The 136493-nt window shown below is 46.7% G+C and overlaps 16 protein-coding genes and 2 long non-coding RNA genes across 27 annotated transcripts; 9 read left to right on the forward strand and 9 right to left on the reverse strand.

The window, feature by feature from the left end:
- Positions 1 to 15101: 15101 nt before the first annotated feature.
- Positions 15102 to 16582, forward strand: LOC101785414 (acetylglutamate kinase). Its single transcript, XM_004953286.2, has one exon. It carries the CDS (start codon positions 15412 to 15414, stop codon positions 16414 to 16416), a length of 1005 nt encoding a protein of 334 aa, XP_004953343.1. The 5' UTR covers positions 15102 to 15411; the 3' UTR covers positions 16417 to 16582.
- On the reverse strand, positions 16545 to 19386 carry LOC101785824. Its single transcript, XM_004953287.3, has 5 exons — positions 18872 to 19386; positions 17817 to 18030; positions 17534 to 17627; positions 17101 to 17335; positions 16545 to 16859 (listed from the first exon to the last, which is right to left on the reverse strand). Exons 1-5 carry the CDS (start codon positions 19234 to 19236, stop codon positions 16829 to 16831), a joined length of 939 nt encoding a protein of 312 aa, XP_004953344.1. The 5' UTR covers positions 19237 to 19386; the 3' UTR covers positions 16545 to 16828.
- A 5560-nt stretch (positions 19387 to 24946) lies between these two features.
- LOC105914293 (protein MAIN-LIKE 1-like) lies at positions 24947 to 25880 on the reverse strand. The gene is made up of 4 exons (XM_012845442.1): positions 25551 to 25880; positions 25229 to 25465; positions 25059 to 25118; positions 24947 to 24976 (listed from the first exon to the last, which is right to left on the reverse strand). The coding sequence occupies exons 1-4, from the start codon at positions 25878 to 25880 to the stop codon at positions 24947 to 24949; spliced, it is 657 nt and encodes a 218-aa protein (XP_012700896.1).
- A 5425-nt stretch (positions 25881 to 31305) lies between these two features.
- On the forward strand, positions 31306 to 34608 carry LOC101786231 (cationic amino acid transporter 9, chloroplastic). 2 transcript variants are annotated; one of them, XM_004953288.4, is made up of 8 exons: positions 31306 to 31620; positions 31963 to 32372; positions 32617 to 32793; positions 32903 to 33127; positions 33234 to 33410; positions 33503 to 33739; positions 33984 to 34073; positions 34222 to 34608. In XM_004953288.4, the coding sequence occupies exons 1-8, from the start codon at positions 31323 to 31325 to the stop codon at positions 34384 to 34386; spliced, it is 1779 nt and encodes a 592-aa protein (XP_004953345.1). In that variant the 5' UTR covers positions 31306 to 31322; the 3' UTR covers positions 34387 to 34608. The 2 variants fall into 2 exon arrangements, with proteins under 2 accessions (XP_004953345.1, XP_004953346.1); XM_004953289.4 differs by lacking the exon at positions 33234 to 33410 and having other exon boundaries at positions 34222 to 34538.
- A 3978-nt stretch (positions 34609 to 38586) lies between these two features.
- LOC101786885 (VAN3-binding protein) lies at positions 38587 to 40327 on the reverse strand. Its single transcript, XM_022823708.1, has 3 exons — positions 39869 to 40327; positions 39207 to 39756; positions 38587 to 39117 (listed from the first exon to the last, which is right to left on the reverse strand). The coding sequence occupies exons 1-3, from the start codon at positions 40202 to 40204 to the stop codon at positions 38759 to 38761; spliced, it is 1245 nt and encodes a 414-aa protein (XP_022679443.1). The 5' UTR covers positions 40205 to 40327; the 3' UTR covers positions 38587 to 38758.
- Positions 40328 to 40968: 641 nt separating this feature from the next.
- LOC101752737 (probable aquaporin TIP5-1) lies at positions 40969 to 42329 on the reverse strand. The gene is made up of 3 exons (XM_004953291.2): positions 42070 to 42329; positions 41709 to 41962; positions 40969 to 41498 (listed from the first exon to the last, which is right to left on the reverse strand). Exons 1-3 carry the CDS (start codon positions 42194 to 42196, stop codon positions 41100 to 41102), a joined length of 780 nt encoding a protein of 259 aa, XP_004953348.1. The 5' UTR covers positions 42197 to 42329; the 3' UTR covers positions 40969 to 41099.
- Positions 42330 to 42444: 115 nt separating this feature from the next.
- On the reverse strand, positions 42445 to 43609 carry LOC101753148 (aquaporin TIP2-1). The gene is made up of 2 exons (XM_004953292.3): positions 43390 to 43609; positions 42445 to 43296 (listed from the first exon to the last, which is right to left on the reverse strand). Exons 1-2 carry the CDS (start codon positions 43514 to 43516, stop codon positions 42674 to 42676), a joined length of 750 nt encoding a protein of 249 aa, XP_004953349.1. The 5' UTR covers positions 43517 to 43609; the 3' UTR covers positions 42445 to 42673.
- Positions 43610 to 67594: 23985 nt separating this feature from the next.
- Positions 67595 to 70854, forward strand: LOC111256706. The gene is made up of 2 exons (XR_002676940.1): positions 67595 to 67646; positions 68737 to 70854. It is a non-coding gene; the product is annotated as an uncharacterized LOC111256706 (long non-coding RNA).
- A 612-nt stretch (positions 70855 to 71466) lies between these two features.
- Positions 71467 to 72311, reverse strand: LOC101753554. Its single transcript, XM_004953293.3, has 2 exons — positions 72097 to 72311; positions 71467 to 71986 (listed from the first exon to the last, which is right to left on the reverse strand). Exons 1-2 carry the CDS (start codon positions 72189 to 72191, stop codon positions 71683 to 71685), a joined length of 399 nt encoding a protein of 132 aa, XP_004953350.1. The 5' UTR covers positions 72192 to 72311; the 3' UTR covers positions 71467 to 71682.
- A 3933-nt stretch (positions 72312 to 76244) lies between these two features.
- Positions 76245 to 78596, forward strand: LOC101753977 (protein NUCLEAR FUSION DEFECTIVE 6, chloroplastic/mitochondrial-like). 7 transcript variants are annotated; one of them, XM_022824425.1, is made up of 4 exons: positions 76245 to 76555; positions 76663 to 76784; positions 78040 to 78081; positions 78283 to 78596. In XM_022824425.1, exons 1-3 carry the CDS (start codon positions 76419 to 76421, stop codon positions 78057 to 78059), a joined length of 279 nt encoding a protein of 92 aa, XP_022680160.1. In that variant the 5' UTR covers positions 76245 to 76418; the 3' UTR covers positions 78060 to 78081; positions 78283 to 78596. The 7 variants fall into 7 exon arrangements, with proteins under 7 accessions (XP_022680160.1, XP_022680157.1, XP_022680154.1 ...); XM_022824422.1 differs by lacking the exon at positions 78283 to 78596 and having other exon boundaries at positions 78040 to 78263; XM_022824419.1 differs by lacking the exon at positions 78040 to 78081 and having other exon boundaries at positions 76246 to 76555.
- Positions 78597 to 79542: 946 nt separating this feature from the next.
- LOC101756125 lies at positions 79543 to 82754 on the reverse strand. Its single transcript, XM_004953301.2, has 6 exons — positions 81940 to 82754; positions 81192 to 81291; positions 80887 to 81102; positions 80600 to 80810; positions 80169 to 80250; positions 79543 to 80081 (listed from the first exon to the last, which is right to left on the reverse strand). The coding sequence occupies exons 1-6, from the start codon at positions 82432 to 82434 to the stop codon at positions 79890 to 79892; spliced, it is 1296 nt and encodes a 431-aa protein (XP_004953358.1). The 5' UTR covers positions 82435 to 82754; the 3' UTR covers positions 79543 to 79889.
- Positions 82755 to 82877: 123 nt separating this feature from the next.
- Positions 82878 to 86938, reverse strand: LOC101755450 (F-box protein At5g51370). 2 transcript variants are annotated; one of them, XM_022829082.1, is made up of 3 exons: positions 85382 to 86938; positions 83388 to 83649; positions 82878 to 83302 (listed from the first exon to the last, which is right to left on the reverse strand). In XM_022829082.1, the coding sequence occupies exons 1-3, from the start codon at positions 86557 to 86559 to the stop codon at positions 83234 to 83236; spliced, it is 1509 nt and encodes a 502-aa protein (XP_022684817.1). In that variant the 5' UTR covers positions 86560 to 86938; the 3' UTR covers positions 82878 to 83233. The 2 variants fall into 2 exon arrangements, with proteins under 2 accessions (XP_022684817.1, XP_004953356.1); XM_004953299.4 differs by having other exon boundaries at positions 82878 to 83299; positions 85382 to 86937.
- A 2671-nt stretch (positions 86939 to 89609) lies between these two features.
- On the forward strand, positions 89610 to 92761 carry LOC101781656 (putative expansin-B14). Of its 2 annotated transcripts, none has more exons than XM_022823685.1 (4): positions 89610 to 89823; positions 89977 to 90089; positions 90207 to 90400; positions 92261 to 92761. In XM_022823685.1, the coding sequence occupies exons 2-4, from the start codon at positions 90027 to 90029 to the stop codon at positions 92586 to 92588; spliced, it is 585 nt and encodes a 194-aa protein (XP_022679420.1). In that variant the 5' UTR covers positions 89610 to 89823; positions 89977 to 90026; the 3' UTR covers positions 92589 to 92761. The 2 variants fall into 2 exon arrangements, with proteins under 2 accessions (XP_022679420.1, XP_012700899.1); XM_012845445.2 differs by having other exon boundaries at positions 89610 to 89785.
- A 2106-nt stretch (positions 92762 to 94867) lies between these two features.
- LOC101756530 (expansin-B15) lies at positions 94868 to 96459 on the forward strand. The gene is made up of 4 exons (XM_004953302.3): positions 94868 to 95080; positions 95197 to 95309; positions 95400 to 95593; positions 95878 to 96459. The coding sequence occupies exons 1-4, from the start codon at positions 94924 to 94926 to the stop codon at positions 96209 to 96211; spliced, it is 798 nt and encodes a 265-aa protein (XP_004953359.1). The 5' UTR covers positions 94868 to 94923; the 3' UTR covers positions 96212 to 96459.
- Positions 96460 to 103458: 6999 nt separating this feature from the next.
- LOC111256116 lies at positions 103459 to 104232 on the forward strand. The gene is made up of 3 exons (XR_002676164.1): positions 103459 to 103620; positions 103711 to 103764; positions 103901 to 104232. It is a non-coding gene; the product is annotated as an uncharacterized LOC111256116 (long non-coding RNA).
- A 4804-nt stretch (positions 104233 to 109036) lies between these two features.
- On the forward strand, positions 109037 to 111223 carry LOC101757340 (cytochrome P450 709B2). The gene is made up of 2 exons (XM_004953304.4): positions 109037 to 110313; positions 110403 to 111223. Exons 1-2 carry the CDS (start codon positions 109174 to 109176, stop codon positions 110832 to 110834), a joined length of 1572 nt encoding a protein of 523 aa, XP_004953361.1. The 5' UTR covers positions 109037 to 109173; the 3' UTR covers positions 110835 to 111223.
- Positions 111224 to 117603: 6380 nt separating this feature from the next.
- Positions 117604 to 119232, forward strand: LOC101756942 (expansin-B11). Its single transcript, XM_004953303.2, has 4 exons — positions 117604 to 117862; positions 117971 to 118083; positions 118259 to 118452; positions 118527 to 119232. Exons 1-4 carry the CDS (start codon positions 117604 to 117606, stop codon positions 118855 to 118857), a joined length of 897 nt encoding a protein of 298 aa, XP_004953360.1. The 3' UTR covers positions 118858 to 119232.
- Positions 119233 to 134997: 15765 nt separating this feature from the next.
- Positions 134998 to 136485, reverse strand: LOC101757742 (expansin-B11). The gene is made up of 4 exons (XM_004953305.4): positions 136143 to 136485; positions 135930 to 136042; positions 135582 to 135775; positions 134998 to 135477 (listed from the first exon to the last, which is right to left on the reverse strand). The coding sequence occupies exons 1-4, from the start codon at positions 136381 to 136383 to the stop codon at positions 135147 to 135149; spliced, it is 879 nt and encodes a 292-aa protein (XP_004953362.1). The 5' UTR covers positions 136384 to 136485; the 3' UTR covers positions 134998 to 135146.
- Positions 136486 to 136493: the final 8 nt, after the last annotated feature.

Here is a 136493-nt window from a genome sequence, read left to right on the forward strand (position 1 = left end):
CCACACCCTTTCCACCAGACCATGCAGAGCCTACTTGTAAATCTAATGGACATGACATGACTGGCTCGGAGCAAACACTTTGTTTGGGGGGAGATAACAAGCTAAGCTAGAAGCTACTCATCTGCGTGCACGTTCTTGAACTGGCGTTTACAGGGGCCGCCGGGGGTGACGTACCGTAGGAAAAGCACGCCCTACCCACCAGCATTAAAGCTCGGTTTTGATGGGAGACACTGCTATGCACACGTAGAGACAAGGTGAATAAAGTATCGTGCATAATGACGTGGATCAAAGGCGTTCAAAGAGATCAGATTCCCCATGATTGTGCGGGCGATCGATCGCATGGCAGCTGGGGCTCGAGGAACAGCCGGCGCCCGGTGCCAAAGAACAAAAGGAGGCTGAAGCTTCCTCGGGCGATAAAAGGCAGGGAGCGAGGGACGGACGACGCCGATGGCTCGACGAGCGTTTAGTCGAGTGGATTGAAGCGATACCGATCACGTACTGGCTGGAATGCTGGATCACTTGGACGCTGCCTTCATCGTGCTCCTCTAGTCACTGGCGCCATGCATGCACTTACAGTTACAGGTGGGTGGTAATAAGAGCTGGGCAGGAAAATCTAGCCAGGATGATATGGTGTCCATGTCGATCTTATTACATACACTATCCTCGGTCATGATGGAGCGAGACAAAATCTGTAGGCGTAAAGGGAAGGTGCTATGCTAAAGCTACATCGATAGTACGCTACGCACACTGCTGATGGATTCGTTTCATTGATTAGGAGCAGTGGTAAGGTATGTGTAGCTGTCGCCCTTGTGCTGATAATAACCAGCGAAAAAAAGCACGAAAGGAAATATATACGCACAAAAAGAGTACGCAGGCCCCCTACTACAGTCCAAAGAAATGGTCCTTGGTTCTAGACTAAAGCGGACCGTGTAGTGCTGTAGTAGATGGAGCCTGCACGATGCTGAGAGAAGCACGAAAATGAAGACGATGAAAGAGGCCGGAACAAAGCAATGGCGATTCAGCTACGTCGAACTAGCTAGGATCCACCTTGAGAAAGAGAAAAAAAGGGGGAAAAAATCCTCGCGTGCTCAATTACATCGCCGTCGCCGGCGATGTATGGACACTGCAACTCGTGCCCCCTACAGAGTAAAGATTTGTGCTGCTGACTAAAAGAACTCTGTGCTGATGGGTTGAGCACCCGCCAACAATTTTGAGCCAGCACAAATAGCGGTCTGTGCTGCCGGGCGATGTTAGGAACCTACCAGCACAGAGGCTTTCTATGCTGGCGGGTGGCATAACCACCTACCAGCACGTTCTTTTAGTCAGCAGCGTGGTTATGCCACCCGTCAGAAATATTTATTTTCCTATTTCCCATAATTTATTTATAATTTATATTTATCGCCAGTTTTTAGCCGCCAAATTTAAATATGTATCTCCAACCACGTAATAACGAACTTAAATAATAAATAATTCACATTATTAAAAACTGCATCGTACATAATAGATAATTCACGTTATTCAACAAACTTGAATAATAAATAATTCACATAATTCAACAATTAGAGTAGAGCTATTCTTCCATCTACGAAGACGTGTGCATTCGTCCACTGCCAACACGTCATTTGGATCAAAGAATTTTCCGTCCTCATGACAAATCTCCTGTTGGATGAACCTCACCATATCCATACAAATGTTGATGATGCCTCTGTCTTCGAGCGCCGCATCCCGAGTGTCGATCCTAGACATATGCAAGTATACAGTAAATGAAAATAAGGATGTATTACCATTAGGAAGTTAGCACATGGTAGCGTATAAGAGACTTGCGTCTTCGGGGTTCGTCCGTTACCTCCCATTATTTCTGAGGAACTCGCACACATAATATCTGCATATTTCAGAGTTGGGAGGTTACTTGTGGCACTGCAATCAAATAGAAAAATGATGAGTTGTTATAAATGACAAGTCTACATTATATAAAAAGAAACCCATCTATATGTTATTATTTTCATCGCTTTCTTCCTGTTTTCAGGGCATTCCCCGCCTTTCAGTACGTAAAGCATGTGCACACTTTGAGGATATAAATACAAGAGGATATAAAGACAAGAGTTAGTAATACAACTTAGGTGCATAGAATCTCAACATGCATTTAAGTACTGCCAAGAGATGTCGTACTTTTGTACAATGCTTAGGAATTCCTTGTAACTATCTTTGGTAAATCAGGCTGAGTCGAGAATAGTTGCAGATCCAAGCTTAGAGTAAATACAGATGCAAATCCAGTGGTCTCTGCATTATATTAGAATAATTTATATTATAGATGGTATTAATTAGCACCAAGTATATAAATAGTAATTTAAACTAGCTAGCTTACTGAAAATTGTAAGCCCCCATGATGCACTGCTTCTGAGCCTTTTTCCTTATAACTCTTGCAATATACACGGACACTTTGTGCATTTCTTCTTTGTGGGCTTTTCCCTTTATAGCATTTTTCTCCGCTTGTGTCTGTGCTGCTTCCATTTCTGCTTTGACCCTTTCATTCATTTTGAACTTGTGCTTTGGATCGCTAATTCATGCTGGGTCAAGGTACGCTACCAAGTACCTGCTGTTCGTCAATTCTTCCTCTTTCCATTGCATCCTGCAGAATAGGTAGTCACTCAGGTACTAGACATATAAAATATATACGTATGTACGTAAAACTCGTGTATGCGGTACATGTGAACTTACAAGCACCATGTTTGAATGAGTTGGGTGTCAAGGTGTTGATGACGGTAAAGTCTGAACAAATCCTCCAAATCGATCACAATCTTCGTAATCCCAAGCGCCAAGGAAAACCTTTTTTGGGATACGCGCAGTGATTGCTCAAATGCCTTGCTTCATTACGGCTATGATCCATCCATGCAGCTTATTGAGTTCCCATGGGCCCTCCAGCAGATTCTACCGATACAAGAATAGTTTGCCATGCTCATATTTATCTGGGACTTCATCTGGCGCAAAGAAATTGAGACCTTCATCTATTTCCTTTCACCGAGAGGGGTCGCAAGCAACAGATTTCTCACCGGAAGATGAAGCCTTGATCTTCAGTACATTTAAGAACTTGTCGACTTGTGTTGATGGATCCTTATTCTCATATGTCCTGACCATACGAGGTACCGCTGGCAGCTGGGGAGGTGGAGATGGTGTCCTCTGGGGAGGTGGAGATGGTGGCCTCGGCGATTTTGGATCATCACCTTGGAGAAACGAAGTCCATTCCTCCTCAGTGAGACCTTCTAGAATAGGTAATAGCGGCACTAGCTACTCGCCCTCATTGGTAGCTCCTTGCACATGTGACTGAGTCGGCTGCTCGCCCTCAGTGGTAGCTACCTGCACATGTGACTGCGTCGGCTGCGCCGTGTCAACATTTGACTATAGCATGGGTTCATCTTGGGTCGGCCATGAGGTTTCTGGCAATGCATCAACATTTAGAATGATATCTCGGCGATGCCACAGTATGTACTGGTTCATCGCATCATCGAGAACCTCAATCCCCTCATCAATAGTGAAGAGTATCTTCACCCCGTAAGTGGGTTTTGGTGATTTAATAACAAAAGCTTAGGTAACTAACAAAGTTTCAAGTGTATGAGCAGGTTTAAATAGATTATTAGTCATGGAGCACTTGTGACGGACCCCTCGAAAGGAAATGAGATATTAAGCGGCATCCTATCTAGTTTAATTTTATTCTCGGTTTGAATTTGAGTATAGGATAGTCGCACTATTAAGAGGAATGCGTAATCTCTGGTCTTGATGATGAAAAAGGTGTTCAAGATGACCTAACAAAATCTATAAGAGACACCATTTGCACTTGCACATCATTTGGGGATAATTAGAAGTGCTAACCAGAGAAATTCGGAATTTTTCGGAAGTTTTTCCAGAATATTCTGGAAGTGGAGAGTTTCCGGAGAGTCTCCGGAGGTCCGAATTTTTTCGGAAAATTCCGGAGATCTGGATCTTTTAGGAAGTTTTTCCCGAAATCTCCGGATAAAGTTCCGAAAAATTCTGGAACCTTTGTTATAACGACTAGTTCAGGTGTAAAGGGGTATAAATACCCCCTCACCCTCTTACCTGCGCCCTCTTCTTGCCTCTCTACTGTTCTAAGCTGCAGAAACACTCTAGAGCTCCTGTCTTTACTCCCTTTGACTTTCTTGTGAGATTTATTGGGGATTTGAGGAGAGATTGGTGAGTGGGCAAGGGATTGTGCTAGTGAGTTGCAACTCCATTTCTTGAGCACCTTCGTTCTTCGTCAAGCCGGCGATTCGTGTTTGTTACTCTTGGAGCTTCAAGCTCCTAGCCGGCTAGGCGTCTCCCGGACGAGCATCCAAGCTTGTGGCTGCCCCAGGAAGTTTGTATTACCCCTACGATCGAGTAAGTAAGTCTAGCTTGATCTTTGTGGTCGCCAGAGGGAGGAATGTGGCTTGGTGATATAAGCCCACCCTTTGTGGGTCCTCAACGGAGACGTAGGCTTCGCTGTGTGAAGCCGAACTCCGGTAACAAATCCTTGTGTCACTCTCGCATAGTGTTCTTGATTTCATTCATATTCTTGCATAGAACACCTTTTTAGGGTTTGTTCTCGATCTACTTTTCTAGCTTAATTGGAGCTGTTCCATCTTGCTGAATAGTCTTAGAACAACTTGTTGAACAACTTATATTCATCGATCTAATTTCTAATAGGTTATTCTTAGAGCTGTAGCTGTTTTCGGAGGAATTCAGAATAATCCGGAGATTTCTCCGGAAATTTTTGGAACAATCTCCAGAAATCTCCGGAATTGTGTGATCAACTTGTTTTTAAGTGCAAATTTTTCAGATTCGACTATTCACCCCCCTCTAGTCGACACTTTAGATCCTTTCAAGTAGGGATGTCAAGTCGCACGACTCATCCAATACAGTAACAACTTGCACCAGGAGTATTCTGGCGGTTGTTTTGGAATGCTTTGCCCCAAGGCAGTGTTGATGACATCACTCGAACACGCCCAAAGTGCTCCACGGTTCCGATTGCAGCAGTTAGCTGACCTCCCTCCCTTTCCGGCTTGAAAACACCATTCTTTTGCAACTCGGCGAGCTGTTCCAACCTCTCGTAAATTTTTGTTGTTGTTGAGTGTTTGAATGTAAGCCCTCAAGTGTGAATACCGAAATTCGAGCTAGCATCCAATTCCTGCTGCACTCATCCAACCCTTCAAACAAATCCGCTAAACCATCTATCCTCCGTTCTTCTTCCTCTCTCCTCCATTTAGCGATCTTGGCCATGTACTCTCCCGCACCCAAGCGACGGGGGTTCTCGACGGCTTTCATAGCCTTCCTGGTATTTTCTTCGGTTAGGGCTTTTGCTTCCGGCGTGTTCTTCTGTTGTACGAACTCCTTCCACATTTGTGGAGGAATCCTACTGAAGTCATCCCAAGCATTCTTATCTTTCTTTACATATTCTGTATTAAGAATTGACCTCCAATTCCTGAAACATCTCCCATGGAGGTCCTCAGCAAATTTTCTTGCGGAATCCTCTTGACCTTCAAGAAAAGTGAACTTTTCTTTCAATGTGGCCCACAAAACATCCTTCGTAGTGGTAGGCACATTCTTCCCATTACTAGCCGTGGTCCAGGTCTGCAATTTGTCCCTGACAATAGCATCACATATGTTCCGAAACCTAGCAGCTATCCCCTCAGGTAATATGGGCTTACCTTTGGAGCCAAGCATTTCTATGATGAGAGTACCTTTCTCAGGGATCTGGTTTCGGGCTCTTTTCCCACATTGCTTTTTCGGAGCACTACTGGAAGGAGTTGTAGCTGAAGGTTGTGGTGCAGAGGCAGCTACATCGCCTTCCTACATAGTTAATGTTCTATGATGTCGTGGCAATGAATGATCTGAGGATTGGTCATCGTTCTATAGAAAAAATAATAGTTAGAGTTTATCATTTTCATGTGAACAACAAACGCATCACCAGCTAGTATATGAATGTGCATGCAGGTACCTGATGATCCGCGGTTGGATCGTATTCAGGGTCCAAGTCATCTAGACGGCTGCAAGTCCTAGGTGGGCTTGGTTCGTACTCAGGTGGAGTAGAATACGATCCAAATGAGCTGTCGGAATCAGAATCCTCCTTGACAGATTCAGTCGCTCTTAATATGCAAAATTGTAGTACTTGCAATTAAAAATTATTCATGAATTTATGAATATCAACACAAATTTGTACACCTAATTGGTTCAAAATATCATTTGGTTCAAAATATTTCAATTGGTTCAAAATATTTCAATTGGTCACTCAAAATATTTCAATTGGTTCAACATATTGCACTTAAAATATTTCTTATGCATTTCTTATGCAGGCCTTGTTTCATTTCTACTCTACTTAACATTTTTATTTTCTATTTTCATTTTTTGCACCATTGTGAAGTAAGACATAAAAATAATTATCTTATATACACCGGTACATTTTTTATATAAGTTGTTTGGTAGAATTTTCAATAGTTTTCTACATGGTTATCAAAATTAATTCGAAATTGAACTATGTGTGCATCTAATAAGATACAAAAAATGCACAAAAATTATATTTAGGATCTTATGTTCCATTCTAGCTCATTTACTGGAGATAGATGAAAAGTTCAATTGTCTTGTTGGGACAGTTCAAACTTATATCTTCAAATTACCAAATAATAATTACAATAATATCTAAATTTGGTCATAAAATTCTACAAATTGAAGTGGCAACATATATATTGTTCCCAAAATGATACATCTCTCACATAGTTTCTTATACTTCAAGTCAAACTTTGAGATTTGAATACCCCATAACAAGTTTGAACTCGTACACTACTCAAATTTGGACACAACCTTATGTTGATTATAACATTGGAAAATATCAAGTTACATTAGCAATTATTACGCAAAAACATGTTTCTATCCTTTGTTTAGTTGGACCGAGGCTCACCGTGGCTCAGTGCCGGCAAGCTACGCGGCGGGCTCGGCGCGGAGGGCTGGCGACGACACGACGAGCTCGAGGAGGGCTGGTGGCGGCGCAGAGGCGTTAGGGAGGGCCAGCGTGCCGGCGGTCGGGGAGGAGGCGCAGCTTGGGGAGGAGCGGCGGCGTGGCATGACATCATGGCGGAAAGGAGGAAGGTGCAGCGAGGGAGTGGCGGCCGTGGGTGGTCCAGCAAGTGTCGAGGCACTGTCGGGGAGGCACCGGCATCGATGCGTGGGGAGGGCGCGACAGAGGAGTGAGGCGACAAGGAGGGCGCGGCGGAGGAGGGGAGGCGGCGAGAAGGGCACTGAGTCCTCCACGTATAAATACCGCTCCGGGGATCATATTTATCGAGCTCCTGGTGGTACTTTCTTCTTGCAACTGACGCCGGCAGGCTGCCATATCCCACCGCGCCCCCAATCCCTCGCGTTGCCATCAACATCCCCGAGCGCCGCCGCTCCCCGTTCGTCGCTGCTCCCTGTCCGTCGCCCCTACATTGTACTGTTGTCATTCCCACGCGCCGGGCCGCCGCTCCCCGTCCGCCGTCGAGGCTCCGACACCGTTCTCTCCTCCTCGCTGATTGAAAGCACTTTCAATTTGTTTCCATTTTGTTCAATAATATTAGAAATGGTTATTTACTCCATTTTGTTCAATAGATCAAAAATGTTTCATTCTGTTCAATAGATCACAAATGTTTCATTTTGTTTCCATTTTGTTCAATAGATCACAAATGATTATTTCATTGAAATTATATCCACATATATATGGTTTATTTGATTATTTGTATCCTTGATGAAATTATGCACATTTATATGATTTTATATGATTTTTACTCCATGCAATTACTCCACATTTATACTATTTGTCTCCTATATGAAATTACTCCACATTTATATGATTTTTACTCCATGTAATAGCAAAACGATAATAAACATGTTACAATTAGTTATAACAATGTTCATGAGATCTAAACCGACAATTGCAAATTTCTTCCATTATTTTAAATAATCTTTTATTCTGAGCATTTTTGTAAATTTTATGTGGATAGTTTGGGCTAAGTACGGCAAGTGGTGGCAGCCGTGGAGGTGGCCGCCGTGGTGGTAGCCGCCATTGTGGTGGCGGCCGTGGAGGTTGCTATGGACATTTTGGGCACGATGACACTCCACCTAGTGTTGCAGAACTGCAATTCCATGGGCCCATTAACATTCCATTCGGCAATCAAACTAGAAGAACAATTTCCACCATAGTAATATTCTTTCATTCTTTTAATTGATTTTGTTACTACATATAAATAAATTCTAAATTTACTTCAATGCAGCTTATCAATAATATTAGATGGCTCAGAGATGTTGTCCAAGATTTAGGTGGTACTTTTCCGGTGGTCCAAACAGAGGACGTAGGACCAAATATGCAAAGAAAGCGTCCCTCTTTTCAAGTACCCGATCGACATGCAGTTCTCACCTCGTTGTCACCAGGACAGACCATCCCGATGGTCTCAATTGCCGCATGGGGTAGCGCAGCGGCATTTATGGTGACTGTTGACATGACCATCATGGAGGCCTGCCTAGAGCAGCTTAACCATCATGGATACTTTGTGCTAGACTTTTCATGGTTTCAAATGAGATGCCTTGAGGAGGGAGACAACAAGGTGATTATGACTACTGAGAGGCTTTCTCGACTTCATGACATGGTATGGAACATTCTTTTATCATTCTTTTAACTTTAGTAGTGTTACATCTTTTAACTTTCATCATGTTCTTATCATCTTTTATAGGACATAATTCATGGTAGTACCATTGCCGAAGCGAGCCTTCACGCGATTCTTGATCAAGTTCTGAATACGCTTCATTTGACTTACATGGGTGGACACCCGGTGTTCAACCTAGAGTTGGGATTCCAGGTGAAACTCTCTTTCTATAGGCCACATCAGTTAACGTCTCCAATGTTCTCCATTTATAGTTATGTATATGGTCGTCCATGTGAAGCGAAGGAGAGTGCACTCATCCGTGCTCTCACTTATTTTGATGAAGTTCTGGTAGTAAGTTACAAGTTAATAAATAAAGTCTAATATGCATTAACAAAGTCTTACAAGATAACAAGAATATTAATTAGTCAAACAACATAAGAGAAAATAAATTAATTTATCCTTTAACAATTCTTCCTTCACAGTGAGTATGTAACCATGGCTTCATGGATTTATCAATGCTTGCTTCAACATGCTTGATTATTCGTTCATGGTCTTTGAAAAGGTCTCATTCCTCATACTGATTGTAATCCTCAATGTCCACTACACCTTCAACTTCAAGGATCCTTTGTTTTCTAGAGACGGCAATGTGCTTCTTTGCATTAATAGGGTTGGTTATGTAGAATACATGTGCGACACGCTCAGCAAGTACCCATGGGTCATCTTTGTAACCTACTGTTGACACCGCACCAAGTTTTGTGTCAGCACCTACATTGGCTAGGTCTACAAGTGTCAACCCATAATTGTCATCTGTAATGCCACTTGGGTGTTTGACCTATTGGCATCGAAAGACGGGGATCCGGATATTCTCTCCATAGTCAAGTTCCCATATTTCCTCTATGAAACCGTAGTAAGTTATGTTCTTTCCGGATGTATCAATCGCCTCTATGCGAACACCACTGCTTTGGTAAGCCACAACTTTGTTGTCCTTTGCGGTGGTATAATGTGTATCCATTAATTTCATATGCTTTCTATGAGGTGACATTGCTTGATGGCCCAGATGTCAACTTGGTTAATGTTACATCTTCTATGGAACTTCCTTGAAATAGATGCTCATGGTCCTTCAACCATGATGGGAATCAATGTTTTTGCTCTTTGATGATCCAATCCTCCGAGCGACCATTACTTTATCCACGGACCTCATTTAGGTGTTGCTCGATGAAGGGCTCCACTATAGCAAGCTGTTGTAGAACGCTTGAATGCACTTTTTCCAATTGCTGATTGTCCTTGTCTATGAATCTTTTCATTCCAATGGTACCTCTCCCGGACAATCTGCCCTTGTGCCAAGATTCCAGTAAACCAATAGCTCTCTTATCTTTTATGTAATCTATGCAACAATCAACACTCTCTTCTATATGGTAGTTCTTGATCATGTTGCCCTCTGGAAAGGCCTGGTTTCTCATGTATCCATTGAGAGTCAACATGAACTGTTCGTATGTCAAAATCCGATAGAAGTATATAGGCCCTAGTTCAGTTATTTGCTGAACCATGTGGACTATGAGATGTTCCATGATATCAAAAAAGGATGGAGGGAAGCACATCTTGAGCTAGACGTGAGTTTCCAACACAAACAGTTGAAGCCTAGCCAACTCGACATAATCAATCACTTTCTACGAAATCACGTTGAAGAAGTAACACATCCATGTATAACCATCTTCACGAATACTGGTTTTATAGTCCGGATCGCAATAGCGAGAAAAACTGTGATCATCACATAGTAATCATGAGAGTTATAACCGGCAAGCGTCATGTCCTTCAATGAGACTAGTGACCGGATGTTTACTGAGGATCTGGTCAGCACTTTCAACCCACGCAAGCACTTGCACATGACCAATCTCTCTGCTAGTGTTAAGTTGTAGCTAGTGAAGGGAAGGTAATGCTTACCATTACGTAGTTCTTGCTGTGGAGCTCTGGCCTGATTTGAAGGTCAACAAGATCCTCCACAAACTTCGCTACCTCTGACATGAAAATAGGCGAATGTCTTCGTATGCTATACATCCATGCTTTTTGATCCATCTTTAACAACCTATGACAAGATTTATATGTTATATTAACTAATTTAATGAGCTATTCCATAAACTAAATTGAACTATGAATGTATTAAAAACAGTTCTATATTACGCTAAATGAAACTCAATTAAACAATTCTATATAATAATTCATAAGAAAAATGAAAAAAAATCAAACTCAATTATATATTAATTCAATCAAATTCATTAATTGAAACTATGGATGTAATAATTAATAAGTAGGAAAAATATAATAAAAACCAATTCTATATTACCCTAAATGAGAATAATCAACTTGGTTAATTAAAATTATGGATGTAATAATTAATAAGAAGGAAAAATACAATCAAACTTAATTCTATATTACATTAAACTGACAAACATAGTATTGTAATGGTTATAATGACTATAGAATTTTATTGACAAAAATAATCCATTTCTAGTTTTTTTCTCTCTTCCCTCTTCCCTCTCTCTTAGTTCTAGATGTAGATCCAGATGACAAGCTAATGAAGCTAGACATGATGGATAGAAGTTCAGGTTGGAATGGCACAAACTCACCTTATATAGCAATCTCCTCTAAGGAAATTAAGAGCAAAACCTTCCCCTTAGATTTGGTGTTTTTGGAGGTTTTCCTGAGCTCCTCTCGAGCAAGCTCCAAATGAAAGGTTGCCTAGGGAAGAAGATGAACAGGAGCATTTATGGTGAGCTCTATACTGGCAGGCGATATAAGCCAACCGCTAGTACACATCACCCCATGTGTGCTGGCGGGCGTCTAGGCTGGCGGACGACATAAGCCCACCGCCAGGGATGATCTATGCTGGTGGGTGCTTGCGTCGCCGCTAGCACACTTGCTACTGTGCTGGTAGGTGCTCCCCCACCAGATAAGGAAACTTCGTACTGTTGGGTGTCAATTACATCCGCCACCACGCTAATTTATTTATGCCAGTCCAAATAATTTCTGGCATAGTGCATGTCGCGGTTGTGCCAGTTGGTCTCGTGATTTTACACGGCGAGTGCGTGTCAGTGTCACAGTGCGCCACCCCGGCCAGGCGCCCACCACCTGAGCAACCTGCGGCGTCGCGTGTCAGGGCGTGAGGCGTCACCCACCGGCCCAACCGAAGCGGCAAACGCACAGCTGCCTCCGACTCGCTTCCCTTTGGCTGAGATCGCACGATAATGAAGCAGCTCCAAACCCCGATCGGGGAACCAAAGAGCCAGAGGGTTATCGAGGGAATCCTACGCGCGTGCGAAGGGGGCAGTGGAACGGGAATCCGATCCTCTCGTGATGGCGTTCTACAGGCAGGTACGAGGCCGGCAGGCCCCAGCTCCGGCAAAGCTAGCCATCCACGAGTGCGCGCGCAGTGCAGCACGGTCGCTCGTTCCCGGCTTTTAACACGAGAGGATCCACAGTACGATTATGCAGGGGTCAACTTGGGATGGTTGTATTCTTGAGTTAAAGTCTAGTCCATATCACATCGAATTTTTGAGACTAATTAGCAGAACTAAACATGAATTAATTATAAAACTAATTACACAGATGGAGGCTAATTTGCGAGATGAATTTATTAAACCTATTAATTCATGATTAACACATGTTTACTGTAGCATCATATTGTCAAATCATGAACTAATTAATCTTAATGGATTCGTATGACTAATTAATCTTAATAGATTCATATGGCGTGCAATTAATTTTATAATTAATCTATGTTTAATACTTCTAATTAATATCTAAATATTCGATGTGAAGTACTGAACTTTACTCCGTGGAACGAGTGGCCTAAGACGAGGAAAACGATGGCGCCTGGCAACGCATTCGTCGGGACGGCAGCAGTGCGAGCAGGAGCTCTGCCACATGGTGGGCGGGCGGGCGGCTGGCTAGCTCTCGCGGTCACGGCCGGAGAGTCCAGTGCTTCCCGTTCGTCCAATTCTCAGCCGGCGTGGCGCCCACGTGGTTTCTCCATCGACAGGGCGCTCTCGAGGTCTCCACCCATCCATCCCCGTCCCCTATTCCATGAAAAGAAAGAAAAGCGAGGGGCGAAACGAGCGTCACGACATTCACAGTGCAACTACCGCAGCACGAAGCCCCGTGAGGCCGTGACCGTGGGTGCTCGCTCCATCCACATGTGCGAGCGAGGCAATAGCTAGGTAGACAAAGGCATCGCACGATAGGGACAGAAACGCGCGGCGCCTTCTGATTTCAGACGGCCGACGCGCGGCTGGAACGCTTGCATGCATGCCGCCGCGGCCCGGCCTGGCAGCCGTGGCGCCGCCGATGCAGCCGATCGGGACGGGCGCGTGGCTAGCGCCGGCGCGCAGTGCTGCCCCCCTGCCGGGCTTGGCGTATCGATCGGATTCTCGGCAGACCCACGCGATCTGTAGGAGCAGGCAGCACAGCAGCGCGCGCGCCGGGGCACATCGATCGGTCGGCTGGCCGGCCGGCCGGGCCAGCGATGCGGCCGGTGACTGCTGGGCTCGCGCGGCTCCTGTTCCGGGACGGGTTCGATGGATGAATGGGAAAGGGAGAGTGGGGGACGGGGCGGCCTTTAATGCCTGTACGTGGAGCACGGCGGGACGACGCCTGGGCAGCTGGACCTGGACGGCCGCCGTGCTGGTCCGGACACCGGAGCAGGGGGGCGATGCTGCAGTGTTCGCCGCAATCAATACTGCACTGTACCTGGAGGAGGAGGACCACGTCACGAGTCACGACTACCGGCCAGTCAACCACGCTGTGCGACAAGGGGGATTCTGAGGGTTTATTCCCTTGGAAAAAGTGGTTTCTTGGATGATTCTGGAGGTGCTCTCTGCTCAGCCTACGCAGCTTAGCTAACTGAGGTTATTACCGCAAAACGTGAGAACACGAGCAGGTGAGCTCTACTGCGATGCGCGATGCATGCACATGGAGGGCTACACGCAAAACAGGATCTGAATTCCGAAATTCTCGTAGAAAAACAGTGGCGCGCAGCATAAACACGAGCCTGAAGGAATGGCCAGACAGCCGCACACTTTGTGGCAGCAAAGCACTGTTAGGCAGTCAAAACACGAATGGTACTTCCACGCAAGACGCCCATTCTTTCATTCATTCAAAGTGCATTGCAATGTTGCCTGCCTGCTTGCCTTTGATGACATGACCCCTCCGGGCCGCCGTGGCCAACCACCCCGCACGATGTTGGAAGCACCAGACGAAGCTCACAATGAATGGGTTCAGGGGCGGAGGATATATCATCCGGGCTTCAATCCACAATGAATACGGGGGCATCGCTGATTGACATGACGCTCCGGCGTAGCAGTATGGCCGGAAAAAAAGCGAAGGGAACTGCAGTCTTTACCAACCTGTCTCCACAAAGGAACAAGGGAAACCATCAATGTGCTGCCACTGGAGCTGCAAGCAAATGAATGGAGGCTTGTAAAACGTTCAGAGATTACAAACGGGCCCGTCCAAAACACACTGCCAGGAAACTAATGATTACTCGATGCACATTGTAGCGTGCGCCGACAGCCCCAAATACACTGTAAAAGGATTTCAACGGATATAACTTTTGCATAATCTAGTTGAATGTTTCTTTTCCTTTTTTTTTTTGGGAGGGGGGGAAGGGGTTGTACTCTGCCACGAACACACTGTATCTGACTGTGATCCCAGTATCTGCGAAAGAACTGAAAAAATAAAGGTATAAAGTTCAAGGATAAACGCAGATAAACCCTTCAAATAACCCAGTTATTACAACAAAAGGAAGCTACAAAAACTGCTAATTTATATGGTACATTCTGTTGTAAGTAACCCTACTCCTTTAGATCTAGTGACTGTTTCTTTTTGAGCAATATTGACTGTTTTAACAGGAGACGATCCACCAGCCCAGCATCTCAAAAAAAAAATCCCAAAAATGGATTACCCGGCCGATCCACACAGCCCAACAAAATGAAGTCTACGATGATGAAATTGGGCCCTCGCCATAGTTGTGTCCATAAATGGGACAAATGGGCTGACCAGCCTCTAACCCATCAAAAAGAAGGTATTGGGTTTATTTTCTCAAGGGGCCGGCCTAAGCTGTCTTTCTCACATTCTTAAGGAAACTGACTTGGGCTCAAAGACAGTTCAATTCAAACTACGACCCATGCAACCCCGGCCTGAGACAGCAGCCACGCCCGTCAGGAAACCCTAATCTTTGTTTTCTTGCAAGGGCAACCTGATTTTTTGTTCTGTTTGCTTTTTTCATTAGTTTTTCTTTTGTTCTGTTGAGTCAATTTCAGAATACTCCATCGGATGTCGTGTCAAAGGGACAGAGAAACTCCATCAGAAATTTCATACGGACCAAGACCTCTCCTGATGGGAATGGCGCTTTTCAGATTTCTGACCCAAATTTCTCAATCAAATGTGCTGCTCCTACCGAATCATATAGTCAAAGCTAGAGCACGAAACTAGAAACACACAAAAAGCAAGCAAGTCGATCCCAAAACGAAAACACGTGCTGGGGTCAACCGCCGGCGGCTTCACCAGCTCCGGTGTCGCCACTCGCCACCTACTCCGCCGCCGTCCCCATCTACAATTACCCACTTCCGCTTCGCCGCAGCGGCACATCCAGCGCCGAGCACCACAGCCCGCTCCCGCTCGACACACAGACCAAACGCAAATCGTCCACCGGGCGAGGCATTTCGCCGAGCACCGAAGCCCCGCCGCCGCAGCCATGCTCCTCACGAAGCCCCACTCATCCTCCCTCGCCGCCCCCTCCGCGGCGCTCCCGAAGCATGGCCCGACCGCTAACCGCGTCGTTACGCCCCTAGCCTCGTCGAGCTCCCGCCGCGGCCTCCGCGTCTCCGCCGCGTCCGTGGCGGCGGCGGCGGCACTGAGCCGCGTGGACGTGCTGTCGGAGGCGCTCCCGTTCATCCAGCGGTTCAAGGGCAAGACGGTGGTGGTCAAGTACGGCGGCGCGGCGATGAAGTCGCCGGAGCTGCAGGCGTCGGTGATCCGCGACCTGGTCCTCCTGTCCTGCGTCGGCCTCCGTCCCGTGCTCGTCCACGGCGGCGGGCCCGAGATCAACTCCTGGCTGGCGCGCGTCGGCGTGGAGCCGCAGTTCCGCAACGGGCTCCGCGTCACGGACGCGATCACCATGGAGGTCGTGGAGATGGTGCTGGTCGGCAAGGTCAACAAGCAGCTCGTCTCCCTCATCAGCCTCGCGGGGGCCACCGCCGTCGGCCTCTGCGGCAAGGACGCGCGCCTCCTCACCGCGCGGCCCTCCCGCGACGCGGCCTCCCTCGGCTTCGTCGGCGAGGTGACGCGCGTCGACCCCTCCGTGCTCCACCCAATCATTGCGGCGGGCCACATCCCGGTCATCGCTACCGTGGCCGCGGACGAGGCCGGGCAGGCTTACAACATCAACGCGGACACGGCGGCCGGGGAGATCGCGGCGGCGATCGGCGCCGAGAAGCTGCTGCTGCTCACCGACGTGTCAGGCGTACTTGCGGACCGTGACGACCCCGGGAGCCTGGTCAGGGAGGTGGACGTCGCCTGGGTGCGGCAGATGGTGGCCGAGGGCAAGGTAGGCGGCGGAATGATTCCCAAGGTGGAGTGCTGCGTCCACGCCATCGCGCAGGGGGTGCGCACCGCCAGCATCATCGACGGCCGCGTCCCGCACTCGCTGCTGCTCGAGATCCTCACGGACGAGGGCACCGGCACCATGATCACCGGCTGAAGCTTACAAAGCTCATCGTGAGCCTTGCCATTGGTATGCGTGAGGGGTGAGTGGTGACAGTTGTCGGAATTGTTTTGCACGCATGCATTCCCGTGACTCGATGGGTCATGTTATTCATGGACTGAATCAAATCAAATTCAGGTTGCAACTTTATTTATACAAATAATTTCATCGATGGAAATTTATGCGTTTTTTTACTTCAACGATCTAAACTTCTGTGGCTCCAAGGGGGTTGAGCACACACAGATAACTAAAGACCCAGAACAACAACATTCCCTTGCATGATCTGCCAAGGTCAAATGATACAGTTAAACAATACTGTGATGCATAATTTCGTGTGGACCTAAGTTTTGAAGCTTGGTGCGTTCTACAAAACATGTACAGTCGACTTGCAGAATGCCAGAATCTCGCATCACCACACTTTGAAATCCCAATGTTCAGAACTGTTGACAAAACCACCAGGGAAAAGCATAAGCACGCTGAATGAAAGGATAATAACGTTAATATTACTGGGATAATGTCGTGGTTCCCCACAATCACACAGTGGCAACTGCAAATTCTAGGCCTGTCAAACTAAGGCTGCCATCACCAATCTTGATTTAACTGACTACTAGAGTTGCTCCCGTGTGCAGTCAAGAGACAACAAAACAGAGAAATGTAAAGTCGACGGATTGTTGTGCTCACTTGATACGAGCAATGGCCACCACGATGAAGACAAACACCGTGAGCATGAACGACACCTTCACTGCATCAATGTATGCATCTGGCTTCTCTTCATCCTCTTGAGGGTGGATCAGCATGTTGAATATCTTCATCACGTTCTCAAGGAATTCAACAATTTTTGCCTGGGCACTGTCCAGGATCCACTTAAGTACTTCAGCAGGGCCACCAGTGTTTCCCTTTCTATCATTTTCTTTTCCTGGACGATGAGGTTAATCGAAATAAGTCAAGACATAAAGATCAAAAAGAGAAGTGGTAATCTAACAAATGCAGTGAATATTTCTTGCAAATGGTACATAGCTAAAAGTGCAGGTAGCTGTCAGATTACTGCTTGGAATTTTAACAAATGTAACATTTTATATCCGTACAAAGTGCGTGAAAATTTCGTGCAACATACCATGATGTAAAGATCTCCTGAAATCTTGAACTGCCTCATTATTCATGACGGCATTCCAAACAGCCTTATCACATGACAAAGACATAACCATTTTCTGCATGATGAACAAGGTTAACACATTAGTGGAGAGATAAGCTGTTCAGAAACTTCTAGTGGACAGCTCAGAAATTATGAATGGTACATCAAAATATGACACTAGGGCAGTGTAGCATGATATGGTTTATAATGACAGTATCTAACTAAGTGTCGCGAAATAAATAAGAAGAATGGGTTGAGATTAGACCTGAACGGTGGGATCCTTTTGCAACAGCCGGAAAGCATCCAAAACATTCCTATGTTCCCTTGAAAGAAGAGCAGTTGAGTTGAGAACATAGGCAGCAGGTTCAATCCAGTCATCTGATCCTGATGAATTGCCAGATGAATGTCCTGAGGTGGACAGCAGTGCTGTTTGTCTGTCGGTTGTATCTGAATACACACCAGAAGGATTCTCAAATACCCTGAAAGAAACGATAACTCAATTATATGAGAAAAGAACAGTAACACCTAAAATTCAACTTTCCAGCACAAGTTAATGAGCAAAAGTCTACTACAGAGTACAGCCTCATTTTAAGGGGAAAAGATCCTTTTTCACGAAAATGAGTTTTTTTTTGTTATAAGCTAAATGTAAAATTGTTAGGCCAACAAAGCTAGTTCTGGGGATCACCTTGAAGGAATGAACCAAATTGTGCAAGTAATACAACCCAGAGAGTTGGAAAAAGTAGCAAGCAAACAAGTACAAAGCAATTACCATAGTTCCAATTTTAATTCCTTATCATATATCGCAGCTACTATATGTAACTACTAATTCTACAACAGTCCATACAACACAGACTACCATAAAGTTATGTCAAAGAGCAATCCAACTATTCGAGAACCCAGCATTCCTAGAACCTCATTCATGATGGTTCATGAATTCTGGATGACAAAATTGGTACGGCAAGTTGCTGCGGATGTCTGTCCATGCAACTTCCCTGGGCTCCATCCAAAGATGGCAGGGACCGCAGATCAAACCACGAATGACCACAACGCTAACAAACCACTAATAGAACGCTCTCAAACCAACGAACAGAAAGCAAGAAAGGCTCCATGTCCCCATTAGAAACTATCTATCTCGCATCAAACTACATACAAAGACAGCTCCAATCTAATTCAATCCATGTAAGCAAAGTTTAACTTACGCCCTGGCAATCACGCTCATCACCAAAACATTGAACATCAAAACGCAAAGGTAGATCCAATCTAAGCAATTGTGCGTGAAAAAAAAGTCTGCTTTAACGAAGTGGAGCAAGCAAATCTTACTCCTGGATGCTTGTGACGGCGCCGGTGACCTCGTCTATGGTGGGTGGGGACCAGAACACCACCCTGTACTCCTCCTCTTCCTCCATCTCTCCGGGACCGGGAGCCCCGGCGACGACCTCTTCCCAATCCCCGTCCTCCCCGTCGCGGCGGAGCGCGCGGGACTCCCAATACGCGGCGGCGGCGACCGCGGAGGGCGGGGGAGGCGAGCTGGCGCGGAGGGGGCGGCCGCCGGCGACGGGGAGCGGGCGCGGGGATGCAACGGAGGTTGAGGCGCCGGCGTTGGCGCCGAGCCCCGACGAGGAGGAGGAAGAGCGCACGGCGCGGTTGCTGAGGCGGAGGAGGTGCCTGCCCGGCGGGTTCCTCATCGCCGGCCGGAAGCAAGATGTCTTCGGCTTCGAGGTCTCCTCCTCGCCTGCACCGCGCGCGCTATCCAATCACTTTCTTGGATGGGATGGATAAAAATTGGTTTGAGCAGGAAGAAAGATTTGGGGCCTTTGGAGCCTCGAGGAGTTGCAAAAAATCTCCAAACTTTTTTGTTATGTTCTTATATATATCTCGAGAGAGGTTGAGTATTGCTAGGAGTCACCCAAATTACTTGTGCGGTTTCTTGTGGTGTTGAGCATGCTTATTGGTTGTTTTACTTTTCTACTCTCCTGATAATTGGTTCTACAAATTTAGATTATCCCTTTCCACTATTCATGTGGGAGATTATTAAAACTTTATGGTTCTATACGTATTTAGTATTTACTTTGATGTGAAATGAAACCCTATTCCTTTATAGTTCATGAGTAGAACGGAGTATTTTTGGGCCAGGTCAAAAAAAAAAGCTGGTTCATTCTAGACAAAAATAAAATTTATGTGCACGGCGCATGGGTATTGTCGGGCTAATTTTTTGACCAGACTCGAACTTCTTAATATTTTTCAATTAGAAAATAAATAAAATAAATTATCCGGCTAGGTTCGACCCAATCCAATTTTTTAACTAGACTTTCGCTGATCAAACCCGGCCCTATAGCAAGCTCTGGACGGGCCAAAATCATGTGAGCTTAGGTCGAGCCGGATCGGACCTAAAATGCCCAGGTCCATTCGTAAGCATGATTTTGTGCTTGCTGCTATGACTGCACCTACATCATCAATTAAGCTACCATAACTTTATTAGCTAGCTGATGCAGCTGCAGCCGCAATGTTTTTGTAACAATATGTACCAAGGACATCTCATATCTCCTTTTCATAACTTGCAAATATTTTTGTGATGTGAACAACATGATAAAATAGATGGGTCGAGTTATTTCACTTGCCATGAGTTGTTGTAGGATAAGATAATATACCATGTGCAGCCATTGATGTTACGAACTCAATGTCATATAAACTGGTTTGCACTAATTCTAATAAAGTTTTTTCCTCTTTTCGTAGTAATGCTTTTCTCCCATGGGTCTTGCGAAGAAATGATGTATCAAATTATTTTTATGTATTTCAAATAGTAGTGTTAATCCTCATGCTCCGACTGGAAGTAACACGCAGAAAAGAAGAACAGTTCAAGGCCATGTAGCTTCAGCTGTGCGCCAACGGTTTTCCAACCCGGCGACCAATTGCTTTCAGCTTTCTCCGATTCTCGTTATGGGGCGGAATCGATCGACGTCGCCATTTGGTCCCGCCCGCAAGATCCTGAACCGCAAATAGCCAAAAGACGGCTCCCACCCAAGGAGCAAACCATATCCCGGGTATGTACGGGGGTTCGATCGCTAACGTAGCTCGTTTCTGGTTCCACACGCAGTTGCTTTCAGAGTCCGCACACGCTACTCTGCGTGGTGATTAGCATTCGGCAAAGCTGTCAAAGCTCAAAAAGGCTCGGATAATCTTTTCACCCGTTTTCCGAGAACGTGCGTAAAGCCAAGCCAGTTCACGCACGGTATCACCTCTCTTTGATCCCGGAAGCGAGTTCGTTCTCTTGACGACGCCTCCGACGGGTTACAGGATAGTTCCGCATGCGAAATTGCGAATTGATCCACGAGTGTACTGCCTTCACGTCATCACGCGCCGCACGTCGAAATCGTAACGCGACATGGAACATAACGTGCCGCGATGCATCGAAACCGCAACTAACGCTGGCTGGCACGAAGCGTGCGCCGGGATCCAGGAGACAGCGACAGGCCGGAGGCCTCGCGACCCCAACCATCCTACTCGTACGTGACGAACGGGAACGGCAGCTCAAGAACAGGACGGCAAAGCAAGGTGCCGAGGCAGGAAGGAATTCAAGATCCGAGAGCGAGACAGAGATCCAGCTCCAGTGCAGTACGACGACGTGGCGTGGAGCTAGAGCTCCGCCGATCGATGACGACGCGCGGAGACGCGGAGTAGACGAAGGGCACGGGACACAGGCCGGCCCAAGTGGGCAAGAGGTCGCACGATGATCGGATGACGCAACTGTCGCCGCCGGTGGCTGGGGCTGTCCTGCATCTTCTCTGCGAGTCCGCCTCAACGGTGGCCGGCTTGGTACTCCCGTTCCTATCGCCGTGCACTCTTGCTTGCGAACCCTGATGCAAAATCCAAGTATCAGAAAAACCTGGACTATCCGTGATTGTAATATTTGAAATTTTCTGCACTATGTAATAAAAAAGGCTGTGTGCATCAATTGCAGAGGCCGGGGTAATCCCCGTTTCAAGAAAAAAAAGTATCAGAAAAATCTGTATTTGCTTATTCTTCTTCTTTTCATTTTTTAGATGGGACAAATATTAATTGTTTTTCCCCAAGAAAGAAAAGGACTTTGCTTGTTGGGCCGGGAGGCCTGGTCCATCCAACATGTTGGCCAATAAAGACTAAAAGTTTGCTAGACATTTTTATAAGAACTAAAGGGAACTTTTTTATATTTTTATATTTATTTCGATTTTGCAGAAATATATAGTCGAATAAAAAATTTGCAAAAATGGGCTTATACCTCGGCTAAAACGGCGGTATGGGCCTTACCGCCGTTGCAACTGGCGGTAGAGGCCTGACACCCCTACGCCGGTCCCTGCCGCCGTTTTAGCTGGCGGGAGAGCCCTTCCGCCGTTTCAACCGGCGGTAAGGCCCTTACCACCAAACCGCTGCCGCCAAATTAGTGCTCGCGCGGATCGAGGAACCCTGCCGGTTGAAACGGCGGTAAGGTCCCTTACCGCCGGATGAACCGGCGGGGGTTCGCCCTACATAATCCAGCGCCGCGCCCCGTCCTCCCACCAGCACACCAGAGCCCAAACTCGCTCGGTTTATAGAGAGGGGAAGGGGAACCAGAGAGGGAAGGAAGGAGGAAAGAAGGAGAGGAAAGAAGGGAAAGAAGGAAGGAAGGAAAGAAAGAAAGAGAGGAAAGAAGAGGAAGAGCTATCGTCATCAGGTATGTTTTTCAATCTCGTAGTATAGTAGATTTAGAAATACCTGGTGGTTTTAGATGTACAAAAATCTAGATTAGTTAGTATAGTAGATTCAATATTTAGTTCATAGTAAATCTAGCGCAGTATAGTTTGATGCAATTTTAATATTTATATTATACAACCATAAGATGCCAAGGCGTGGAGAAGCTAGGAAACCAAGGTAATCTCAGTACACGTTATTACGTTAACTGGTAGTCTATGGTTTAATGGTAGTTGCTTTCGGTTCTTACAACGAAAATGATAAAGGTGGAGTGGTGTTCCGTTGACCGGAAATGCCTTCGACCTTTTGCCTCTGCCTAGTGGTGTTCCAGTGTCCATGTGCTTTTACGGCGATCCTTGCAGGGTAGCCAAGTCCGATGCAGAGGACACGTACAGGCAGAGGTACTGGATGTGTTCAAACTTTTAGTGTGAGCCTACACTTCGTCAGCGCCGCATTAACAAGATGGTGAGGAATTTATGTTCTATAATAATTATTTCGTGTCATATGACATCTTGCATGATTTTTTTTTGTTTTGTAGCAATTGCATTTGTTGCAAACCCCTCCACCGCTCTGTGATTTTGAGTAGTGGATTGACACTGAGATCAAGCCTGAAGACAAGGAGGAGATGCAGTACATGTTGCGGTGGGCGGCAGAGAACAAGGAGAGGATGGAGAAGAGACTCAGAGAGGAGGCTGCAGAGAAGGAGCACAAGGAAGAGGAGGAAAGGATGTGTGTTGCTGCGGAGAGGGAGGAGAGGGAGAGGAAGCTTGAGCGTGCACGCCGAGCGAAAGCAGCGATCGAGGAGAATCCCGATGCCCTAAGGAAGGGAAAATGGCCTTGTTGTACTAAGTAGTCTCTATTATTGGCTAGTTTCATGGTTTATTCATGGATAATATTGTGTACTGTTGGACTTTTCATTGTGTTGTCCTTAGGTCCTATACACCGTTATTTGCCGCATATTTGTCCTTCCTTTTGATTGATTAGTTCAATTATGTAGTTTTAATAATTATTTTGAAATTGTTTAGACATGTATAGTGAACGCACGGAATCATTGAAAAGCATTAAACATCTGATCTAGATAGAGTAGTTCGCGAATGAGCACACATCGTGCGGTACACAATCGTACACATGATAAAAGATACAAGTCATCCTATGCACTAAATGCGTCCTCGCTTGAAACGAGACTCACCGGCACCACGACCACGTCTCGCTGCCCGCTGCGCTGCTCTAGTCTGCTGCTGGTCATACATGAATAGCTCCGGCAGGCCAACGTCGCGGGTCGGACATCGTCCCAATGGCGCCGCTAGTGGTGTCGCCGCAGGTGGTGTCGCGAGGTACTGGGTTGCGCCCGGTGGAGGACCCTGCGAGGCGTCAGGCAACTGGGAGGGACCGATCATGTCTGGCTCGGCTCCGAAAAGATCGTCGATCCAAGCGTGGGTGCTGGACCTCTGTCCCTCATCGATGGAGTCCTCCGAAACTCATCCGCGGTCTGCGAACCCTTTTATGCAACAAAGGAAATGGTTTTGTTACCTCCGTTGCGTAATTAAAAAGGAATAGAAAAAATGTATTCAGCGTTGGTTGTATCTCTGTGCCTGGTGCAGTTGAAGAGGGCCACGAGGAGTACGCTCCAGTATAACCGGCATGCATCTGCATGGCTGTTGGCAAGACGTTCTGCGGAACGGTGGACGGACCGGGTGTGGCATACCAAGATGGTGGTGGTGTTGGTGTGGCGTAGGAGGTCCTGGCCGATGGCGGATAAACAGATGGTTGAGAGGACGTACCATCCTGTTGAGTAGGAGCTGGAGAGGACGAACGAGGGTAGGCAGCCCATGGTGGAAGTACGACATCCCCGTGACCGCCACGGTAGCTGACGGCCCTCATAAACCTACTGCAGGCGTCCCGGGCCCTCCTGTACAGCGTCCGGTGCTGATGAGTAGTCATGTCGTCGTAGTGGTCGATGCCGTACGTTAGCTCTGTGGCTATCTCAGCAATAACATTGTACTTTTGGGGAGAGAAAATGGTTCAAGTTAGTCCCACCAAATGATGCAAGTTGAGTAACAAAAATAATACAGTAGCTTACCGCGTAGTCCAAGTTGACATCTCTCGAGCGCGGGTACGTCTACGTGACTGGCGCGATCTCCGTCAGTGGTTGCCTCGGAACATACGTGCCCCGCGTCCTGGTTTTCGGTAAGAACCACCAAGGGTACACTGCAAAAGCGTCGTCGTCGTGTGGATGGGCCTCCTGCACCACCTCGTCTAGTACGGTTGTCCACATGTCGACCCACTGACCCATCCTTGGAGCCCATTGGACTCCAGACCCACCACCACCACCACTCTGATGGCTAGCCCTAATGGAACCATCGTTGCACAAGTTACATAAACGAAAAATTCATATTGCAAGGTGAATCAAAAGGCTAGGGGTGTACCCGTGAACGGTGGTCGGGACAGCAGACGTAACCGGAAGTGGGGAGTGCTAGTACAAGCCGAACTACCTCATCACACGGTGAACCGCGTAGTCCTCCATGTGGATGTCATAGACTAGTGGCCTCGTCATCCTCTAGTACTCCATGTCCCGATAGCACAGCGAAGAGAGGCCATGCGGGGCACGAGCCGCACCTCCTCCAAGGTGTAGGGTCTCCACCTCATGTCGGTGTCGACAAGAGCGTCGAACAGACCGATGAAGTCTGGGTACTACTTCATCTGCACCCCCACCCATATTCCCTGCAACAAATAAAATCACAATTTGGGGAAGATTTCGAATAATTGTAATACAAATCGAATAATGGTAGTTGAAGAAACATACCTTCCTCGGGCACCACAACGACCCCATCGTGGGCCTGTCGACGTCGTTGTTATTGAAACCCTCGAGGTAGGGGGACATGTCAATACGGGGTCATCCTATCGGAACCGCTCGTATGACGACAGCTGAAGAAGCAACGGGCAGCTAAGGAAGATTGGCTCCGCCAAAATTACCTTGCAGCAACCCGTGCAAAGGCCCCTATAGGTGGCCGCCAATACAGCTGAACCCCAGCTGTACTGTGGAACCTCATTGAGCGTCTCCACAATGGCCCTCGCGTAAGGAAGAAGGTGCTTAGGCACCGAGTTCCCCTGCGATGTGCAGAACAAGATCCAGTTGAAGAGCCACAATAGGTACGCCTCCAAGTGTCGCGCTACTATGGCGTCATCGGCGTTGGCTCTCAAGTACTCGGCCTGCAAAAAAATTCCAAACTTGGGTCAAAATTATGAACAAGTTACAAAAAAAATTAATTGGACATGCAGGTAATTAAATACTCACACTAAACTGCTGCAGCCATGCCTTCGTGGGCCCGTGTGTGGAGCTAAAAGTGCGGTACGACGAGGCACCATCTACGCGGTGAACTTCCGCAAACCGACCCAGCAGCTCATCACGCCAGGTAGGCGGGACGTCCATCGCGGCTATGGCGGACCCTGCACAGGGAAGACCAAGTAGCATGGAGATGTCCTCCAGTATGAGGGTCATCTCACCAACCGGGAGGTGGAAGGTGTGCGTCTCCAGTTGCCACCGGTCCAGCAGAGCTGCTAGCAGTGACATGTCGAAGTGGAACCATGTGGACCTCTCACCGCGTCGCGCAGCACTATCGACCATGTCACCCTCCACTAACCTAGCTACAGGGAAAAGACCCGCTGCACGTAACCTATATCATGCAAAAAAAATAATTAGTTTAAACAAATTAATCGTTGAACTTAACACACAAGTTCTACTAAGTACGATATACCTGGGGATCCAACGTGCGTCGTCGATTGGCATGGTCGAGAGCTGGTTACGTGCCCGAAACGTGCCGAGAGTCGAACCTCGTACAACTGACATGTACGACCTGTGCTGGCCATCCAAGGCAGGGTCAAGCAACTCAGGGGTCTGGTACCCCTGCGGAACTGGGTGTGCCATACGTGTAACACAAGTAAAGCATATGAGTTATTACAAATAAAAGCATCCATGATAAATATTACATTACATTACGTTTCGACCACAACAACAAATAAACATTACATTACATTACACTAGGACCACAACTTAAGATAAACATTACATTACATTACAAGTTATTAGATGCAGCTTGGGTGCTCACACTTCCATACGTTGTTGCCGTGCAGTTCTTGTAGGTGTGACCGGCTTCGTGGCACTTGGAGCAGAGTCGAACATCAGGACCTGCTTCAGATTGATCCATGTCGTTACGGATACGCCTGTTCAGATTGATCACCTCCTACTTCTTCTTCAATATGACTCCTAGATCCACCCTTCATGAACAGTTGAACATACCATATGATTGGTAAACCTTTTCCCGTGCAACCATTTATATAAGTCTGGTAGCTCGGAGTTCCTTCAAGCGGAAGCAACTCCCAAAAATTTATGTTGGGCCGTCTTTTGACTACAACCCTCACAGACACATCCACTTGAGCTCTATCAACACCAAAATCCCTACAAAGCCACCTGCAAATGCTCCCCCAAGTTCTCTCTCTTGCTCTTGGAACACACTTGGTGAAACAGGTAAATCCACTCAAATATACCCCTTCTGGACCATATCAAACCTCCCCCGGCCCATAGAACACTTGAAAATTTAAACTATCCGACATGCCTGCTAACATACATGAAACAGACAGTCCAAATTAATCTCAGCAATATATATTAGTTAACTACAATGACGACTTCAATTCAATAAACAAACAACTATGTAACACTAAACCAAATTTACTAACTAAATTTATCATAGGCATGTGCCGGAACTAATATACACGACAAATAAATCTCAGATCCACTAGATATTTCTAAATCTCAGATCCACTAAGATTTCTTAAATTTACTGTGATCTAAAATAAAGCTATTGTACTACCTAAGCTAAATCTACTATACCACCTAAGCTAAATCTACTATACCACCGAAGCTAAATCTATTTTACTATCTAAGCTAAATCTATTGTACTAACTAAGCTACATTTTGCTATATCTAAATTCATCTAAATGTTTCTAAGTCTCAGATTCACTGGCTATTTCTAAATCTCAGATCCACTAATATTTCTAAATCTAGATCTAATCACTACACTATACTATCTAAACTACGAGATTAAAAAGATTTACATGGGAACGACGGAAGAATTTCCTTCCCCCTTCTTCCCTCCTCCTCCTCCTCCTTTCTTCCCTCCTCCTCATCTCCTCTCCTTCTTTTTTTTCTTCCCTTCTTTCCTTTCCTCTCTTTCTCTGGCGCGGTCTGGTGCGAGGGGAGGGGGAGGGCACAGCTTGTTTTATAGTGGGCGAGCCCCGCCGTTTGAATCGGCAATAAGGGCCTTACCGCTGTTTCAACTGGCGGTAAGCCTTACCGCTAGTTCAAACAGTGGAGCTTCCTCGGGTGATGCGCGGGGTTAATCCAGTGGGTGACCCAGGAGCGGAATCACCTTACCAGCCCCTTCCACCAGTTCAACGGCGGTAAGGCCCATACCGCCATTTCAGCTGGCGGTATAAGCCCATTTTTGCAAATTTTTTATTCGACTATATATTTCTGAAAATCGAAAAAAATATAAAAATATAAAAATTCAAAAATTATACCATGTAAATGGATTGAAGCCCAACTCCAACACATCCTTTACAGCCCGAGAACGAAGGAAGAATGGCAGCACAACCAGGATCATCCCTCTACCAAACCCCCGATCAACGCGATCCCCAACCAATCCCCCAGCGAGCGGCGGGGCCACACCTCCGTCTGCTTGCTCCTCTTCATGACGCAAGAGCCAACGTCACTCCTTGCGGTCTGGGCACGGGCGGACCTAGTGGGCTGTCCGGGTATGGTACGGCATACCCTAAGCAGTCCAGCCCAACAAAGCTACCCCTCTGTAAAAAAAAAGAGTGCACGCCGCATCCCATCGTGAGGACGCGAGGCACCGCGCAGCGGCGTAGGCGACACAGACCGCCGACCGAGCGGCGAGTGCACGTCCCGCAGGGCGTAGGTGCCGCCCCCGCCGTCGCCGGCCAGCCTCCCCAGCTGCCAGGGCGCCGGCCACCCGCACCCTCCGCCCGCTGGTAGCTACCGCAGCCCCACCACGCCCCGCGCTGGTGCTCTATCCTTCTCCGGCTGTCCCCTCCAGCCCTCCCTTAGTCCCTCTCCGTCGTTGCATCGCCCAGCGACCAACGTCCCCTCCATCTCCCTACTGAAGCAAAGGTACTGCCACTAAAGAAATTTCCCCCCAAATCTTTAACCCTAATTGTTTGTTGTTGTTCAATTTATCCTCAAATTAGTTCAATTGATGTTGTTGTAAGCTATGTAGGTGTACTTTTGTAGGCAGTGAGAACTGAGAATTAGGAAATTAGGATGAATTAGTTGATTATACTTATACAGTATGTCCTTTGTGCTTTGTAGGATTTGTGAATTATGAAGAGAGATGGAGACATTGCTTCTATGTTTCAGAAACAAGCTGCAAAGAAACGTGCTTGTTCAGCTCCTGTTGTGGAAGAGCAAAATCAAGTGGAAGAGGAGGATACAATCATTGAAGAAATTGTTGATCCTTCTATAACAGAAGCAACTGAAGATGTGACTGCTGCTGCTGTAGAACCAAATCCTTCAATTTACGATGTTGATCGCCTTCCACATGATCCATTTGAAAGGTTGCCCATTTCAAATTATCATGCTAATGATCAAGATGCAGTCCAGAGACCATACATTCTTAGAGGGAAAATTAGAGATAGAGATTGTAATTTCACATGTATATGGTTTGCCAAATATGATTGGGTTGAATATAGCATCAAGAAGGATTATGTGTTTTACTTTGTGTGCTACTTGTTCAAAAACAAAAAATACAAGGGCAAAGGGACGGATGCATTTATCGTAGATGGATGGAGAAATTAGAATGTCGGAGATACTTCACTTTTGAAGCATCATAACTCTAAGGCACACAAGGAAGCTCAAGAGAAGTACATTGGCTATATGAATCCTAATGCAGCAATTGATAATAAAATTGAGAAGTGGAGTGATGAAGAAATAAAGCATTACAAGATCAGATTGACTTATTCGCTAAAATTTATCAAGTTTCTTTTGCATCAAGGGCTGGCTTTCCGTGGACATGATGAAAGTGAAGAGTCTAGCAACAAAGGCAACTTTATAGAATTGTTGGAATTTCTTGTAGCAAATAGTGAAGAAGTGAACAAGTTTGTGCTGAACAATGCTCCATGTAATTGCTCATTAACTAGCCCAATGATCCAGAAACAAATTATTTCATGTTTCGCCATAGAGACTAGAAAGAAAATAATTGAAGAGATTGGTGAAGATCTCTTTGCTATCTTAGCTGATGAATCTAGTGATGTATCACATAAAGAACAACTAGCCATTTGCTTACGTTTTGTTAATAAATTGGGAAGACCATGTGAGCACTTTATTGGAATAGTTCATGTAGATGATACTACGTCTTTATCACTTAAGGAAGCAACTGAAGTTGTACTTGTTAGTCATGGTTTGACTGTAACTAGCATCTGTGGTCAAGGCTATGATGGGGCTAGCAATACGAAAGGAGATATTAAAGGGCTAAACCCATAGATCATGCAAGAGCCACCTTCTGCTTATTATGTTCATTATTTTGCACATCAACTCCAACTAGTTCTTGCTGCCGTTGCTAAGGACAATATTGATTGTGTATGGTTCTTGGACCAAGTGTCCCTCTTGCTAAATATTGTTGGAGTTTCATGTAAGCGTCATGGGATGCTTCGAAACGCTAGACTTGAGAGTATCACGAAAACACTTGAATGTGGGGAACTCAAAACTGGGACAGAATTGAATCAAGAGATGGAGTTGGCTAGACCTGGTGAGACTCGGTGGGACTCTCATTACAAAACTATATGCAATATCATTGCTATGTATCCCATAATCCGTGATGAACTCATCACTCTTGGACAGGATACAACACATAAGAGTGATTGGACAAAAATTCATTTTATGGTTGGAGCATTTGAGTCGTTTGATTTTGTGTTCAGTGCACACTTACTGTTTGTTATTCTTGGATATACAAATGAATTATCTGAGTGTTTGCAAAGGAGGGAGCAAGATATTATTCATGCAATCTAACTTATTAATAAGGCAAAAAACAAAATGCAACACTTGAGGTCTGATGGATGGGATCAATTCCTTCAAAAAGTCACTTTGTTTTGCAACAAACATGGTGTCGAAGTTCCTGATGTGGAGGCTAATTATGTGCCTTATGGAAGATCAAGAAGGTTTGTCCAAGATCAAATAAATGATGATCACTTCAGAAGAGAGGTATACATCGGGTTATTGATAAAATCACTCAAGAGCTTGATAATCGGTTTGATGAGGTTAATATGGAGTTACTTTCTTGTATGTCTGCCCTCAACACATCCAATTCATTTGCATCATTTGATGCACAGAAGGTATGCGGACTTGTTGAATTCTATCCTAAGGACATATTTGGCTCCGAATTGCTAAAGCTTGAATTGCAACTTGATACCTATATTGATGTCATGAGACAAGATGATAGATTCAAGATTCAGTGGTCTAGAAAATCTTGTTGACCTCTCAGTTCTCAGTTAAGCTAGTGGAAACAAATAGGCACAAAGTTTATGATTTGGTTTATTTGCTTATCCAATTGGTATTGATTCTACCGGTGGTGACGGAAAGTGTTGAGAGGGTATTTTCTGGAATGTATTTTGTCAAAATCAAGCGGAGAAACAAAATGACTGATAATCTCTTAGATGATTGCCTTGTCACGTTCATTGAGAAAGATATTTTGGATGAAGTAGATGAAAACAACGTAATTAAGACTTCCATATCTATTAGAAAGCGTAGGTCAAAAAGTAGTGCTGTAATCTTATTTGGTCAAATTTCTATCATACATATTTTGAACTATTAGTGTGCTATTTGAACTATTTCTATCTTCATTTAAGATTTATTATGCTATGTAGTAGTTGTGTACTGAACTGTGAGACCAATTTTTATAATACTGCACCGAATTAAAAAATAGATTTTACATATATAAATTTTCGTTCCGCGTATCCTTTGCAAAAATCCTAGCTCCGCCACTGGTTCTGGGCGCTGATGCCAACGACGCGAAGGCCCAAGTCGCGACGCCACCAGCTCCCCATCTCCTCAGGCGCCATGGAGGAAGCCGACGACCACAGGCCCTCCTCCTCGAGCGGCCGCCCCTTCCTCTCCGGCCTCTGCTCCGCGGCGCTCCGCCGCAAGCCCCTCGGCGCCCACGCGTCCGCCGAGGCCTCCAGAGAGGACCTCAAGCGGCAGCTCGGCGTCCTCGATCTCGTGCTGCTCGGTATCGGCGCGTCCATCGGGGCTGGCATCTTCGTCGTCACCGGCACCGTCGCCCGCGACACCGGCCCAGGTCAACACAACTTGCTCCTCTTCCCACTTAGAATCGAAATTGGACAGTTCTACTGTTACTCCGTCCTCGGATACATTTTTTTACTAGAGTTTGGAGTGGATCAACAACTTGTTGGTCTCAGCGCGTAGTAGAATTTGCAATGACATGAAAAAAAATTGGTGGAATCACTCATGCGATTAATAAATCATCCGAGAATTGCATGACCGTTTAGCTCCTTTAAATGCTTGGATTGAAATAGTTTATTTATAGATTGAATTGAACTGATACTTTACTTGCTTGCATGGCGATCTCCCTTCGTTTAGTTTCTGCTGAAAATAACACAAGCATTTCAAATTGAAACAGGTGTTACGATCAGTTTTGTTCTCGCTGGAGCTGCGTGTGTGCTCAATGCCTTGTGCTATGCTGAACTCGCATCTCGATTCCCTGCTGTGGTTGGGGGAGCATACCTCTACTCGTATACAGCGATCAATGAGATCACTGCCTTCTTGGTTTTCACTCAGTTGATGGTGGATTACCATATTGGTGCGGCAAGCATTGCTCGTAGCTTAGCGAGTTACTTGATCCAATTCTTGGAGCTGCTCCCATTCCTGAAGGGCCATATTCCAAGCTGGATAGGACATGGAGAGGAGTTTTTCGGTGGTATCGTATCGATTAATATATTGGCCCCAATTCTTCTCATCCTATTAACTGCAATTCTCTGCTATGGTGTGAAGGAATCATCAGCTGTGAACACTTTTATGACTACACTGAAGGTAAGACTGCTTGCGTGCTAAAGTTGTTTTTTTTCTTCACTACATGTAGCTTACACATTGTGAATGTGGGTAAGTGAACAGGTTGAAGTGGCTTTTTCATGTAACATCAGTGTTAAGTTTCTAAGTGAGACATTTTGTACAACGTTAGGTTTTAGTATTTTTCTCATGATATCACATTCATGTTTGGGAGGTTTTATTCAGTGTTTTGGACTGATGCAACGATGCGCCTGTTTCGGTCATGCAGATAGTCATCGTTATAGTCGTTGTATTTGCTGGTGTGTTCGAGGTGGATGTAACAAATTGGTCACCATTTATGCCAAATGGTTTCAAATCTGTTGTGACTGGAGCAACAGTAGTCTTTTTTGCATATGTTGGATTTGATGCAGTTGCTAATTCTGCTGAGGAAGCCAAAACTCCACAGGTAATGAGTAGCCTCACTTATTTATTACCTAATCTCTTTATGGCCATATTCTGTTTAGTGTGAAGTGCATTTTAACTTTCTTTTCTGCTATGCAAACAAACTTTTTCAGAGCGATTTGCCCATTGGTATCTTAGGAAGCCTTCTAGCATGTGTTCTATTATATGTTGCTGTATGCTTGGTCATTACTGGAATGGTGCCACATACATTACTTGGTGAAGATGCTCCTTTGGCTGAGGCTTTTTCTGCTAAGGGGCTGAAATTTGTTACTGTATTGATCAGCATTGGTGCTGTTGCTGGACTTACTACAACACTTCTAGTTGGATTGTATGTTCAGGTATACGGTATACCTCCTAGCTTCTTAGGTATCAGTATCGGATTCGTAATTATTCTTCAATCAAATTGATCAACTTGATGAGCATCACCTCCTTAATTTTAAACAGTCACGTTTGTATTTTGGGATTGGAAGGGATAGGCTGCTACCTTCAATATTTGCTAAAGTACACCCAGAAAGGTGTACTCCTCTGCACTCTCAGATCTGGGTTGGCTGTGTTGCAGCAGTCATGGCAGGTCTCTTTAATGTGCACATGCTCTCTCATATTCTTTCTGTTGGGACCCTGGTACAAAACTTCAGTAAATATTTCAACTTGAATATCTCATTCCAGTCGTATTAACTGTTAGATTTTTAACCCTTCTATCTTTCTGGGAGCAGACCAGTTATTCAGTTGTATCAGCTTGTGCGATCACATTAAGATGGAATGACAAAGCAACTAGTCGTCGCTCCCTTGGAATTATGTCAATCTGGCAAGAGGGTGTTCTATGTCTTGTCATAGTTGCTCTTTGTGGTTTTATAGTGGGACTTTGCTATCGATACAACTATGCTATTGCCTTTATGGTAGTAGCGTTCCTGATAGCTATTGCTGCCAGTTTCGCTCTCCAGTTTCGTCAGGTAAATCCCATGTATACCTGTCTGTCCTATAATTATCAGGTTTCGCAAATCCATGTAATCCCATATGCATGTAATGATCCATTGTTTCATGCTGGATAAATCACACTATTAGTTTTGCTGTTCGAAACCATGGATAGAGCTGCCATGTGCTAAGATTTAGACGCTGATGTAAAATGTTCAGTCTCAACTCTCAATTTGCTGATATATTGTTTTCTGCAAAACCTGACCTGCCATGTATTCCCAGGTCTATGTTGATCCGCCTGGCTTTTCTTGTCCTGGGGTACCGCTGGTTCCAGTTATCTCTGTTTTCTTCAACATGGTCCTGTTTGCTCAGGTTTGCACTGCTCTACATGTTCGCTTTGTTTTGGTTTCAGTCACAGATTTCAATACTAAATAAATACATCCCTTTCTGGTGTTGCCTTGATGACCATTATTTACTACCAAATTCTCATGACTGATGGCATTGACATTTTGTCGCGCAGCTACATGAAGAAGCGTGGTATAGATTTGTCATCCTGAGTCTGATCGCCGTGGGCATTTACGCTGGCTATGGTCAGTACAATGCTGCCCCTTGCAGCTCGGACCCCTCATCTATTGGTTACCACGAAGTTCCTTCTGAAGCTTCAATAGAAATGGCAACCCTCTAAATTCTTTGAAAATACTGTACCATAAGATGGGACCTAACTGCGTTTCTCCTGAAATATTGCACAGTGCATACTCTATAGTTATGTATGTAGACAGTGAGTTTCTTAGACTGTAAAATGATATGTTGTAGTGTCCGTTCCTTAAGGAATGCCAAGTGCATAGAGTTTTGCCCAATAATAAAAAGAAAAGAAAAGAAGGAGCTGTGGATACACTACTTTCAGCAACTCTTCGTCATGCACAGCGTATTTTGTGTATGCCGTGAGGAGCATCAAAAGTTGCTGGGCCGCCGCCGCCGCTTTGTTGCTGGGCCTCGCTCCTCCGCACTGTGGGTGGTCACTTCAGTCATTGACACACAATTCGCACGGCGCGAGCCCGTTGGTTTCGAGGCCGTCGGATTCCAGTTCCACCACCGCCGGGGACAGAGGACGGCCGCCTCGTCCTTTCGCAGTTCGCCACGGCCTACGCGCGCGCGGCGGAGCTAGTCCTCGCGAGTCGCGATCAGTCGACCACCGTCGGCTTCGGCCCTCCATGGGTCGGACGCCCTTTCCGCCACCCGGGCACCGGGCCAACACGGCACACGGGAGTGATGGCCATCATTGCAGTTGCAGCCGAGAGTACTCGTTACCACCGGCGGGCCAGTAGGAGGTGGCCAGTGCAAAGAGCTCTTTTTACTCTACACAATGCTACCACCCCGTAGTGTATCTATATAGTATATAGAAGATCTAATATAAGGATAATTTAGTAATTATTATTTGATTAATTGTGGATGGATCAGTTTTTTCGGCCCGCCGCCTACACGTTCACCCCTGTCGAATTTTTATCCAGGACACCGTCGGCGCCGGCGCCTCCCCTTGCCGCCGTCGGAGTCACGGGCAGCGCTGCTGGCCGAGACGCCCCAACAGAGGGCAGCACCTCGGCCCCGTCGCGCCCTGCCCAGTTGCTTGCTGTCCTGCCGACTCCCCTTGTCCAGTTACTTTCCTTTCTTTTTCCTGGTTTAGTTTCCATATGTTTGCCAGATTCGACAGGTAGTGGTAATATGAAATGATGGATTGATCTGAATAAGGAATCAGATAACATTCATTGCTTGTGCCCAGTATTGCGGTTTTTACCGGTGCCAGAATATTCTTGCTTCGAATATGATAGAGTTGTAGTGTCAAAAATGTTCATTGATTCATTATTCGACGCCTAATATCTATCATCCATTCATCCTTAATACTTTCGTCAGTGATACTTAAGGTTGCGGTGTGTTCCTTCCAATTCAGCCAGCAAGCATTCATGCTCAACCACTCTAGTCACCTTCCAGTAATCCTTCCATTTCCCCTTGTATGCATGCACCCTGAATGGACAATCATTTCGCACATAACGGACATCATACACCTTTGGGCTACTCTTTTCCACCCTGAACTGATGTTGCAAAGATAAAGTGGACCATCTCTTAATAGCCACCTTCACTTCATCCCCACTTTGGTATAAAGCCTCACGCATACCTCATTCTTCCTGTAGTCCCAAGGAATATTTTCCCCAATATTGACCTATAGGGCGGAATGATCATAATTTGATCAATTTCGCGGTACAGGATAAGCATCTTCCTCATCGAACGAGTCGTCATCCACAGCACCATTGGTCCCCTCTTCTTCCATCTCCAGCTGCTCTACTAACTCAAGAATTTCTTCCCCCTCATCAGCCTCCCCATTTGGTGCGCGGGATGCGACATCATTCTCTGCATCTCCCTCTTCTTGTTCATCGTAATCAAGTTCTTCATTTCCACCCTCAATACTCTGCACATCTTCTTCCGCTTCAACTTCATCACCTCCTACTTCTTCTTCAGTATGACTGCTAGATCCACACTTCATGAACAGATGAACATACCATATGATTGGTAAACCTTTTCTCGTGCAACTATTTATATAAGTCTGGTAGCTCGGAGTTCCTTCAAGCGGAATCAACTCCCAAAAATTTATGTTGGGTCGTCTTTTGACTACAACCCTCACAGACATATCCACTTGATCTCTATCAACACCAAAATTCCTACAAAGCCACCTGCAAATGCCCCCCCCAAGTTATCTCTCTTGCTCTTAGAACACACTTGGTGAAACGGGAAAATCCACTCAAATCTACCCCTTCTGGACCATATCTAACTGCCCCCGGCCCATAGAACACTTGAAAATTTAAACTATTCGACATGCCTGCCAACATACATGAAACGGGCAGTCCAAATTAATCTCAGCAATATATATGAGTTAACTATACCGATGACTTCAATTCAATAAACAAACAACTATGTAACACTAAACCAAGCTTACTAACTAAATTTATCATAGGCATGTGCCGGAACTAATATACACGACAAATAAATCTCAGATCCACTAGATATTTCTAAATCTCAGATCCACTAAGATTTCTTAAATTTACTGTGATCTAAAATAAAGCTATTGTACTACCTAAGCTAAATCTACTATACCACCTAAGCTAAATCTACTATACCACTGAAGCTAAATCTATTTTACTGTCTAAGCTAAATCTATTATACTAACTAAGCTACATTTTGCTATATCTAAATTCAGCTAAATGTTTCTAAGTCTCAGATTCACTAGCTATTTCTAAATCGCAGATCCACTAATATTTCTAAATATAGATCTAGTCACTACACTATACTATCTAAACTACAAGATTAAAAAGATTTACATGGGAACGACGGAAGAATTTCCTTCCCCTTTCTTCCCTCCTCCTCCTCTTCCTCCTTTCTTCCCTCCTCCTCCTTTCCTCTCCTTCTTTTTTTTTCTTCCCTTCTTTCCTTTCCTCTCTTTCTCTGACGCAGTTTGTTGGGGCGGGGGTCTGGTGCACGGGGAGGAGGAGGGGCGCGGCCTGTTTTATAGTGGGCGAGCCCCGCCGTTTGAATCGGCGGTAAGGGCCTTACCGCCAGTTCAAATGGCAGAGCTTCCTCGGGTGACGCGCGGAGTTAATCCGGTGGGTGACCCGGGAGCGGAATCACCTTACCAGCCCCTTCCGCCAGTGGTAACGGCGGTAAGGACCATACCGCCATTTCAGCCGGCGGTATAAACTCATTTTTGCAAATTTTTTATTCGACTATATATCTCTGCAAAATAAAAAAAATATAAAAAAAATCAACCAAAGGTTACTAAGTTAGTCTTGCCATATTTACTTTTGTGGCAAAAAAAAAAAATTGGCCATCTAACTTCTGGCAAAATCGATCAACGAAATAAAGCGTATGACAAGTGGCTCAATTGATTAAGAATTTAGACAAACTAAGGTCCTCTTTAGATCAACTAAGGTCCTCTTTAGATCAACTAGGGATTGTGGAACCTGGCTTGTAGCACGTGAGATTGTAAAAGCTCAATCAAGAAGCTAGCTTGTTTGCCTCAACTAGTCCTTCAAAAAATCCCAATGCACAAGCTGGAAAACATTAGTGGAGAGATGGCTTGTCTTTTTTAAGGAAAGGGAGAGCTTGCGACTTTGTAAAAACTAGAGCAAAAGGTGACTTGTTTGGATCAGCATGACCTTTTAATTAAAAGCCATATTCCACAGTTTCTATCTTATCCAAACAAATGTCTAGAACTAAACATCGAGTACGAAAAGCTCCCGTAAAAGAAAAACCATGTTCATATCTTAAGATTTATGAAGTAACCGTAGGCGTCTCGTTATTGATGATCATATCACCTTACAACGAATAATACAGTTATTTTCTGATATAAGTTTGAATGTTCCACCATCCAACTAAGGTTTGCTCAGCTAGCACATTGTTATTTTAGTAACTGGACAAATGGTACGCGTATAGTGGAGCCTGGCCGCCTGTGATGATGCTAGCTTCACTGGTAGTAAGGTAATCAAATCAGGAAACAAAGAGGGTGTTTGGATCCTAAAAATAAAGTTTAAGTTCGTGTCACATCGAATATTCGGAGATTAATTAGGAGGATTAAATATAAGTTAATTGTAAAACTAATTACACAGATGGAGGCTAAACGGCGAGACAAATCTATTAAACCTAATTAATCCATCATTAGCAAATGGTTACGGTAGCAGCACATCGTCAAATCATGAACTAATTAAATTAGATTCGTCTCGCCGTTTAACCTCCATCTGTGCAATGAGTTTTGTAAATAGTATATGTTTAATACTCCTAATTAGTATTTAAACATTCGATGTGACAGGAGCTAAAGTTTAGCCCGGGGATCAAACACCTCCAAAGATCATAGAGGCTAGGATAGATAGGATCTTGAGATTAACGTTTTATCTACAGCATACACTACATCTCTGCACATTATTCTGCTTATCGCACCTCGATTGCTCCCTGCGATAAAGCCGAGTGAACAAACGGAGGCAGATTTACACGCCAGAGACCAGACACATCCAAACTTAGGACGAGCTGAGCCTGAGCGACTCGAAGGAGTGCTCGAGCTGAGCAGTCCCGCCGGCCACCTGCCGGATGAGGTTCTTCACCGCCTCCACCCAGTCCTGCCTCTGCGCCCTGCTCTCGCACTGGAACTCCAGCAGGCCCTGCGCCGTCCTCAGCCCGAAGTGGCACGTCTCCGCCGCCGAGCCCGGCGCGCCGCCGCCCTCGTGCGCGGGCCACGCCGGGATGTCGTCGTAGACGCCGTACACGACGCCCTTCTTCTTCTTGGAGAAGGCGCCGCCGATGTGCTTGCTCTTCAGCTTCACAATCACCTGCGACTTCCTGTTGATGTACACGGCCACCTGCTTCCAATGCAGAACGCCTGCGGAGATAAAAGTTCGATTTGATTCAGCCCAAAGTTGTCACGTTACGCCCATGCTGATAATGTACCAAAGAAAAATCGGTGCTTGCCTTTGCGGCCGCGTTTGAGGAGGGCCCCTTCCTTGCACCAGACGTCGGCGCGGTAGCTGCCGGCCTTCTCGTACGGCGCCACGGCCGCCCTGCTCCTGGCCTCCCGCTGCGCTCGATTCCTCATCGCCGTGGCTCCCCTAAGGGCCGTGGCCGCAGCGGCGGTGAGGGTCAGGAGATCTCCGGGGCTCCGCACGTCGACGGCGGCCTCCACGGCGGAGGCCACCTGGTCGTGGTCGGCGCCGGCGAGCTCGGCGATCTCGACGCAGTGCGACGCCAGCAGCTGCGTCGCGGAGGCCAGCGCGGTCTCCATCCAGGAGCCCTCGACGACGTCCGCGTCCGGGCCCGCGGCGCCAGCGGCGGCCACGGCGGCGACCGCGGCCGCCACGCTCGCCACGGAAACCGCGGCGTGCAGGCGCGCCCGCTCGGCGCGGGCCTTGTCCACCCGGCTGCCCGAGTCCCAGTGGTGGAACCACTTCCCGATCGCGTGGACCGTGTGGTGGACCGAGTGGTGGACCTGGTGCGCGGAGATGGCGCTCCTGCTCCTGAGGGTCTGCACAGCAAATCGTGCAGAACAATCTCCATTAATTCAGTTCAAACTTCAAAATGCACTAGCAATCTAGCATTGCAGATATGCACAGTGATGGGATCGGATTAATCCTTACGCGCTTGCGAGGGCTGATGTTGGTGCCGGAGGCAGCGGCGAGTGCGAGCGTCTCCGGCATGAGCATCCCGGACAGGCGGTCGACGACGAAGTTGGAGCTCCGTCTCCCGCCGACGCCGCCGGCCAGCACCTTTGAAATCTCCGAGGCCGACACGCTCCACGACCGCGACAGGAACTCCATGGGCTCCATCGGGGTCTGCGGCGCCAGCACCGCCAGAGGCCCGGCCCCGGCGTCCGTGAGCAGCAGGTGATCCCTCCTCCTCATCCTCGCCATCAAGTTCCCCTCCATCCTCAGCTCCTCCTCACCTCCCTGACCGTTGGAATCGTCGTATCGCATTGCGTCGCGTCCGGCTGGTGCTAACCCCCGCCGCCTACTTATCCGCCGATGGAGGCCTCGGCAGACACGGAGCACGGGGAAGGGGATGCGTGGGCGGCAGGAAACACCAAGGCTTCGATCTCTGACGCCGGTGCCTCCCCTGCCCTCATGGGTCGGCGCGGATCGAGCGACACGTAGACAGTGTTGCTTGTGGAGTGGCCATTGTTGCCGCCCGCGTACGCTGCACCGGCGGTGTGGGAGGGCGCACGGGAGACAGGCGCGTCGGGGTTTGTCGGCGTCGCTGCATAAAGAAAAACGCCCAGGGGATGGCTGGATGAGGACTCCTCGGACTCGTGAGCCTGCCAGTGAATATTCCGTGCTAGTTTATTCGTCGTATCGGTGGATTCACGCCGAGCTTGTCGGAGCAAACGGACACGAGTCAAGACGAGGGGGGCGGACCGGTGGACATCTGGTGAAATTTACCACGCGTCTGTGTTGTGGCACACCACCGGCTCCGGCAAAGCTGGGAGAACTAAAGGGAGATCCAGGAGTAAAATTTGAACAGTTAGTGCTGCTGTTTGTGCTGAGAGAACTTCAGAAATCAGAAATACTTTGAATCATGATAGGATGAGTCTCGGACTCTCGGTACGTCGTACTAGCAGATTGTCGCAAGGAAGGAATAGACTTTTCACGGCAATGTGCTGAGCGAGATTCAAGACATGGTGGTCACAAACTCATAACGTCGCAACTAACGTCACAATATCACAACAACTACTGTTCCCGACTTCAAATACAGAACTACAGATGAAATTTTCCAACATGCCACTACGTTAAACGTAACGGGCCCAAAGGCCTAGGCCTGCCTACTGACAGACAACTTCCTTCCTACCTGACGAAAGCAACTGGGCCTGTGCTGTTACACAACCACCGTCTCGACGCTCCCGGGCCGCAACGAGGCCGGGTACATCACGTGCTGGTGCACGATCGCCGCAAGGGCCGCGCCGACCATCGGGCCGGCCCAGTACACGGCCTGGTTCCTGAAGTCGCCGCTGACGACCGCCGGCCCGAAGGAGCGCGCGGGGTTCATGGACGCGCCGGTGAGCGAGCCCGTGGCCAGCGCGCACGCCCCCGTCACCAGCCCTATCGCCAGCGACCCCGTCGCCGTCTCCGCGGCGGACCTCCCGCCGCCCGCCCTGACCCGGCGGGGGTCGCACGCCGCGTGCACCGTGTACACCACCATGAACGTCGCCGCCGCCTCCAAGACCGACGCGCCGAACCCCGTCATGTCCACGGCGATCCTCGTCGTCGGCACGGCCTGCACGCGTAGATGTTCGGCCACACAGAATGCTCAAAGATACGTCATATACTCAGATTCGTTCGCGAGAGAAGTGAACGCTGTGCTGATGTGACAGGCCACACAGAATGCTCAAAGATACGTCAGATACTCAGATTCGTTCGCGAGAGAAGTGAACGCTGTGCTGATGTGACAGACGATTGAGTGGTCACGGATCTCGGTAGTCGGTACCTGGCCGGCGGAGAGAATGTGGACGACGAGGCAGGCGAAGGTGGCGCCGAGCAACTGCGCGGCGCAGTAGAGAACGGCGGGCAGGACGGCAATGTGGCCGCAGATGGCGAAGGCGAACGTGACGGCGGGGTTGGCGTGGCCGCCGGACGCGTCGGCCGCGATGAACACCGCGACGAAGAGCGCGAACGCCTGGGCAACGGCGGTGGCCACCAGGGACGAGGCGTCGGACGATGTCGAGTCCGGCGTGAGCATACCTGCAGGACGCATAAGAAACGCGCGATGAGTTTGGCCGTGAACTGCAAGGACGAGCAGTTGTGTAACTAAAGCTTCGTGGACGGAGTAGGGCGTTCGACGGACGTACGGGCAGAGATGGCGGAGCCGGCGGTGGCGAAGACGAAGAGGAAGGTGGAGATGAACTCGGCGAGGTACGACCGGAGCGCCGACGGCGAGAAGCACTGCTGCAAGCAACCCACCACGCAGGACGCCATGGTTGCAACTTGCAAACTAGTCTCGGTGGTTTTCTTCGTCCTGTTCGTGTGCGATTCAGGAGTTTCAGAGAGAAACTGGCAGGCCAGTGTCTCCCTTTAAAAGGCCGAAGAAATGGAAGTTTGCGCGGTAGTTACCAGCGGTTGCTAGCATCGTTCCGTTCCGACACAATTCGATTGCAACCGTCACAATTTGGAGCCGGACGTGGCTGAAAACTGAAAATGAACCAGAGATCCACGCGTAAACGAAATTTAAAAAGTAAAACACACTTTTTTTTCCTTGAAAGACGAGAACCGCAGATCGGATGAGATCTTTACATCGATTTAACAAAAAAAAAAGGAGGGAAATGAACACAAGAACCATGAATGGCACATCATTTGTAAATACAAATTCGTGACCATGTCACGTGTCGAAGAGCAAAGCAAACGACGACGAAGATTGAAACGCTGCACTCGATCGATCGGTTCAATCCATCGGACTTAGGCGTAGTCCTGGTCGGCGACCTGCTGGTAGTTGCCGCCGATGAAGACGTCGCCGTAGATGAGGCCGGCGAGGCCACCGCCGATGAGCGGGCCGACCCAGTAGACCCAGTTGCCGGCGAAGTTGCCGGCGGCGACGGCGGGGCCGAAGGAGCGGGCGGGGTTCATGGAGCCGCCGCTGAAGGGGCCGGCGGCAAGGATGTTGGCACCGACGATGAAGCCGATGGCGATGGGGGCGATGGTGCCGAGGGAGCCCTTCTTGGGGTCGGCGGCGGTGGCGTACACGGTGTACACGAGCGCGAAGGTGATGATGATCTCGAACACCACGCCCTCCAGCTCGCTGATGCCGGCGACGCCGTGGGTCGGGATGGCCTTGCCGTGGGTCACGAACTTGAGGAGCAGGCAGGCCACGGAGGCGCCGAGCAGCTGGGCGACCCAGTAGAAGAGGCCGGTGAGGATGGTGATGTGGCCGCCGACGGCGAGGCCGAAGGTCACGGCGGGGTTGAGGTGACCGCCGGAGATGTTGGCGGCGACGGAGACGCCGACGAAGAGGGCCAATGCGTGGGCGATCGCGATCGCCACCAGGCCGGAAGCATCGAGCGCGCCGCCATGGCTCAGTTGCCCTGCACGTACACGCACGGCAAGTAATCGATCGATCAGCACGCGGAGTCAAAGTGTACGATACGCCTCGAGATCGACGGAACAGCAGAACTCACCGTAGGCGATGGCGGAACCGACGCCGGCGAAGACGAAGAGGAGGGTGGCGATGAACTCGGCCACGTAGGCCTTGATGGAGGTGGTGCTGAAGGAGTCGCCGACGCTTCCGAACGCGAGCTTCACCATCTTGCCTTCGCTTTGCTCTTCGAGCTACACCGAAAGCTTTGGCTCTCTGCGCTTGAGATTGCTTACTAATCTGATGCAGCAAGTCCACTCAGCTTAGGCCCCTTTTATACACATGGCGTCGCCCTCTCGCGGCTTCATGGGCGGCCTCAACTTGTGGATTAGAGTATTCTGGACGGCGTGGATAATCGCTAAAAACCATTTTAATTTCATTTAGGGTACTAGCTTATTCCATGATTGGTAGTACTAGCTAGTCCGGCCGGGCAGGCGCACCATGCTTTGTTCATATGTCTGTTGCTATTATGAACTTCTTATGCAGCGTCCATGTGAGGATGCACCATGGTTATGAGCTAATGACAATACTAAAGGCCCTAATTGGAGGATATATTATCTCATGTAGCGCTTAAATATTTTGTTAATCGTACATTTGAATGGCTGCAAGTTGCAGATTGCCTGTCATCTGGAGGATATGTTATCCCCACGCTTATTTACAGCCTGTTCGCTTCAGCTTATTCAGCCGGCTTATCAGCCACCAAACAGTGTTTTCCTCTCACAACAAATCAGCCGTTTCAGCTTTTCAGCCGGCTTATAAGCTGAAGTGAACATGCCCTTAGTGGCCTTGTATTTGTTTTTCTGAAACTTAAAGTCATGTTCCTGTAAATGCTTGGAAATTCTAGCTGGTCATTCAGCAAGCAAAGCTCAAGAGTTGCGTTGCTGATGTATTCCCGTATTCTTTGTTGTCCAACATGAGAGATCAGTAAAGTTTCAGCACTTTAGCATGCCTGATTGTTTCACTTCGTTGTAGATCCTGACAATATGCTTCACTTTTTCTCTGCATGGCAGTGGTTAGCTCTGAAGAGTAAGTCGTGTGGCTGATAATCATTGCTCGCAATGGTGGGAACTCGCATAGATCGTCATCGGTGCTCTTTTTCCCTGCATGCCTGTCCAATCATCTTTGCCTGCCATTCTAGACAGTTCGAACCGGTGATGGTGACGTGGACCAAATTAGCACTCTTCATTTTGAAGTCGGCGGGTGCAAGATTAGTAAACCCATTACGTTTGCATCAGGTACAGCAATTGAAAAACCACGACAATATGACAGTACAGCTGCCATTGGTGGCAACGACTTCAGCGTATGATTAGGAACAGCCTTTGGTACCTTTTTTAAGTATCCTGTAACAACGGAATATGAATTTGAGCTAAGTAAGCAGTATTCATTTCCATTTGTTTTCATCGAGACTTTCTGAACTTCTGATGGTGATGATAAGATCAAACTTGTGAATGTACCAAAGGACAACTGCGATATTCGGTAGCAAAAGTGTTTGACCATCATCAACAGCTTTGTCTGAGGGCCATACACCTTTGATCAACTGTGATCAAAGAAGTGTTCATGCTAGCTCTGTTTTTCCTTTTTGTTGGTATCTACTAGCATTCTTTTGATTTTTGTTGCAAGTCTTACCAAATATGTAAGGTTTGTGCTGTTGTCATGCCGAAGTCATCCCAATTTACTAACTCTCAACAAAACAGCGAGAATCTTTTGCATTTTCATACCATTCCATGACAACAGCCAACTTGGAACTCGCAACACCCACACGTTTTAGTAATGCAGTGGTTAGCACTTTTGGGCCATGATCAGTGTCCCAGAGCCACTAGAATTTGCAGGGATTAGGTGTCCTGTCCTACTGTCCTGCCCTCCGCATTATTCAGATGACGCATCCTGCCATGCTAGGCTGCTGTTAACAATGCTCCAATGGTTGTTTACCTTATCGCTTTGTGCAAACTGATTGAGAAGGCACGTCTGCAAATTGCGGATTTGGTAATCTCTCAGCACATGATGGCACATCCCTTGTCCAGTTGGCCGAAGAAGCCCTGTCTCTCTGACTGTCTGGCTTGCCCATTTGGTCTTCGTGAGACTTTTAGTTTTAGGTACGGTTCCTTCTTCACAGTTCCTGCAAAACTCCAGATCCACGTTAACATAGTGACAGAACTCTGAAGTTAAAGAGAATCTCACGGTTCAGAACTCTGTGTCCATCAATTATATGCATCTACTATTGCAAATAAAATGGTAGGAGCTTTACCAGGGTGCATGGTAGATCTCAGAAGCTATCTGCCACTTGCATTCCAGGGGGGAAAATACTGCTCATACTCATAAGTCATAACCCACAAGCCCCACAGCAATGGTTGCGGCCTGTTCGCTTCAGCTTATTCAGCCGGCTTATCAGCCACCAAACAGTGTTTTTCTCTCACAACAAATCAGCCGTTTCAGCTTTTCAGCCAGCTTATAAGCTGAAGCGAACAGGCTCTTGATTTGGAAAATAAACGGGTACATTGGTGAGTTGTGAGTGGTTTGATTGGTACAGAATCACTGTATAGGCTGTGTTTGTTTGAGCTTCCTGGCAGTTTCTCAGCGTGAAAAGTCAGAAGCTTAAACAAACAACGATATTCTCGCATAGCTTCCGAAAAGCTGAGTTTATATGGAAAGCTGAAAAGCTCAGTTTTATGAGTTTTTCGTAGCTTTTTCAGTTCAGAAAGCTATACACAAGCTACTGGTAGCTTTTCCGAAACAAAAAGCTAGCAGCAGCTTTTCAGAAAAGCTCAAAAGTTGCGGCTCAAGCAAACATGCTCATCTTGTAAAGAAATGCATTAGGTTTCAAACACGTGGATATACCTTTGGCTACTATTCTGAATCATATTATATTTCTAAAATTCAATAGGTTTACGATACCATGAAAGTATTTTGAAAACAGTCCACAAATAGTTTTTCGTGCCTCCAGACTAAAGATTTTGATACTCACCGATGATAGCCAACGTTCAAAAGGAATTGACCAAAAACCTTGTCCAGAACATAGGTATTTGTGACCCAAGGGAATAACATCAATATCTAACTTCTAGGTACACAAAAGTTCCTGAGACATTTTCTTTTTCCTAGTTAAAACTTGCCTTGCACGGGAAACACTGGTAGAGAAGTGAGCTTTAATCCCGGTTGGTAGGGTGCTTTTATCCCGAAAATGCATCCGGGATAAACCAACCGAGACAAAAGGGGGGGTCTTTTATCCCGGGTCACTCAACCGGGACAAAAGACCCCCTTTTATCCCGGTTGGTAACACCAACCGGGATAAAAGGATCGAGAGCGCCAAAAAAAAAAAAAAATTCCCAAGCTCCCAGGCAGGCCCCCCACACGCGCACGCCGCAAACCACAAGTCACGCGATTTTTCACGCGAAATATGCGCGTGCGCGGTTCGTGGGATTCGAACCCACAACCTCCAGCCTCGCGCGTAGCTTCCTTGCCATCCCACCTACACACCACATCTGACTATGTAGGGGATACTATCCTTTTGTATTAACTCGTGGGGGACCCTTTTATCCCGGTTGGAAACACCAACCGGGATAAATGACCCCCTTTTATCCCCGTTGGTGTTTCAAACCGGGATAAAAGGCCTCTCAGAGTCTTTTTTTTCCCATTAGCCTTTGCAACCGGGATAAAAGGTTCCGGTTGGTGAGCCTCCCACCAGTGACTGAGTTTTAGTCCCGGTTGGTGAACCTTTTATCCCGGGCCAACTTTAAACCGGGACAAAAGGGGGCGGATGGAAAGTCGTTTCTCTACTAGTGAAAGGTGAAACCATGACGCAGTTAGAAAATCAATCAGATTGAAGGAAGTCAGCAATAATGTTGACCAAAGGAGTCCACATGGGAATCATACGCTAGAAGGAAGCTAATGTGATATATAGCTTTATTTGACTTGCTAGCCTTCACCCGTGATCAGTACGGGCAGCAAAATTCGTCATGCGTGTCTGAAAATTCCTGCATTGTACAGATGTTGTCATAAATACAAATGAAACTCTAAATGAAAGGGCAGGTGCTTAACGCCAACAGTATTGAAGCATCCGCCACGCATCGCTGTGTGTGATATGCCGGCGGCAGCTGAGCTTCCCTCCACCACGCCCCCGACGAGATCGAGGTTGCAGGCTTGCAGAGTTGAGGAGGCTTCGGACAACGGCGCTCGGCACGAGCCGCCGGGCGGATGGTCGCGGCAGGCGGCGGCAGCGAAGTCAGCGCATTCCTAATCTAACCTGACCGCAGACGCAGATCTCATCTCTGGTGGCAGGGAGGCGGCTTGGAAGTTCGCCGGAATCACAGCCGTCCGAGCGACGGTCGCCGCTCAAGGCTGCATAGCTCACGTGATGACCCTGTGCGGATCTTCGGCAAGGTGGAGGTACCCCTCCTCGTCCTCGACGGCCACAACTGCGGGGAGGTGGGTGCCGGACTGCCGGTTACGGAGGACGGAGACGGAAGATCGGAATTCGGGACCGATCGAGGCCGGCTGCGGCGCACACAAGAGGAGGGCGACGGCGGCGCGAATTGGTGGTAACGGACTTACGGTAGGAACTAGTATTGGGCTGGAGGAAGAGGAAGCATATTGGGCTGAATTTTGGTTTATCTAATACGACCTTGCTTACAGGCCTAAATTTAACTTTGGGAACTACGGAGTAGTATTGGGCTGGAGGCGGCTGTTTTAATCAGACCAGTTAGCTACTCCTGGGCAAGAGACCATCTGAACCGTGCGGTCGGACTGAGTTCGTAAGCATTTGCAAATTGCGGCCCACTGTATTAAATAAATTCTGATCCAATCGTTCAAAAGGCCTGTTCGTACTCCATCTGTACCAGTTTCAACGGGAGCTTCAACTTTTCCATCAGCAGCAAAAGACAACAGTTTCTAAAAAAAAGAAACTGGAATTTGCAAGAAGAAGAACACAACTGCTAGTGGTAGTACAGATTAATCGCTTTATTGAATATCGTTATCGTGCTCCCAAATCCAGTCCACCCATCTCGGCCATCCCTTTTAAATCTCGCAGGCAGTTGGTAGAACTTGACACCGAACATATCTGTGAATAAAAGACAATTACACTTGAAAAATAGAAAAATGATGGGTCCCTCTTTACAATGGGGTAGGCTTTCACTTTTATAGTCTGAAAATATCATTCCTCAACCACTACATTCCTAGAATATGCTGTACATAAAAGTCATTGGTGTTAACATGTACAAATTGGATTCCTTCACGTGGTTACGTTTCTCACGCTTCTATCCTTCTAACCTCGAGACTTTGCCTTCACGCCAGGCCAATCCTCTAGCCTCATGTCTTCGTCCCCGATCTGAGATAGTTGTCCAATCTCGTGTTATTTGCTTTGCTAAGCTTCGCTAACAACTCATAACCTTGTGAAGTCTTCCTCCGAGTCCTGTTCCTGAATAAAGAGTAAAAAGGTAAAAGCTCAGCGTTCGGATCAACTCCAAACACTATGCCGTACATAAAAGTCATTGGTGTTAACGTATACAAATTGGATTCCTTCACGTGGTTACGTTTCTCACGCTTCTATCCTTCTAACCTCGAGACTTCGCCTTCACGTCAGGCCAATCCTCTAGCCTCGTGTCTTCATCCCTGATCCGAGATAGTTGTCCAATCTCGTGTTATCTGGTTTGCTAAGCTTCGCTAAGAACTCATAACCTCGTGAACTCTTCCTCCGAGTCCTGTTCCTGAGTAAAGAGTAAAAAGGTAAAAGCTCAGCGTTCGGATCAACTCCAAACACTATGTCGTACATAAAAGTCATTGGTGTTAACGTGTACAAATTGGATTCCTTCATGTGGTTACGTTTCTCACACTTCTATCCTTCTGACCTCGAGACTTCGCCTTCACGTCAGGCCAATTCTCTAGCCTCGTGTCTTCGTCCCCGATCCGAGATAGTTGTCCAATCTCGTGTTATCTGGTTTGCTAAGCTTCGCTAAGAACTCATAACCTCATGAAGTCTTCCTCAGAGTCCTGTTCCTGAGTAAAGAGTAAAAAGGTAAAAGCTCAGCGTTCGGATCAACTCCAAACACTCAAGGGTTAGCTTAGTTGAAGTTTTGTCATCAGTTTTCAGTTCGAGTCTCTTCAGTAACAAAGAAGATGCGAGGGTACGAGTTTTGCTACCAAAATAGTTCCTATAAGAACCTGCGAGGTTAGCGAGTTTTTATCCACGAACGGCGCTAGAGGGTGTTTAGTACTTTGGCGATCCCCAACACATGCTGAACCTGCTATCTGGTTGATGTATCCACCAGTTTAGGACGTCAGTTTAGGGTATGTTTGATCTCATGGCTAATAGGAAAAAAGTGCTAAAGTTTAGCATTCAAACGGGAGGGCTAATGGGAGGGCTAAACTTTAGCGCACCTTCGAAAAGTGCAAAAGTATTAGCTAGCGGGGAGCTAATGGGTGCTAATGATCTGTGAAAAGATAAAAATGGGAGTGAGAAAAGGAGGAGGTGAGGAAATAAAAAGGTAGAAGTGACTTTTCACGAACTTTAATTCTATTCATTATTTATTAGCTATGTCTTCAAACGAAAATGTTCAAAATTTTAGAAGAGCTAAACTTTGCCGCTCGTTAAACTTTATCCATCTCCACTGACCTCTGAAGCACACCACTGACGAAACTTGATGGCCATGCCCTGCATGTGCAAGTGACCTTTTTGCACGCTCTGCAAGGGCATTGACACGCCGCAGTCTGCAGAGATGAGAAGGCCCAGTGATTGTTCAGTTGCGCACTTGTGCAATTTTCCCTGAGGTGCATGTATGCATGCTTGCGCGCACATGCATGAACCGTCAACCATGCATATGCATGCATGAATGCATCCGGGCATCCGGCCGTTTGACCCTGTCTGCGAGGAACGGATGGACCTGGAGAGTTCTAGTAGCCAGCTGTCATTGGACGACCAGACGCGAACGCCATACGCGTCATGCTCAAGTATCAAAATATTGTCGTTGTTAATTTTTGTTACAACTTTGACCATTGAAATTATGTAAGTACCATTGATTTTATTCGTGGTTTACTTTACTATTATAATATTTTAATTAAATATGATTTATTCTTTTTTTACATTTACAATAAATTTTGAAATAAGATGAATGGTCAAACACTGTACGAAAAAATCAATAACAACGTATATTTTGATACAAGAGTACACTACTACTCCGTTCGTTCGTTCGATTGAGAGACGTCGCGGTTTAGAGACTCTACAGGCTGCAAATCTCATCCTCAGTTGTTAAATCTGAAAAAAAATTACTCGCATGCGTTCTTGGCCTGTTGCTTTATTCCGAAATCTCCGAATAGTGCACGAGAGGAGCGTCGTTGCCTACGAATGAAGAATGGTAACAAACGATGCTTTGGTGCGGGGTGCTCGCTACTCGCGCGTGCGTGTTGCGGCGGGAACCACGGCGGCCGGCCACCCGGGAGACCGCGTCGCGGGACAAGATCGGAGGATGCACACGGCCGGCGCCACGCAGAGATATTATTTATACTCGCATTCCCAACTTTCGACTCTCGTGCAATTCGAACGGGACCAGCAAAGGGTGGATCTGAAAGACTGAGACAATCGATGACGAAAGGACACACGGTTAGGTGATTAAATCTGCAAAGAACCTGGATCGTCGTAAACATGGTAGGGTCAACGCATGATGGCGCGGTATGGTGACCAGATGCTCTCTAGTGCATGCATCAGCCTCATCTTTCCATCCTAATAACGTAAAGAGCACCTTTTCCCTAGTCTTAATAGTAAGAAAAAACTAAAGCTCACCTAAGTGATTTGGACCTATTTGTCACTCAATTTGGTATCCGTCCAATCTGTTCTTCTAATAGCTTGTGCGTTGTCCGATGATTTGAGTCGTTTTTCTTTTTTCTGTTGGCATGCGGGCCCCGCTTGTCGGCACCCGGATTTTTTGAATTAAGGTCATTGTCTCCGCTCGCCATTCTCCTCCTCCCAAGCTTGACGTCTCCGCCTACCAATCCACCATTTTGGCATCGTCTTCCCCGAGCTTGTCCAGGTGGGGCGATTATGTGATATGTTCCAATTCTTCCTTCTCGTTTCTCTGTTGAATAGTGATAAGTTTGTTGGATATTTATTTGCATATGAATGATTTGTTGGATATGTTGAACGTGTCTTCTAACCCATTTCTCCTCCCTCCTCCTCCGCCATTGCGGTGCCGATCTCTAGCGGCGGTGAGCTTCCTGTCCCTTGTCCCTAAGGCCATTACACACTGCCGCAGGCCCCGTGCACCTTCACCGGATTGACGACGTTGTGGCAGTAGCGACTGAGAAACCTAGCAGCTCGCACAGGGCCATCTGAGAGGTATGGAGATATCGGGGACCTCTGATTTTGCGTGCACTCCAACTGTTCTCAGTTGCCTCGATAGTTTGTATGCTGCATAATTCTTTTGTGTTGTAGTTGCATTAGTCAGGATTGGTTTCCAATTTGATCTTATTCAGTTGGATGTGCATGGATTTCTTCTATAATTGTTATGCGTACTATTGTGTTGCCTGCTTTAATGTACACGTCAATTTGATTTCTAGTATTCAATTCTCCAATTTCACAAATTGATATATCTTTGTAGCAGAAAACTACTATAGCTCAGGAAGATACGATTGTAGATTGGCAATCTCATTGAAAGAAAAAATAGGAAGTGAGAATGGTATACCTTTATAATATCACTTGCATCGACTACATAAACTTTAGAACAAAGGAGGGCTGGAAGATGGACATTTCTTCTTGTTATGTTTCTGTATCTTCACTTTCATAGTATCTTATCCGGTTATATTGTATTTGGGTTCCATACTTGTGTGTCCATAAATGGACTGTTACTTGCAGGTTCATGTCATGTTTCAGTCCAGCATTGGCAACTTATTAGTAGTCAGGAGGTGTTGCTCATGTCCTTATCTAGGTTCACATCTAACGCTTTATCCAGTGTCTACTTCTATGTGTTTTATCAACATCTATTTTTAATGTAACATTAATTTTATTATTTCAATCTTAATGTCCCATTTCAGTAAATTTGCTCTCACCATTCCTCTTCCAGTGATGATAATGACATATTTTGGGCCATTATTTTAGATTTTTAATTTGGCATTTGCATTTGTGTTGTTTCACTAGGTCCTATAATATCAGAAATTTTGGAGTCCATAGATTATTTTGAGTCAGTATGATCCTTTGTTACTCTCATTTGCGCATCTATATCTAGATGCATCTGTGTCTTTGGGGTGAGTCGTAGAGATTGGTCTTTACTCTTTAATGATAAGAACTCGGCACTTGTCTAAAGAGAACAAGCTAATATGCACAGAGGCTACTTGGCAACAATGAGAAAATGAAGACATCTCATTTAGTTAGTAATATAATATGATTATGGTTCATCGTTAGTCATTACTAATCTTAACTATGGTGATTATACTGTCATTTATATGGAGTTAAGGTGTAAGCTTTTTATATAATTAATGTTTCTCGATTGCGTTCAGTTCTATGTTCCTTCACATGGTAGCGTATCCTGTTTCATTTTGGGAACCACACCCTTTTATTTCTTCCCGTTGTCTATTCTGCTGACAACATCTCATTTCTCTGCTTCCCCATCTTCCATTTCTGTTTGCTCTTGCGCTTACTAGGCGAGCCCTCGAGGTGAGGCGATTCGGCCCCTTTGCTTGCTCTCAATTGATCCTCTTGTTTTATTTTATGTGAGATTTGGATGAATCGCTGATTTGTTGATGTGTGTTGATTAATTTTGATTTCCCACTCTGTTATCCACCCAATTTGGTTCATTTTGCCCTCGATTTTAGGTTAATTATGTGGAAATACTAATCCCCTGCCTATCCTTAGTATGATTGCTTCCTGTGTTGTACTCTATTTTAAATCTCTGCTAGAATTTCATTCTAGGGTTTGTTTTCTGGGTTATGTTCCCATAGAGGATTCAAGTTGTCTGAGGTTGATGATTTTGTTCCCCTTATCGTTGAGCTTTTGGAATTATGAATCCCATGCCTGTCCTTAGTATGATTGCTTGTTTCGTTGTCCCCTGTTGCCAATCCAACTCTCACCATTTTGATCTCAATTTCATAGTTGAACTCTTGTTTTGCTCTGCTTGCCTCTATCCTGATAAGTGATTTCACAGTTCTGTTAGGCAGTGAGTTGCTGACGATTAAGTGGTATTCCTCATTGTATTGATCTAATGTATTTGTTGTATGTGGTATATTCCATTTGGATTCCTTATCCTATGTTCCTCCTGATCTGAGTAGTGGAGCATTAAAAATTCATGTGTTATATACTAGTATTTTTTTCTAAATTTACATCCTAGGTTGCAATGTTGTGTATGAATTGTTGCTACCGTGTAGTATAGCTGATTAGATGCTTAATTATGTTCTGTTATTCAGATAGTGTTGGTGTTTCATACCCAACAACCTACCAAGTGGGTGGGGGATTGTTGGACCTGGAACTCGAAGGTAGAAGCGAGGACACAAGACATGGATTTATACAGGTTCGGGCCACCATAGTAGCGTAATACCCTATGTCTTGTTTGGGGTGTTGTATATTGCACCCTGCGCTTGGGTGTTGTTTGATGTTGAACCTCTTGGTGGTTATGAGGGTTCTCTTCCTCTAGGTACCCCTGCCCTCATTTATATACTTCAGGAGATAGGATAACTAGTTTGTTACAAGAAGGAGTCCTAGTAGCATTACATGGTACGAGTCGTAGTAGGATTACAGAGGAATCCTAGTAGGATACCGTCTTCTTCCTTCGTCACGGGTACTGAGGATCTATCCCCGACAGATAGCTCGTAAGAGACATAGAGATATAGGTGATTTTATCCATAGTGAATTTGACGAAGATGTTGATACCCATATGTTTGAAGAAACCTTTTCTAAAGCTGAAGATATTGAGATATATGGTGGCCATGATTCTGGTGATGAATGTAACCATACTGATGTAAGTTGTCTATTGTTATTTTTTTAACATTACTAGTTCATCAATGTATCTTTGGTTTACTACATGTTTTTCTATTGTTCCTATTTATCTTCATGGTGATTACATTCTTTCATAGCAATTGTTGACCAATTGATTATGTGGCTATGCAATATATTCATGCTGGTGTAATATATCCATGCCGCTATCAAAATCGTCAGTACAAGAAAATCAAGCTGTTGAAAAATAAAATGAAGAGGAGATTGACCAATGAGGTATGTAGCATTAACATAATTTCCATCCTTACATGTCACTTATATTATTTGACACATTTAGATCCTAATTTAGTTCATTCTTCTCGATAGTAGATCAACAAGCAAAAGTCTGTCAAGAAATCAAGATATGCCTTCACTTGTTTTTCTGTTACTGCATTCTCTAAGGTCATCAACAAATTGACTCCTAATCAGAGGAAGGTCATTGAAAAATATGGACTTGATTCTATCTTTCTATTCGACAAGTGCTTTGTTCCTAATAACTTTTCTAAGTGGGAAGCCAAACTTGTTGATTATAAATCTAGTGATATAGTTGTTGGTTCATTCTGTTCAATTCTGAAGAACTTATTTTTAAAATTATTATGAAAACATTTGTATACTATCGTTTGACCATGAACCATTCGCTTTACCATTTCAAAATTAGCTCCATCAGGAACTTCCAAATACGTCTCCTTCTTCTGTGAATTTCTTATTTGTTCCATTAACAACACAGTGTATGCACCCCGCAAGTTGAATGCAATTCAATCAGTAATTTAGGATCATCATGTTTTCCTTTTATTCTCAATCACCAATATATACATGTTTACTGTTAACTAATATGTTAAGATACTCATGTGGAATCTGTGTTTTAGCATGCCCATCAATTTGTAAGATCATCCCCCTATGTATTGAAATGCATCATTTTCAAAAAAATTAGTATGAATTAGTGTTAAAAATTTTATTTGGGAAGGTGTATTACATGTGCTTGTTGATACACATATGCATCTCCTTCATGATGTGTTGGTAGCTGTTGATTCTGTATTGCTCCATGTAGTTTTACTTTTGTACTGTGTTCCTGCCTCTTCAAAATTTAGCAAGATCCATAAACACAGTTCATTAAATTGATGTACAACTAGGTTCTATGTCTTTTACAGTGTCAAACTTGCTGTAATTTCTGCAATATGCATATGTAACTTATGTTCATACATTAATATTTCATATTATGAGTCTTTTGTATTATTTTGGACTTAATTTTAGTTGTAAGCAAAATAAATCACTTGGATAGGTTCTCCAAACTCTCCTCTTGATTGTTCAATAATTAATGATGTTTCTTGCCTTGGGATCTGTAGCTTTACAAAAATTTCCAGAGGCAACTCATACAGGTACATTTTAAACTTTTAGTTAGATGAATCTTACATATAAATATCTACATGTACTATCTGATACATGTCTGACTTTCCTTTGCTTTGGTAATTCATATTGATTCTTCTATTTGATTCCAACAAGCCACTGCTTTGTCTATATTCTTCCTAACATATTTTACAAAAGGTATATCTAACTGACAGTTTATATGTACTGCATATTCATGAGCAATAAAAAAGGTATTGGAGATCTCTCTTTCTATATATATGTGTGTGTGTGAATAACTATTTTCATACAAAAGTTTTATATCATATATATTAATCCTTTGCATCTGTACCTTTTCTATAAAGGGGTCATGCCAAACTCTATAGTCTCATAATGATTATTTTATCTTCTAAATCTCTATGAGCTAACCATAGTGTCATTTAATTGCACTTGAGATAGTTGAGATACTTTTTTGCTTACCATTTGTGAGATCAAAGTTTGAGAAGTAAAATTTTTCTACCAGGGAGACAAGAACAAGACATACAGAACAAGTAATTATCTGCTTGCCTCTTTAATTCTTCTTTCTTTGCATTGAAGACTATTTCCATCTCCTTCTTTTTGTCCGCACATTGGCTTCTTCTCCTTCTAATCTTCTCATCCTCTTTATCCCTAATATGCTTTTCAATTCTCGTCCTTCTTTTCGGTAGCCAAGTTTGGTTTTTATTTTTCTTTCTACTTTTCGCTTTCGTTGGTGTGAAACCCGATAAACCTCTCTACCTCCTCTATTGACGGGCTACTTTATTGCCTCCATCTGTATTTCTACCTCCTCCTCCCTCTGCTGTCTTCATTGCTTCTTCACTTTCACATCTCTACATCTGATACTTTTGCTGTTGGTACAAGCTGGAGAACTTGAGGAGAAACTGCAGAGGCCGGAGAACTCGAGGTATGGTCTCCATTCATTTCTCTTCTTTTGTATGTTGACCTAAACATTCATTTTATTTTGACAACTCTGCAGACTCAGTTTCTTCATTGGATCATCTTATTTCTTTTGATTCTTGCCATGACCTGTACAATTTTTCAGGTCCTTTTCTTATTGACTTCCATGCTTATTCATGTTCATCACCTATATACTTTCTCTGCTAAAACAGTTAGTTCTATCAACATGATGTCTAGTTTTCCCCTTTTTTCAGAGCTATTTCTTGTTCTTTCTATCTAAATTCTAAATCTGCATTATTTGTTCAATTTTGTAGGTATTGTGACTGCAAGATGGCTATGATCTCCAAGGTACTATCTTTACTGATTCAATTGGTTATTTTTCTCATAGAAAAATTGTTATGCAAATTAAGAATGGAGCAAATACTTATGGATTTTGATCTTTTTCTCTTTTATTTCATCTCACGAATATCTTGCTAGCTTTGTTTGCATATGTGATTATTGTTATGGTTTCTGTATATAAGTATTTTCCTTATCTAGGTATCTTTATACTTTTCACTAACAATATGACCCATTACTATGATAGAATATATGATGAAGGTAGCTATCACTAAATTGTTCCTGTTCTCAATGATAACCCAATTTATTTAAATATCACATACCGTGTCATCTATAATATGCGTGCTACATCATTTACAGTACAAAACTGATTCATTTACAGTGCTTTAATTACTGTAAAATGTATAACTTTGTTATGTAAATATGGGTTTGCATTTGAGGGGTTGCATACTTGCCTAAAAATATTTGTTATTTTATTAACTATAGAAAACAATATGTAGGTTGGATTTGTATTTGAGGGGTTGCACACTTACCCAAAATATTTGTTATTTTACTAACTACAAAAAAAATATGTGCATTTGTTTATTTTGGACATTTTTGCATTATTTTTTAGCTGGTTTTTCTCTATACGAGTCTATTCTTTAAGGTTATTCTTTACCTTTTGTTTGAATTAATTCTTTATAGTTCCATCCTTTGTTTGTCATGCTAGATACATGTTCTAATTTGTGTTCATTTTCCTTTTTCTTATTGACTTCTGAAATGTCATTTTTGTGAGAAGGCCTTTGTTAGGGATGATGTTCAGATGACCAGGGATAACATGACTTATCTCGGTATCCAAGAAGGTGTTCAGGAATGTCTTTGGGGGTTTCATTGACCACCCAAATTAACCTGGTAATCTGCATTTCATAGAAAAAAATCTGTTAAATCTGATTAATCTGCATTGAGTTATGGGAATCTGAAATTTCTGATTTGTCAATTTGCTTCTATTTGGGGGTTTCCTTGACTACCCAAATTAATCCGGTAATCTGCATTCTATAGAAACAAATCTGTTGTATCTGATTAATCTGCATATAGTAATGAGAATATGAAATTTCTAACCAATTTGCTTATATATGGGGTTTCAATAACCACCCTAATTATCTGGTAGTCTGCATTAGATAGAAATTATGTCTAAAGTATCTGTGCAATCAACATATATATTTAGGAAACCTTAACAATCTACTTAGCTGCATTCATATTCTTTTTTATCAGATCCGAAACTATCTGATATTTGTTGTTTTATGATCTGTGATTTGTCTTGTTTTTCTATCCCTGATTTATGATAGTAAGTCCTTAGATGAGCAAGGATTCCAGTAGGCTGGTAGTGTGTTGTTGATTGGGGTTGGTCTGGGTAATTGTGTCGATGCCCAAGTCGAATTTGTTAGTTGATTGCCTGATTTGTTTGGTGCCCCCTTTCTGATTTGATTGGGACCTCCCCTTCCACCTCCTTGGATTAGTTGCTGCTAGTTGGATGGGTGATGTTTTCTGGGTATTTGGATTTGGATCCCTTTAATTTGTTTCCGATGGCTAGTCAGATTTACTCCTTCACACCTCCGGTTAATGAACTTTTTTCATCTGCAAAATTCATATGCCAATGACAGTGAGAGTGATGGTTTTCATGAATCGATCTTATGGAAGGAGTTATCTTTTTTTTCCTCCCATGATGTTATCTTGAAAATTCTAAACTCTCCCTCATGCCAAATTAGTTGCCTAGGTTAAGTACATGAAAAAATTACTGTTATGACAGTAGGTATTCAGGTGTCATTTCTATATCCGTCACATGTAATTTCTATGTATTTGAGACTTATATTCTTTTTTGTCAATTCTCCTATTGTATCCATGTCATAGGAGTATGATTAAAAGCTGACTGGCTGCTTATTTTTTATACGAGTATGATTAAAAGTTGATTGGCTGCTCATTTTTAAGTTCCACTACATTTACTCATTGACTGCGCGCACGCTTAACATTGATTCAACGACTGCAATGAATTTTCCATTTGTATTTGTGGGGTTCCAATAGCTCCCCCAAATCTGTAGTTTTGGAAACCTACAAAGTATTTGAATAAGTCTGAGCTTTGTGTATTTGAGACTTATATTCTTTTTTGTCAATTCTCCTATTGTATCCATGTCATAGGAGTATGATTAAAAGCTGACTGGCTGCTTATTTTTTATAGGAGTATGATTAAAAGCTGATTGGCTGCTCATTTTTAAGTTCCACTACATTTACTCATTGACTCCGCGCACGCTTAACATTGATTCAACAACTGCAATGAATTTTCCATTTGTATGTGTGGGGTTCCAATAGCTCCCCCAAATCTGTAGTTTTGGAAACCTACAAAGTATTTGAATAAGTCTGAGCTTTGTGAGCTTTTTTTTAATTTCTGTCAGCTACATCTGTGCGGTTCAAATACCTCCCCCATCATCTATCAATTTGGAAACCATAGAAATATTTTGAAGAAATCTGCCCTTTTCTGAATTTTTGAAATGGTGACATTTGCATATGAGGGGTTTAGCTAGCTACCCCAATTTCTGTACCTTTTGAAACCATAGAACTATTTTGAATTAGTGTGCATCTGATAATTTGTTTAAAGTATTTTACATATGTAGAATCGTTTGTTATTTTGAATATCTGCCATTTGTCTTAATGCTGTTGTGCTCTAGCTCCATTTATTGACCATTATGAATCAATACCTTTTGGAACCAGTCCATATATTATATTATTTTTATTTGGGAAAAGCTAACCATTATTTGAGCATTGTGACACTCCATCACTCGATTTTGGAGCTGGCCGATCTGCCTAGGAGTTGTTTCTGACCCTTCAATGGTTAGGTGGGCTGCCCGGTGGGATTCTTTTTTCTTCTTCTTCTTTACTGTTTCTAGGACCCAGCAAATGTCCTGCTCTTTTCGGATGGGAAGAGCTGCATCTTGAAGTTGCAAGTCATTTCGTACTCCTCTCTTTGGTTTCAGTCAGGTGTGGCAATTCCCTGGCTTCACATTTTATTGGCTGTGTATAGTGCCCCTTACTTGAATTTACTCTGATAATCTCACTGTCAATTTATTGTATTGAAGCTGTAATCAAACAAATACTAACAATATTTTGCTTCTACATTTAAACAACTAGTATGTAAAACATAGCTAGCAGTTTGTAATTAAACAAAAATGTCAGCTTCTACTTATGGTCTATGCAATCAAAGAACTACTAGCTTGCTTCCTACTATATGATACTGTAAAAATGGTTAGTTTGGTTTTTGCATTGTGTTTTGTTGAAAATGTCAGTTTCTTCCTACTATATGATACTGTAAAAATGGTTAGTTTGTTTTTTTTGCATTGTGTTCTGTTGAAAATGTCAGTTTCTTCCTACTATATGATACTGTAAAAATGGTTAGTTTGATTTTTTGCATTGTGTTTTGTTGAAAATGTCAGTTTCTTCTGCATATTGTCAGACTGCTAATTCTTTTTTGCTGACTGTTAATAATTTATGAAGCATGTGGTGTGAAGTCACATGTAGAGATTTTTGTTCACAGTTGCATCTCTGACCATGAAAAAGTCCACAATGTCCAGTATTTACCAATAATATATATCAATGAATCTATTTTTATGCTTTATAATTATATGGCTATTTTTCTCCTGATGCTAATGCGTTATGCACCTGTGATCATATACAGTGTTTTGACATTATTTTTACAGTGATTATCTTGCTGCTAGTTTGGTGTATTGACACTGTCAAACTGTCAATGTTGTTCTGAGTCTAAGGTTTTTGTACGCATCAAGTCTGATTTTTTTCATTGTCTGCATCAGCATGATGTCTTTTTATCTCACAAAATTTATCCTTTTTTCCCCAGATGGCTTGCAACTATGAGGCTTGTCAATTTTGAGAGGGGGTCTGTTGAATGTGTAGTACTCCTTCGGAATTGCTTTGTGCTGGCTTCGGATTTTGCATCGGTTAACCCCCAACTTGGTGATGCTTTGGTGAACAGGGTAGCGGTGATGATTTGCATATGGTTTTTTTATGCACTCCCCTCTACTTCTGAAGATTTGTAAATCATAGATTTTGAATGAATCTTTGTCATCTATGTCATTTGCAGGCTATCTCATTTTGCATTTGAGGGTTTCATTACACCCAACTACTTTTGCACTTTTGCAAACTATAGCTATTTTTTGGATAATTCTGTACTATATGTCTCTTTGATGTTTCTCAATTTTTTTATATATCCGTGTGTTTCTCAATTTCTGTTTTTATGTCTACTTTTGTCTTTCCTTTTTTCCAATTACTTGACAATAATTTTGCATATCTGCATTCATCTTTTTCTTTGATAGTTTTCCTCATTTCACTTTTCTGGGGCTCCATCACTTTGACTTATTTTCTGTTTGATTTTGTTAAATTGTTGTCTGTTTTGGTTTCCCCTGCTGGTTGGTTGAAATTTGGGTGAGCAGCTCTTATTGCTCACTTCGAATTTTGATCACCAGAAGTTTTGGGTGATTTGGTGGTCCAGATCACATGAGTGAAAATAGGACCCAAATCACTCAGATTTTGTTCCATCATTGATTTGGCTGATTTGATCTTTAAAATCACTCGGGTGATGGAAGGCCTCAAATCACCCAAGCATGGTATAGACAAATCTTTTTTTAAAAATGCTAGGCACGTCAGAGCATGCACACAAGCTTTACTATAGCTAATTATAGCATATGCCTCAAAAGACCTATAGGTACATGCATGGATCATGAGATCAAAGCCAATTTCCTAGTGGGATATCCGATCCTATCCCAGTCTCATCAATCCGATGCCCCCTGAAAGTCAGCACATACTTGGATTTCAATTTTCAACCATTATCCTCGCTAGGAAAATTCGTCCATTAGACTCAAGAGTTTAGACTTCATTCAAATTTTATAGAGAAACCAAATGCACGTTTCCTTCAGTTTTTTTAAAAAATATCCTTCAGATTTGTTTGGAGCCCCAGGATTAAAAATTAGTCCGATGTTTGGAAAAAATAAGCTAATTACAAAACTAATTGCACTAGTCATGGTTAATTGATGAGTAGAATATATCGATCCTAATTAGTCATGATTAACTCATGTGGTGCTACAATAAACATGGGCTAATCTTGAACTAATTAGAATTAGTAGATTCTACTCATGAATTAGCCATGAATTATGCAATTAGTTTTCCAATTACCTTATATTTAATAGTCAATCAGGAACCCAACGTCGGACTAATTTTTCAGTCCCGAGGCTCCCAACAGGGATTTAAAGAAAAAAACAAGTTCGCATGTACTTGTACTCAGCTACTTCAGAAAGGACGGGCCTTGTTTACTTCACTTCCAACTCCCAACTTTAGCACTATGCAAAAAAAAGATTTCCCATCACATCAAACTTGCGGTACATGCATGGAGTACTAAATGTAGATGAAATTAAAAAATAATTGCACAGTTTTGTTGTACTTTGCGAGACGAATCTTTTAAACCTAATTAGTCAATGTTTGGACAATAATTCACAAATACAAACGAAACGCTACATTGTGCTATAGTGCCAGCACAGTAATTTTGACCCTCCAATTTTAGCAACTAAATAAGGCCTAGACCCAATCCGTACTTACGCAGACAAGGTTTCACGTGCCTGGCAAGGAGATCGGGACCTGCATGGCAGAGCACAAACCTAACCTAACGGTTCGTTTATGATCGACGCCATGGCATGCACCAACGGGCATTATCATGACACTGTTGACCCGACAGATTGGCCTGTCAGACTCAGATGGACAAGGGAAACGCCGCGAGTGGCGTTTCATGGGTGGATTATTGCGCGCGCCCACAAAGATCTCTGGAATCCGATCGCGACGCGCTGATGAGCCACGACGTCTGCTAGCTAGACTAGCTGCAGGAGTGGGGCTTTCAGGCATGCTTCGACATGGGCTGTGTCGGCCACTTTCTTCGATCAGGTCATTGTGACGAATCGTGTGCATGCCGATTCCATCCGTCCTGCAGTTCATCACCACGACACCACCACCACTACCGGCAGTGCCAAACTGCTAGGGTATAGGGATCGATCGAACTGGAGCAGCTTGCGACGCATCGATCGAGCACCTTCTGGAGTTTTCCAGACCTCATCGGCGTGGAGGAAACTGGAAGGATTACGCATGGGCACCTTGTACCCAAACAGTGACGTGGCGAGAATACTCGCATTCTTGTTCCTGAATAAAAGAATCTCTGCGTTTTATTCCAGCCGGGCTTCCTGCAAGACTCCTAGGCCATGTTTAGTTCCCTCCAAACTTTCAACTTTGACACTATGTAAAAAGAAGATTCCCCATTACATCAAACTTGCGGTAAATGCATGGAGTACTAAATGTAGACGAAATCAAAAATTAATTGCACAGTTTTGTTGTACTTTGCGAGACGAATCTTTTGAGCCTAATTAGTCAATATTTGGACAATAATTCACAAATACAAACGAAACGTTACAGTTGCGCATTTATGGCAAAATGTCAATTTTGTCACTTCCAAATTGGGAACTAAACAAGGTCTAGGTTCGATTAAGGCGTCCATCTTTTATTTTTTCTTAAAAAACCTAGGCATCACCCGAGCGTTTCTGGTGGCCTCGTCACCCGAATTTGCCACCTCCGATCATTGCTAGCTTTGTTTGTCTTTCGTCTGATCTGATCTAGCCGGTGGGCAAGTAGCGTCGGAGTTATGGATCCAGTAGTCTACCGAAGGTTAACCAGACGGTTGATTTCTAGGTGAGGATAGTCACGAAATCAAGAACTCGGTGGTAATCACAAGAATACGAAGGAACATGAGGTTTTAGATAGGTTCGGACTTCCGGAGAGTAATTCTTTACATCCTGTATACGTGGATTGTATTGCTCAGTATGAGAGTCAATGTTTCGTTGTTCGTTACCCTTAGGGGGCGCCCTTGGCCGTCTTATATAGTCTGGCAACCAAGAGCTACAAGTCGGTTTGAATCTAACCTACTCGGTATTACATGGAAGGTAATCTAAGTCGGATTACCATACCGTCTCATAGTATCCAGGTAGATTTGGACAGTCTAGTTGCCTTGCCGTGTACTCCAAGTAACTTCATGTCCTTGGTCCGCATGCTCTGGTCGTGCAAGCCTACTTGTCAGGTTCGATCAGTATCCTGGTTGGTGGGGACCCGTAGGGTACCCATATCCCTCAAGCCCCCGAGCGATGTGTAGGCGAACAGTAACTTGAGGTCGTCGCAATGAAGCTTGAAATGAGGTCGGCTAAAGCTGCGATGGCGTCATGGTGACGAAGAGGCTGCGCAGTGCTAAAAAAAGAAGAAAAAATCTGAGTGAGCGCAAAGCCAAAGCGCAGAGCGAAGGCGAGTGCCGGACTGATGGAAGTCGGCGTCCAGCAGGTCGAAGCAACGGGTACAGAGGGCGTCGCAAGACGCACTCCATAGGAGTAGCCCTCGAGCATTGAAGTGATTAGGATAATCTGTCTAATGGTCAAAGAAGAAAAAGTTGATCCCAAAAGCAAGTCCAAGTGCCCGAGCACAAAGATAGACAAAGCCACGGAGGCACACCGACCAAAATTAGGTGCCCAACCCCCAAAGTCGAGGACTGGCGGAGCCGCAGAGGCACACCGACCTAAAATAGGCACCCAGCCCCCGAGCGTGGGAGCCGGACGAGTCGTCAAAGTACGCCGAGTCGCCTCCCACCCCGAGTCAAAGAGGTCGGTCGGGCAACTGGAGGTGCACCGAGTGGTCGTCGACGCCTAGCCCCTGAGCCTGGGAGCCGGACGAGTCATGGAAGCACGCCGAGTCGCTTCCCACCCTGAGCCAAAGAGGTCAGCTGGGTGTCGGGAGGCATGCCGAGTTGTCTGTGGCGCCCAGCCCCTGAGCCTGGGAGCAGGACGAGTCATCGAAGTACGCCGAGTCGCCTCCCGCCCCGAGCCAAAGAGGTCGGCTGGCTTGAAATCAAGATGTCAAAATAAACATAGAGTCTTTTTTTTTATGGTACTCAAAATAAACTTAGTACAAGGAATATTTTGTGAAGGAAGTCTATGATTCTCCCTTCCTACGATTGTGTCCTGTGCTCTCAAGGCACTGAAGAGACCCTCTTTCACCTACTGCTTGGGTGTTATTTTGCACAACACTGTTGGATCCATACTGGACTGTTTGTAGACCTTCTTGCAGACCCATATGATATCCTGGAAAGCTTCAAACTTCATTTACAAGTACCTTTCTTTATGGAGATCATAATCATTATGAGTTGGTGTCTTTGGTTAGCTAGAAATGATTGGATTTTCAAGGGCATTCCTCCATCTATAACAACTAGTTTGCAAAACTTCAGTTTCATTTTTACTCAAGTTATACTTCGAGTAAAAGAAACTTTGAAAGCTCCTATGTCTGCATGGATAGAGCAGATTGTGTAATCTTTTTTTAATCTTTTTTGTTTCTTAAGCCTTGTGCTTTTCTTGTACCTTGTTTTCTGTAAATTGTCGTAATATATATAACCAATAGGGAATTCTTTCCCCTCCTATTTCATCAAAAAAAAGAAAGGTTGGCCGGTTGACGGGAGGCAGCCGAGTCGGGACCTGTAAAATAAATCTTGCGGTGTATCAATCTGTGTGATGAAATATGTGATGTAATGAACTTAATCGTATGCGGTCCGAGAAAAAGATGCCCTATCCCTCCTTTGGCGCGACAACGTGTAGCTAAGGCATGTAGCCGCTAATCGGCTAGCCTTGCCTGACCAGTGTTCTGCTAAGAGCGGATCTCGAGCTTGTAGGAGGGGTGAACGCAAGGTTGTCTAGATTTCACGAGTTAGGACACCGATCACACGAGTTAGTTATGTAGCCTCAATAGGGGGAGGAGAAGGAAGCGGGACCCAGAGGTCGGTGCCTAGAGGAAGCCCCCAGGTTTGAGAGCGAGTGAGCTGTTGAACAGGTCGGACAGCCCCGCGAACATCAGGAACAGCTCGGGAAAAAATAATAAGGCGGTAGTTACGCAAAAAGAACTTGATGGGTTTTATTTATTTAATAAAAGGGAGAAAAGAATACATAGCTTTTAAGTCCGAATGGTAGAAGCGTCGCAGGTGCTCGATGTTACATGGATTGGGGACGCTTGAGCCGTCCACCCACTGCAGCCGGTAGGTGCCGGGTTAGATGACCAGTGAAGACACGGAGGCACGTCAAGTCGCGTCCCACCCCAAACCAGAGAGGTCAGCCAGACAACAGGAGGCACGCCGAGTAGTTTTTAAGCTGTCAAGGTAATAGGAATCCGTTAGGGTTGGTCCCCGATCTTTCGATGAGAGGACGTGGGATAACTCGATTGGTGGATGGAGACGACGTTCACGGCCCGACTACAGCCTTCCAAGCTGCGCCTTAGCAACCGATACACCACCTCCAATGGATGTCGCGATTTTGTGGAGCGCGTCACGCGGGCACTAGGCACTCGTCCTGCAAACAATCGAAAAACTAGCAAGAACAAGTATAACAAGTACTGAATTTACTAGATGAAGACGAAGATTTCAATCTTAATCTCAATAAGGTGGGGTTCCGAAGACAAGAAGACAGACGGCTGATCCAGCACGCGCGCTTAAGCGAGAGCTAAGCTTAAGCGAGAGCTAAACTTGATCTAAACAAAACCCAACTGTTCTTGGTGGTGGCTAAGGGGTATATGAAGGTGGGAGGATGATCACTAGGGTGTTGGGGTTGTGCTACAACCCTAGAACGCGTCCCTATTGGACCCGACTTGATACACGGCCCATTAGGCCAAATTAAAGTGACGTAGCACCAGAAAACCTCTCGGTAGTAAATCGGTTATTGCGACCGCCTCAGATCAGATATGGACTTGAGTGTAGATCCATATGAAAATAGACTTCATAACGAATCCGTGAAGTACTTGAACTCCCTAATCCGAGTCCGTATGCGACCGTGGTGACCATCACAAGTTGGTACTATTCTGGAGTCCGAATCCAGCCTGCGCGAGTCCTTTTCTGTTTCGGTCTTCTCCCTAGTTCCTAACCAAAATAAGAATGCACGCATCTCCATGGTCTAAATAGGATGTACATGAACTCAAAAGTGAACTTACTTGATGATTAAGTTGATGAGCACGGGTAGAAGTAATAGGACCAAAAACTGGTACTTGTATAGGCGTGGATGTATTGTTGATGTTGATGTCCTCATCATAAGGGAGGATAAAAAGATCATGTAGCATGAAGTAGAATATCTAAAAATTGAACAACTTGAAAATTTAATTCGCTGTAGAAGTAAATTCTTACACGTCCTGTGTTATAGCTCAGGTAATTTTCCCTGTCTTGTAGGTCAGATAATTTTCCCTGATGACCAAGGAGAGGACGACTTGTCTCGGGGCTAACTCGATGGGATGAGTCAAGATCTTATCTCTTTTGCTCTGTTTTGTGGGCCTTTTTGTCAGTGTCTTATCTGCTATTAATTCGTTCAGCTCCAATCTCCATATAGGCCTTGTTTAGTTTTCCTTTTTCCTAACTTTGGCACTATGCAAAAAGAAGATTCCCCATCACATCAAACTTGCAGTACATGCATGGAGTACTAAATGTAGATGAAATCAAAAATTAATTGCACAGTTTTGTTGTACTTTGCGAGACGAATCTTTTGAGCCTAATTAGTCAATATTTAGACAATAATTCACCAATACAAACGAAATGCTATAGCCGTATTTCCCTTTCCCCTTCCCGTCTGTTCCTGCGAGGTGATCAGGCAGAAGCCGCCGAGGTGAGGCGATTCGTCCGCCCTCTGTGCTTTCCTCCTGATTTTTCGTAGGGGCGTTTAGTATTTTCCGTGGAATCATTGTTGTTTGGTATTTAATTCCATTCCGTGGCCAATTTCGTCCCTAGGGTTCATATTTGTATGATCTCGTTTTGGTTAGATTTGGTAAATCAGCAGGGGATTCGAGGGGCTCAATGGATTTCCCGCGGGTAGATTTATGAGTTAGCTCCCATCCCTGTTACAGTTCCCGTTTATTTGGTTGTGGTAGTAAGTAATTTTGCTTTTTGTGCCCCTTGGGTTACTGTTCTGTACGATCCTCTTTCAATTTTTCTCTCTTTTTTTCAGTTGAATCAATTTGGTATGTCTGTAGGGATTCTATTGGCTTGATCGATTTTTTTTTACGGTACCTGCATGAGCTTAATCTTGCTCTAGTTCTGTTAGATCCCCCTGTTGTTCAAATTTGTTTCGGCTACTAAATCTTAGTAAGATATCGTTGTTCCGAGGTTCTAGATCATATTTATCTAATCCAGTAAATATTCTTGTGCGCCCGATGGGTTGCACCTGTGCATGTCTGTAGCTCCCCTCCCCCCTATTGCAGTAATTCAAATTTGTATATGGGCTTGATTCCGAGATCAGTTTTTGGGAACTCATATGTATACCTGTTGTCTGCCAAACAGTGTATTTAGATATTCATCAAGGCCATGCATTCCCCCATCTGTTTGAATCCGAGAGTTCATTTCCTATCATTGACAATATATCTTGTAAAATCTAAGGGTTTCATAGTATTCAATAAGATATTTTTCTCCTTGCATCTTCAAATATGGTCCAAATACACATCAAAGTTAACACACACCATTCATTTACAACTCTAGTGTACTGCATTTACAGTTATAATATCACTGGCAATTCTACTGTATGGATATGGAAGTGTGGTTATGTGGTCAGTTGTGCTATTATTTTGCTTATGTCTGTTCATGTATCAGTATGAGTCAAAGATTAATTTTCACTTGAGCAGCTGGCAAGACATACGTCCCTCTTACATGATCATTTGCTAAATATGTGGCGGGCATTATATTAGCTCAACTTATTTCTGTAGCTCATGCCAAACAAAGTGGGGGAGGAGAAGCTGCATCTGGCTATGATGACCATCCATGTGTTGCGGGGATGAGCAGATTTCTTGACCGCAACTCCTAATATCTTGTATATTTTACTTTGTGGATGGTCGTAGTAGGGATCATGCTTGCATTTGTTCAAATTTGAATGGAGTAGTATTGCATGCCATTCTAATTATAGTTTTTCAATTGCTACACTAGTATAAAATTGACCTGTAATTCATTTTTTATTTATTAATACTTTCCCCTCAAATTTTCTACTGTCTAGATAATGATTAGACCATTCTCTGTTCCTTAGCCATCATTTTCAGGACAGTCTATTGCATAATTTATTATGCACTATAGTTGCTCCCTGAATCTTAAGTGTTGTTTGTTGAACTGCTTTTGGTGATCCTCACTGCCATCACAAGGTATCTGATATTTCGTTATAAAAAAATGTATCTGATACAAGTTGTTGATGTTAGCATTAACTTCATTTAATTACAATATTTATAAGTTTCTTCACTTGCTTAACTTCCATGTGGGCCAAGAGATCAAGCTGCCAGTTTCTTTCCTTTTTTTAAGAGAAGCTGCCAGTTTCAAGTTCAGATGTATCATCATACATGTTGTCTGGTAATGGCTCCTGCAAAATGAATGCTAAGTTTCTCCCATCTCCTTCAATTCAAACTGTTATAGTCCCATTTTTTCTGAACCACAAGGTTTGCAGTTGACACCACTAATATTTTACAGCAAATTATTCATGAGTATTGCATCATGATAGATTGGATTTTTACCATTGCTCCAATCTTTATTTGTTGGATCTAATTAAGCACCCAAATAATTTAGTCTATTTGCATTCCACTGAGGTTATCTGATGGCAGTGGACTCAACAACCGTTTCATGGTTACTTTTTGTGCTTTGGAGAATATTGTTGGATCTACAAGTTTTTCAGTTCTTTATTGCAATTTAACCTGTGCGCAACTATGGTTTCAAAGGTACAATTCATTTACACTTCAATTGTATTTTATTTACACTGACGACATTACTGTAATTTCATATATGTGCATGTGTAATTGGTGTTTTTGTGTGCATACAAGGTATATTTGTTCACTATATTGGTGCTGGTAGTTCATTTCTTATTAATAGATAATAAGTTTTGAAATTTCAAGGTTTTCTAGCCTTTTCATTATGTAAATTTTGTGAAAAAAATTACTACCTGTTCAGTTTGATGCACATATGCTCCTGTTTCATTGCGTCTATGTGACTCAGCTATGAATTGATCCCTGCAACACTAGTGGTCTTCTTGGTTCCTGCAACTGCTGGTATGGTGCTATTTGCATCAACTAAAATATACAGGATTCATGTACAATTCAATTGTACTCCATTTACATGGACAAAATTACTGTGATTTCTCCTATCTAAGGCATAAAATTTGTATATGTAGGGATTCATTACGGAACCATAACATTTGTTATTTTACTGACAATAGAAAAAAAAATCCAAGAATCTGTTCATATTTTAGTCTTGCTGATATTCCTTTGCTTATCTTTTTTGCATATGCACGGTTTCATTAAGCAACCATAAAATTTGTTATTTTACTGCAATAGAAAAAATCTGAGAATTTATTCATATTTTAGTCTTGCTGATATTCCTTTGCTTATCTTTTTTTTGCATATGTAGGGTTTCATTACGGAACCATTAAATTTGTTGTTTTACTGCAATAGAAAAAAAATCTGAGAATCTGTTGTTTTCCCCCCAAATCTTAAGTGTGTAAGCTTTTGATTTGCATGTGACTGAAACCATATTCTAATATTTTCTTTTGTGTGCAGGTTTGCTCTTAGATCATCTCCGCAACTTTGTATATGTGCTGCTTCCTACTAACGAACAAGCTTCCATGCTGCATAGACGTGTGTAAGATACCGGTGAAGATCAAGTTACCTTTGCTGCTGTTGTCAAAGTCAAGATTCAGCCTTGTAATTTAGACAACACTGCTCAACTTGTTGTTAGGAGGCTTTACATCTGAATGTTTGTTCAGGCCCTCATTTGTTTTCTTTGCTGTTTACTCAAGCAATGTAAATATGCTATCTTTGTATTATGTCAGACTCATAAGCTTTTTTTTTGGGAACATATGGACATTATCTAGGCTCATCAGACATGGTGTCATGTACAAATTTAGATACTTGATTGTGAAGCTCATATCATAACGGACTCAATATGATCACGCCCAATTTAAATTTCTGTCTTGGCACGATATGAATGTGTTCAGTAGCTGTATTTTCTGTAGAAGCTATAGCCTATCCTCAATTTTGGTGTTCATTTTTTTGAGCCGCCTGATTCTGATCTGAAAGGTCAGAAAACCGGGTGTCAGATGGCCCCGAAACACACGATTTTTGCTCCTCCACTTTTCAGGTGTTTTGGCTGTTTCAAATGCTCGGGTGATAGGCCCCTCCGAAACGCTCGAGTGCGGGGTAGACGCTCCCTTTTTTTTTTTCCTAACTTTAGGAGTAGGTGAGAGTGTGCTTTGATTATGGCCTAAGCTAAACCACCGTCGCATCGACCGGCTAGTCAAAATGAAAACACATGCTGCGAATGGTTTCCCTGCAGATCGATCTTACGGAAGCAAGTGACGTCCGTTGGCTGACCACGAGTTGTTGATACGCAAGACCAAGCGCATTTGACGAAGAGATCGATCGATGCTGCTAATCAACTCAAACTCAAACACAACACGCGTGTGATGAGGAAAAGTCTCAACGCCAAAGGCAGCGGCTAGCTTATACACATGCACAACCAAAGTCCTCATCATAACGCACAAACACTCGATCGTACAAGGGATGGTAAAAAAGATCAAACCATCTCGCGAGCTAATCTAGTTTCACCTGTCTAATTAGCGAGCAACTGTTTTGTAGTGCAACGATCGAAGCACGCCTAGCTAGGTAGTTAAAGCCAGCTCGCTAGCAGAGCACGTCCTTGAGGAGCTTGTACCTGCGGGCTCTCCGGCCGCCTGCCTCAAGCTCGCCGCCGGTGACCTTTCCCGCGCCCTTGCCGCACCCGCTGATGGTCGGGAACGCCTGCTGCTCGCTCCTGCCTTGCGCCGCTGCCGCCGCCTGCTGCTGCTTGCTGCAGCCCGACGCTGCCGAGGAGTTGTACGGCCGCTTCTTCCCGCCGCTGCCGCCGACGTCGTCGCTGAGGCACCAGTCGCAGACGCCCGCGCCCGCCTCCGCCGGGGCCGCGTCGCCGTAGTAGTTGGTGCAGTAGCTGCGCGCATGCATTGGAAGGAACGAAAATATGGTTAGTCCGATGACGAAGGGAAGTAGCTGGACGGACTCAATGGAAGGACGATGAAGTCGTTGGGCCGGCGTACGTACGAGTGCTGGAAGCGGCGGCGGCAGCGGGCGCAGCGGAAGAGCTTGTCGGCGAAGCCGACGTCGCCACACATGGAGCACACGGTGGTGCCGGCCATCGGCGGACACGGACGGAGACGCGCGTCAGCGTGGACCGGACGGTAGCCGCGCGCCGCCTATTAGCCTTGGAGAGCTGGAGGCCGGAGAGAGGAGAAAGAGATTCGCGTTCGCGCGCGCGGTGGCAGCGCAAAGGAGCAAGGCCGGATCGGAGGGAGGACGAGGCTTTAAATACTGATCCGAGAGCGAGGGATGTCGATGGAGGCAGCAGGGAGAGATCAGATCGTCAGATGGGCGGGTGGGCCCCGGCAACCAGGTGTGAGGTCGCCGGAGGAGCTGTGGGGCCGGGTAGCCGGGCGGGACGGGGAGGCGGTCCACGTGTCCCAGCGTCTATACGTGCGTGTAAAGGCAGGAAAAAAAAAAGGTGTGGTGCATCTTTAGTAGTCCTCCTGTCTCCGATCCAACCATCGTGCTTGGAGAGTTGAGAAGAACATAGTCTCCAGTGCTCCGATCTTCTTTTAACTTTTCCATTTCCCATAATTATTAGGACAACCCAATAATTCACCCAAACTCTCTCTGAATAAAGGAAGAGCTGTGACTATCCTAATACAGTAGTTGGATTGGGACGAGATTACTAGGAGCTTGCAAAAGTAATTCTTCCAATAACGATAAAAATAATATTGTGATATCCTATTAACTGGTATTAAAAAAATATTTATTAGAAACTACTAGAAACTCTCGACCCCTTCCCTTCCCCTAACCCCATAAGGTCACGTTGTCAGCAAAATATCTCTAGAGATGGAGCAGATGGAGTTCTTTGACTAGCAATTATTCTATCAATGTGTCATTCTTTATGCATACTTTTAATTAAAAGTAAGTAATTCAGATAATGGGAATCTAATAACACCAATTTTATATCCTAAAAGTTGTATACTAATCACATATGCTTGTCTTAAGGGAAAAATACACCATAGATTCTTGAACTCTAGTCGAGATTCACCGTAGTAGCTCGATTTTGCTGGAGCAGATGGAGTTCGTGACTCGAGTAGGTAAGCAAGAAAATACACTCCCTGTATAAGATAAGACTGAATCTCGCTGCATATAGGAAGAGTAGTTTTTTGAGTGTGGAGAAGATAAATGCTTGAGTAAAGTAGAGCATTTGTTGCTCCCTCCGTTCCAAAATATAGATCGTTGTAGGTTTTATTCTAGATACATTGATGTTACTATGTATCTAAATGTAGAGTTATGTATCTAAATATAGAGTTATGTTTAGATACATAGTAAAATTTATATACCTAGAAAAACTAATTAAAACACCCTACATTTTGAAACGGAAGTTGTACATTGGTTCGACTGTTCATGAAATCGTGGGAGCAATCCCGCACCTTGAGGAGGAAGGGAACCAGCAACCGATTAGGTCGCTCTGTTTGTACGTGTACGAAATTAATGAACGATCAGCGTGGATGGAGTACACACTATTAAGCCTCTAGTACATGGTAGTACACGGACGCCATGACGACTTGGAATGCAACGTGATAATCTGTGGTTGGATGTACGTACTACCTTGACGCGCGCGAGCACACAGTACCGGATCCCCTCTCGAGAGAACTCGATCCTTTGCTTAGAGGAGACGACACCTCGCGATCTTACATTTGCATTGGTTTTTGCTGGTCTACGTAGCGTAGTAAGCTCTCGCCTTTATTTTCTTCTGTTCTGTCTGTCGGATCGCGCGCGCTTGCATGTACTTGTACGTACGTTGTATGGGGATCGAGTATGGGGGGTCGAGCGATGCGCGCGCTACCCGCTAGATCTAGCACGGGCGCTGGGCGGCGGCCTGCTGGTGCCGGCCTCATCCGCGGGCAGCAGCTGCAGGACAGGACCGCAAGCGCGGGGGTAATGGCGCGTGGACCGAGTGCGGCGTGCCTGCCGTGCCCCGGGCGCCCGAGCCCCGCGGCGCCGCGCCGTCAGGTTACTATTACGGCATGTGCCCGCACCGTCGGATTTGATTAGGGGTAGTACATTACACGCACATGAAACGCTGACGCCCACGGCAGGTAGGCGATGCCGATCGGTTCTTCGCTGTCGCGGAACAATCCAGAGCTTGCTCCTGTGGCCTGCGAGGACGACGAGCGATCGGGAGCGAGCGCGCCCGGCCCGCCTGTCGATGAGCTTAGTACGTGAGAGCACGCCGCCTGATCCAGTGATCCACTGATCCTGCAGCGAGCGCACAGGGTGTGGACCGCGCGAGTGGGGCGGGTAGCGCTGAGCCCAGCGCATGGCACCGCCTCATTTGCCTGGTTTGCCGTCGGACGGATGCGATGCGAGGCGATCCTCTGTTTCTGTAGCCTGCAACTGCAAGCAACAACGAGATATGGCCGGGCAGCATATACAGGGAGGGCAATAAAGCAAGAGATACTTGTAGCAATATCCATGGAACGTTGTAGATGATGACCGTACGGCGGCTGCTCGTCGAGCCGGGAGGGCAAGATATTTTTGTGGGTCTCTCCCCGGCTAGGCGGCTAGCGTACCCTGGTGCAGCATGGAGGAGGCTCGGCTTTTCAGGAAAAGCCCCGGGAGGACCTTCCCTTTTGCTGTTGCGGCAGTGGCGCAGGCGCGCAGCGCTGGTGCATCACGTTATTACTCCCATGATTCCATCTCTTTTCGCCATGCCCAACTGTTTCTTAACACGCACGGCAAGTTCCATATTTTCATCAGTCTAGCTGCCGTAAAACAAGACATCACTCGACCGAGACACTGGGTAACAGCCAATTTCAGCAGCTACCGACTGAAAACGGCACACACATTAAGTGCTGGATTGATGAGCACTTCATGTGTTTAATTTGGGACTTTTTTTAAACCTTACAAATGCAGTTAAATTGGAATGGAGGGAGTGGATCCAAACCAACGACGGATCCTATTTCCTTCCTCTTCTCTCCTTTGTCCTTTTTCCTTCCTCTTCCCTTTCTTCTTCTCCCCCTTCTATTTTCTTACTTCTTCCTTCTCAAAAATAGAAAAGAAAATTAAGAGGAGCTCCAATGTTTGTAGGTTGGTAAGGAGGCCCATTGTGTTGCCATGAAACACACAAGAAGATGAGGTCGACTATTGGAGATAGTACTCACATACACAATATAAACAATGAGGAGGTTGAACGAGGCACCACAATTGCTGGCTGCGCGACTTCAATTTTGTAAGTACCGATTTCAGTGACAGGATAAATAGCAATTAATATTCTCCACGACTCCACCAACTCGTGGAGTTGTAGAAGTCCAAAAGGATATTCTGAACTCTTCTTAAGAGGGGAGCTCCTACGTAACTTCCGTACGTTAGCAAGGTCTGCAAACACACAGCCCACCACGGCCCGATCTGCAGCAAGTAGTGCGCAGGAAGCAAGGCCCAAGCAGCACAACAGCGGCACAGAGAAGATACGAGGATATGATGGACAACCAAACATACTGGTGGCAGGGGTTTATTTTTTTTATAACCTGTATCAATAATTCAATATTATTGTAAATATTTTTGACCTAGTATGTTCAAAATAAATTAATGTAGTCAACAATTTAAACTACTAGATTCAACATGTACTCAAACTTACTTCAACGAATCTAATAAACTAGTTCAACATTTTATATGCAAATGTTGAATTAGTATATCCAAATTGTTGAATACACACATTTAAAATGTTGAAACAGTACATTTCGAATGTTTCTTTTTAAAAAGTATTTAAAAACTTAAAAATATATTCATATCGGATCTTGATTTGATGTATAAATTCTAACTAAGACCATGGTTTAAACGGATTTCAAAAAGGATTTATAGTTTGGAAGAAAAATGAATTCAAAGATCAAAACCAAAAGGAATATAGCTAGTTAACTCATGCATACACCCACCCATGTGCCGTCAGCTGTCCAGCTGCACCCTGCTTGCTCTCCCACCAGCTTCAATCGCGTTCGTTCATTTTGATCGGTACAAATCTCAAACAATGGAAGTTACGTAGTAAAAAAAATTCCGGACTGTACAGGATTTCCGTCTTAAGAGTCCATAAAAGCCCAATACGATCTACCAAGGTCGAACCCACATCGGCCCATTAATCCCCCAAACAGGTTCCCGTTATAGTGGGCTCGACGGCCCAGCACTCCCATTCCCTCTCTCCAAGGAAAGCGAACCCCATTCCGATCCTTGCAATCCGTGGCGCCGCCGCCGCCGCCGCATCGCATTCCCCTGACGCCGAAACCTAGCTCCTCAATCATCACCGCCCACCTCTGACCTCTCCCCTCCCCAGTCCCCGTGAGATGGCCTCGACATGCTTCCGCGCCGCCGCTCGCGTGGCCTCAGCCGCCAGCCGGTCGGCGGCCGCCGCCCGCTCCGCCCCCTTCGCCGCCGGCCGCGCCGCCTCCTCCGCTGCCCGCCGCGCCCCTTGCTTCTCCAGGTGACGGTCGCCGTTCCTCTCTCTGTTTTTCCCTTGTTGCTGGCGCATTAGTGCCGTGAGGGGCGTTAGTGCCAGATCTGTAATGGATGGACTGTGGCGGTGTGCAGGATACCGGTGGAGCTCGGGTGCTGCGCGGGGTTGTCGCTGCTGCCGCTGCACAGCGCGGTGGCGGCGGCCAGGCTGACGTCGCGGCTGAGCACGGACTCGAGCTGCCGCGCTCTCTCTCAGGGTATCCTCTGTCGCACCTATCCCGGGCTTTAACATCGTAAGATTGTGCTCTTGTCTGTGTTTGCTTTCCATTTGGGTGACAACCGCGCTCGTGTATTTTGTTTTCCTAAACGCGAGTCGATTCATAGTTAACTGCGTGCTTGAAGAAACTGGTGTGCTTGTTTGATCTGGACACAAATAAATGCCACTCATTCTTCTGCTCTAACAATATCATCCTAACAATTTTAGCTGACTAGTGACCATGTTCTACATTTCCCTTAATGTTGTCTGCTGCTCTATGCAGTGCTCAATACATGATTGCCTTATGGACTCTGAATGGAAAGTACGTGTAAAAAATGAAGCCTTGAACGCTGAATGCACGCACCTTTATTTGATGGCTATATATTTAAACGGAAATGAAGCCTTGAATCTATTAGATGATTCCAGTATTGTGATTCTTGTGCATATATAGGAATTGTCTAAAGAAAGCCTTGCCGGATTTCCCTATAATAACTTTGGAACAATAATTTACTAGTTATGTTGAAATTGTGTGCAGTATGATGAATTTCCCTATTCTCTTTCCTCCCACAAGGATAATTTTCTTTGATAGGTAGGAATAAGACTGTAGCCGATTACCTAATTTTTTAGATTACAGTCTCTGTATTGAGGCTGTTTAATTGCTCAAGATGTCTCGTATGTTCATGTTCCTTAGAGAAAATTTTCAATCATTGCTTGTATGGCAAGACAAGATAGTGTTTTGCATGCCATACAGTTCCTCAGATTCTCTTATCCAAAAATATTCTTTCGTGAGTTGAGGTCAATTAAGTAAGAAATTTGGTTTCTGCAGGCACTGCTGCAGGCACATGATCTTGCTAGTTCTTGAAAGAATTTACTGGGAGCTTGCTGTTTTGCTTCATGCTATCATGAAGAATGAATACTTAACATGCGAAATTGTAATGGGAGACTAGAGTTATGTTATTTAGCTAGAATTACTAGCTGCCTCTGTTGAGGAATATCTTGATGCAATAATGTGGCATCCTTTTTGAATGTTTTACACGGTAGTTGATCAGTTACTTGAGTCAATGTCTGGGTGCAATGCTGAAATTATTGTTTATGTAAGCCTGTTCTGGTTTCTTTCTTTCCTTTTTTGCATTTTTATTTGAGACTCATGTTTGCATCTTGAGAGAGCTGCATGCTTGCTTGATATTTTTATTCAACAGAGAATTTTAATCTGGTCGCCGTTGTAGTTTACCATATGATCACTCTTCTTTTCTCAGATGAAAATGATGGTACGTGAAACATTTACGCAATGTCTTAAGGTGGGTGCTTGGATATTTGGCAATGATGCGACAACCACATTTTAGTCATAGAGCTTATGCTTTAGAGCCAAACTTGTGAAGTCTTTTTGTTACTGTCGGGCCTCACATGCAATGCAACACTGTATGCTTCACACTTATAATTGAAGAATGATTAAATGTCCAATCCTCTGATTTATGCTTTATTTCTTCTTTTTTATATAGAGATGGGTCTATCTGTACGAAGGTGATAAACCGCTGGAAGACCTGCTCATGTCTTGCTATTGGACTGAAATGATTTTTGTAGAGTAGTTATCTAAATGAACATCTGGAGCAGTACTCCTTTTTACCCTATCTACAAATCTTGGCTACATAAGGTTGTTCAAGGTTTTGAGCTGATGCCTTGTGATTTCCTTCGATAAATAACATGCAAGGATGTCTGGGCTGTATTTGCTCAGTACAATTCCAAACGCGATTCTGTTATAATGCTAGAGAAGAATGAACTGATAATTGTGTTTATGATTTGGTATTATTGCATATGCTATCGGTTCCTTTAAATTCGGTGAATGAGATCGCCAGGGAATACTTGGAACCTCGAAGTTAGCTTTGGTTGTTTCCTTCAGTTTTGTACACCTTTGGACGGAAGTCTCCGTATGTGTTTGTATCAGGCATTGGAGTTCTTCATTTGAGTTCGATAGGATGCGAGCTTTAGGCTTCTAGCCACATGGCCCACATGGCTATGGTTGAAGTTCGGCTGTCAGTTTCTGTCTAATCATATACACGATCGAAAGCGGAGTTGTGAGATTTTGCGTCTCGCGAGTCGCCGTCGTGTTCTTGCTGCTGGGCATTGGAGATGGAGCTTCTCGCGGGTGCCGGCAAATCCCAGTGCCATTGCGGCATTGCGAGTGCGTCTCTGGTGCTGCTAGGCTCGTGCAACACGCTCTTCCTCCAATCCTCCTGCCTCCTGCGCTGCAGCGCTTCCCGCCGGCAGTCCCGCTCTACGTCGTCCGCGATCCCACCCACCCGGGAGCCGGGTCTAGGTTGCGCTGCCGGAGCCCAGCTATGAAGCCAACCGTTGATGGAATCGTCAATTCCGTCTCATAAAATGCGTCTGCGGATATATGATTGTAAACAACCCGATTTATGCCTGACCCGAGGGGAGAAGCGAAGAGAAGAAAATGCGGCCTGTGAGGGACGAATGCGACAAGAAATGTAGCCGAATTGGAAGGCCAAAGATTGGGTTTTTGTGTTCCGGCCAGGACAATGCGGCGGATTCGACGTCCTCCTAATCTACGATTTCAAATCCGTCAAAGATTAGATCCTCATTTAAACGGCACGTCATAAATCTGTTGAGTAGACCAGGGACATCCCAAAGGATATCTACACATTGCAGAAGTTTCACATAAAAACGTCATATAGTGCATATATTGTTGGAATAGTTTGGGAAGACGCAGACCAAAGAAGACAAAATCGCATAAGCAAATCTGAATAAGCATTGTTCGTCAAATCATACTCATAAAGCTGAATTACTTTGTACACCAACACACAAAGTTGTCAATTTACAAGAATCAAGGATGTTATTATGTCTGAGAACGGTTATTGTTCAACATACAGGAAACTAGCTTAATTCACCCCCAGTTGTTCATGTCATGTTCAAAACTTCCATCATCAAGAATGGGTAATCACCAATATATCCTTTTGTTTTTTCTTAATACGCTATGTACCGATTTCAAGTATTTCATTCATACTGCTCTTGCCACGCAGGCATCGCCAATAGCTTTCACGGTTTGGCAAACCAGCTTCTCTGGGACAGGCAGAAATGAAGACCTGGATCACAGAAAAGCCAGTGACCAGGGGAGCTTTCCTGTCCTTGACATCTTCACCAGTGCTCTCTCAACACCAGCTATCTGATTGGCAGTGGCTGCCTGCTCCCTGACTTTCTTCTTATCAGCTTTCCTTTGTGCACGCTTTATCGCCTTTTGCATCTTCTCTCCCGCTTCCGCTCTCTTCTTCTCCAACTCCAGCTGTTTTCAATTGAGGTACAAAAGAGAGTGTGAAATTAGGAGAGCGACCCTATCCGTTTCAAACAGAACTACTGTTATCAAGCATACCTCAGTGTTTCTCATCTTCTGCCTGGCTTTTGCGACCTTGTTCCTCTGCCAATCATCAACATCGGCTTCTTTCCTTTTCAGCCTAATTAATTTATGTAAGATTAGTAGTGATCTGAGTAGTAAAAGAAAATCAAAGACCTGTGGGTTATTAAATTCAAATTTTCAGCAATGAGCGCATGATGACTACTCACAGGAGTTAATATTTTTGTATCCACACCAATAATGAATTGAGCTCGTTACTTCAAACACAATTTCAGGCTAAAGGGATATCGATGCTACATAATCATGTAACAGGTCATTTGAAAATAAGATCTGATCATAATAGCAATACAAAGTAGTTATACTATAATTCTTTCTCTGAGTAAGTTCAAAATTACTTGCTAACAAGTACCAAGTTTAGATGTTATAGAAGATGAGATAAGAAGGATTACTTTTCTATGAGCTTTGCAACCTGTGCATCCTTCCAGGCAACCAACTTGGCATGGACAAAATTGCCTTGGGGTTTCAACACAGAACTCGGGAGTCGTCTCTCCATCCTTGGCCCTGCACCTGGACAGTTCTCACCATCTGAATCGCCAAATGCACGGTCACTATGGTTGCTACCCTCAAAGGCACCATCAGACTCAAAATTCCAATCACGAGCTGCAACATACATGATTGTCTCAAAGTTCAGATTATGCTGAAGATCTGATTAACCCCATGAGATTCAGGCCAATACCTGAGGATATACGAGATGACACGGTCTCATTCTGCCAGTCCTTTTGATCGCCTCCCTCGTCCTCCCCTTCACTGACTTTGGGCAATCTCCATTCGTTGATAGAATCTATTGCACCCACACGTTGACGGAAATTATGTGAGGAGCGAACTCGGTGCATCAATCTAGCTGGTGTGGCCTTGTGGATGAATTTTGGAGGCACTTGATTAGCCCCGTCAACTGCAGATTTGAAATTGGTTTATACAACATGCCCTGCTAGTAAATGTGCATCTGATCTGTGAATGGAAGAGACAAGTGAAAAGTGCTACCTCTCCTATCCAGCCTGGGTGTCTGTATTCTGATGTTTCGCGGTGTAGCAGAAGGCTTCATGAAATCTGCTCTGGTTGGCAGCCTCCCTTGCTCTTCTTCCTGCCGTAATATATTTAGATTATTAATTTCTGCTTCAGTCTGAGTTGTGAAAGATCAAATGGATAGAGAAAATAGCAAACTTCAGATAAAACTGGGAGCTGCATGTAACAATTGGATGGAATCAGACCCTGAATAATCCAATTTCTATTTGATGACGCAGAAGCTAAGGAAATAAGTGCAACAATCAAGACGAATGAGCAAATATTACTCGAATTTTGGCCCTTTCAAGAATTGGCAAACAGAAATGCTATGCGGAAAAGCCCAAATCGTCAAAATTTCAAGCTTTGCTGCTTGTATAAGTTAATTAGCCTGGGAATTTCCAGACAATTCCACTGCTCCAGCATATAGGATTTATGAAAAAAACTGAGACAACGGTCGAAATTGACCCGTTTGTTCCTACAAGGCATGGATGATACTGGGAACCTCCATCCAAGAAAGAAGAAATCACCTCTACGCCAGAAAACAAATATCACAATTTATCGGCGTATTCCAATAGCATTCAAGAACCGCGAACTGATAAGTAAGCAATCAAGATCAAATGCAGGCCAAATCAAGAACCAAGAACCACGGAACCACCTCCATCTCGAGCAAGAACCTGTGCGGAGCAACGCAAAAGGGAACCAAGAAGGAAAGAACACGAAGACTGACCATCCGTGGCGTGACGAACGAGGAGGCGTCGTCGCCGCCGTGGGGCTCGCGGTCGTCCCCGCCGCCGCCCCCGCCGCCGTGGCTGCTCACGGGGCTGCAGATGGGGGACGGCGACGCGGGGCGGTGCTTGGTGAGCGACCCGGCGCTCCACGCGGCGCAGCTTCCGTAGGACGAGGCCGGGCGGCGGCCGTAGTGCCCGCCGCGCCCGCCCATGGCGGCCATCGCGAGCAGCATCTGCGTGCTCCGCCCCACGGAGGCCTCGACCTGGGGCTCCGGGTCCGGCTCCGCATCGGCGGCGTAGCACGGGGCGCCCCGCGAGGCCTCGGAGCGGGCAGGGGAGGAGCCCGGCGAGACGCGGGAGGCCGCAGTGGGCTCCCCGATGCAGGGGAGTGGGATCGGGAGCGGGGGCAGGTGGTCGGCGCGGCGCATGTTGGTGCTCCCGCAGGAGGAGACGCCGTCGGGGACGGGGACGGGGGCAGCGGCGGCGGCCGCCATCTTCTTGGCTTCTTGCTCTGCTCCTTTCGCCCTCCCCGCCTCTTCTTGGTTAATAGCAGAGCGCGCGCGTGCGTTGTGTTTGTGCCTTCGATCCCTTGAGGACGACAGATGGAGGAGGAGCGAGGAGGGGGTTCATGTCGGCGTGTCACAGCATGTGTGCGGGCTTTACATCATGTAATAGGCTTCCAGGTCTTGGGCCTTCTGGCTGTAAGGCTGTTGGGCCGCGGCATGCGATGCTCTAGGCTTGCTGACTGGTGGGCCCGCCTTTGCAGCAGTTGTGAAGCACCTTGACACCTTGTATTCTAGAGCAGAGCAGCTCAGGTTAGCAGATACAGAAATCCACAAAACGGAGGCAGATTAACAGAAGTGAGCTATGTATTCAAGTCAGACCGTTACACACGAATGTGCCGAAACAACTCGTTTGACAGCGAAATCACATGCTGTAAACATAAACTTCTGAAGGTTCTATCCAGTCAATCAATTACTAACAAAGTTTGCATATAATTCATGAAGGAATGCTTTTGGTCATACATAAATACTCTGGTCAGGCTCTTCAGAGCAAATCTCAGCTTGTCAATTACAACTCAGGTACAAACACAGTCGGGCGCCCAGTACCGAAAATGCGCTTCTAACTACCAGGTTCTGACTAGTTATGATGTGTCTTTGATCTGAACGAAGAACGGGTGCCAGACTTCGCATACTGGCCCCTTTGAGTATCAAGAAATGTGGCCGCCTTTGGTCTGAAGTCGACGAATTTAGCTTCTGAGCACGAAGTTCCTGACTACCAGCAATCCAACAACTAAGCAGCAACACCTGCTGAATAGTTGAGCACCTTCCCTTTGATCCGTTGGTGGGCCGGTAAGATCTGCTGCAAGAAAGGTCAATCCTTACGGGGCAGATTCAGGTGAAGCGCATCGCAGGGAATGGAGCACCAGGATGATCAGACTTCATACCCTTTTGAAAAATACCCTGCCCTTCTTCCCCATTCCGGTCCCTACGAGGCTCGCAGCAAGAAGTGACTTGTTGTCGGGCCGCCACTTCAGCTCTTTGAGATTGGAGAATAGTTCTGAAAGGGCAGGTGTTATTTCCTCATCCTTGATTTTATTGCAGGAGACAACTTCTAGGCTCTGCAGGTCACTCCATGAGGTGATCACTGATTCTAGACCTCGAGTTGTTAGTAGTGAGCACCTTTCTAATGACAGGAATTTTACTCTCCTGCACAAGATGAAAACATGACTATGGTTAGGCACAATCCTGTACCAGGTCTCATAAATAGTATGTTTATACACATATAACTAATCCTCTATGCTGCAAATATATTGGTACGCCCCATATCGCTCCAATTCTATTAGTACCATGTTTTTGCAGGTCATACTCAGGCATTTCCAAAGAGGGAAGATATAAATATCCAGATGAAAGCTAAGAATATTTAGTAATTACCCTACTGATTCCAGTAGAAGTACACCTGTGGCTACTAGCCATTCCTTTCCCTATCCACTGAGTTGTATCTAATACTACATAACAAGAAGGGGTGTTTTGATAAGTAAAGCAACAAGTGTAACGACACCGGAGATGGTACAATTTTTTTATGCAAACCCAGGACTGTGTTGTCTTGCAAGCCCCTACTATGAAAGTGGAAAAATGAGAAGGAAAGCCAAGTACCTTACATGGAGTACTGAAATGCATCGAAAATGAGAGACCACAAAACGAAAATTGAGACAGAGCTCAAGAAGAATCGAGATCAAAGGCATAGAGTAAAGCACACATGTAAATATGGGTCCCTAACTACACATGCAAGTCTACTTACAAATGGTACATGTTTACACCCAGAGCCCATTAGGAAGAACAGAGATCAGGAGTTGTCTAGACATGGTCACATTTGTGCACAAATAGCATAGTAAACTAATAACTTCATATGGGACAGAAAAAACTATCAAAGTTAGTAGCTTACACAGCTAGATTAGTAGACGAAATACTGGAACACGGTCGATTCTTGACCTTTTAGAACACTAACAACCTAGGAAGCCTAAGAAGATTGTTCAGCCGTATATCAAATAAGTAAAGCATATACTTATTCAGTATCGACATGACAAATTCTTGATTGCTCTGAATAGTTGTGTTATAACGTTTGCTTTATGATTTTTGGTGGAAGCTGAAAATGACTCGTTTGCTATCTTAATCAAACCCACTTATTCAGGTTTCTCTTATCGACGTCATGTTTTACATTTTGTTATTGTTTAGTCAAACTCTCAGTGACGTACGGATAATCCAAAGGCTATTATATATCAAAGCTACACAAAACATGAGGCTATGGATATCATTGGCCTAAATAAACTGCCATGGAGGAGGAACAATAGTTATGAGGTGCGGGCATGCGGCAGTATGGCTTGGTACACACAACTAAATGCATTTTCGAAATTAATGGCGCATGTCTGCATTCTGCAATTGAGATGTACATTTTTCTTCCCCAGTTTGACAAAAAGCACACTATCAAATTGTACTTGAGCACCAAACGCCTAGCTGCAGTACTTGTGCCAGGGTCACACAGAGGTACATCAACATCGGTAAACATATAAAATCTGCTAATGAAGGATATCATAGTGCAGATGTTAGAAGGTTTGCAAATAACCATGATGTGCACTCCAAAGTGGCAAGGCAATTCTTTATTTTTCAATCACCAGAGAACTAGTGGGGACTCCAAACACAGAGGGGTCCATGAGTTCCCAGCAATCAAAATTAGCCTTACATCTGACGCCTACCAATAGAGCACCTAAACGTTATGTAACATAGCATCATTTGTTGCCAGCATGTCACAATCACAGAATAAACATAAATCAGGATGAATGAAACAGTCAAAAGCACAAAACTGTCTCCATTATGCAATCATTAACTACATCAAGAAACCAGTAATAACACACTTAAGTAATTAGATTGGAGGTTCTAGTACCTGCATAGGCCAACCAAGGCAAACATATCGTCTTCCAGGCCCCAGCAATTCTGGACCTGTATCTCACGGGCACCCTCACAGACCAAAAAGAGGGCATGGAGAGCGCGGCGGTCATTCAGCAGGCACCGGTGCAGCTGCAGGCTCTCGAGCGTGAGGCAAGCCCCAAGATGTTCTGCCGGCCCAGGATCATCGTCAATCCGGCTGCATCCCTGCAGGCGCAGGGTCTTGAGGTTCCCACAGAAAGCGAGCGCAGCAAGCCACCCCCCGTCCATCCTGTGGTCGGCGATGGTGAGCTCCTCAAGCATCGCGCAGCAGCGCCCCACAGCCGCGATGCCGTCGTAGCTCCCCTCGCAACCCACAAGCTCCAGCTTCACCAACCGCTTGCAGCCATGCGCGAGGATGGTGAGGCCGATGTCGGTGACGCCACCGCCCTCACCGGTGCCGTAGAGGGCAGGGGCCGCGGCGACTATGCGGAGGATCTGGAGGTGCGCGAAGGCGGAGACCGGGCGGAGGGCGAGGTCGGTGCAGCGGTGGAGCTCGAGCTCCTGCAGCGTAGGGCATCCGCCGGCGATGGCCATGAGCCCGCCGGACTCGGCGGCGGCGGTGGCGGAGAGGCGGCGGAGGTTGGGGAAGCTGGCGGCGACGGCGGCGAGGCCCCGGTCGAGCGCGTTGTCGTCGAGGAACCGGCAGGCGCCGAGCGGCGGGTCGGCGCTGGTGTCTAGGGTTAGCGAGACCGCGGCGCAGGTGAGGAGAGGGGCGGCGGAGGCGGCGTGGTGCGCCGCGGCGGTGGGCGCGGCGATGGAGGCCGGGAAGAGGTCGAGGTCGGCCAGGTCCGGGAAGCGGTAGGGCAGGCGGTGCGCGACGAAGGCCCAGTCCCGCACGGCAAGACGGCGGCGCAGGCGGCCCGCGACGCGCGTCCACCGCCTGCAGACCAGCGAGGCGGCCCCCGTGAGGTGGGGCTCCGGGAGGCAGGCGAGCACGCGGAGGAGCAGCGCGTCCGGGAGCGCTAGGGTTTGGTCGGGCTCGTGCGGCGGCGCGGCCGCCATGGCCGCGGCGGCTGGGCGCGCGCGGAGGCCGGGCGTGCTGTCCCCCGCGAGCCACAGGTCGGGCCAGCCCTTGAGCAGCTGGCGCTTGCCGAGGCCGAGGTCGCCGAGGCAGTCCCCGCCCGCCTCAGGCATCTACCGCGCCCGGCTCGGCTCCAGCGGGTGGCGCTGGCGCGGCGCCGCGCAGCCGCATGGGGCGTGCAGCGCGGCGCGCGGCGCGGGCCGGGGGCGGCGGCCTCTGATTCGGGGACGGACGGGGCGATTCCGGCGGTGCGCGGCGGGCGTTGGGGATCTGAGGATTCGAACGAATGCGAGCCGCCGGGGGGGCTTGTTGGGGGGTTTTGGGATTTGGAAATTGGAAATTGACGTTGCCTTTGCCGCTTGACGACCTCAGGCGCGGGGGCGCGGAGCGGGATAAGAGAAGACCGCGATGTGGCGACCGGCGAGTTCAAGGTTCGCCGCTTCAGAGGGTGGCGTTGGTTTGGCGGTGAGGAGCGTGTGGTGGTGGCCCGGTGGGGGCAAGCAAACGTTTTGAAATCCTTTCCTTGTCTCGGCGTGCAATGTGGCCTTTCGTTTGTTCCGTTGCTTGGCACTTGGGGCCGGGGGCGCTCGTGCTGTGCAGCGGATTATTTCTCGAGAAATGCTTCGTTTTTGGCTGCAAGAAATGGACTGCCTCCTTGTTTCTTACGTTCACGAGCTGTCTAGAAGTCTAGAACACCTTGCCTTCGTTTGTTGAGAGACAGAGAGACGGTGAGATTAGTTGCGTTTTATTGCAAGCAGTCAGTACTACTTGTTCCGGTACGATGAGGTATCGCCGACGCCGAGCCTATTGGGTGTGCTTGAGCATTAGGTTGAGCTCTGCTTAAATGCAGAACGGGATCTTTACTTCACCTTTCCTTGAACTGTACGCGTTAATGTACTTTATTAGTGGTTATTCAACTCATGTTTCTCCTTTTTCAGATCAATGAACTGGTCTCTCCTTTTGGCGAATCAATTGGCTCAGCTCCTCTGCTGCAGTCTGTGGCACTTGGGCCCACTTTGTGCAGTTTCAGCTGCAGCCGCCCGGCCCAGCTCAGGTCCGTGACTTTTTCGAAGAACGGACCAGCCCAGCCCAGGTCAGCTGAGCCATCGAACTTTTGCCGCTTCTCCCTAACCCAGTTTAATCAGCCCACAAAACGTAGGCTGGGCCTTTCGGCTCACCGCTGCAATCAGTTCTGCTTCTGCCATGAAGTTTTGGCCCACGTTGCGGGTAGTTCTTTCCGCCGGCGAGGCGGGATGGCGGGGCCGGGATCACGCAGATCAGGGAGGAATCGTGGGGAGAGACCGAGAGAGGAACTTGACAACGGAAACTGCGGTCTTCTTCAGCAAGAGTTTGGCCACCTGCGTTTACATGTTGTCCTTCGCTGCCTGCATGCATCGTCCAGGGCTCAAGGCGATCGGAGTGGAGTGCGGACACACGCCGGCGGGTCCTCCCAGTCTCCCACCGCGTTATTAGCACTTTGCTACGCCGGCTGGGGTCTGTCTTGGGTAACAAAGCTGGGTGCGCTCGGTTACTGGAGGCCTGCCACTGGCATCCATACCCTCCCCAAATCCACACCCACTTTAAATGGAAGGATATAGATAGAAAATAATACACCCATTAAAAATGGAAGGGTACAAATTAATCAATTGCATATGTATATATACAGTACAAAGCTAATTATTTATTGATATGGTTAGGATTGAGGAGGGTAAGGGATGGATAATAATTATATGGATTTAGGTGCGAATAAGAGTGGGTTTGTCCATACCCTTCCAGTGGTAGGAATAGTTACTGGCATGATCAGGGAGGCACTCAGTTGGGACTGTGTCCATCCGAAATTTTGGTCGAGGTCTTGATGAGATTATCTTGGACTCGGTTAAGTCGAAGATCGTCGCCGTGGAAGACGTATCTAGATTGTACTAATTATTCTGCACAAATAACAGAGTATAGGCTGATCTTATCCGCATGCTACCAGACGAGCATAGATCACCTAGATAGGTTATTTGTGGTGGAATATAACCATGTTCGTATCATCCAATCAACACATGTGCTTTTTGTGTTCTGATGAATTTATATTAAGAACTAATGATATTTTTTAGTGATAAACGAAGTGTCAATCGACAGCGACAAACACAATGTGCGTGTGTGCATTTATATACGCAAGTATCCATACATGTATGTATGTAAGTGTTTTGCGTCTAAACTGTATATTAAATTTTTTTAAAAAGAAATGTGCTTGGTGTGCAATTGTGCATGTCACGCTCCAGCAGATGAGTAACGAGTCAGTAATAAATTCAGGTAGAATTGGTTTTTGTCTTCACCACAAGTTATACAAATATAAAAATCCATCAAGATTTGTTATGATATAACATTTTGTGTCATTTATCGTAGTTATTAATGTCTAGAACAAAATATTGGATGTGCTAGATTTGTGAAAGATGTTTTCATAACAAACAATTCTTTCTATTTTAAAATAACGCGGTGGGAGGATCCGCCGGCCTGCCTCCATACTCAACTCCAATCGATCGACCTGACGATGCAGGCAGGCAACGAAGGACAATCATGTACAAAATTGAAGATTTAACCATTGTCATTAATCTTAACCCAATAATTTGCCTAACAAGATGAAAATTTTGTGCACGCCGCCAGATCCTCCCTCTATTTTTTTTATAAGGCATGCATAAATTTAAATATTTGACCATTGTCATTAATCTTCTCCAATAATTTGCCTAACAAGATGAAATTTTGTTAAACAAAAGTGATAGTATTAAATTTCTTATTTGAAACTAATATCCTATTTTTATTATTTTATTGCTACAAACACTATAATATAATATAGGTCAAAGTCTAATTTGAAGATTGTACCGAGTCAAATCGTCTATATTTCAAAATGAATGGAGTATATCTCTATAGATATTTTCAGTAAAAAGAATATTTTGTAGATATTGCTACTCATCAAAGTATTTATTGGAAGAACCCATGTTGTTTTAATGTAACAGATATTATGTTTTTTATGTGTTCAGAGGAATTTGACCGAATAAATCTCCCGTGTACCTGCTGCCACGTATAGTACCTAGTGATCTGCAGGCTACAAATAGACGGCTCGAGCACACTTGGTAGCACACACCACTGCGCTGAACCACTCCCCTCGTCCTCGTACCTGAGTATTGTCCTTCGGCAAGGTCGTCATGGCTTCCAAGATCCAGGTCCGGTTTCGTTTCACACCCTTTGTGGCTCTCGCCTGCCTTCTCCGTCCCGGGGCGCCCATTGAGCTCTCCGACTGGTCCAACGACGGTGGCGCGACGTGGTACGGCGCACCCCACGGAGCTGGGAGCGACGGTGTCGAACTGTCTATGCACGGAGACACACATGAAACTGTATGTACGCGCGTAGCGAGTTCTCCGATCCATAGCAAAATCGAACCGCACTCATACGTTTTCTGCTCCAACCGCATGCATAGTTGCATACACAAAGAATTCTTAGTAATGCCTGCCCGCGTACGTGAATGTCACATTTTTTTTTGTGTGTAGGTGGCGCGTGCGGGTACCAGAACGCCGTGGAACAGCCACCGTTCTCCTCCATGGTCACCGCCGGCGGCCTGTCCATCTTCCAGAACGGCAAGGGCTGCGGCTCCTGCTTTCAGGTACTGTTCGTGCAAACCATGACACGGCCGTATCTTCAAAGTCACTCGTATTACTGCACTCACTTAATGCATGACGCCGCCGCCGTTGGGGTTAACAATAAATTCCTCTACCTCCAGGTGAAATGCACCGAGCACGCGTCGTGCTCCGGCAGCCCGGTGACCGTGGTCCTCACGGACGAGTGCCCCGACGGCGCGTGCCAGCAGGAGCCCGTGCACTTCGACCTGAGCGGCACGGCGTTCGGCGCCATGGCGAAGCCCGGCCAGGATGACCTGCTCCTCAACGCCGGCCGCCTCAGGGTCCAGTACACTCGGTAAGCTATCGACCGCACGTACCGCGTGCGTGCACTGCACGGGTACTAGTCAGACAAGTAGCGTGGTGAATGATCCAAACGGGCGACTAGAGGGGTGCCGATTCAAATTTCTTCAATGAACTTGACGAAAATCCCAAACCAATCAACAAATCTCTCTTCTAATATCAAATCCCGTTAGCTATGCAAGAGCTAATGGACCTAGGAATGGTGCTAGGAACCGAATTAGAGACTAGCGGAAGCAGAAAAGAACGCAAACAAGTGTCGGAACACAAAAGTACGGAAACTCCGCAAAACTCTTCGGAAAATTCCGCAACTTCCGGAGAATCCGCACAAACCTTCGGAGAATCCGCACCTACGGAATTTCCAAGAAATTCTTCAGAATATTCCGCACCTACGGAATTATCCAGAACGTTCTTCGAAAAATTCCGCACCTACGGAAATTTCTGGAATATTCTTCGGAATATTTCGCAGCTCCAGAAAAACAGCCTTCGTGAGGAAGTTGGAAAAATCCGAAACTCGATCAAACGACCTCCAAAAATCACGAAATTTGGACCTAGGACTCACAACAACATACCAAAGCTATTCCCAAAGAATCACTTCAAAAAGCTTAAATATTCATCACTAATTTTGGAGAACATTGAAATCCTACCAAGAACTCGAGACTTTGGGAAAACTACAAATTCAAGCTGAATCTGTGGGGGATTTAAGGGGGATGACATCATAGATGCTCGTAATGATCCTAGCAATAATTTCCCCCAACAAACCTCGTGCGATTTGGGCTCAAACTTGAAGAACCAAAAATCCGCGAAAATAGCTTTGAAAAGACCGAAAAAAATAGGAGAAACAAAAGATTTAGTCACAGATTTGAACCACAAACTCAAGTAAATCATGAGGACAATATCTTTACAAGATAAGAACTAGCCTCCTTCTTTCATCCACCCACTAAGATGAAGAAATTAAGAGAAAAGAGTAATCACCCTCTCATCTCCCTCTCTCCTCTCTCCCTCTAAGCACTTGGTTAACCTCTAAACAAATGAATTAGGGTTTCTTGCAAGGGTGCTGAAACAACCAGCCATCCATCCATACATCCATCCATATATATAGTTCATGACATATGACTAAACTACCCCTACAGCTACAACTAAGATAACCATCCACGTAGGGGCATTTTGGTCTAGTTTTTTTAGACGCATCGGACGGACACGCCACCTTTGCGACTCTGCTTTGCCTCGACGCAAGCTTCGCGATGATGCCACGTGCCTTCCTTATCGAAGCTCCGACCACACCTGGCTCGCCCCCGATTCTGAGGCCCAAACCAGGAAACCTGTCTGCGCGGTGGTTTTGAGGCTCAAACCATCCAAACCGTCCATCTCCGCTTGGCCGCCTCGCGACATCCTCGATGTCGACGCGTGTCCGGCCTCCGTCAAGCCTCCCGCTCGACTCGACCAATAACGTCTCCATCCCGTCATGTTCTCTCACCCTTCCGTGCACCGTGTGGACCGCCCATGACTCCGTTCGGACTCCTCGAGTCCATCGGTCCAATCCTACTCGCGTTTATCCTTCACCGCCCTTGGTCCATCGGCATGAACCTTTCGCCTTACCTTCACCGCGTGCCATCGGCCGTTATGTCGCATCCTACACCTGCACATCACAAGCCAAGAGTAACATCAAACTACACAACGTTATCAATCACTCATCATCCAAGGGTGACCACCATTGATCCTCAACATGTAGTCGCGCTTTCCGTGCATTACGCGTGATGCATACATGTTACTGCAGGGTGCACGTAGAGACAACATTTTTGGGGTAGCCTCCCCTTTGTGATATACTAAATCTCGTGCTTGTCTTTTGTGCATGCAGGGTGCCATGCAACTGGCACGGGATGGACGTCGCGTTCAAGGTGGACGCCGGCTCGAACCCATACTACTTGGCGGTGCTGATCGAGTGCGAGTCCGGGGACGGCGACCTGCGGTCCGTGGAGGTCATACAGAGCGGCGGCGCGTGGGCGCCGATGCAGCAGTCGTGGGGCGCGGTGTGGAAGTACAACTCGGGCCCCGCCCTCCAGGCACCCATCTCCCTCCGCCTCATCTCCGGCTCCGGCAGGGTGCTCATCGCTGACAAGGTCATCCCGCCCGGGTGGACCCCCGGCCGCACGTACCGCTCGATCGTCAACTTCAACTTCTCATGAAAAATGCTCGGAGATACATGTTGATGCGCCGCCCGCCCGCCCGCCTGTATCAAAAGCGTGGTGTTAGTTTGGTTTATGTGTTTCGAGCTGTGCCCGTGCGATGCGTAATCGCCGTTAGGGTAGCGTGCTGTTACATGTGCAAATCCGCCGTTATGTGTTCCAGAGGAATGGTGTATCCGTCTCAAGGGCTATGAATAAAAGCATATTTGGAACATTCAAAATTTATCCCAAAATAATTAATTATACTCAATGTGGTATGTGTGCATGTGCATGTGGGCATGCAACAACCAATTAGTGCTAAATATGGCTAATAAATACTTCTAGGAGTAGGGCAATCGAGCTTATTTTATCTTCTTATTAATCTATCTTAAAATTCTTAGGATGACTTATTTTTTGGAATGGAGGGAGTATAACTAATAAGAGATATAGGCCTTTTAAGACATCGATAAGATCTCTAATACAGAAGTTTGACCGGTAATATCTAAAAAAATACTCCTTTCGCTCTAAAATTTAAGTTATTCAAGTACTCAGAATTTCTTCTCCAAGTATAAGGTATTGTAATCCTATTTGGACACGGGCTATTTATTAATTCTCCACCAGACTTTTCTCTTTCACTAATTTAATGGCATGCAAACACACTTTTTTTCATGTAACCATCGTTTTTTTCCCTTTGGGCTGCATGCACCGTAGGTATTTTTTAAGCGCTTATCAGCAGCAGTGCCGACCGTGAGAGAATGGCCATGACAGATGATGACACCCAACATTTCTGTTCATCAGCCCACGTAAAAGTAGCCGAGGCTTTTCCTCAGTTCAGGAGTCAGCACAAAACAGAGGCCCATGTTTCTTTGTGACATGGCCCCATAGAAAGGCAAATATGTTGCCGGCGCGACAGCTCATTTCGCAGAGCATTACGCTGTGACACGCCTGCTGCCTCAACTAACCGAGTGGTACAAAATTACAGGAGCCACGAGAACGACGCCATTGACCTCGCTACCACTTGTTTGGATACTCCTGCTAAATTTTAGCAGCTAAAGTTTAGCAAAGTTTAGCAACAAATTTGCCAAATACCCTTGCTAAATTTTGCTAAACTATAGTTGCTAAACTTTAACCATTTAGCAACTTTTTGATTGCTAACTTTACTAAACTTGGGGTTGGACACCCTTTGCCCCTCATTATTGCTTGTCTGGACCCTCTCTTCCCTCCCTCCTCGCATTAAATAAGGGTTGACAGGTCTTTCTACACCTCATTAAATGTTGTTTAGCCCATGAATCCAAATAGCCATGATCAAAGCTTAGCAACTCAAGTTTAGCTACTAAAGTTTAGCAAACGGATCCAAACAGGCCCTTAAATTTCAGAAGCTGATTTTATCCAAACGGATCCTTAAATTTCAGAAGCTGATTTTATGGTTTTTTTGTTGGATAGATGACTTTTATGCAGTCACTACTATTTATTGCTCAACTTGGGAGCATCAAGTAATTACATGGAAGGAAGATGAGCAAAATGGTAAATTCAATGCGCAGAATCTGGTGAAGTAACCTGTGAGTGGCTTCTAGGATTCTCAAAATCTAGAATTCTAGCTCTCAGAATCTAACTCAAAAGCTGCCCCGTTTGGAGGCTTCTCAAATTGCAGCTTCTAGATCCTGAGAATCACCCCAAATCCAAACGGGGCTACGGGGCCTATAGCCTCCTAGGGTCGTCTCTCCAACCGAAATAACGGAAACTGCCGTCCTGTCCTCTTGACGAAGTGCTCTGGCTGCCTGCACCCGGGTCTGTGTTGCTCGTTCGTCGTCGGCTACCAGCTTGATCGGAAGTACGCCAGGCTGATCGGTGATCGATCGTCCCACCGATTTAGCACTCACGAAATGTGACTCCAGTCCATTGGCTTCGACCCGGCTGAATCGACCGAAAACCGCCATATATGGCGCAGTATATCCAGAGAACGAATGAATCGTGGCGTAAACGAGTGATTTCGTAGCGCACAATTAACGGGCCGCGCATGCCACCACACTCCAACAGAGGAGTAATGAGCCACCGCGGACCATGGTAGAATCACCAAAGGGGATTGCGTTTCCGATTTCCCCACCTTGAATTTCAGATGGATTTGAGTATTTGACACTGCAAATCTGCGTGCAATACTCCACCGCAACCCGACGATCACTGAAGTAATTTAATCACAGGGGCGCGCGATCAATCTCTGCCGTGAACCTGCCACCTACCGATCGCGGGGCTATAAATAGACGCCACGGGCACACTCGGGAGCACACACCGCTGCACCAGACGCAGGCAGCACACACTCCACTGCGCTGCACGCCACCACTCCGCTTGTCCTGGGGCCATGGCGTCCAAGGTCCGGTTCTTCTTCATGGCCTTCGCGGCCCTCGCCTGCCTCCTCCGTCCCGGCGCGCCCGTCGAGCTCCACCGCAAGCTCTCTGGCTGGTCCGACGGCGCCTGCGCGACGTGGTACGGCTCACCCAACGGCGCCGGGAGCGACGGTACGTCGTGTGTTCCGAGCATGGACGCGCATGAAAACCTGATATTGTTTTTTGCGTACACGAATAATTCCTGATAATATAATGCCTGCCCTTCGTGCATGTCGACTTGCGTGTAGGCGGCGCGTGCGGGTACCAGAACGCCGTCGACCTGCCGCCGTTCTCGTCCATGATCGCCGCCGGCAGCCCGTCCATCTTCCAGAGCGGCAAGGGCTGCGGCTCCTGCTACCAGGTTCGTTCGTTCGTCCACACACCGTCGTCGTAGAATTATTGTACTCACTTAATAATGACACCGCCGCCGTTGGGGCAATAATTTCCGCAGGTGAGATGCACCGGCCACGCGGCGTGCTCCGGCACCCCGGTGACCGTGGTCCTCACGGACGAGTGCCCCGACGGCGTGTGCCTGGAGGAGCCCGTGCACTTCGACCTGAGCGGCACGGCGTTCGGCGCCATGGCGAAGCCCGGCCAGGCCGACCAGCTCCGCAGCGCCGGCCGCCTCAAGATCCAGTACACTCGGTAAGCTAGCCGCATGTATACGGTATACCGCGTGCAGGGGCATGCCCTGAAACACTAGCCAGTCTCTACTTGTGCTTGTGTCACACACATGCGTGCATGTAGCAATCGCTTTCGGTGCCTTCTGTTGGATTGTTACCTTGTGGCCTTCACGCACGTAGTACAAACGCAGCGTGACCGTGACGCATGCGTGCTGCGCGCACGTACAAACGTTCTTGTGTAGCCTCCCCTTAGCGTCTCTTGTCCTTTTGTGCCGTCTATGACCGCGCGCTGCGTCTGCATTGCAGGGTGCCGTGCAACTGGAAGGGGATGGAGATCACGTTCGGAGTGGACACCGGCTCGAACCCGAACTACCTGGCGGTGCTGATCGAGTACGAGTCCGGGGACGGTGACCTGCGGTCCGTGGAGCTCATGCAGGCCGGCGGCGGCCGCGCGGCGTGGGCGCCGATGCAGCAGTCGTGGGGCGCGGTGTGGCGCTACAACTCGGGCTCCGCCCTGCAGGCGCCCTTCTCCATCCGCATCACCTCCGGCTCCGGCAGGGCGGTCGTCGCCAACAACGTGATCCCCGCCGGTTGGACCCCCGGCGGCACGTACCGCTCGGTCGTGAACTTCAACTACTGACAAGTACAATAACTGGGTAGATGCGCGCGCCCGCCGGCCGGCGTGTTACTGTGACGGCGGCGTGGCGCTATTAGCTTGGTTTATGATTCAGGCTGTGCGTGCGTGCAGTGGGCGTAGAATTAACGCCTGTGCAGTGTTGCGTGGGTGACATGGTGCAACTCCGTGCGGTCGTGTTATCGTGCATCGCCGGAATGGTGTGTCCGTGTCAAGTTGGGTATGAATAAAGTTGGAAGTGAAGTTTGGTAGCAGCTTGTGATTTCGCTTTTCTGGCGGCGTCCTCGTGCGTCTCTCAGGCGAAGAAGAGTCCGCGGGAGTCGGAGCTCATTCCGTTGTCCGAGCCCGTTGGATGCCAAGCGCCGCCCACGCCATCCTTAACAGAAGCGGCGGAAAGAACAGTGTTCGCGTCACGCTTGTGCATTCGGCGTGTCGCGACGAGCCGTCCCAGGGGCGCGTGAACAAGGCAGGAACGGAACGTGGCGCCGCGGCGGCTGCGGACTCCCATGCTGAGCTCCACGTGCGTGTCCCAAGGCGGGCCGGTCGCTTCTGCATGCGCCATGGCCGAAGCCCACCTGCTGCCACGCCGCGTCGCCACGGCCATCCATGCGTGCGCCGGGGCGGCACGACGAGAACACTGAACACGGCTTACCGCTAGGCCAAATCATCCGCCATCTCACTTGGAGAGCTGGTGCGCGCGGACGCTCGCCTCGCTAGTCGCTACCGGTTCCTCTAGGGTCACGTGTTTCGGTGTTTGGTACGCCTTGGGCGTTGGCACTTGGCAGGTTGCCAGACTTGCGCCATGATTGAAGACGAGGATCTCTGCCTGTCTCTACTGCTGCTGCGCGCACGCAACAACACAGCCAACCGCCAACTACCACCGGCGCGTTGGAGATGGGCCTGGAAGGCAGCGGGCCGATTGTTCTTAGCCCATACATACATTTTTATTTAGCACATGACCGGGCTTGGAGTACCAGCCCACTAATATATATATATATATATATATATATATATATATATATATATATATATATATATATATATATATATATATATGGTATCCTAGGTACGTAATAAGCTATTCCGTACCCGAGCCCATCCATCGAACCTGCGTCGAACCGCATTCTCGGTTTTTTTCTTCCAGGTTTTCTTTTTCTCCCAGTTGTTTGACCCTGGAACCCATAGATCGTGGACGCGCTTCCGTCTGTTCAATTCCGTCTTCCCTCTTCCTCTGTTCCGTTGTCGTTGCCGCTCGCTCGCTGATCCCATCTCCGCATGTCGCAATTGCCCGCTGGAGCTAGGTCGCCGCCCGCCGGAGTTGCTCCCTTTTTGTCGCGTCTGTAGCCGATGACGCATCACCAGAGTGAAGGCGGGAAGATTCAGAGGCGTCTTTAAGCAGTGTTGTGGCGTGTGTGTGGTCGGGCGCCGATAGTGGGCTCAGTTGGTTAGTGTAGTTGAGTTAAACTCTGTAACAAATACTGTTGCCCATCTGTCAAACGGGACATCAGCTTCTTCATTATCAGGAATACAAACGTGAGTCGCAGGGAACCTTCTTCCTCGGCAAACCTATCTCCCCTCTCGATTCCATTTGATATGCTCACGTCGCCGGTGACCGCCGGCGGCCAAGGGACACGACAGCTGGTATCAGAGATCATCGATCCTTGGCGGCGCTTGCGGTACCACGGCACTCCGTTGATTGATCGGGAAACATCGCTGTCTTGTTGAGATCCCAGGGTTTTCCGCGCAGGACCGGCAACTCGGGTTGATTTCTCGTCAGTCCACGCCATCTTGAGTCGATTTGCGGGTGGTAACACGGCGCCCCCGAAACCATCAGTGCAGACTCAATTTTTGCTGGACGCGATGGAATCAGCAGAGCAAAAGGATGCAACGCGTTGGTGGCAGATGACCGACAACATTGATCTTCTCTTCACGCGTGTGAGTGAAATTAGTCGCGTGCAGGAGAAGATGCATGTCAATCAAGAGTTGGGTGTCAAGGCAATGGAGCAAGAGCTCAAGGACCAAGCTATTCTATCAAAGCAGATCGAAGCAACGAGTAAGGCAGTGGCCAAGCTTACTTTGGATCGTGCGGGGGAGGAAGAATTTGATGCTGGCTCTGTTAACTCGCTAGGATCTGGACCACCATTTCAATTTCGCCAACAGCGACCTCCTCCACAACCCCCTGGAGGTGTGCCCACCAACCGTTCGGCATATGCCCCCCCCCCCCCGTCTACCAGGAGATGAGCACACAGGATATAGGAATGCAGTGCCAAAGTTGTCCTTTCCAGAGTTTTCTGGACGTGATCCCAAGGTGTGGAGGCATCGTTGCGAAGATTTCTTCAAGTTTTACAATGTTCCTGAACATTTATGGATTACCACAGCTACAATGCACATGGAGGAGAGTGCTAGTCGATGGGTTGAAGTGCAGAGACTGAAAGGGGAATTGAACACATGGGACAGGTTTATGGCTGCAGTGGAGAATAAGTTTGGCACTTATGATTATGTCCATGCTCTTTCTAAACTACTGGAGCTTAAACAAGTTGGCAGCGTGGATGAGTATGTGTCTCAGTATGAATCCTTACAATTCCGTATTGAAATGCACAATACTAGGTATGATAATATGTTTTTCATAACCTAATTTACCAGGGGGCTTAAACCTGACATAGTTGCTGTGGTACAATCTCAAATACCACAAACTATGGAAACAACTATTCAAATTGCAAAAGTTCAGGAACAGTTGCAAGAAAGGAGCAGGTTCAGACAACAAAAGTTCACCTCTAGTCCTAAGAATTTTCTGAATGTAATGAGCAAAAACCAGTACCTCCTGTTCCTTCACAGTTGAGTAAAGAAAGAGAAAAGAGGGATTTCTGTGAAGCCAATAACTTATGCTTTTACTGTTCTGAGCCATTTGACTCTACACATCTGGCAAAGTGCACAAAAAGACCTAAGCCTCACCTGAATGCCTTAGTGGTGAATGATCTGGATGTTCCCTTGACAAAGGAGATTCTACACCAGCTTGATACGGAAGATGCATTAACTGCAGAGTTTTGTCACCTTTCTCTGAATGCCATAGCAAGAACAGATACATGAGAGGCCATGAAGCTCAGAGCAATGGTTTAAAACAAAGTAATGCTCATATTGATGGATAGTGTTAGCTCTCCCAGTTTTGTTAGCTCCTCTTTTCTGCAGAAATGTGGCATTCAGGCTACTACTATGGTACCTCAGCAAGTCAAGGTAGCCAATGGAGATATTCAGTTTACTAATACACAAGTAAATCAGATGAAATGGTGGATTCATGGACATACCTTTCATACTGATATGAAGGTTTTGGAATTGGGGGCATTTGATGCAATTCTGGGGTATGACCAGTTGAAACCTCATAGTCCCATAATTTGTCATTGGGAAGCGAAGATACTTACTTTTGAGGAGTCAGAAAGAAATATATTTCTTCAAGGTATGGTTGCAGCTCAATCTTCTTTACAAGAGATTTCTCCACACAAGTTGGATAAATGGCTGGCTGGAAATGATATTGGGGCTTTTGCCATCCTTGAGGTAACTGACAATTCTGCAACTCCTTCTCCACCTATAGAAGTTCAGCAACTACTAGAGGAATGTAGTAATGTGTTTGAAGATCCTAAAACCCTGCCTCCATCAAGATTTCATGACCATCATATTCCATTGTTACCAAACTCTATACCTGTCAATTCCAAGCCATATAGATAGTCCCGTTTACATAAAGATGAAATAGAAAAGCAGGTGAAAGCATTATTGGAAGCAGGATTAATTATACCCAATACTAGTCCTTTTGCATCCCCAGTTTTATTGGTTCAAAAGAAAGATGGAACCTAGAGATTTTGGTGGATTATAGGAAGCTCAACTCCATTACAATTAAAAATAGATATCCCATGCCCATTATTGATGAGATCTGGGATAAGTTAGCTGGTACCAAATACTTTACCAAACTTGATATGAGATCTGGATATCACCAAGTGAGAATGCAACCAGTTGATGAGCATAAAACACCATTTAAAACTCACCATGGTCACTATCAATTCAGAGTTATGCCATTTGAATTGACTAATGCTCCAGCTACATTTCAGTGTATCATGAATGAGAACCTAGAGCCCTTCTTAAGAAAATTTGTGTTGGTCTTTCTTGATGACATTTTGGTTTATAGTCCTACTTTGGAACTACATTTGGTACATCTCAGGCAAGTGTTGGCAAAATTGAGGGACCATAAACTATACATGAAGCTCAGCAAGTCTTCTTTTGCACAATCCTCAATGGAGTATTTGGGTCACATTATATCCCATCAAGGAGTGGCAACTGATCCTAGCAAAGCAGCTGCTATGAACAATTGGCCCGTACCTACAACTGTTACTGAGTTAAGAGGATATTTGGGGCTCACAAACTATTATAGAAAGTTTATTAAGCACTATGGCATTATTGCTCGACCTTTAACCAACTTGTTCAAGAAAAAGAAGTTTGCATGGTCTGACACAGCACAACAAGCATTTACACAACTCAAGTCTGCCATGGTGAGTGCTCCTGTGCTGGGAATTCCTGATTTTCACAAGCAGTTTATTAGTGAGACAGATGCCTGTGATGTGGGAGTTGGAGCTGTGCTGATGCAGGGAGATCAACCCATAGCTTATCTTAGTAAGGCATTGAACCATCTCATCAGAAGCTCTCTATATATGAAAAGGAGTTTTTGGCACTAATTATGGCAGTGGAGAGGTGGAGATCTTATTTGCAGCGCCAAGTTTTCTTAATTAAGACTGATCATAAGAGTTTATCCTACCTTTCTGAGCGGAACCTTCACTCAGAGATGCAAAGGAAGGCCATGACTCGGCTGATAGGGCTCCAGTTTAAGATAATATACAAATAAGGCAAGGAGAACATTGTTGTGGATGCACTTTCGAGAGTAAGTCACCTTATGTCCATTCATGCAATTTCAGAGGTTAAACCTTTGTGGGTTCAGGAAGTGTTAAATAGTTACATTACTGATCCCTTGGCTCAAAACTTGCTCACAAAACTAGCAGTTCAGTCACCTGATGAACATGGAATTTCTCTGCATCAAGGCCTCATTAAGCACAAGGGTAAGGTATGGACTGCTCACAATTCAGCACTGCAAACTAAAATAATTGCTGCACTACATTCATCAGCAATTGGGGGACATTATGGTACCCAAGCTACTTATCATAGGGTGAAGAAGCTATTTCATTGGAGAGGACTCAAAACTGATGTAGAGACCTTTGTGAAGCAATGTGCAATATGTAAACAAGCAAAGCATACTAATACACATCCTGCCGGCCTGTTGCAACCTTTACCCATCCCTGCAGGAGCTTGGAAGGATTGGACCATGGACTTTCTTGAAGGCCTATCTATATTTGAAGGTTACAATTCTATCCTAGTGGTGGTGGACAGGTATACCAAGTATGCACATTTTATTCCTCTCAAGCACCCTTTCTCAGCACAAACGGTGGCTAGAGCAGTCATGGACAATGCAGTCAAGTTACATGGGTTTCCAAAATCAATTATTTTAGACCTTGATAGAGTCTTTACAAGTGCATTTTGGAAGGAATTGTTTGCTCTATTTGACACTAAATTACTTCGGAGTACAGTCTATAATCCTCAAACAGATGGTCAATTTGAAAGGGCCAATCAATGTTGGGAGATGTATCTTCGTTGTGTTGTTCATGAGTCACCAAAAAGATGGAAGGCTTGGTTGTCTCTAGCTCAGGATGGAATGACTAACTCTGAAGTTGCTGATTGGGTCAAAGAACGAGATTCTCAACTGCTAAGTCTCAAGGAGCACTTGGCCAAAGCTCAAAATTGAATGAAACTTCAAGCTGACCGTTAGCGTGTAAATAGGGCATATCAGGTTGGGGAACAGGTGCTATTGAAACTTCAACCGTATGCTCAAGCTTCTGTGGTGAACAGACCATTTCCCAAATTGGCCATGAAGTATTTTGGACCATTTGAGGTGCTGGAGCGAATTGGTCCTGTTGCTTATAAGTTGAAGTTACCCGAGGAGCCTCTCATACATCCAGTCTTCCATGTTTCACAAATTAAACCTTTCATTCCTTCATATACACCTGTTTATTCAGATATGCAGGCACTGGTGGACTTGTCAGTTCACGACCTGGAGCCTGAGTTGATCTTGGACTGGCACCTGGTTAAAAAAGGGAGTAAAGCAATTCCTTAAGTGCTGGTGAAATGGACTATTTGCCAAAAGAAGCGGCGACTTGGGAAGATTGAAACGTCCTCGTCACAAGGTTTCCATCGGGGTTGCTTGTGGACAAGCAACTTCTTCAGCAGGGGGAGGTGTCGCGCCTGTAGCCGACGACGCATCACCAGAGTGAAGGCGGGAAGATTCAGAGGCGTCTTTAAGCAGTGCTGTCGCGTGTGTGTGGTCAGGTGCCGATAGTGGGCTCAGTTGGTCAGTGTAATCGAGTTAAACTCTGTAACAAATATTGTTGCCCATCTGTCAAACGGGACATCAGCTTCTTCATTATCAGTAATACAAACGTGAGTCGCAGGGAACCTTCTCCCTCGGCAAGCCTACTCCCCTCTCGATTCCATTTGATCTGCTCACTCACCGGCGACCGTCGGCGGCCAAGGGACACGAGACCTTTCCATCCGCTCCTCAATTCCAAGCGCCTAGTCACTGTCCGCGAGGGTCTCCACCGCGCGCGCACCTCGCCTGCAAGGCGTCCGACCCGCTCTAGCTGCCGCGGCTGCCCGCCGGAGATTGGTCCATCCGCATCCCGATTACAAACGCCTAGCTGCCGTCATCGAGGGCTTCCCACCGCTCGCACACCTCGCCCGCGAGGCGACCGACGCCCCGCTCTGGCTGCCGCCGCTGCCTGCCGGAGCTAGGTCGCCGCCGATCAAAGTTGATCCACTTTCCGTCTCGTGGGCCGCAAGTGCTCAGTGGCTCTGGAGATGCCCTGCATCATGAAGGGAGCTCCAGGTTAGTGCAAATCTGTGTGCCCCCATCCAAATCTAGTTCAAGGATTCAAAACTTTTGTGCTTATGTGCATGCGGATGTTTTTGGATTTCTTTCCTATTGAATTCAGGCATAGGTGCTACTGTTAGATGCCTTTTCTCGGCTGGGATTCATGCCATTAACAGCACGCTTACCTACTCGTTCTTGCACTCATGGTCATCTGCGTGTCTCCAGGTTCTTGCGCCTCGTCCGTGCAGATGCGAGCACATGCGGCAACAGCGACGCTCTCAGCAATCAGGTGAGCAGGTGTTTGATGTTGGTGAATTTGATTTGGATGCATAAAAATGTTTTTAACTCTGTCAATTTTGGATTTATGTCTCACGAATGTTGCTGGGGCATGTGCGGCCGTATCTGGTCAATTATGCTGGAAGGCATCCATGATGGCACGTTGCTGAGACTGCATGAGGTCTGGAATTCTTCTAATGAAATTGATCTTGCCAGTGATTTTTGTGCAATTAATCCTATTTCCAATTTTAATCTTTGCTCCTTTGTGTAGATCTAACACCACTGGAGAGGTGGATCTTATTTCCTCCATCAATCCTTCTGCATGGTAATTGCTGTTTTGTAACCAAATCTTTCATGTTAATTAAACTAGCAGTGATTTCCCATCTCGCAATATATTGCCTTTCTGTTGTTTTTCTATGGATTCTTGCATGCATGCTAATCCCCTTTTCCTTGTGATGCAGTTGTGCTGACAGGTTCATATTTGCAATACAAATTATCCCATATATAACATTGGAGAATTAGGGCAAGAGGGGATACAGCCCAGGAGGACATCTACAATAAAGTTTTTTTTACCTTACCATCTCATATGTCCCTTAGTGTGATTATGTGCAATAGCCAATAGGTATAACTGCTGGTACCAATTTAGTCAAGTTACAAGTAGTGACTATATGCTTTCCAGGGTCATCTCATGTCAATCCAATCAAATCTTTCAGCTCCTGGACGAGCTGATGATTATTTCAGATGAAGAACTGAGTGATATCTATCGTTGATTTTAAATGATATTGTTTCTTTCCATGGTGATAGAAGTGCGATGTTTCCAGCAGGTAGGAGATGGGATTGTTTTCTCTGTTATCTGTCGAATTTAGTTTTGCTTTTTTTTTTGCAGAGCCCACTCATTTGGTGACGTTTCTTGTTTTTTAAAAAGGGTATATTCTTTTGTAGTGGGTGTTGTGCCAGTTAAATCCACAATTATCTGCTTGCAACTATCTGTTAGTTTTCTCTCCCACTATATAGAATTTTCACTTGGTTTGCCATGGCCTATTGGCCTGAAGGTGGAAGTTTCATTTGCTTCATTTGTCAATATGCCCCCATTTGGCTTTTGTTTCCGGTATCTCTTCTAAGATTGCGCCTATTAAACTTTGGGCATAATATGCGGTATCAATACATCTACACTTATCTTTATATGTAGCTGCTGATATTTTATATGTAGATGCTGATATTTCAGATTTTAGGTTTCTGATTGTTACAATTTATGGCAGGCTTAGTACAATTGCTTGTGTGATATGCCCAGTTGCTCATAAAATCTCAGACCTGATGAAAATTGATGTCTATATGCATACTTATGTATTCTGAGGGGGTGTTTGGATACCAGCTGCTAAACTTTAGCAGTGTCACATCGGATGTTCGGATGCTAATTAGGAGGACTAAACATCAGTTAATTATAAAACTAACTGCAAAACCCTGTGCTAATTCGCGAGACGAATCTATTAAGCCTAATTAATCCATCTGTGTAATTAAGCAAATGGTTACTGTAGCACCATATTATCAAATCATGGACTAATTAGGCTTAATAGATTTATCTCGCGAATTAGACTCCATCTGTGTAATTAGTTTTGTAATTAGCTTATGTTTAATACTTCTAATTAGCATCCAAACATTCGATGTGACAGGTGCTATACTTTAGGAGGGTGTATCCATACACCCTCTCAGCATGCCACTTTGCTTGCTGCAAGACCATTTATGTATTGCTCAGATGTTATCTTTAAAATATAGACAGCCACTTTATCTTGTCAATTTGATGCACAGTTGCATTCTTCATTATTCCAACCTGCTGCCTTACTTTTCAATTTGATGCACACTGTCCGGCATTTAGACCGTGCACTATTGTCCAACGTTCTGCTTTATCTTTGTTTGTTTGTTTGTTTCTAGGATTGATCATTTTTTCTGTAATTTTGAGTTAGGGATGCGGAACCTGCTGAGTCAATTGGTAAATCTTTGCTCACGTTGTACGTTTCTGCTGTGTGAAAATTTTGTTGGTCCCTTGACTTCTATGTATCACAGAAGATATCCAAACAACCTGTCAGATGATGGCGAAGGCTGAAATATCTTGGGGGAGTGTAGAAAATTCTTGTTAGCGTAATGGTTAATGTCTTTCCGAGTAGAAAATTCTTGTTAGCGTAATGTTCCGAGACATTTATCTGTATGATCCTTCATTACACAAGATATGTAGAATTTACCATTCAGGTTGTCGCTAAGTTCATTCGAGGAAAGAAATGTGCCACCTGGTGTATTGATATTCCTATTTTTCTTTATGGAAGATTTTCTGTGGCGTGAAAATGAGACACGTCACATATGATTGGTTTGCCAGATTGATTTATCACAAATACTTGCATACAATGAATATTTGAAACGAGAATTTTTTTAAACGAAATATGATGAATATTTACTCTACTGGCTGCCATTTCAGTTCATAAAGAACGATAAGTTGGACCTGAAAGGCCCTTCGATATGATTAACATTTTGCTTAAAGAAACGTGAGAATGCAGTTCAATCTAAAGCTCGGTCAGTTTGGATCATACAAACTGAATTCTTCTCTTTTATTATTAAGTACAAATGTGTTAAAAATTTCGTACTGGACCCACAAGTTGGGCAATAGAAAATATCTCCAGTTTGGACTAAAATACTGAGTTCAATCTGCTCCGTTCCGGTTGTTTCTTGCTGCACACATTTTTTGCCGTACGAAAGCCACGATGCAAAAAAAAAAAAGACGGTTGGAGGATGGGAAGATGGAACGACCGAGGCTCGCAGCACACGTGGAAAAACCAGAGGCGGGAGGTGGACGTCGTGGGTTGGGGGAAAACCAGACGCGGGAGGCGCAGGCCGCTGTGGGCGGAACATCGGGCGCTAGGTGGCCGGGTACAGAATAAGCTATGTTATATATATATTCACCTGGCTCGCAGATATGGCCTATGCAGATGCTAGGCTCTAATGAACCTATCTCTCCTTCCATCCTAAATTATAAATCATTTTAATTTTTCTAGATACATAAATGGACATAATGTATATCTAGATGACCCCTTTATGAAGATAGAAAAGCTAAAACGAAAATTTATAAGAAACAAAGTGATCTGGACTAGGCGTTACTGGGCCATATGGGCCGCCTCCACAGCAATCGACCATTGCTGCCGCAGCTCGAAACTTCTCCACTTCCCGCAATTAATTTTATTTTTCTTTCATGTGTGTCCTTGTAGATTGTAAATAACTATTTTACATATTTCTCCAGATTGATTTTGTATGCTCATTGCCATTTCTATTTGTACGGCTTGCACGGTTGCCCCACTGGTGTTAGGAGACGTGGCAGGACGTACGTTGCAGTAACCCGCTCCACCAGCTGCCAAGTGGGGCGGCTTGGGCCTTTCTTGTCTGTTCTAAATAAGCACCGGGAGGTGGTCGGACCGGCGGTGGAGGTGGTCGAGATGGCGCTGGGGAGCATCTTGAAATTTGTCATCATTGTGTGATACTTTTCAAAATAATTTCTAATTCCAACTTTTGCGATGTAAAATACATCTATGGGCATGCTAAAATTTTCCTTTCTTTCAGAACTTTAAAGTTCATTTTAAATGAATTCTCACCACTCTCAATATTTGTGCAGAGTCGAACCTCAATCAAATGAATATGTCTCCCATGGAGCATGCATAGTTGTTGCAGAAAGGAAAATGATGGTAATATAAGGAACAAATTACGGATAATAAAGCCAAACATGACAGTACAACCGGACATGAAAGGCAATTGTGTACAGCCTCGACAGTCACACTTATCGTCAGTTGGACAGGAGCTAGAAAAACCACATACATATCTTTCACTCATCTTTCACGAGAGAGAAAAATGTGCGGAAATCCTCACTCATGATGTTGATGTCCTCCCACAGGGCACTGGAGTAAACAGACAAGACTTTGCCGTCTGCGTTCCTCTCGTCCTCTTCCAGAACATGAATCACGGGTCTAATGAGTGATGAGCAGTCCTCTGAGTCCGAGCAGTCCTCTCGTCCTCTTTACAGTCATGTGATTGCTCAGATGAACTTAGAGGGTGTTTGGATTTTTAGTTTGGACTGAAAATCATGTCACATAGAATATTTAAAGGCTAATTTGAAGAACTAAATATGAGCTAATTATAAAACTAATTATACGGATGGAGGCTAATTCCCAAGATGAATCTATTAAACCTAATTAATCCATCATTAACACATGTTTATTGTAGCACCACATTATCAAATCATGGACTAATTATGTTTAATAAATTCGTCTAGCGAAGCTTCCATCTGTACAATTGGTTTTATAATTAGTCTATATTTAATACTCTTAATACTCCTAATTAGTATCTAAACATTCGATGTGACACGAATTTTAGGAGATGCTAAAGAACCAACCAGGACCTTACCTGACTTTGACCCGTTTCACAGTGCGTAAATGTTGCTTCGCTGTTCTAGAAATCACGCGGCACGCCACAGGACGGATGTGCCACTAGAGCCACTAGGCTGTGGCCCTAGTCTTCGGCCAGATAACCAAGAAGAAAATCAGTAGCAATCCGTGTCACCGAGAAGGATGGATTTGACCCTATACCTTCGAAGATTGAGCTGGCACTGTTGACATAGGTACGTCGCTGCAAAAAAATAGCGCCGGTTCAATTTTAAAATAAATTTAGAAAAATATGAGTCCAGTACTTAAGTCGAGAACTCAGACAATTAATCTTAACAGCCGAGCTATGTTCAATTCACCTCACTTGGTTTAAGTCCAGTAGGGCCGTAGCCAGCCCGTGCAATGAGCGCACTGGATCGGCACCAACGACTAGCACCTGCACTGCCCATTCACAGAGCTTCATGGAAACGTGGTGTGTTGCTCTCATGAAGTGCTAGCAAGAATTAAGTAATAATTTCAGAATAATAGAATCAGTCAATTAGGAACTAAATGCATGATTAAATGATCTAAAATCATACTCATACTCCCTCCATCCTGCAAAGAGTGTCCATTTAGGTTTGTCCCTAAGTCAAATTATTTTAAGTTTAACCAAGTTTACAATGAAGAGTATCAATATTTATAACACTAAATATGTATGCTATAAAATATATTTCATGACGAATCTAATGAAACTTGCTAGACATCAAAAGCATTGATATATTTTTATATAAACGTGATCAAATATAAGATGGTTTGACTTAGGACATAACTAAAGGGACACTCTTGTGGCACGGAGGGAGTACATACCATTGCATCTGCTTGAATAGAGACGTTAACACCTTGATTCACGTGGGGGTGAACCCAACTATCATCGTTATCCACTTTTCAGTGGTTATATGTTTTTTTGATTATTTTTATTTATCTTTTCGTATATATGTGAAATTGTGAATGGATTTGAAGTTAACCTTAACAATTGTGCATGTGTGCTTTACTTCTACTGTATTTTGATTTTTAACATAACATAAGTCAGTTTGGTCCTAGTCTTGACGAAATCTTGAGTCCCCACCATTGGTACCACCCTCACTCCTGGCGACATCACCGGACCCAGCCGCGATGGCCGAGTAGTTATTGGCATCGAATCCTCCAATGGTGTGAAGTGCAGCCGCTGCATAGAGATAGAGCTCAGGTTATACATACACGTTGACACAGCCCCACATTCGAAATAAGCGCGGCGTTGCAGGGTGCATCGAGTTCATTTTCAATCACATCGAGAATTTGAGATGGTCCAGATGGGCGACGGGATAGGAGTGGTTGCCGCTGCGCTCGCCGTGGTGCTGCTCCCGTGGCTGTGGGCGGCGCTGGCGCACCTGGTGTGGCGGCCGTACGCCGTGGCGCGGGCGTTCGCGCGGCAGGGCGTCCGCGGGCGGCCGTACCGGTTCTTCGTCGGCAACACCGGGGAGGTCAGGGCGATGCGTGCGGCGACGAGCGGTCTGACGCTGGACCGCAGCTCCCACGACATCGTCCCGCGGGTGATGCCGCACCTGCGGGCGTGGAAGTCGCTCTACGGCAAGGTGTTCTTCTGGTGGTCCGGCTCGAGGCCGGTGCTGTGCGTGGGCAACTACGACATGGTGAAGCGGGTCCTCTCCGACAAGGCGGGGCTGTACCGCAAGCCGGAGCCGGGCCCCGCCTTGGTGGCGCTGATGGGCAGGGGCCTCGTCTTGACCGAGGGCGAGGACTGGGCGCGCCACCGCAGCGTCGTGCACCCGGCGTTCGCCATGGACAAGCTCAAGACGATGGCCCGCGCGATGGAGGCGTGCGCGGGGGAGGTGGTCCGGTCGTGGGAGGCGCGCGCCGCGGAGGCGGCAGGCGGGGAGGCGACGGTGGAGGTGGGTCACCAGTTCAAGGAGCTCACCGCCGACGTAATCTCGCACACGGCGTTCGGCAGCAGCTTCCGGCAGGGGAAGGAGGTGTTCCTGGCGCAGCGGGAGCTGCAGCACATCGCGTTCGCCTCCTTCAACAAGGTCCGCGTCCCGGGGATGGAGTACCTGCCCACCAAAAACAACGTCCGCCGGTGGCAGCTCGAGCGCAAGGTGCGGGGCACGCTCATGGTCATCATCGACGAGCGCCTGGCCGCCGCCAAGGAGGCGAGGGGGTACGGGACCGATCTGCTGGGCCTCATGCTCGAGGCCAACGCCGGCTTCGGCGGCGGCCAGAGGGTCATGAACATGGACGAGATAATCGACGAGTGCAAGACGTTCTTCTTCGCCGGGCACGACACGACCGCGCACCTCCTCACCTGGGCCATGTTCCTCCTCGGCACGCACCCCGAGTGGCAACGGCGTCTCAGGGAGGAGGTGCTCCGAGAGTGCGGCGGCGCCGGGACACCCCTCAACGGAGACGCACTCAGCAAGCTCAAGCTGGTAAATGATTTAGCTCTACTAAATCGCTATCCTTCGATTTGATTGACCGACCAAATCGATGAACCGATGTCCCCGCGGTTAATTTGTAGGTGATGATGGTGTTGTACGAGACGCTGAGGCTGTACGGCGCGGTTAATTTAACCATGAGGCAGGCGACAGCGGATGTGGACCTCTGCGGCGTGAAGGTGCCCAAGGGCACCCTCGTGTCTCTCCCGTTCGCGATGCTACACCGCGACGAGGAGGTGTGGGGCTGCGACGCCGGCGAGTTCAACCCGCACCGGTTCCTGGACGGCGTCGGCAGGGCCGCCGCGCACCCGAGGGCGCTGCTGTCCTTCTCGCTCGGCCCGCGGTCGTGCATCGGGCAGGACTTCGCGATGCTAGAGGCGAAGATCACGCTGGCGCTGATCCTGCAGCGGTTCGCGTTCGAGGTGGCGCCGGAGTACGTGCACGCGCCGGCCGACTTCCTGACGCTTCAGCCCCGGCACGGGCTCCCCGTCGTGCTCAAGCTCTTAGGTCCGTAGGAGGAGATAAGATTTAGCATTTGACACGCTTTGGGTGTAGCGTGGTCGTCCGTCAATAACACGCCATCCCAAATTTCCCGACTCCCAAATTCTGCCATGAGAAGTGCTCTTTGCTTCCCCTGCTTTGTACTAAAAGGTGCTGAACCTGAAGTTTTCTCGGGCTTGCAAGAAGCTCTGGATGAATGAAATTAGGTGGGCAGTCTCTCTCTCCGTTCTCCTAAAAGATCCCGAGGAAGAGGCCGAGGTAGTTGGAGGTGCTGGCACTCACGAGTCACAATGAGCTGCAAAATAGTACTGATACAGGCCGACTGTGCGAAAAGCTGCGCCGACCATGGTTTTGGTTGTCTAGGGGCTACCTAATATTAATACTAAAGTGCAGTTATTTTTTCCATGGTCATTTTTTAAAAAAGTTTCTCAACTTTTTCGCAATCAACCTGCAGTCCATGAGATCATCCGGCGCTTGCGCGTGTTGCAGCAGTCGCCCATGGCAATGCTCTTGGGCAAGGAGAATACTAATGGCCTGCCACCTTGGCCTCACCTGCTGCGCCACCCGCACCATACGCCTTGGCGTGCTTGCCTTCACCTCCGCGTCCATCGCTAGAGAGCCTGCGAACCGCATCATCTGCCACCGCTACCACCTCGGCCTCGTCGGCCCCGCTGCCCGTGCCACATGCCTCGGCGTGCTCGCCTACGCCTCCGCATCTGCCACTGGAGAGCCCACGCGCCGCATCATCTGCCGTTGCGCGTCGCTGGGTAAGCAGGGCTCGGCCCCACACCCCTTGCCCAGCCACATCATCCACTACCACGAGCCGTTGGGTAACCAGGGCTCACCCCCATCCAGCCGTCCATTGCGGAGGTGCATCGGCCACCTGCTCAATGGATAGCCACCTGCTCAATGAAGGCAAGAACTCCGTGTTCAGTGAGCTCATTGCCTCCATTCCCTAATGCCCATCGGGCAGCCTGAGAGAGAGCCCGAGCGCCGCCTCCGCCAGGCCGCCGAGTGGGTCGTCGACACCACCAAGATGCGTGCTTGCTAGTGAGGATCTGCAGCCTGGCTATCGAGCGCTCGTCGTCGACCTAGAGAAAGGCACATGCAGCTGCCTTCTGATTTGCTTGGGGAGGATAAGATAAGGTTTGTGAGTGAGAATAGAGATGTGTTTTGCGGCTGCCTGATAATTTGCTCTGGGAGGACAAATTTATTCTTGGGTTGCTAGGCCAAAGGGAAATAGTAGCCTTGTCGTTGTCAAGATTAGCGGATCAAGACTAGGACTAGTAAATTTCTTTTATGCGCGTAAGGCTTCGGATGGTGGCGTGGGAGACACGGGGTTTAGACCGGTTCGGGCAAGGAAAAGCCCTACGTCTAGTATGAGGAGCTGCTCGTGTTGCCCACGCGGGGTCTATAGTAGGGGTTACAGGAGGGCAAGAGAGGGAGCTGGTCCCAAGTCTCTTGGGTGTGCACTGATGCTCTAAAGGAGGGTGTGTGGGTTCTGTTCGCTCGAGCCAGTCCCCTGTCTCAAGGCCCCCGGTTCTCCTTTTATAGCGCAAGGAGGATAGCGGGGTTACAGGTGAGACCGGGTGTGAGGAGAAGTAAAAGAGATAAGCTAAGTAAAGTAAAATACAAGGAGAAGGATCAAGTCCCAGGGCCGCCGTCTCCTGCTCCGGCCCTCAGATCCTGTCAGCGCGTCCATCGGGGAAGGATGGCTACCCTCGGACCCTGTCGACGATCTCCCCGGTGACCGTTGCCGCCCAACATGATGATGGTGTTCGGTCGTGGTGACTGTGCACGTCGGGGGGAGACGGCTGATCCTGTTATCTTGCTGATGGCTCGTGGGACACGGACGTCGCATCCCTATCGCCGGACGCGCGAGGCGCGAGAACGGGCGGGGCTTCTTCCTGTGCCGGGCGGCGCAGGCCATGAATGCCTTGCAGCGAATCAAGGAGAGCCGCGACCACTGTAGCCTGTGCTGTGCGGTCGTGCATGGGTACTTGTGGTGGGTCACGTCGGGGGCACGGGCGCCTTTCTGCGCGCCAGAGCCGCGGCGCATTTATGGCAAGATCGGCAGGGGGCCCACGAGATCCGCACTCTTATCTTCCAATCTGCGCCCGAGGCGGATACTTGTCTTGTGGGCCCGGATGAGTCCGACCCCCTGCGCCCTGGGTCGGGCGAGGCGGAGTCTTGCGGCGAGGGGTCGGGCGCTCCCGACCCTAGGACCGTGGGTCGGGCGAGGCGGAGTCTGGTCATCAAGGGGTCGGGAGTGTCCGACCCCGGGGCACTGGGTCGGGCGAGGCGGAGCGGGGCTCTCCCTCCCATGTTGTGCCGACGGTAGTCTTCATTACCGCAGGTGGGCCTGGGACTTCATGATTGTTGTTTTAATGGGCATTAGGAGGTCGTTAATATTTCCCCCCAACAAGCCTGGTGTGCTTTTTTTTCTTTGGGCTTTTATTTTTTAAGGGCTGCCAGGTCAGCATGGGCTAGAATTTGAGTCAGCGCTGGACCCATAAAATTTAGTACAGGTAAAGAAAAAAAAAGAAAAGGGTCCAATTTAATTTTGTAGGTCCTGATCGTATGCGTGGAGCTACAATGGTAATTGTGACGTACCCATCACCTACGAAGCACTGTGCAACTTCATCGATATCTGGAAGAACATTGCGTGTATAGTTTGTAGGTCTAGCGTGCACATAGGATGTGTGTGGGTATAGTGTGTTTGTATGTACGTTCAGATACTGCACTATACTGTAGTTGTCCAGCCTAAAAAACCGATTAGATGTATTGGGTGGGGGCTTGAGGGTTAATTATGAAAAAGTGACGGCTCATTAGGACTAGAATCGGGTTCATTTCGTCGTGCAGTTCATTAGGCACACATGCTTCAATCCTCTCTACGGCAAAAGCTAAAAATTTCACATCTACATCTAACGGGAATAATTAACTATCATAAATCAAATTATTGCCGGAGCTTTAAGTTGGGTTTAACTATTTATCGAGTTATAGAAGCATGTTTGTATTTTTTTCTCCCCATTGCAACGCACGAGCATATTTGCTAGTAAAGGATAAAGTATTATTAAGGAAATATAGAGCAACTCCAAGAGTATCCTAAAAAATTTTTCCCCAAAACTATGTATTGGGGGTTCTTCTAAAAAAAATTTCCCCCAAAAACATATCAGTCCACAGCAGATCGCTAATAAATAGCCCCCAATATTTCAAACACAGGCCACATCATTATATTGGGCCCATCGGAAGGGATGCGCGGGCGTGCGGGAATCAGGATTGGGGGAGGAACACCAACGCTAAAATATACGCGGTGGCAGGCTGTTTTTTAGCGTCGCTAAAAAATTGGGGAAGGTTTAGGTGAATTGTTGGAGTTCATTTTTTCTCTCTTTTTTCCTAAAAAAGATATTGGGGGTAAGATTAGCGGCCTCTTGGAGTTGCTTACTTGAGGTAAAGGGAAAAACCATGTATTAATCAACAGTACGCTGAATGTTGGATCGTTAACTAACGGATAGGATTTGGTTGTTAAGGAAGGTATAATGTATGTGGGGAAAGAAAAAATTGATGATAACATGAGTAATAAGAAAAATATAAGGATTTATTTTGATGGAGAATTGGTAAATATTTCAAAAGGCAGCTGAGCGGTGATGAACAAATTATATAAAAAAACTTTATCATAGGGCAAGGTTTTGTTTTAAGATGTCGTGCTTGGGTACGGACATGAGGTTGAACACTAACCGTTTCATCGTGATAAGCTTGGTAAAAAAAAACTATGAATATGCAACAGCAATAGCAAGTACACACTCCCTCCGTCCTTAAAAAAGTCATTCTGCGATTCAAAATTTGTAAAAAAAATTATTATACTTAATTTGGCATGTGTGCATGTGAAAGTGGCCATGTGGCGGTCAATTAAGACAAAATATGGCTAATAAGTAGAGTTAATTAAGGTCATTTTATTCCTTCTTAATCTATTTTAAAATTATTAAAATTACTTAGGTGACTAGTTCTTTTGTACGGAGGAAGTACGTCTGCTAATTGCATTGCTACAGTGTCTTTTTTTTTTACGGTGGCCGGCATATGGCGCATGGCCAAAAACTTCACTGCACCAGGGTTTGGTAGCGTGCGTGCATTAGCGTAGTCATGTACTCGTCCCAAAAAATGCAACTCTCACTTTTCGAGAAGTGAAATAGTTTTAAATTTAACCAAACTTATAAAAAAATTACTAACATTCACATCCCCAAATAGATTTAATATTATGAAAATATATTACATGATTAATCTATTAATATTATTTTATACCATAAATGTTAATACTATTTTGTTGATTAAATTTAAAATTTTAACTCTCAAGAAGCAAGAGTTGCTTTTGAATTCTTTTGGGACGGAGGGGTATGGCCTGGTCCAAAAGCGTCACGGCCTAAAGCAACTCCAAGAGTATCTAAAAAATTCTTCCCTAAAACTATGTATTGGGGGTTCTTCTAAAAAAATTTCCCCCAAAAACATACCAGTCCACATCAGATGGCTAATAAATAGTCTCCGATATTTCAAACACAGGCCACGTCATCGTATTGGGCCCATCGGAAGGGACGGGCGGGCGTGCGGGAATCAAGATTGGGGGAGGAACGCCAACGCTAAATATACGCGGTGGCAGGCTGTTTTTTTAGCGTCGCTAAAAAATTGGAGAAGGTTTAGGTGGATTGTTGGAGTTCATTTTTTTCTCTCTTTTTTTTAAAAGATATTAGGGTAAGATTAGCGGTCTCTTGGAGTTGCTCCAGACGCTCCAGTTTCCGGCTCCTTCGGCGGCCGCGAGGATGGAACTTTCGGGCCCAGATTACAGCTGCCCCGCGCGGACGAAGTCCCAGGTTACAAAGGGCCGGGGCCGATTTTGCAGCAGATATATGACGGACTGACGCTAACGTTGTGCTTCGTGTCCCGGTGCTGGTGCCGAGATCGACCGGAGCCACTTCTCCTCGGTACACGACGCCAGTGCCAACACGAGAGGGACGCTGGAGGACGGGTGATCATGTTCGCACTAGGTTAAATCTTGCTACCAGCCTGACACAGCTTCATTTTTTTATCATGTTTGATCATAATTCCAACCTTGGCTTACAAGAAAAGCTGCATGATACTACAAAAAGGGTACTCTTTTTCTCGGCTCTAGAATTAATCCCTGACTGCAAGCAGAAAATTTCTCAGGACACTGTCAAAATCTTGGCACCTTTTTCCTTTGAAGAAAGTGTTTTTTTTTCATAGGAATGCTATCAATACGGAGTAATATAGATATCATGATATGTGATGGTGCATAGGCACCATTGTTGTAGTCCCATTTCACCCACCGAATCTGATCCAAAGGCAGATACAGCCATACAGGGGGTGCACGCATGTGGCTGTGGCTGTGGGGTCACTTCAACTACTACTTAGAATTTCGAAGATATCGATGATTAGAGTATCCGATTATACGTTTGTGATTCCGTAAAATTATAGAAGATGTCACATGCGAGAGTTGCTCAGCACTACCAGCCACCAATCAAAAGTGGAAGCTTCATGTAGTGTTAGTGCTGGGCTCGAGTTACTTCACTTTCTGAACTGTACAGCTCTACGGCACAGCAGGCTTGCATTCCTCCTGAACACCGCAAAAGGCATACTCGTTGCATTTCCTTTTGCCACAACAACGGTTGTTGGTCGCAATGGCCGACGATCACATGGTGCAAGATCAAAGTATTAAGCTCCGATCGTCGGCGGAGTGCAGAGTTTGCAGAAGCAGCAAGCTACAAACATTCTCTTCTTGCTGGCAGAAGAATGGTCGGTTCGTTTTGGCCGACGCATCGCTCCTCCCTCGTGCGTGACAGTAGAGCTTCGGTGGTAAAGAGAGTATTCTGATTGAAGCAGGACGACAGAATCATGAACGAGCCAACCGTGCATATCATCTTCGGGAAAAGGAACGGAGCAAAGCAACCGATCAGGATGAGATGGCCATCGATTCTAAATTAATCTGCGTGATCCTAACTAACTAACTAACGAACGAACGAACGAACGGGTGATGAGTGCGCGGAAGATTTCATCTGTTTTTGCAAATCCCGGGCACCCGAGGACGCGAGACACCTCCATCATTCAAGGATTGGCCTGCTTCAGCTTGGTGTGTTAAATAGCAATAATAATCACTTGATCACCTTTCGTCAAATTGCTCCTCAAATCACGCTCCGACCCACTGCGGCTAGCTCGTTGCTTTATTGTGATTTAACACTTCACCAGCCGCCATTAGCTCATGCTTTATTCATCAGTTTAAAGATTATGAGTCCCTCGCCGATAAATTCACTGCTTGGAGATCTGAACAGTAAGGAGTAAGAGTGCAACTCATACAATAAGGATCTACAGTTCAGTTGTACCAGTGGAAGTTTCGCTCACAAGTACAAGCCTTCAGATTCAGATTTCTCAATGCAACATGTTTTTTCCAATCGTACACATATTCAAAGGGCATTGTCCAATTGTACGTGCATTTTGCATTATTTTATCTCGCAGCATTATTTGCCGATCTTTTCTCCGCTAACACCAACTCGTCACGTTCTCCGCAATAATTCGGCCGGCACGATCCCCAATTTTGTTTCCCACGTACGTCTCCGTCCCCAACAGAGTGCCTATAAATACCCTACCCGTGGCCACTCCTGCAGCTCACCAAGCAAAACACTCGAGCTGAGCTCATCACCTAGCTCACAGCCTCTTCCGATCGACCTACCAGTGCTTTGCTCAGAAGACGCAGCAGGCAAGAAGCTTGCAGCAGTGGCAATGGCGAAATCGTCTTACACCTTGCTGTTCGGCGCACTGGTCGTGCTCGCGCTTCTAGCGAGCCCCATTGCTTGCACCCGCAAGCTCGCCAAGCCAAACAAGCACAGGCGGCCGACGCACAAGCCGGGAGTCAGGGCCCGTAGCAACCACACCGCTACCCCCTCGGCGTCCGATGCACGCGGCGATGCCTACGGCTCCGGCGGCTGGTTGTCTGCCGGCGCGACGTACTACGGCGCGCCCAACGGCGACGGCAGTGACGGTTAGTGCGATTGCTAATTCTGTTGTCTGTCGGTTAACGTGTACTCCGTACTCTACAGTCTACATTGCACGGCGGGTTAACATGGACTGGCCAAATTTGTACGTGCAGGCGGCGCGTGCGGCTACCAGACCGCCGTCGGGCAGCGTCCCTTCTCGTCGATGATCGCCGCCGGGAGCCCGTCTCTGTTCAAGGGAGGAAAAGGATGCGGCGCCTGCTACGAGGTCAGCAACTCGGCATAACACGCTAGTAGTTTAGTACACACATTGCCTGAGTTCGTGTGGTCACACAACGCATGGCCTAGCTCCTGTGATCCAATAGCAGGGTAGCTCCATTGATGGTGCAAAATGGTCGGCGCTGGTGCTAACTGAATGCTTTCATGTGGCGCGCGTAACGCAGGTTAAATGCAACAGCAACACGGCGTGCTCCGGTCAGCCGGCGACCGTGGTCATCACCGACGAGTGCCCCGGTGGGGTCTGCCTCGCCGAGGCAGCTCACTTCGACATGAGCGGCACCTCCATGGGCGCCATGGCGAAGCCCGGCATGGCCGACAGGCTTCGCGCTGCCGGAATCCTCAAGGTCCAGTACAAGAGGTATGTGCCTGCTACCTGCTGAGAAGTTCAGAATTTCCGTTAGGTACGGAGTTCATAGTTACCACTCGTGGCAGGGTGCCGTGCAAGTACAGCGGCGTGAACATCGCCTTCCGGGTGGACCAAGGCTCCAACCCCTTCTACTTCGAGGTGCTGATCGAGTTCGAGGACGGTGATGGCGACCTCAGCGCCGTCGACCTCATGGAAGCCGGGTGCGGCACTTGGACCCCGATGGTGCAGAATTGGGGCGCGCTGTGGCGCTACAACTCCAACACCGGCAAGGCGCTGAAGGCGCCCTTCTCGATCCGGCTCACCTCCGACTCCGGCAAGGTGCTCGTCGCCAACAACGTCATCCCCGCCGGCTGGAAGGCCGGAGCCACGTACCGCTCCTTGGTGAACTACTCCTGAACTGCAACAGGAGATTATATTTTGTTACGGCTCACGGCAATTCGAGGTAGTTCCTAATGTGTGTCCGGGTGTTTGAGAGAGGCGCGGTGTCAGATGAGGAGGAGAAGCCGGTCTAAGAATCGTGTTCTTTCCCTCCCTCCACGATCTCTACGCAGTCCCCTCGTGACGCATGCAGTCGCTGTGTCTATTTATCTGTGATTTTATTTTTTCCCCTTTTCTTCCTCTCGGTGTGATGTTGAGGGGAGAAGAATAGCTTAAGCTGCGACTAAAGTTGCATTATGGTGTATCCGCTATGAAATTGTGTGAATGTTTTTGTACCACGCAAATACGCAATCCTTATGGAGAAATGATTACTATTATTTCATCGCAACTTCAGCACTCGGCAATGTCAAGTTTAGTGTTTTTGTTTTTTGTTTTTTTTTTCAACGGGGATGGTGTTCGGCCCATTCAATGGGAGAATGCTAGTAGCCTCGTAGGAAGCAGTATTGGTATTTACAGAGTTTTGGCCTTTAAAACAAACCGAAGAAAAGGAAACACGGAAATAGATAAATACGAAAAAATTCTTTTCAGTTTCTCAGACGGGGGATTTCCAGGGTACAGGGCCGTGCCCGACAACAGCACCCTAATGGCCGGTTCTCTGGTGCTTCATGCATCTATCTGAACTCTAAAGGCAGTGATGTCATGCTGGACGATGACTGAGAGTTCTTGACGGTTCAAAGCTTTTTTTTTTACCAACTGCATAAGATAGTGCGTGTTTCATTGCTATAGTAGAAAAAAAATACAAGACTACAGTTCTTGGAGGCTGAAGCATCCCCACGTAAGCAGAGACTAAATGTGATACAAATATCAGTCCCAGAAGGTTGATAATACATTTATTCAACAGATGGTTCATAAACCGTACAACTCCCGAGGGGGCGAGCGCGAAAGACACGCCGAAGCAATAAGTAAAACAACAATGGTAATGACCCAAGCCACTGTCCATATCAACGCTAGACAGCACTCGGGACTACACGTCAGCAGAAGCATCCTGCAAAGGGCCAACACCACAGGCAACGTTGGGTGCGGAAGAGACCACCTACTCGATGTCCTCGGCAACAAAGTTCGGGTCTTCCTCTGAAGCAACAAAACAAGGGTGAGTACAAACGTACTCAACAAGTCCAACCACACCCACGGAGGGGGAATAACAAGAATATGCACAAGTCATAACAAGGATAAGGCTAAAGTTCATTTGCAATAAAGCTAGGTACTAACACATGCAAGGGTTCACTTTCAGAAGAGTTTTCACAAAGTATTTATTTAGTAACCGAATAATTGAGTGGGGTTGATCCTAAAAAGAGGATCCAAATTTTAATGCTACCAGACTCCCCGTCCGTGGTAGCTCACGATACAACTGCCGGACACTTCCAAAATCCAACACACGCCATAAAAACCATCCACCTCCCAAAAACTAGTTATGTGACCAAGCCGTAACTAGTCCAATACCGCAGACACGCCTATTCGAAGAGGTGTATACTTTACCCACAAGTAGGGTACCGCAGCATGATCACCTTAGTGTCAGTGCAGATCCTATCAAAGCTATTACCCACCTTAGCTAAGACCTGACTAGCCAACATAGGAGCAACCAAGGGGTCGATGACCTACCAACGATATCTTAACCGGGACCTAAGCCACACGTGCTTACTCCTTCTCCATGGTCTCCCGTTGCTCACCAGCTCTCCTGATGTTTAAAAGACTAGCTAGTGGGACTTATGCCAAGCCTTAGCCGCGTACAAAGGTCGAGTGATTGCACGATAAATTGGGTTAGGCAAGATGACACATCAACTTGATCCTTAATCTAGATGAGATGGATATCTCCCAACCTGCTCAACCACCAAGGTACGAGCCCATCCTGGCATTTCACACAAGAAACACCCATTCGTCTCATCTAAACATCTTTCCTTATTTTCCACCAAAACCCCATTTATTTCCAAAACACTCACGCATTTATCTTTGGCAAAACATTGTATTCATGATTGAGTTGCATTAAAGGAAGTAACCAATTCCTAAGCATTCTAGCAACAATTATCTTCTAAATAGACCATATCATATTTGGAGATAATTCTAGGTCATCAAGGAATAATCATAGCAATCAAGGGGTGGCTATCCAACCAGATCTTTAAGCAGTAAAACAATATGAAATTTATAAAAACGGCCAATAGGTTGTGTCTACAAAACTGGGATAAATATGCATCAAAGGGTGAGATTGGACTTGCTGTCCTCAAAGCCTTCCGGGAGTTCCTGCTCGCGGTACGGGTCCTTAGGCTCCGGCTCGCTGTACTGGCCATCAAGCTCCTCTTCTTGGTCCTCCTCCTCAGTCACTCCGTGATCTACGGCACACATGAGCAAGCACACAATAAATAAAAGAAAATAAAATTTTACCCGTTGAGCTCGGAGAGAGAGTGAACCAAAAATAGAGGAAGGAAGAGTATTTTTAGGGAATTTGTAGATGACTCGGCGGGAATATATTTGAGAATGATGTGGTCGAATTTGGGGTTCATTGGAGGAAGTTTCGCGCATAAAATGTCGGCGAGAAGGTGCTTAGGGGCTGTTTCAAAGGGTCCAGGGACCTTTTTATAATTATTTTTGAGAGAGGGAGGGCTTCTAGCGAAAAAGGGAAAGGGGGAGGGGGAGGGTTTCGGTGGGGAAAAGGGAAAAGGGAGGGGTTTAAATGCAAAACGACCTTCTATCTCCTCCAAACAGAGGAGGGGAAACAGGAGGGGAGCGAGGGGGTCTGATTCCTCCTCTCAGCTCGGGCTGGGGTGGCTTGTGGAGGTGGCTCGATGGCGGCGGGAAGGAGGTGGCGGTGCTGTGAGGCACGAGAGGGAGAGGGAGTTGGCCGGGGTGTTGGTGGTAGGGTGGAGAGTGGAGCGGAGCCCCTTTTATAGGCCGGAGGCGAGGGGGAGGGGGTGGCCAACAGGGACGGGCGGAGTAATGGCAGCCGGGATGCTCGGGCACCGGGCAAAGCACAGGGCGGCGCTGTAGCGGGTGGCGCGGAGACTTGGCAATGGGCGGCGCGCTGATGGTAGGGGAGGTGGCGTGGCGCGCTGGCGAAGCGTGTGCGCGGCGTGGTGGGGTTGAGGGCGCGCACGACGAGGTGGGCAGACGTGCGGGGCGGGCAGGGCGCGATAGGAGGGAGGAAGGAAAGGAAAGGGAAAAAGAAAGAGAAGGAAAAAGAAAAAAGGGAAAGGTAAAAAGAGGGAGGGAAAAGAGAAGAAAAGAGAGAGAGACAACGCCGATTGCGGAAACGGTCACGAGCACGCGCAACGGTCTTCCATCCGGCACGCGGCGTGATGCGCAGAGAGGGAAAAGGGAAAAGGATCGACGGTGGTCGGCTTGGTGGCAAATTCGTCGGGAAGTTGGAATTTGGGAGCTCAAGCGGTGAAAGATTTTTGAAAATATTTTTAGCGAGTGATTTTGATTGGTGAATTTTATGGACGTTACAGAGGCCATAAGAAGGAAAAGGAAAACAAAACTGGCTCGCTCGATGGGAATGGGACGTCAACACGGGTAACCACTCAACTCCAAACCGCCACACCCGACCGGTTGGATTGGACGTCAACTCAGCCTCACCTCTCTACTCACTACAACGGCATTCACCAACAGTCATGCTCATGTATTCGCCGAAACCACCAGGCATGGTCCTGTGTCGATAGGGAACCGGTAGAAGCAAACTGCACAGCAACGAGAAGACCACCGCTATGCGGGGCCCTCGCTGTAGTGCCACTGCAACACCATACTCCATCTGACAGAGTGATACCACTGAATCCGGACCTCTCGCAGGCTTCCTCGCAGTTGCCACCACGATAACACAACGCGCACGGGCATTGCCGCATCCGTCATTGGACTCTACCTCGCTCTCGTCGCCTCGAAGAAAATACCATGCCAAGGGGCATCGCCACGCCCGCCATTGTACTTCACGTCACGGATCCATTTGTTTTGTTGCCATCAGATTGGTGAGCAATGTTGCCCCACTCCACAAGGTCTCTATCGATCAGCCAAGCCGCCGCAGCAAATTGACTTCTCCTCATTGCTTCGCCCGCGCAAGAGCCTCCGCCGCCATGTCAGCAAGCTAGGGAAGTCGCTTGTGCCATCTTCCAATGATGTACCGCACCAGGTAGCCTAGCCAAGCTGAGCAACCCGCCACGGTTTGCTGCAAGCCTAGTCGTCCCACGATGCCGTTGCTGCAAGCGTTGTCCTCTGATGCAGTCCCACGCCACACTGACCATTGCCAAGCAACGCCAGCCGCCGCAGTCCGCTGCAAGCAGCCAAGACCGACAACCATACGACAATCCCTGGCCGCCACCATAACTGCAATCGCCTCCACGTGGCATTAGCAACACCCATGCAGCTTGCCACGTGGAGAAATTGCCGCCACCAGATGTGGCCGCCCATGACCAATGGATCGGCAATGCCACAAACCGAGATGGGTCTCTAGAGATGACACCTCCAAGAAGGGCACGATGTCAATGACGCGATCGTCGTTCGTCCAGGACTGGACAGGGTTTTCACCCAGAGGACCCTGTGTGGTAGGGTTGTAGCTCAGACATGACGCCCCCGATGAGGAGAACGACGCCCTAGGGTGCCGCCCTAATCTCCACCAGCAAACGCTGGTGAGGGCTTTCGCCCGGAGCATCCCAACCTCTCGCTGCACGCTCACGGCTCGGCACTCCCGAACCACAGTCACGACAGCCTATCTGGAGCGGCGACGCTGCCACACCTCCACGCACCCCGCCACCGTACCTCCACCTCCGCTTGCTCGCCGCCGCATCTCCACGCAGTACACCGTATCCCCACTCCTCAAAGCCTCCTCCACGCCGTGCGAGCCCACACTAGCACTCAGCCGCCTTCCACTCCCGTCGCTGCCTCCATAACTCCTCAGCCGAGGAAAGGTTGCCTAACGACGCCCGCAGCACCACCTCGGTGCCGCCAACGTGCCTCTGTGCCAGGTGTCCCTACCGCGCCTCCATGGCGTCGCCGACACACCTTGCACAGGCCACCCCAGCCGCAGCACCAAGCCACCGCTGTTGAAGACACAAGCACCACCCGGCCTGTCGCTCGCCCCACTTGGCCACCACGGCGCTGACATCGTGCAGCCACACACCAGACCAACCGCCCTCCGACCGCTGCCGCTGGCCAGTCCGCTCTTCCCCCGCGCGGCACCTCCTCACCTCCGCGCCTAGGGCCAGCCTCCACGAGCCGCGCCACTCACCAAGACCTCCGCTCACAGCCGCCCCTCACGCAGCCCCCTTTCTCCGTTGCGGGTCCTGTACCACGGCCGTACGCCCCCGCCGGTAGCTGGCGCATGGCCCAAGGCGGCAGAGCCGCGCGCTGGTCGCGGGCTCGCCAGATCCGCCCCATACCACGCCGGCATCAGCCTCCTACGTGCCGCTCGCCGGAAAAGGGTCCCTGTCGCCACCGAGGGCTGTCACCGCGGTGCCCGAGCTCACCCGGCCTGGCCCACCGCACGTCCGCTAGATGCACCCTCGACGTCTCCGAATCCAGCTGTCAAGGCCCTGATAGCGCTCCGCCGGCCGGAGATGAGCGCGCCGCCATCGGGAGAGGGAGGCCTCCGCCGCACTCTGCCCAGAGCACGCGGTCAACCAGCCGAGAGGCACTGCCGTCACCATCCCAGGGAGCTACACAGGCTTCTGACGAGTCCCTCTAGTGACGGTGAGGGGGAGAGAGGGGGGAGGTGGCTGACGGCGGCAAGGGGTGGTCGCCGCCTGAATCGCCCAAGGGCGACGCTGGGCCTGGAATGAGTTTTTTATGTACGGTTCAAAGCCTTGTAGAACATCCTGCGACTGCGTTCCTAGCATAAATTCCACATCTGTACTCAAATACATGTAAAGCGCAATGGTATCCTTTCGCAACAACAAAAAAACACTGCAATGGTGTCAGCAAAATTTGACATGAAGTTAAATCACTAACAAAAATTAAAAATGTGTGGTGCACACACCCTGTTTTTTCTAAAAGGATCTGTGCCACTTATTTTAATCAGATCGGGAGAATCAATACATGTAAACTGCAATTGTATCGGCAAACTTTGACATGAAGTACAATTTTCTCAAGGAGATCACTCAAAATAAAATTTAAAAAGTTTCCTTTTTTAAAAAAATCTGTGCCACTATATTTTAATCGGATGATTTGAGGCTGAAGAGCATTGTTGCCCGTAATGGGACCAAGAGAAGAGCCAACACATGCATCAACATTGTATCGATAGAAATAATAAATTATATTAAATATAATAATAAAGATAAAAGGGTTTAATTGGAGGTGCGACGAATTTAACCTCGTGCCTCTTGCTTTGCTTAGCATAATGCTCTACCAATTGAGCTACATCCCCAATTATTTATTTAATTTACATTATACAAATTTTATACTTTCTTTTTTGAGCAAGATAATCTTACACTTTCTGCCTTCCAAAATTCTAACTGTGTCTTCCAGCATCAATACATACTCCCTCCGTATAGCTTTTAGATGTCATCCTGCGCAAATTCGTTAGTTGGGCAAAGGAAGTCGTCGCTGGCTTGCATACGTTGTTTTGGACTGCAATGCCCCTGCTGCTTCGTATGCCACGCCGCCCGTTCAAGTGCTCACTTAATCACCGCGGGCATTTAATCACCGTTCAAGTACTAGCAGCGCCCTGCATGCTCGCTTTCCCACCAGGTACTCGTTCGCTTGCATGCGTGAGTACTAATAGCGCAGCCTCCGTACTTTCTTTCTCAACCGCGCAGCTTCGTCGCCGCTGCCGCACACGCTGCTTCCTCGCCGCCGCCGCGCACGCTGCTTCCTCGCCGACGCCGCCGACGCGGCCATGGAGTCCGAAGCCACAAAGCTCGCTCGTGTTGTGGAGGTGGTGCCGGACTCGGAGTTTGAAGGGGCGCCAGACTCCGTCTCCTCGGTGGAGGTGGCGTCGGACTCGGAGATGGAGCTCGCGCCGGAGTCCTTCACGCCGGACGAGCTCGCGCCGAAGTCACAGGAGCCGAAGGAGGTCATCACGCCGGACTCCGAGATGGTGCCGGATTCCTTGCCGCCGAGCGCTTTTACATGCTCTCGCTGCGGTCTCGTCCACGCGGAATACAGACTCGGCGCCATGATTTACGCCGGCCTCGACGAGTTCGATTGCAAGCTTTTCATTCCCGATCTCGACAATGTCGTGAGATGGCGATACTATCGTACTACCTGCACACGAGCTCAAGATGCTCGATGAGAAGCGCGAGTGTGAACTAGCTGCCGGGAAGGACGATGCCAGAGCACCAGCAAGATAAATAGCTTTAGTTCTAAATAATTGTTACAACCATGCTCGTCTACTGATTAAGCTACCTAGCATCATTCTAATTGTTTGATGCAGCAAGAGTAGCCTCAGCTTCATCTAGCAAAGATGGTTCACAAGTGATACAAGTTGGCAGCCGATCTTCTCTTTCTAATGTTTCTTTTTGCATGTGAGCTATCTTGAATTTGTTGCAACATTTCACCTTCATAACTTCCATAAAAACACTTTGTAGTGTTAAAAAGATTCTGTTAGTTTTGTGTATCGAATGCTCCATGAATGCCTACAAAACAAGTGTGCAAGAAATTATTCAATGAGAAAATTTGTTGTTGGAGAAATAATGAAACATGTGTGAACAATTTGATCAAATTACCTCTTGAACTGTTGGAACTAGAGCTTCTATTGTTTTTGCATTCTTCTTGTATTGAATTGCTTGAATAGCTCAAAAACAATCCAAGTCAAGAATGTTGAAATCCGGAGAATTAGGTGGTTGACAAATTAGGCGAATATTGAATCCTTCTTGCTTAGCAACCTCACAAAAAACCGAATCATCCAATTTTAAATGGGAAGGTGCATTGTCCTGTTGAATGAAGATTGGTGTACCCACATCTTCTCTTAGCCATTTGACTCGAATGGTAGGCAACACTTTGTTGATCATGAATTCTCTAATCACGTCTCTTGTGATCGAAGTTACGAGGCTTCATAACCAAGTCTCTACGGACACGACCGGTTCTCTGATTACCTCTCATAGCCGGTTTATAAGTAACAAGTGGAAAACAACCAATCCTACCATCAAAAATACAATTCCCATCCCTAAACCTTGGCCGAGCACAAACACACGAGAACATGAGTCTAGGAATGTAATTCTTATTCTTACAAGTCCGATAGGGATCATCTTCTTCGGGTAGCAAATAATATTTTTCAGATTTTTGATAGATGTAGAACCATTTTTCATCAATGAACATAAAGTCAAACAAATCCTTAAATATTGGATCACCAAGCAAATCCCTCTTAATCATGTCAGCACACCACTGCAACATAGACTTCTTGTTAGGTTCAGTGAGATATGGTTTGATGCTACTAGAGTGGCGTCTAAGCAAACGTTTTTTCAAATACTTTTGAATCTTCCACTTGCTCATGTTAAGTTTGGCACACACATCTTCTATGGTCATTCTTTCCTTTAGAGGAATGTTGCACAATGCTTCCAAATCAACAGATATTGCTTTACGACCAACTCTACCTTTCTTTAGACTACAAACCACAACCGGAACAGAGTTTGCAAGTTGAATTTTACCTCGCTTCCATAAAAGTTGAACTGATTGTATGTGAACATCAAATTGATCAGCAACAATTTTAGTATCTTTCTTGCCCAGTTTCCCATTCTTGCTTCTAGCCAACAAAGCTTGATAAACTTATTTTCGGAGCTCTTTAGACATTTGTTTCATCCTTCGGTGAGGTTCTTCAACTTGTTCTTCAATGGGAGCCTCCATAGCATGTTCTACTTGTGAAAAAAATAAACATACTCAATCCAACAATACAAGATGTGTGAAGTACTAAAAGCAAGGAAGCACTCAATCTTACCAGCAAGATTTTGTACGAAATCCAAATCAACCGCGCCAAACTCATCTAGTGGTAAGTTCAAATCAAATCCTATCAAAAGGAAGAGTGGAGTATGAATACGACCGAACATTAGTAATGGCATAACAAACAGGAAAGAAATGACACGTTGCCGTTGCCATTTTCCACCGGCAAATCATCGAGCTCCTCGACATCCTCCACCTGCCGGAAGTCTTCGTCGAGCTCGTCGGCATCCTCCACCTGCTGGAAGTCATTGTCGAGCTCATCGACAGCCTCCACCCGCTGGCTGTCTTCATCTTCAACCGGAAGCTTGTTTAGATCAAATGGAATGGCCATGTGCGAGTGTGAGTGTGTGACGTTGGCTGTTTGTAGTTTGCACCGGTACAAGAAGCTACACGGGGGCTTTAAATAGTAACCCAAGCGTCACACGCCTGGAAAAAAAAGAAATGCAGCTAGCATGCGCGCCTAGCAAAATTTCGCGGCCAACTTGCGCGCGAGTACAAAAAAGAGCGTCTCACTACTGTGACTTGGAAAACTTGAGCGCTAACGCGCCAACCTCGCGCGCACGTCCGCTACAGGGCCATGCAAGCCTCCAACACGCAGCAAAAAAAAAGCACTCGCGAGGACTAGAACCTGAGACCTCCAGTCTTGGCTGCCTCGGGAGAGGCTGCAACAACCAATCGAGGTGAATTCTTTTCATGTTCACAATACACCCGCAGTCCTATTTATAAGGGCAAACAGGAAAACTATACGACATCTAAAAGCTATACAGAGGGAGTACGACCACAACGGGGTAGCTAGGACAAGATGCAATGCAACCAAGTAGTAATATCTTTTTCGACAAGGTTTGCGAATCTTAAAACAAAAGGTTGTTGTAGATAGCTAGGATAAATTTGTATTAAATCATGATAAGTTTCATTAAAAAATAGGCTTTCTATCCCACTGGTTCAAACTAAGTTTTTGTGATCTAGTAAAATCAACACAAAGATCGGAATTTTCAAACTGTTTCGTGGAAGTATTCCATCAATGATACCATGTATTACGAGGTTACAGTGCTCGCCCAGCGTCCACTCGTACGATGGTACTGCGACTGAGGCTATGATGTCGGCAATTAATGTCATTTACTTGATCTCGAGGGTATTAGGGCCTAGCGGGAGATCCTAAGCTTCCCTTGGCTTAGAGGGATGCCCCCACCAACAGGCTGACCGGGTGAAGGTGGTGGGCACAGGGCAGTGAGGCAAGGCAGCGTTGGCGCTGCTGGCCGGGAGGTAAAGGAGACATGTTGGGCGGCGGAGTTAGGGAAGAAGGCAGCTGTAGTAGGCGAACGGCGGTGCTGGTCTGTTTGGGAAGGGGGTGTTAAAATTTAACACCCCATTTTTTATAAACACATGGAGGGGTGTTAAAACTTGCTAAAGGTGTTAAAAGTGGTCCTCCTTTCCACTTTTTCCCAGGTTACCCCTTCTCTCTCCTCCCTCTCTCTCCGCCGGCCATAAATGAGGGGGCAATGAAGTCATTTCCCACCAAAGGTGTTAAAGTTTAACACATCATCCAAACACCCCAATGTGTTAAACTTTAGCTCTATTTGAGAGTGTTAAAACTTTAACACTTGTTAAATTTTAACACAGGGTATCCAAACAGGCCCTTAAGTTCGGTGACGGAGCCGCTAAATTAAGGTTCTGTTTGGATCACCTAGGCTAAACTTTTGCTATTATCATGCTCATGCTCTAGTTGAGAAGCATGAAAGCCAGCCTCTTGGTCTCTGGCAGGAAGGCCATTTTGTCTTGGTGATGAGCACAGCGAGGAGGGCGTGGCCGGGGAGGAGGAGGGCGTTGCCTCCACCAGGGCCGCGCCGGAGCCCAGGTTGCAGCGCCACTGCTTGGCCCGTGCGTGCCAGGGATCGCAGTGGGGCGCCACGCCGCCGTCGATGTCCGGGGAGCTGCACGGCCGCAGGCGCCGGTCCTGCGCTCGGATTCGGCTCGGTCGGTCCTATGCTCAGATTCGGCCATGCCACGCGAAGATGATACCTGGGCCGCTCGGATCCTGCCGCCGGCGGACGCACCCATCGCGGCGCGCGTGGCCCGCCTGAATGGCCCGACGGCATCTGCAGTGAGCATCACTACCCCACCCACCGCCGCCGCCGGCGTCCGCGTGAGTGTCCTCGACGCGGTTGTCCTCCAACCGCGCCTCCTTGGAAGGTGACGCTCGCAGGGGAGGCATCGTCGAATGGGAGGGGGCGCGAGGAGGCGGCGCCGGAGGGAAGGGGGGGCGCGGGGAGACGTGCGGGGAGAGGCGACACGGGAACCGGTGGGTGCGAACGAATGAAGGGTATTTTGATCTTTTTTCCATTTAGTTGGGTTCAATCAGGTAAAGATTTTTAGCTACAGCTAAAACTTAGGATCATGTTTGGATCAAAAAGTGATTAAATTTAACAAGCTAAACTTTAGATGGAGGATCAAGGCCTAAACCACCCGAGTGATCGATAAACAGGCACTTTTTTCAAAAGATCCGGAACGATTCCAGCATTTTTTTCAGCATGTATTAATAAGAAGAGGAGAATTGATAGACCGCTAGTTCAATAACAGTTGAACTCTTAGTGTTCGTTTTGCTTTCAAGATTCAAGCGATTTTCTAAAAGAGGAAAATAATAATTCTTGTCAGCTCAAAAAATAATAATCCGTGCTGCTTTTCTTTCCTTTTTTGAAGTTAAGCTTTTCTTTCCTTTATTTCCCCAGTTTAACGGTTAACTGGACATTAATGGTCAACGACCCGACCGGTGCTAGGAAAGAGACACCACCTGCAGTGTGCAGTGCATGGCGGCTGACGTTGACCGAAGGACGCTACCTAGTCGCCGTCGGGATTCCCCGATCCGCCATGTGCTACTGCTACGGACAGTCTGTTTGGTTCTTTAGGGTACTAAAATTTTGATGCTAATTAGAAGTATTAAATATAGACTAATTACAAATTAATTGCACAGATAGAGTTTAATTCACGAGACGAATCTATTAAGCCTAATTAGTCCATAATTTGACAATGTGGTGCTACATTAATTATTTGCTAATGATGAATTAATTAGACTTAATAGATTCGCCTCGCGAATTAGCCTCCATCTATGTAATTAGTTTTATAATTAACTTATATTTAGTCCTCTAAAGTTCCTATCACATCAAATGTTTAGATACTAATTAGAAGTATTAAATATTTAGATACTAATTAGAAGTATTAAATATAGATTAATTACAAAATCAATTGCACAGATAGAGACTGATTCGCAAGACGAATCTATTAAGCCTAATTAGTCCATAATTTGACAATATGATGCTGTAAATATGTGCTAATTATAGATCAATTAGGCTTAATAAATTCTCTCACGAATTAGCCTCCATCTATATAATTAGTTTTATAATTAACTTAGTTCTCCTAATTAACCTCCGAACGATTTAACATGAACAGATAAAAAAGCAAACACCGCTTAATCATTCCGCGGTAAGCAGGTTCTGCCTGCGCCGCCCCGTCCCTCGTTTCGTCCCTCCCTTTTCGCGAGAGACTTTTGTAAAGCCGAGTCGTTCTCGTCTCACCGCTCGCCGCGTCAGCCCTCAGCCGTCGTCCGTTCTCGCCGCGCATGTTACGGGCAGATCCCGGCGGACGCGAGGCCCGAAAGGTGAAAGCGACCCGCACATGCACACGCCCCTCCCAGGCACTCACCGGTAGCTATTCGAGCGGTCAAAACTTGCATGGCATGTCACTTGGCAGCATCTCTTAAGTATCCTCCTGGCTCCTGCGGTCGTGCCTAATTACCTATGGAGCGGAGTACCACTACACTGAACCTGAGCTTTCACACGGCTGAAATTTCTGTCCCGCGACCGCGAGAGTTTTTTTTTTCAAAAGCTATATCTCACCCGAGTGAAATATGATCTTCCTCACTCAATTTTTTTCTCACTAGGATTTGAGCTCCGACGAGATTAGGAGATTTGGGGGTTAGGGTTTCGGGGTTGCTAGGGTTGGGAACTCACCGGTAGCCTTAGAGGAAGGGCCGGTTGTAGGTGTTTTATACCTGGTAACCTACCGAGGGTATCCCGAGTTAATAGATTGGTCGGTGGGGGATCGTCGGATTTGGAACTTGATGGTAAAAGCGAGGACCCAAGATAATACAAGTTCGGGTCGCCAGAGTAGTGTAATGCCCTACGTCCTGTTTGGGTGTTGTATATTGCGCCCTGCGCTTGGGTGTTGTTTGGTGTTGAGGATTTGATCCTCTTGGTTCATGTTGATCCTGAGGTGGTTCTCAATCTACCGATCTAAATACCCCTGCCCTCCTTTATATACTCCAGGTGGCGGGATTACTAATCGGTTACAAGGTAGAAGTCTTAGTAGGATTATATGGTACGAATCCTAATAGGATTATAGGGGAATTCTAGTAGGATTCTGCCTTCTTCCTTCCTTGCGAGTACTGAGGATCTATCCCCAACACCGGCGGCGGGAGGCCGGCCTGGCGGAGGTGGCGGTTGCAGGGGCGGTGAGGCACGGTGGCGGGGACGGAGAGGACGGAGGAGGAGGGAGGGGTAGCGGTGGGAGGGTGGGTCGCGCCGGCGCCGGGGACAACGCCGGTGAGGCAGAGGGTGGCGCTAGGTGGAGGCGAGCGGATAAGGTGGGGTGACCGGTAGAGGAGATAAAAGAGGAGGCCGGTTCAATAGCGGATCGTATGGTCAAAAAATTCAATCGTGTGAGGGAAAGGTTTTACTCCGGTGAGGGATAGACATTTTTTTTTTAATCTCCGAACGTGCTCTGCATGCACAGCGGCAGCATGTCGGAGCGATGATTTGGCGTCGCCTAACCTGCGAATCCCAGGCAGACCTTCCAATTAAGCTGTCTCACATGCCGGGGTGATTTCTTCTTTGCAGTATCCTATCCGATCCCTCCGTAGCCACACTTGCCCACGCGACTGGCCGCCTCTGCGAGTGTCGGCGTCGGTGTGTCCGCACGCACACGTCGTCGACGGCGCGCGCGAGCACGGCCACACCAACTAATTTTAGTTTACTCGCGCCCGGGGACAACCGCGCCGATTCCGGCCGATCACGCCAGGATCCCGGCGCGGTGCCCGTGGGCCAACGCCGGCGGTTGCAACTGTGTGCAAGCGTCTCAGCGAGCGGACACGCCGGCTCCGCGACGGCCGGCCGGCTGGGACCAGGAGAGGGACCACCCATAACTGTAACAACAGTCGAAGCTACCGGACTTTCTGAACGCATGGGATCCTCTCCGGCCTTGTCCTCTGGCCCCCGTCCCCTGATATTGCGGTGCCCCCATGTGAGCCGAGTAAATAAACTAGCGGACAAGTGGCGGCCGGGGCTTGCGCCGCAGGCCCGCAGCGGGCGCGCGCGGTAGATGTCGCCGCGCTCGCGCCGGCGTTTGGAAGCAACCGGATGGATGGCCGCTCTCGTCCTGCCACCACCGGCGACCGGCGGGCAGTGCATCGGCATCGGTAGAACTGCAAACTCTGTACTGCAAGCTTCTGGAAGGAGCGGTGGTTAAACACTGTGGGATTAGGATTGGGTTAAACACTTCTGAAAATCACTGCGACTGCAAGGGATTCATGTGAACTGATAGAGCTTTCCTTTCCGAAAGTGAGGGCGGCAGAGCAACGAACGAACGAACATGCATGTGCTCGGTGGGTCGGGAGGCCGGGGCTCCGGTTTTTGTGTACTAGCGTTATCATGGTAGTGTGATTTTGGAGGGATTAGCTCCTGGTCGTGTTCGTCTCTGTGCGTAGCACATGCGGAAGCGAGATCGCGACAGTGACTCGGCAGCGTCCCGTCGGCGTCAATCGCCATGCGGGTGCAGCGTCTTTCGTGATCTCACCGATGGCTCACCGCTCGTTTGCAAAGGTTGCCACGGTCCAAATAGCAGCAGCAGCAGCAGCGTGAATCACATTTGGGTTTGCTATATGCAGAGGTGCGGTAAAACTGCAAGTGCAACAACAGCAAGCATGGCTGGCTTACATTCGCAAGAATCTGTAACGGGCAGGAAGAACACGAGTACACGACATCCCTTTTTCTTAACGATGAAGAGACGGAGAGCACAAAAAAAAAAGAGTGTACTTCATGGAAATGCTTGCTTAATAAATCTGGTAAGCCGCTTCTTTTTTTGTTCCGCACATGGAAACGGAATTCAGAAATAGGTAAGAAAATGTATAGATATATACTAGTATTTTTTGAATAACATACAGAAAGGGAACTCGTGTAGTAGACACTAGACAAGATATATTAAATAGAAACATCTATACTCGTGTGGTATGTGCTTTATTTTCTGAGATCTAATTCCACAAATATCCCAATAATCCCCGCACGTGGATAGCCCCAGCTCGTCAGTCTCACTCTCATGGCAGACTGATTGAGCATAATATAATCATTTCGTAAAGGCGACAACGGAAGCTCCTGTATGCAGACTTGCAGAGCCGAAGCTCTAACGTTTAATAATTCCTTAAAACAGTTCCAACAATAATGGAGTAGGATACGTCTTTGTAATATTCAGGCCTCCGCACTTTTGTCCGTTTTCTTTGAGAAATGCATGTGCCGTCGTCGGCAGGAAGGCAGCATGAGAGGTTCAGGGTGCCGTAAGCGTGGCTTATTATACTAGATAGCCATACCAATTGTGAAAAATGGCGCTTCAAAGTTTTCTTTAAAAAAACAAGTTCAGGAAAAACTGAGTGCAGAAAAATACAGAAACTTTGCATGGAATCGGTCCTTATGAAGTGCAGTCTATTTCACCTGGTGCGTCAGATTACCAAAGGATCGGAGTAGATGGTTGCTTATAAATTTTACTGTCTCTAATTCCAGTTTTAGCATGGCCTGGAGAACTCCAAATAACCCTTAAACACCCTTCAGAGTTCAGAGGTCCTTCAGAAACTACGGTCTCCCCAGTGAAGTTAGTACCCAGTTCTTACGCTGCAGGTTTCAGTCGCCAGTAGAGTGTAACCGTGATGCGAATGAGAGAGCAGTAATGCATTACTCTGAAAGGATTGAGTGGTACAAAAAAACACTCACACAACTTGGTACAATGCAACTGAGTTGCTTGCAACCTTAGTCGCAGCTCAAGCTTCTCTCAGCAGCGCAGCAAAAAGATACAAATAAAACTACAGAGAAATCGACACGACGACTGCACACAGAAAGTCTGACACGCGTCACTAGGGGACTGCAGAGACCGTGGAGGGAGTGAAGGACACGGCTCTCTTCAACCTCCTCCTCCTCCTCCTCCTCTGACACCGCCTCTCGCAGACACCCGCACACACATTTCACACGAAGCAAACTCGAGATTCTTTCTTAACCACCACACCCTGCAGTCAATTCTTGGCCACGCATAATAATCCGGCCAAGCGCAGCGGGGGTGAAAGTGAAACCGCCGCTGCAGTTCATTCAGGAGTAGTTCACCAAGGAGCGGTACGTGGCGCCGGCCGTCCAGCCGGCGGGGATGACGTTGTTGGCGACGAGGACCTTGCCGGACTCGGAGGTGAGCCGCAGCGAGAAGGGCGCCCTCAGCGCCTTGCCGGTGTTGGAGTTGTAGCGCCACAGCGCGCCCCAGTTCTGCACCATAGGGGTCCAGGTGCCGCACCCGGCCTCCATGAGGTCGACGGCGCTGAGGTCGCCGTCGCCGTCCTCGAACTCGATCAGGACCTCGAAGTAGAACGGATTGGAGCCTTGGTCAACCCGGAAGGCGATGTTCAAGCCGCTGTACTTGCACGGCACCCTGCGACGGACGACGGAAATTAACACCAAGATTAATTAAGGCTTATCTTGCAAATGCCGGCGCGTGTAATTCTGAATTTTTCAGTAGGTAGTAGTAGCGCATACCTCTTGTACTGGACCTTTAGGATGCCGGCGGCGCGAAGCCTGTCGGCCATGCCGGGCTTCGCCATGGCGCCCATGGAGGTGCCGCTCATGTCGAAGTGGGCCGCCTCGGCGAGGCAGACGCCGCCGGGGCACTCGTCGGTTATGACCACGGTCGCCGGCTGGCCGGAGCACGCTGGGTTGCTGTCGCATTTAACCTGCATTACGCGCGGCACATGAATGCATTCAGTGACCACCCAGCACCGACCACTTTTCACCATTAATGGAGACACACTGCCATAGCAGAGGAGCTAGGCCGTGCGCCGGTGTGACCACACGAAAACTCTGAGGAAATCCGTTGCGCTGACTGACCTCGTAGCAGGCGCCACAGCCCTTGCCTCCCTTGAACAGCGACGGGCTGCCGGCGGAGATCATCGACGAGAAGGGCCGCTGCCCGACGGCGGTCTGGTAGCCGCACGCGCCGCCTGCATATATGGTCCTTGCTTGTCAGAACGCGGTGCAAAGCAGAGTGCACACTAACTGCCTAACCGACAGACAGAGCACAGTAAAAGCAACCGCACTAACCGTCACTGCCGTCGCCGTTGGGGGCGCCGTAGTACGTCGCGCCAGCGGACAGCCAGCCGCCGGAGCCGTAGGCGTCGGAGGCCGAGGGGGTAGCGGTGTAGTTGCTGCGGGCCCTGACAGCCGGCTTGTGGCTCGGCCTGTGCTTGTTGGGCTTGGCGAGCTTGCGGGAGCAAGCAATGGGGCTCACCAGAAGCGCGAGCACGACCAGTGCGCCGAGCAGCAAGGTGTGAGACTTCGCCATTGCTGCTGCAGGAGCTGCTTGGTTTCTGCTGCTTGTTCTAAGCCAAGACTGGTGCAGTGGCAGCTCGAGAGTGGCTCTGAGGCTGAGCTTAGCTCGAGTGTGTGTTTGGT

The sequence above is a fragment of the Setaria italica genome, chromosome I (assembly GCF_000263155.2).
Source record: "Setaria italica strain Yugu1 chromosome I, Setaria_italica_v2.0, whole genome shotgun sequence".
Taxonomy (NCBI): Eukaryota; Viridiplantae; Streptophyta; class Magnoliopsida; order Poales; family Poaceae; genus Setaria; species Setaria italica.

What these genes read in the sequence shown, in the direction of transcription:
- LOC101785414 (XM_004953286.2), top strand. Translation starts at nt 15,412, where the DNA reads ATGCTCCTCACGAAGCCCCACTCATCCTCCCTCGCCGCCCCCTCCGCG.
- LOC101785824 (XM_004953287.3), bottom strand. Translation starts at nt 19,236, where the DNA reads ATGAGGAACCCGCCGGGCAGGCACCTCCTCCGCCTCAGCAACCGCGCC. An exon ending in GCCGTCACAAGCATCCAGGA is followed by an intron (nt 18,031 to 18,871) that starts GTAAGATTTGCT and finishes CGTTTCTTTCAG; the next exon opens with GGTATTTGAGAATCCTTCTG. An exon ending in CAGGAGATCTTTACATCATG is followed by an intron (nt 17,336 to 17,533) that starts GTATGTTGCACG and finishes CTCATCGTCCAG; the next exon opens with GAAAAGAAAATGATAGAAAG.
- LOC105914293 (XM_012845442.1), bottom strand. Translation starts at nt 25,880, where the DNA reads ATGGTCGATAGTGCTGCGCGACGCGGTGAGAGGTCCACATGGTTCCAC. An exon ending in CATGGCTGCAGCAGTTTAGT is followed by an intron (nt 25,466 to 25,550) that starts GTGAGTATTTAA and finishes ATTTTTTTGCAG; the next exon opens with GCCGAGTACTTGAGAGCCAA. An exon ending in TTTGCACGGGTTGCTGCAAG is followed by an intron (nt 25,119 to 25,228) that starts GTAATTTTGGCG and finishes CCCTACCTCGAG; the next exon opens with GGTTTCAATAACAACGACGT.
- LOC101786231 (XM_004953288.4), top strand. Translation starts at nt 31,323, where the DNA reads ATGCCAACGACGCGAAGGCCCAAGTCGCGACGCCACCAGCTCCCCATC. An exon ending in TAGTTGGATTGTATGTTCAG is followed by an intron (nt 33,128 to 33,233) that starts GTATACGGTATA and finishes AATTTTAAACAG; the next exon opens with TCACGTTTGTATTTTGGGAT. An exon ending in ACATGGTCCTGTTTGCTCAG is followed by an intron (nt 34,074 to 34,221) that starts GTTTGCACTGCT and finishes TTTGTCGCGCAG; the next exon opens with CTACATGAAGAAGCGTGGTA.
- LOC101786885 (XM_022823708.1), bottom strand. Translation starts at nt 40,204, where the DNA reads ATGCGATACGACGATTCCAACGGTCAGGGAGGTGAGGAGGAGCTGAGG. An exon ending in ACATCAGCCCTCGCAAGCGC is followed by an intron (nt 39,757 to 39,868) that starts GTAAGGATTAAT and finishes TTTGCTGTGCAG; the next exon opens with ACCCTCAGGAGCAGGAGCGC. An exon ending in CCTCAAACGCGGCCGCAAAG is followed by an intron (nt 39,118 to 39,206) that starts GCAAGCACCGAT and finishes TTATCTCCGCAG; the next exon opens with GCGTTCTGCATTGGAAGCAG.
- LOC101752737 (XM_004953291.2), bottom strand. Translation starts at nt 42,196, where the DNA reads ATGGCGTCCTGCGTGGTGGGTTGCTTGCAGCAGTGCTTCTCGCCGTCG. An exon ending in CGGCTCCGCCATCTCTGCCC is followed by an intron (nt 41,963 to 42,069) that starts GTACGTCCGTCG and finishes TGCGTCCTGCAG; the next exon opens with GTATGCTCACGCCGGACTCG. An exon ending in ACATTCTCTCCGCCGGCCAG is followed by an intron (nt 41,499 to 41,708) that starts GTACCGACTACC and finishes CTACGCGTGCAG; the next exon opens with GCCGTGCCGACGACGAGGAT.
- LOC101753148 (XM_004953292.3), bottom strand. Translation starts at nt 43,516, where the DNA reads ATGGTGAAGCTCGCGTTCGGAAGCGTCGGCGACTCCTTCAGCACCACC. An exon ending in CGGTTCCGCCATCGCCTACG is followed by an intron (nt 43,297 to 43,389) that starts GTGAGTTCTGCT and finishes GTGTACGTGCAG; the next exon opens with GGCAACTGAGCCATGGCGGC.
- LOC101753554 (XM_004953293.3), bottom strand. Translation starts at nt 72,191, where the DNA reads ATGGCCGGCACCACCGTGTGCTCCATGTGTGGCGACGTCGGCTTCGCC. An exon ending in CGCCGCCGCTTCCAGCACTC is followed by an intron (nt 71,987 to 72,096) that starts GTACGTACGCCG and finishes GCATGCGCGCAG; the next exon opens with CTACTGCACCAACTACTACG.
- LOC101753977 (XM_012846008.2), top strand. Translation starts at nt 76,419, where the DNA reads ATGGCCTCGACATGCTTCCGCGCCGCCGCTCGCGTGGCCTCAGCCGCC. An exon ending in CGCGCCCCTTGCTTCTCCAG is followed by an intron (nt 76,556 to 76,662) that starts GTGACGGTCGCC and finishes GGCGGTGTGCAG; the next exon opens with GATACCGGTGGAGCTCGGGT.
- LOC101756125 (XM_004953301.2), bottom strand. Translation starts at nt 82,434, where the DNA reads ATGGCGGCCGCCGCCGCTGCCCCCGTCCCCGTCCCCGACGGCGTCTCC. An exon ending in GTCATCTCGTATATCCTCAG is followed by an intron (nt 80,811 to 80,886) that starts GTATTGGCCTGA and finishes TGTATGTTGCAG; the next exon opens with CTCGTGATTGGAATTTTGAG. An exon ending in AGAAGATGAGAAACACTGAG is followed by an intron (nt 80,082 to 80,168) that starts GTATGCTTGATA and finishes AATTGAAAACAG; the next exon opens with CTGGAGTTGGAGAAGAAGAG.
- LOC101755450 (XM_022829082.1), bottom strand. Translation starts at nt 86,559, where the DNA reads ATGCCTGAGGCGGGCGGGGACTGCCTCGGCGACCTCGGCCTCGGCAAG. An exon ending in GCCTTGGTTGGCCTATGCAG is followed by an intron (nt 83,650 to 85,381) that starts GTACTAGAACCT and finishes CATCTTGTGCAG; the next exon opens with GAGAGTAAAATTCCTGTCAT. An exon ending in GCAGGGTATTTTTCAAAAGG is followed by an intron (nt 83,303 to 83,387) that starts GTATGAAGTCTG and finishes CCTTTCTTGCAG; the next exon opens with CAGATCTTACCGGCCCACCA.
- LOC101781656 (XM_012845445.2), top strand. Translation starts at nt 89,635, where the DNA reads ATGGCTTCCAAGATCCAGGTCCGGTTTCGTTTCACACCCTTTGTGGCT. An exon ending in CCACGGAGCTGGGAGCGACG is followed by an intron (nt 89,786 to 89,976) that starts GTGTCGAACTGT and finishes TTTTGTGTGTAG; the next exon opens with GTGGCGCGTGCGGGTACCAG. An exon ending in CTCAGGGTCCAGTACACTCG is followed by an intron (nt 90,401 to 92,260) that starts GTAAGCTATCGA and finishes TTGTGCATGCAG; the next exon opens with GGTGCCATGCAACTGGCACG.
- LOC101756530 (XM_004953302.3), top strand. Translation starts at nt 94,924, where the DNA reads ATGGCGTCCAAGGTCCGGTTCTTCTTCATGGCCTTCGCGGCCCTCGCC. An exon ending in GCTGCGGCTCCTGCTACCAG is followed by an intron (nt 95,310 to 95,399) that starts GTTCGTTCGTTC and finishes TAATTTCCGCAG; the next exon opens with GTGAGATGCACCGGCCACGC. An exon ending in CTCAAGATCCAGTACACTCG is followed by an intron (nt 95,594 to 95,877) that starts GTAAGCTAGCCG and finishes TCTGCATTGCAG; the next exon opens with GGTGCCGTGCAACTGGAAGG.
- LOC101757340 (XM_004953304.4), top strand. Translation starts at nt 109,174, where the DNA reads ATGGTCCAGATGGGCGACGGGATAGGAGTGGTTGCCGCTGCGCTCGCC. An exon ending in CACTCAGCAAGCTCAAGCTG is followed by an intron (nt 110,314 to 110,402) that starts GTAAATGATTTA and finishes GTTAATTTGTAG; the next exon opens with GTGATGATGGTGTTGTACGA.
- LOC101756942 (XM_004953303.2), top strand. Translation starts at nt 117,604, where the DNA reads ATGGCGAAATCGTCTTACACCTTGCTGTTCGGCGCACTGGTCGTGCTC. An exon ending in CAACGGCGACGGCAGTGACG is followed by an intron (nt 117,863 to 117,970) that starts GTTAGTGCGATT and finishes TTGTACGTGCAG; the next exon opens with GCGGCGCGTGCGGCTACCAG. An exon ending in GATGCGGCGCCTGCTACGAG is followed by an intron (nt 118,084 to 118,258) that starts GTCAGCAACTCG and finishes CGCGTAACGCAG; the next exon opens with GTTAAATGCAACAGCAACAC.
- LOC101757742 (XM_004953305.4), bottom strand. Translation starts at nt 136,383, where the DNA reads ATGGCGAAGTCTCACACCTTGCTGCTCGGCGCACTGGTCGTGCTCGCG. An exon ending in GCTGTGGCGCCTGCTACGAG is followed by an intron (nt 135,776 to 135,929) that starts GTCAGTCAGCGC and finishes CGCGTAATGCAG; the next exon opens with GTTAAATGCGACAGCAACCC. An exon ending in CTAAAGGTCCAGTACAAGAG is followed by an intron (nt 135,478 to 135,581) that starts GTATGCGCTACT and finishes CGTCCGTCGCAG; the next exon opens with GGTGCCGTGCAAGTACAGCG.